Source organism: Rousettus aegyptiacus, unplaced genomic scaffold, assembly GCF_014176215.1.
Source record: "Rousettus aegyptiacus isolate mRouAeg1 unplaced genomic scaffold, mRouAeg1.p scaffold_m13_p_11, whole genome shotgun sequence".
In the NCBI taxonomy this organism is placed as follows: domain Eukaryota; kingdom Metazoa; phylum Chordata; class Mammalia; order Chiroptera; family Pteropodidae; genus Rousettus; species Rousettus aegyptiacus.
Genome location: NW_023416286.1, coordinates 47,352,806 through 47,496,984, shown reverse-complemented (window position 1 = coordinate 47,496,984; position 144,179 = coordinate 47,352,806). Strand labels below are relative to the sequence as shown.

Genomic DNA, 144,179 nt, shown 5'->3' with positions numbered 1-144,179 from the left:
CAAACTCCATTTAGAGCTATCTGATTGTAATCATTCTGACATAAATCATCACCTCTCCCTTGCCTCCTGCTATGTGCTGGTTCCTGGAACAGACTGTAGTCCTGACTTAGTTAAATATGTACTAGTACCCGTGACTACTCCCCCTTTGACCCTATATAATTCTTTGGTACCCGCCAAGCAGTGCAGGGATCCATTTCGTCTATTAATTACCAGACTGGAGTGGCCAGCCTCTTTCTGCAGTCTTTCCCTGCCTTCCACTTATTGAGGCAGATTTTCAGACTCGTGGCTTTTCCTCGGGTCTGCATGTATGAATATTAAAACTATATATTTTACCTATTTATTATAGGTTGTGTTGTGGTTGCTGTTGCTCATTGTTTGACCTCTTACTACAATGGGAATTCCAGAAGGGTGGAGCCTTTTATATTTTGTTCACTGACATTTCCCAAACTCCCAGAACTGAACTGATCGTGGATATAAATATTCATTGTAATATAGTTGTAGGACATAACTGAAGCAAACAGTGAGTGTGTTACAAAGCTCTGTCAATATTTCATTTGGAAAGTCTCTTGACACCCTCTTCCTCATAATTTCCCGATCGCTGCAGTTTAAGCCTTCGTGTTGAAACTGGGACTGCTAGAGTCCTCTCCCACTTTAGACTCTTTCTCACAGGCAGGACCTCCCCAGCGTGTGCTTCCTCGGGGGCAGCTCCTTCCAGTCTGGCCTCTGGCATGCTCACTCCTTAGTCCTTGTTAATGGCACCAAGCATGAGGAGTGCCCCATCTCCCCCGCTCTCTCGAGATCCTTTCTTTAATGGTGCCACTCAGGTTCTCTCTTCCAGGAGGCACCTGCCAAGGGCTTAGAGTCATGTAGCTATGGATCTGAACCCAGGCTGGACTGCATACAGCTGTGACATTTAGGCCTTACTTGCCTCATCTGTAGAATGGATTAATAATTGGGTCTATGTGATATAGTTGTCCCGAGGATTGAATGAGAATGTTGGCATAGGTTAGTGTGGAACCTGAAATATGCTATGTGCACACTGCACTCATGTGTCAACACAAAGTTCCTGGAAATGTAAGCCAGCTCTCCAGAGAAGGCCCTGAGCACTGTCCTGGGGTGGTCTAGCCCAACTCAGAGAAGCATGTGTGGGGGAAGGAAGGAACAGGAAGGAAACTCTGAGGCAGGCAAAGAAAACGAGACTGACCCGGGGCTCATGAAGAGCCCGTAACCGCCCAATCCACCAATCATGAGGACTTCGCGACTATGCTTGCCTTTCAGGCTAAGCGTGATGTTCACTGTGACCAATCACCATTATCATGGCTGGAGAAGGCAGAAGGTCGAATTCGCCCCAAGTTCTCTCCCACCAAGAGGGTTCTGGCCACTTCTCTTCCCAAAGCGAGGCTACTCTGCAACTTAGAGTCTATACTGTGCATTATAAAAATTGATGGTTATTTACTAACGTATAAATTGTTTGTTAATTAATTTGTAATTCAGATAATTAGTATTCATTAATAAACAGAAAAGTTGAAACGTATGAAAGGAATGATTTTCATCTTAACAGTAATAGTAGCTGACAATTATTGTGTTCTTACAACCATTCACGAACTCAATAACAAATACATGCATGAAACCAAGTGAACCTCTCAGGTTTTGTGATCAATAAGACATACAATAAGGCCCAAAAAGCCTCAACACAAATAGTACAGCCTGAGGAACAGATGAGCTAAGTACACGTTCTCAGCCAAGTTCAAGCTCTAAGCCACAGAAATGACTGACTGCTCTTGCTCAAGCCGATCACCTTAAATATTTTCCTTCTCCTTAAGACCACTGCAAAAAGGATTTTTAACCTCAAATCCCAAACAATTCAATTATTTTTTAAATTAAATCTTGACTTGTCAGCTGAATATCATTTCAATGACACCAGAAATAAGACAGTGAAAAGCATACAGTAGGGATTTTCAACATACCAGGTAGTATTCTTCCAACGAGGGCATCTAATAGCCAAAAAGATTCTTCTTCATTTTTTGTGATGAGAATCAGATATCCCGCTATAAAATTCATTCCCTGAAATTAGAGAAATGAGAAACAGAAATTCATGTCAAGTTTTAAACCACTGTTAGGATCTGTAATTTGGGGGCTGCTACCTACTTACTAACTTTCCATTTTCCTTGCTCTTCCCTAAAAGTTGCATAATTTTAGAATGACTTTTCAGTAAACTTTAGAGAGACTAAGGATCTAGTAATGCATTTAGTCAAACCTATACAAAAAGGAAGAAAAAGAAAATGGTTTAAAAAACTCTGAATACTGCCTTAGAATACTAAAATCAAAGGCTAATGGTAGCCTTACGATAAAATACAACTTACAACTGGTTTCTAAAAAATTAACAGCATGAAACTCGACATCAGAGGGGAAACTACCAATGACCATATTTTGTAAAATCTGTAAGGAACATGATCTGACACATAGGGATGCTGAAAGAGACTTCCATGTTGAAGATTATTTGGGGAAATTCACAGCACACATTTGTCAAAAGGCAGGTGTTGCTAAAATACTTGAAGTATGTGACTCTCTTAGCTGAGAACCAGCTGGACACGGGGAAGAAGCAAGGTGGGCGACCAGAGTGAGTCAGTGTAACCTCCGGGTGGCTGAATTTCAGACCCCTTCTGTCTTCTTTTTTGCTTGCTTGTATTTTCTACGAGTACATATTTCTCTAATAATAAGGGAAAGATCCAAATCTGTCAACCAACAATATAAAATGAACGCAGAGACACGGGGGAAACGCCGTGTATAGAGGGAGGCAGAGATCGGGCAAGTGTCTAAAAGCCGAGAAACTCCAGGGATTGATTGCCGAAGACCACCAAAAGCTGGGGGAGGGACCGGGAACGGCTCCTCCCTCACGGCCTCAGAAGAAACCAACCTTAGTGATGTTTCGGTCCCTGCTGTTCATGCCCCTCAGCTTGTGGTACTTTGTCACAGATTTCCAGGAAACTAATACAATGTGTATGTGTGTGTGTGTGTGCGTGTGTGTGTGTGTGCGCGCGCGCACTCAGGTGTGTATATGCATATATATTCCAAAAGCCAACAGAGTTTTGGTGTCAGGCTAATATTGTGTGGTTTATTTTTTAAGCTATTTTTAAAATCCACAAGAACAGTAACTAGAATAATCTTTGGACAACTTCTCAGCCATCCTACCTCCCCATGTTCTAAAGGCCCAGTCCTTGTCTCAGGACAAAAAGTTAATAAAAGTAATAAAAGCTGAGAATGACAGAAATTCCGTATGAGAAGAACAGACTCATCCCACTTTGTCTTTCTGCCAGCACTACCCCCACGTACCAGAGCAACGTAAAAACACAACCTGATCAGTTATTCAGGTGAATATGAGTAGTAGCTATGGTGCTTCTTTGCTGCTCGTCTTTTCAAAAGGATCTGCCTCACTCTTCCCGTTTCCCCTCTTTCCTCGGTGGAGTCCAGAGCCATGCCACATGCTGTCCGCATAGGACCACAGCTGGCAAAGCAACCCCCGCTGCACAAATGTTTGTTCGAACCTTATTAAGGACCCAAATGCTCCTGGCTCCCTAGCCTTAATGATGACCTTCTGGAGTCCTTACCTCACCCACGACTGTTAGATGTAAACTTCCGATCACTATGGGTTTCACTCACCGTCCTCTCAGGAAACCTTTAGACAAGCCTCAGCCTCCAGGAGCATGGGAAGCATGCAGCCTCACAGGCAGGGAAAGCCACTCCCACTTCGTGACAGCCATAGGCTCATGCTTGCAGCCATGGCGACAAGCAGCGTTCCCGGTAACAGACAGTGGGTCGCTCTTGCCAACACCGAGCTGGGATCGCTAGCCAGCTCAGGCCTTGCAGGCCTCCAGAGAGCTCAGAGACCAAAAAGGTCTGTCTCAAGGGAAGTGTGGCCACATTACACGCATGCACCCACAGGGGACCCAGCTGCGGCTGCTGCCAACTCCTCATGCTCTTCTGGCTTTCCCTGCTAGGAATAAAAGTGTCTCTTTAACACAGTCCAGACTAAGACCACTTCAGGAAGGAATGGGAAATGATTCTTCCCCACCTCACGTGTGCTTCATGAGGCAAATCCAAAACGAGATGACTGAGAGTGGCAGGTGATGAGGCATACCATTACCTTAAATTTCAGGGAAGATCCGACTTCCAGAAATAACTGCAAAGAATACCCCCACCCCACACATGCGCATGCACACACACACTCACCCACAATTTGCACTGAGGCAATAAGGTGCTGGTTGCTTTGTGTTCTAGAAAATGCAGTCCTGTGTTCACCTAAGTGACTTCCTACCTGCTTTCCCACTTTCCTGACCCTCTCTCACTGTGGTCTGATACAAAATAAAATCTTTAGAAAGTTTACTGCTTTTCTAACTGGGAAATATTTAAAGTCATAGCTAGTGCAGGTGTTATGACTTAGGGAGTGTGTGAACTAGATTGATAGAGAATACCTAACATACACACGGAGAACATCCTTGTTAAGTCTGCGGGAGTGTTGATCGGTTTCACCTTCCTGAGGGCTTACCTGGCAGTACCCCACACCTTGGTTGTGGTGCCCATAGGCCAAGAGCACATTGTACAAGGTCTTTTGTAAACAGGGATCTGCGCTCTTCCGGAATTTTATGTTGTCTGGGAAGGTCCTGTTCATATCTGCGGGGAAATTCATGGCACAGAATTATTCAAAAGGTGCGAAGAGAAGATTCATCTGTGATGTGCCAAAATCCTCTCTGTGTCTACCCCTAAGAGAGGCCCCAAACCCCACCTGGTGAAGTGCTGGGCTCTGTCTAGGGTTTAATGGTTTCAACTCTGGTTACACATCTGAATCGCCCCAGGACAGCCTGGCTGCCCTTAACTGGCAACGGGCACCTGCGGCCTCCACCGTCAAGGCCCTGGGCACAACTGCAGTCAGGAAGAGGAGGGCACCCCCTGAACCCCCTCTTTACCTCCCCCATCCCACCCCTGGCCTTCTCCACGCGCACCCCAGGAAATGCCAGTGGGCCCCAATAGCCAGTTCTCTCAAAATCAGTGGCAGCAAAGAGGGCTTCTTCGGGCTGAAGCCTGGGCTGCTACAGGGCCCCCAATTTTTCCTCATTTTTCTCTGTCCCACAGACCTGCCTGCAGCTCCAACCTCAGCTAGGAGAAGGCTTAACTCTAGGACCACAGGTGACAAGTGAGCAGTTTGCACAAAATTTGGGACAACTTTTCAATGTCTGAAGATGGAAAACATAAGGAGTCAGAACACACTGAGACTCCCTTTCAGAAATAAATGGACGAAACTGAAGTTAAGAATTAAATAAACTTGGCACTGCCGACCCTGTTTGCAGGAGTGTTTTTTGGCCAGCCTCTTCCTGCTCGTCAGACATCCACTTCCTCAGCCCAGCCCTGCTGGCATGGCCCAGCCAGTCCACACTATGGCCCAGAGCAGGGGCACAAGTGCTGGACAAGGTCTCCAAGAAAAAACTGTACTGACCCGATGCCTGACTTTTTAAAGCTGAGTTTTATATTTTAACTCTGTAGAACAAAGAGGATATATGTCAACTTAAACAATTACACCTTTTCTGATTCTACTCACTCCACATAGATTGTAGTGTGCTTGCTATAAGTGTGAATACCAAAATGGATAGGGACACACATACCCTTATAGATCTCAACAGAGGGTACTCGTAACCATTAGCTTTCTCTGTCATGCTATATAACATAAGCATACAGAGTATCTCACCTTTGTGCCTAAGGAACTCTAACTTCTGCTTTAGAATGCTGGCTACATAGATTCCGTAAAATGTTGCAACAGTAATTCTGTTCCCAACCTCTGGCCCCTGGGCCTTATCTTTGCTTATAAAAATCTAGCCATTAGCAGAACAGTAAGCTCAATCCCCTTAATCACTATTTTTCACTGTATGTTTTCTACAAAAAAGATTTTTTCCCCCCCTGGAATTCTAAGCATTTCAAAAACTAGAATTGATCGGGAGGAAATGAGTGTTTTTTAATAATTCAGACTAGAATGGCCAGCTGCGCTCACTCCTATGTAACAGTTTTTATTATGAGAATTTTTCCATATGTTTTAAAATCTTTCTACAGGAAAAGCCCCTTCCTCCCATCACAGAGGTAGATGTGGACAGGGACGTTCAGTCTACGCTTACACGGCACAAAGCATCCATTCTACCATTCCCATAAAATGATTTCTCCAGATTCCTCAAAAATACAGACAGTATTACCATGTGATCCAGCAATCCTGCTACTGGGTACATGCCCCTAAAGGACTGGAATCAGGGTCTCAAAGAGATATTTGTCTACCCATGTTCATAGCAGCATTATTCGCAACAGCCGAAAGGTGGAAGAAACTCTAGCATCCATCAACGGATGGAGAGTTAAACAAAATGGTGCATATACATACAATGGAATATTATTCTGTCTTAAAAGGGAGAGAAATTCTGACACATGCTACCACATGGATGAACCTAAGGACATGAAGCTCTGGGCAATAAGCTAGTCAAAAAGGAACAACAACTCCTGTATGACTTACTGATATGAGTCATCAAATTCATAAAGACATGAAAACAGAAAAACGGGAGCCAGTGGTTGGGGATAGGGAGGGAGAGGGGAGAATTACTGTTCAATGGTGATAGAGTTTCAGTGTGGGGAAGATAAAATGATAAATTTTATGTTATGTATTTTTGCCACAATAAAAAAAAAATATTTATCCAAAAACAATGGCACTAACAGAACTTCTAAATTGATTTTTCAAACAAACAGCAACGGCCTATTATATTTAATACGCATGTCTTCACTGGGACCTAAGGTCTGGTCCTCACCCAAATCAGCATTTCTGGCCCTGCTGAGTGACGCCCCCAGGCTGTGCCTGCAAAGCCAGCAACAGTTTCCATTCTGAGACCTTTTGCCATGGTATGCTATGCAATCAGGATGCAACCAGCAGGTTTGGCGGCCCCAGCTCTCCCCACTGGCTCCTGCCCTGGGGATATGAGACTCCAAGAACTGAAACACTCGCATTCCTTATGTTGGGGACACACTACTCTCTCATGGTCACAAGTCGGTCCAACGTCTCAGCACTTTAAAGTAATTGGATTTTTTAAAATTAACTATTGTGTTTAAATCTGTACTTCTCAAAAACTCTTAAAATCAGAAAGGCAGAAATATTTCCTAAAAACCTAACTATTAAGTTTAGGTTAAACTTTTATATTTTTTGAGCACTTTGAACTTCTAACCGCCAGGGAGCTTATGCAACTATTGAAAAAAAATGGAGGAAAAAGAAATTAGAAGCCAAAAATATCAGCATTCCTTGATATTAGAGTTAGACACAAAGGAAAAAAAAAAAACTCTGGTGTGTAGCTTTACGATATGTGGGTAGCTGATTCTTTAAGTCCTCGTGTGTTACTGTCAGGCACAAATCCCTTACAGCGATGATCCTACTATATTATGATTGCTTGCTCAGCCGCCTTCTCACTTTCCTGGAGGGATTCTTCATGGAAGAAATATGGTCTTTCTATTACCATTTTCCTTACCTGCTAGATAGGTGCTCAAGTATTTGCTAAATGAATTAAAGATATTGTTCTCCCCTCACGAACGCTTAACATTTTGATTTTTCTTTGAGAAGAATATAATTTCAAACTGAAATCAGTTGGTGCATCTTTAGCGATGTTTGTTCCTTCATCAACATCACTTCAAAGGCGGGGTACAGAGACAATTTGGGGGATAACATCTGTTCCTCCTCCTGCCTGGGCTGCCGTCTACCCAAGGGATGGATTCTGCACGTCACCTGTCCTGATGGCCTCCTCCAGGCTGTCGTTCCTCTCTCCCTGGAGAAGTCGGTGGTAATAGCCAGGGTTCCGGTCCATCTGAGCCTGGGCGCCACTCACCCCCATCCAGACGCGGGCCCGGTGTTCGAGCGGAACACCCTTCCGGATATAGCGCTTCACTGAAACCGAGAGAGGGGGCTGCTTCAGGACAGACAAGCATTTCCCAAAGTCAGAAAGCTGACGCAGGGGCCCTCTGAGCAAACTGCACTAATTTCGATGCTTTTACTTCACCAGTTTTCTCCCTCAGTCAAACATTAAAATGTGCAAAATTTCATATATCTCCATCACAACCGGTACATACACTCATTACAGAATGCTGCTCTCCATCCCAAACAGAGCACAATCAGACAGGAGGCTGCAGTAGGCTCTGATACTTCGACTTTGCTGTCTGCACAAAGAGACATGGACTATAAGATCCATCCTCTGGTCTTCCCTCATCACTGACAACACACACTGTTCCAGGCACGGTGGACATGAAGATGGATTAGCCACAGGCCTGGCCCCTAGCTCTTGCTCAGGGGTGACTTGGACTGGGAACAGTCACTGTGACCCAGGGTGCAGAGAGCAAAGCTGGTGTCTGCATAGGGACTGCACATAGGAGTAAATACCAGGAAAGCAAGAGGTACAAAAGCCACATCAAGTGAAGGGACATGGAGCAGGAAGAGACCCTCAGCTGGTCCTAGGAGCTACAGGCAGAGCCATGAGGGCCAGAAGGACAGCTGTGGGCAGACAGACTCGGAGGCCCTTGTTTGCCAGGATCAGATGCACAGTCCTTCCCTGAAGTGAAGGTGAAACAGCACGGACCAAGGTTGCTTGGTTTCTGGAAAGCCTTGTTCGCCTATGTAGAGGATGGACCAAGGGGGCAGAGACCAGTGAGAAGCCAGGCTAAAAACAGGAAACAGCAAGTACCTGAGCTGTGAGGCTGTGTGATGAGCCTGGCAGGGAGTGGATGGGCTTTAGCTGCAGAGGTCCTCGGCCTGTCTTGCAGCTAACCTCTGTATATTCAGAACTACTACATTTGGGAGAAATATTTTTATTGACAATAAGTATGTGAAAAGGTTATAAGTAATTTTCTAATGACCACAGAAACATATAAGAAAAGAAGCCAAAAACCAAGAGAGCAACTTCAATTCATCAATATTCAATAATTTCCCAGGAAGATGGGAAAGGTTTGTGAGACTGACATTCAAATTAATTACAGAAAGCCCAGGGATGCTATGTTATACTTTTAATGACCTTAATCTAACCCCTAAAGCAGTTCATTTTCAAAGCAAATATTCATAGCTTTGTTTTCCTTCGATAGTATATTATAAATATCATTATTTTAAAAGAAACCACACTTAAGAAAAAAATAAAAGCTCATGCAATTAGTGAAATCCTGCAAGCTGCATAAAAAGAAAAAAATCTGAGGCACCTACTACACTTAACAACAACAACAACGAATTGTAGAAATAATGTTCTAGGTTACAGTAAAAATAAAGCACTATTGATAAACCATATTAACTCACACTCCAAGTTGATCCACAACTGATATTTGTACATGAGCACCTAAAATGGAAGCTCCAGGGGGCCAAGCCTCTGCATCTGCCCACTCCTAGAAGGGTATGTGGAGGCAGTAAATGCACGCTAAATATTTGCAGAATGATGCAAGGATGACAAGGAAGATCTGGAGGTGGGAAAGAAACAGACAAAAATCATCCACCAAAAGCCAAAGAAAACCTGACACTCTCTTTGCCAGTTTAGAAGCACATTGGAGGATCGTGTCCTGGCAAGAACGTTTCTGTATGATCCACTCATATTGTTACAGGAACATGGAAAACATAAGTTTTATTTTTAAGCCTACCAAAGACACTAATAATTCAGCCTGACCTTCCCCCCAACTTCGTATGATTTATACTAAAGTTTGGCAGTAGGTTTCATGAACCTTCAGGGGCATCATCACCAGAAATGCCCTGAAGGAGCTGTTAGCCATTCTCTGCTAACCAGCAAGGGAGAAGAGTCAGTCCTAATGCAGGTGGGGACTATTCTAACTTAGAAGGTAGCAAGGAAAAAAAAAAAAAGACATGCAAAAATCAACAGTACTTCTACACACTAACAACAAATAGATGAAATCAAAAAACTGAAAATAGTATCATTTATAATAGCATCAAAAATAAAAGGAGAAATTCCTACAGATAAACCTGACTAAATATCTGTGGGATCCAAGTGCTGAATACTGCAAAAGTCAAAAAGACCTAAATAGTGGAGAGATATGCCCTGTATACCATATTCATGGATTAGAAGACTCCACATTGTTAAGATATCAGTTCTTCCCAAATTGATCTATAAATTTGATGCAATTCCTATTACTGTTCCAGGAGAAATACTTAGTTCACCATGACAAGTGATTCTAAAATTTATGTAGAAAGGAGAAGGAACTCAAAAAACCAAAACAAATTTTGAAATGAAATTGGAAGAGACATGCACTATCTGACTTTAAGGCTTACTACGGACTTACAGTAGTCAAGACAGTGTCGCAGTGATGAAAAGATATACATACAGAGTAACAGAATATGAGAAAAAGTCCAGGAATAGACTAACACCAATAGAATCAACTGCTTTTTGAAAAAATTACAAAGGAACTTCAATGCAGACAGAACAATCTTTCCAACAAAAAAAAAAATGGCCAATAAAAATACTAATAAAGTGCTAGCAGGAATGGGGCCCAGCAGGAACTCTCATTCATTGCTGGTGAGGATGCAAAGTTATGCAGCCATTTTGGAAAGACAGTTTGCAGTTACCACATGATCCATCACTCCCACTCCTAAGTGCTTCCTGAAGAGAAATTAAAGCTTAAGTTTTCACAAATACCTGTATACGAACGTTTATAATGTTGGCTTTACACATCCCAAATGTCCTTCTACTGATAAACAGATTAAAAAATTGTGATACACCACACAATGAAATATTCCTCGGCAATAAAGAATGAATTATTGAGACACCCAAGATCATGGATACATCTCAAAGGTACTTATGTTAAATGAAAGAAACTAGACTTGAAAGGCTATAAGCTGTATGATCCCATTTATAGGACATCCTTGGATGGCTGAACTACAGAAATGAAGAGATCAATGGTGGCTTGGGGTGGGGTGTGGGGGTGGGGTTGGGGGACTGCCTACAAACAGAGAGCCAAAGGAAATTCTGAAGGTGATGAACAGTTTTATATCTTGCTTGTGGTGGGGCACGCATGATTCTATGTGTTTGTCTAAACTCATAGAACAGGACACCAATAAGATCACTGTAAATTCAGAAAAATAATTTTTAAACATAAAGTAAAAAAGGGTAAAGTTGCAAAATGGTTAAACCTCTCACTCTGGAGTCAGACTTGGCTCTGCTGTGATTTCTTAGCTCTAGACCTTGAGCAGGCCTCAGTATTTTCATCTGTAAAATGGAAATAAAGCACTCAGCCTAGTACCTGAAGTACCATCAGGACTCAATGAATCTTAGTTGTTGTAACAATGATAATAATACCTAGAAGTTTCAGAGAACAAAGACTTCTGCTACTTTTTGATGTTTGTTATCTGAACAATGTTTCTTTAGAAAAGAATGAAAAAGTGTCCTCAGAAACGGACACTTTCCCAAGGGCAGGGCTCACCCACAGGTCATCGCTGACATTTGCAAAAGTGTAAAATGTAAAGGAAAAACAGTGGGGAAGTTTTTTTAAAAAAAGAGGCTGAATCCCAGAGAATTAACTTCCAACTGTATGCCCCAACAAAGTGAATCCTGTTTTTTGGTATTTGTCTTTGAAAATCTATTTTTGCCATTAACTTCAGATTTAGATGGTGTCGATATTCTAAGCTACTAGGAAGGAGGTCCATAAGATGCGAATAGCTGCGAGGCTTTTTCTCTTGCAGAGCCCCCTCACACCAAGAAGGGAAATGAAAAGGAAAAAGAACAGGTGCTAGGCCAAGGTAAGACTAAGTGTGTTGAACTTGATCTTCAAGGTTGAGGGAGAAAGAGCAAGCTGTCTCAAGGGCTTCTGGTGGATATTTGCTAAGGACAAAGAAAAATGAAAAGATAATACTCATCATATACACAAATAGTGTAATCAAACAGCATAAACTATAACTGTTATCCGAAGACATGTTGAATACCAAGATTTGCAGATCCTTGTGTTGCTGAAACATCACGATAGGCAATATAGACGGAAGTCCTTTTCCAAAAGAGAAAAAACATGATAGGACCAAAAAAAGCAAGACAAGGTGAAAGAATAGGATCAAAGGAGGATTTCAGGATGTGCTTGCTGATATTCAAGGATGGGTTTCCAAAACTGAGCTCCTTGACTATAAATGTCCACACTGTGGGTCCAACATCCATTACCATGTCATCTCTTCCCTGGGATGTCACATATCTTACTACACTATAGTCAGCCTAGACTACGGGGTGGGAAAAACTGGATTCCCATTTCTGGAATAACTCATTCAGTCTTGTTGATGTGTAATAGCCCACTCTCGTAGAGCACTGCCAGTGCTGGGAGGTTCCCTGACCCACACCCAGAAACCACACCAAGCTCCAGCAGTTAACACCCTGGATCACAGAACTATATGAGCCTACACACTAATTGAACTTATCTGTGTCCCCAATTCCTGAAAGAATATCAGGCCACTAGACTCTCCAGTTTACCTTGACACTGAATCCCACCAGGAATCAAATATATTTGCTCCTGGACCTGTTATGACAATCGTACTTGTTACCATAACCACACAGTTTAACTAACATAACGCATATCAAAGAAATATTAAAGCAAGCCAGAAAGAATTGTTATTTCAACAAAAACCAAGTTAAATTCTTAGAAAGAGTTGATAGATAAGTGCTCAAAGTAAAAGCAAAGAAAACAAAATCTTTGAATTAGGTGTAAGATAACTGCAAAAGATAGGGAAAAGAATAAACATCTGAGGGTGTCTGCATTCAGATTTTATTCCTACCCTACTTAGGAAAAAAACAATACTGGAAAATATTTTCAATACTGAAAAATGAATTGAGAGTGTGGATTCTGCAGGAAAGATACAGAATTTAAATTAGTGGACCCGCTCTATTCAAAGAAAAAAAGATAACAAGATAGAATCAAAGGAGAGAATCAAAGATGGCAGAATGAACATGCATTGGTGTTTTACATAAAAATAAAAGGTTTAAAAATAAAAGGTTTATTATGCACACAGTACATCCATTCATTCTGTAGTGATTCTCCACTTTAACTGACCTCTGGGTCAGTAGTCCAGAGTTAACCATATTGAACAGGAGGCCTTCTCCTGCACTAAAAGCCAAATGCAGACCCATGGGTATGGTTATTCCATTTGTACACGTGTGTGCGTGTGTGCACACTCGTGTGTATGCAAACCTTGTTCCTAGGGGGAGACATAAGGACAATCGCCAGTGGTCACCTCTATGGGAGACTGGGATCTAAAGCAGGAGAAACTCCATGTCACTTTACATCTTTTAATACGATTAAGATAATTTACCATGTACATAAACTGTTTATTTTTATATACTTTGTATATAACTTCTTAAAAAGACCAGTCAACTTTTAAGAATGAATTAAAAGGAAAAAATAAAGGAAGATGTGCTGCTGGAAACATGATAACACAGGGACTACCCAGGGATGAATTTCAGCATAAGGTTCATGTAGGATGCACACAGGCTATTAGCTTCAGGAGTCTGTAAAGCAACAAAGGACCAACCTTTAAGGCCCCTTCCAGCTGATTGTATGAAATGCTAGTTTACCTGAGTTTTTAATAAGCACTCCCATCAGAAACAGTCTTGAGAGAGGGCTGGGTCAAGGGACATGCCAGTGGCCCAGAGTCTTGGGATGACAGCCTCCTCCTGACCCCAAACCTAACAGTCGCTAAGGTCTCAGATCCATCTACCTACTCTCGGCCCTCTCAATCAACTCCACAGATATTTTCCAAGCACCTACTGGGTGCTAGGGCCACTCTGCATCCTATTCACTAACTACTTTAAAAGCAAAAATAGGTCTCCTCACCCGTTTGCTCATAAATCCTTTTATAGTTGGCATCTCTCTGCCTGGTCATGTGATGTGTGCCTACATGTAGCCCAGTGCAGGGCCCCTTGACTCCATCTCCAGTCCCTCCTAAACACATCCCTAATACTCTAGTCACACAATTCTGTCCTTTGCAGCTGACTCCTGTCCTCACCCCTTGTCATTAATGTACTATTTCAGGAAGCCCCCATATGCCCCTCTGCACCACTTATCTGAGCTCCTTTAACTCTCAGGGCACACTCCTACCAATGCCCTCACCGCCTGCCTGGCAGATACTGATTAAACACTTCATTCATTCATTTAACAAATACTGAGACCAATCCCTGCCAACAAGAATGGATCTCTGATTCTAGCAGGGAAAACAAACGATATGATAAATTAGATCTGCACTGCATTAGAGAGACAATGAGGAGAAAATAAGCAGGGACGGAGTAGTAGGAAGTGTGTGGATGTGTGATGGGATGGGGGGATGTGTCATTTAAGACAGATGCTCAGGAAGGCCTCATGGAGGTGGCATTCAAGTCAACACCTGAACAAGACCAGGCACAGGTTGGGGGAGAGGCTGGGGAGAACCCCAAAGACCCGCCGGTACACACCAAGAGTGTGCTGGAGGAACAGGGAGGAGGCCTGAGGGTGGAGGCCTCCAGGCTTAGAGAAAGGGAGGGGTGGGTCTGAGGCAGGAGAAGAGGTGAGGAGTGCAGTCCCGACTGGCTTTCACTCTGAAGGAAGGAGGGAAAGCTCTGTTACAGGAACGGACAAGTGGAGAGCCCTGGCCAATTTCACTTTGAGCAGTAGGAAATGAAATCAGTTTTCTTGTGGAAAGATGGCGTGGCCCATTCATATCTGGCAAACAGGCCCATCTCAAAGGGAAAAAAGGATGTCGCTGTACCTTAACGGTGCAAGTTCTAGTTTGATTAAAAATTTGAGCCTCAACTTTAAGCCTGCATAGGACACATACCTACCTGCCTTGTAACCTCCTGGTTTCCAGAGCAGCAGGATAAAATACACACGCCAGACTCAAGGCAGCCTCCCAGGGTAAGGGGCCTGAGGAATCCCGAACCCCTCTGCGCCCAGGAGCATTTGACAGCCAGTGACCTGTTTGCTGCAGGAGTGATGGACCAAGCTCCGAACTCACCTGTCATACTTTTCTGGACACTACTACTTCCCTTTAGAAGTTTAGACCATTTTATTGCTCTTCTAGTGAGTATCACCAAATAGGTTGAAAAGAATTCTTCATAAGCTGCATAATCAAAGTCTTCAGGTCTTTCAAACCCATATGGATCAATCCTACAATAAAAAAAGAAAAACCCTGAGGCCCCGTAATAAAGTTCCGCGCGCACGTGCGAACTGTGGCACAGAGCTGCAGGGCCCCAACTAGGGTCCTGCCCCCCAGGTCCCCAAGGGGAGGAGCGGTGGTCGGTCCGGAGCTGCGAACCACACGCGGGGGTGGGGGGGCGCGCCCTGGTCCCTCCCCTGACGCAGAAAGGAACAGCGGGCCGAGAACAGCGTAGGCGCACCCCGGCCCAGGGACGCGCAAGCGCCAGCCCCCACCGCCGCACCCTCCCACTCACTGCACCCCCAAATCCCGCACCCTTCCATCCTCGCATCCCCGTACCCCTAGGCTGGGCGAGGGTTGTCCCGGCCCGTGCGCGCCCACCTGGGGACCCGGTCCCGCGCCGCCTGCGCACGCTCCGCAGGCTCCATGCAGGAGAGCTGGGGTGGCCGCCTGGAGACGCCCGGACCGCGGCCGGGTAGAGGTGCCAAATCCACCTCCCCGGACTCTGGGCAGCTAAAGTCCTTCCGCTGCCGCGGGCACCAGGAGGCGGTGCGGGGTGGGGGGTGGGGGGATTGGTTGGGGGGCGGTGCTGGGAGTGGGGGAGGGGAGGGGCGGTCCTGGGGGAGGGGCCGGTCTGAGGGAGGGGGAAGGGCAGTACTAGGAGGAGAAGGAAAGAAAGGGGGAGGGGGGAGGAGGAGGAGGGCGACGGTGTTGGTGGCGGGGTGGGGGCGGGCGGGGGCTGGGGCTGAGGGAGAAGAGGGGGCAGGTGAGGCCCAAGAGGACGTTGCGGGGAGGGCGCAGGTTTGCACCTGCTCCCGCGGCTCCTACGGAAGACGTAGTCGGAGGCTGCTGGAGCCGGGAGCCTGGGAGCGGGGCAGCACTGCCCGCCACTCCCTCCCCAGGACTGACAGGAGGAGGCACTGGGAACTAGGGGATCGGGGGTGGGAGACCAGGGCCGGGGTAAAAGGATGTGGGGCGGTACGTGAGGGACACGGAGAAGCGGGGCGGGATTGGGGGGACCGCGAGGAGCGGGATGGGGCGGCTTAGGCGGGGGTACGGGGTCAGGACGAGGAATCCGGAGGCGCGATGGTGGGCGTGGGCGGTTCCCGGGTACGGAATGAGTGGGTGGGGGGATGGGAGGACTGTGGACGAGATCCTGGGGCTAGCTGTGCGGGCACGTGGCGATTCCCCCCACCCCCAGGCCGCCTAGGCCTCCAGTAAAGGTTGGAGGAAGATAGATCTGAGATTCCTTTAAACCTCAGTGCCCAGCTAGTCCATAGGCCAGATTCTGATCTGTGACCCCTTTTTATTTGCTTTACACAGAAATAGCAAGTCTTATTTTTTACTTGCTCTTCTTCAGCCTACGCTAAGGACCTGAGAACAACACAAATTTAGATGATCATAATTGTTGCACCCGTCTAGGGAAACCTGCCCTGTTCCTTCCTACCTCCCCAAACTGGCCTCGGGGAGATGGGGTCCCAGTCCCTCCTGATTTGCCTGATCGCCTACTGTTCTGAATTCATTATTTAAAAAAGACCTTCCAGGCCTTGGAAGATTATAACCCTGCCAGGAACCACAGTGTCGGAACTGGCTGGCTCAGGCATCTGTTCCAGTCTTCAAACAAGGCAGAAATGGGGCTCCCTCTTCGGGCTGCCGCTTCCCAAACGTTTGTGTCCAGAATCTTGGGAGCATGAGTCACCTCATGGTACTCTCTGCAAATGAGCAGCGATGTGACCACACAGCTCCATCTGCCTTTTACTTCTGACGGAAAGCACCAGCAAACACAAACTGTGTCAGCCTCTCTTCCCTTGATCACTGCTGTCCTGCTTTTGAATTGTATCTCCTTTGGTCACTGGTCACCAAGATGTGGTCTTGAGATTTCAATAGTATGGCATGAAAACCATCTCTAAACTGCTTTTCATGCCTGGGAGCCCGTAGACAATTTGGCAAAACAGTGTTTTGAATTTTGCTTTGGATAAGTGGTGAGATAAAAGGAGATTTAAGATACTTCAAGATTTAAGCTACTTTTGTAGCCTCAGTACTCCACAGGTCCAAAGGTCTTTTTTAAATAATGAATTCAGAACAGTAGGCGATCAGGCAAATCAGAAAGACACCTTCTCTGCAAGTGTCACATGACTGCCTTCCTGGAACCTACTCTACCAATGGCCAGTCCACGGGTGAAGAAGTGTCTTCCTGAGACTCCAAATGCTCTTTCTTCTGAGAAGTCCCTATAAGCTACGGCTGGGTGTGGTAGAAATAATGTTCTCAGCATTCCACTACAGGTCTGCCAGGGCTTTTGTGAACCAGCCTGGGTGCTTAGTATTGGTTTTTCAGGAGTATTCCATCTGAAGGCTAAACAACGAGCCTTGAAAGTAATTTGTGGAATATACCTGCCCCTAAATTGAGGACATCGGTCTGTCTATTTTCATGCTCTTCAAATCCTGAAAGACTAGGAAATTTGATGCTCAAGTAACCATAACCTCAAATGCCAGTTCTGCCAACCTTCCTGGGAAAATTCTTCAGGCTTTCAGCTCAGTTAACAGCATTTTGTTTTTGAAAGACATAGTATCACTTCTTTCAAAGACCCCTTATCCATGCTCTGACCTTCTTGGCACGTTCCAAACGATGGTCCTTTCTTCTGCAGAGCCAAGTCCACAGATAAAGAGACCAATGGTGTGGGGCAGTTCCCCTTGGCCCTCTGCTGGGTCTTACAAAACAGAACGAGCACACAGCCACCCCTCTCACCTCGACCCCATCCTGTTGTTTTTGTCCTGTTCCCTTCCTTTGCAATGTACTACCAGCCTACCAGACTGACTCTCTAAATCCTCTCACATCATTCTGACCTTTCTTTGAGGCCCAAACCCCATTTCCTACTTCCTTTCTTTGTTTCTATGAGCATGTGTGACACTCCTGACCCCACTTCTATTGTACTCAACATCTTGCGCCCCTAAACTGCCTGGCTTACAACCTTGTTAACACAGCTCCCCCTCCTTCATCTCGCCTGGTGTACACTTCTTGCTTCCTCAAGGCCCCTCTTTTCTATAACTCTTGCCCTTTTCCCGATGGGTATCAGGATTCCAGCCTCCCCTCCCACCCAATTTCTCACAACCACCTTAAAGAGCAGCCCTGATCTTGTCATTCTGATGCCCAGACAGGAAACACAGACCACGGGATACATGTACTTGGACTTGAGTGTGATGGAGTGTATTTTGGGGCCAGATAAAACTAGAGTTCAAGCATTCTGTGTCAGGAGCAAGTTAGATAAGAGCAGGGCTGCCCTCCAGGAAGAGTGGAAAGAAAGATACAGAGAGAGAGAGGACCTGTGTCCAAGTGGGTGAGGATGGCCAGCAGCCAGAGGACCATAAAGGTAGAAAGGCCTCCAGTAGTCTAAAGACTGCTGGAACCCCCGCCTGAGCCTGTCCTCCTCCTCCTCAACATCTGCCTGAGCTCCTCACCTAGGAACAGAAGACCCCTGTGTCCTCAGTATACCTCCACTGCCTGCACCTGCCCAGTGCTCTGTCCTGGCCATGGTCTCGGCTAGGCTCCCTTTCCTCCAAACTGGCAGCCATGATGATCCACAATAGTCAGATCACACCAGAGTAAAGAAACCAAACTGTGCACACACTCCTCGAGCGAGTATGGAGCCTGTACAGAGGTAGCCAGCTCCTGGTCTCCCCAGCATGGCTCTTTCAGTGTTCCTGATAATACTCTGTGGTGAACCCACTTTGCAGCACTAAAGCTTCTGGGTATCATGGAGGCTGCCATTTGTCTACTAGTGTAAGAATTCCCACGCAAGGGACCCGGGACCCAGTTTCTCTGGGGAGGTCTCACTGAAAGGGCCTGAGAGCCTTGAGGGCCACCTGCAGCCTTATTTCAAGTCACCACCCAACAGATGCTTCTCTGCTAGCAGGAATCCCTGTTCTTATTGCTTGATTGTAGAAACTCCTGGGGATGCCCATCCCCGCAAGACTAACAGAATATCTAGGTGACAAGTCATAAGACCTGTGGGTGATGGAGGGACAAAAGTAACAACATCTGAATCCGCTGATCCATTTCAAAATAATACAGTGGGCCACAAGACACCAAGTGCTTCCCAGTGCGGGGCAAAGGGTGCCCAGCACCACCATGAGTCTCTTTGCCCTGCCATTGGATCTGAAGCCATCGAGCTTCTGTGCATGCTGCCTGGTCACAGGAGCCATGGGCGTCAAGGAAGCATAGTTCACCTGAATTACAGCAGCACTACTCAGACACTGACTGAGAGACCCAGGTCACCCGGGCACTCAGTGAGATGTGGATCCTGATGCAGCAGGGCAGGGGGCAGTGGGGACCCTGAGACTGCATCTCTCATGAGCTCCCAGTGCTGGTCTATGAGCCAGGGGCTGCGCAACAGCATGACCCAGTGTTCAGCAGAAGGCTGGATGGAGCTACCATTATAGATGAAAGGAGGATTGAGAGAGGTGACAACCAGATGCGACATGTGGCCAAAAAACCGAAAGCGAAGTTACTATGTTACTATTGGTGACTGGGAGGGAATTTAACATGGACTGGATAGTAAATGAGATTAAGGAACTATTAATAATATTGGCTGTGTTAATAATGTTGAGGTGCTATTTTTAAGCCCTCACTTGGTGTGTGTGTGTGTGTGTGTGTGTGTGTGTGTGTGTGTGTGTGTGTGTGTTTAATGGAAACCAATCACTGTTGAGCTTTCCAAGCCCCGTGATCTTGGAAAACAGTAAAGGCTAAAAAACAGCAAAGGTTAAAAATACCGCACCTCTGTTTTGTGTTCTGGAAAATGGCTCACTGCCGAGATGAGTGAGCCACATCTGGCTTACCTGAGTTACATGAGACTTGGGATGTTCCCTGTTTGTCTAGGACAAGCCAGACATAACCCCGACCAAAAAAAAAGTATTTATGAGTGAAGTAATTTGAAGTCTGGAGCTGGATTTAAATATTGTCCAGCATGGGGAAAAAAGGAGAGGGCAGATGAAAAAAAAAATGGCAAAATTGTTGAAGATGAGTATTAGGTACATGAAGAGACTTTTGTGAAATTTTTTGAAATTTTTCATAACAATTTATTTTAAACAGTAAAGGAGGTATGCCTTCTCCCACTGGGGGCTAAAGGGGGAGGCAGCTGGAGGTCCTTGAGCTGATCCTTCTGTCTTGAGCCCCAGCCTTGACTTTGACCCCCAGACAGCCTGTCGTGTACCTCAGCCCCATGGTCTGGGGCAGGGCCAGCACCCAGCCTTACGGGCCTGCTGAGACTGTGGGAATTAATTTGCACAAAACATATGTCTTCCACCCAGAGGATCTGAAGGGATTCACCAAGGGCTTTTCCAAGATGTGCCACTTTGGCATGTGGATCATTCTGAGCTAAAGGCAACTGAGACACTGCAGCTTATGAGAAACTTTTACATCTCCCTTAAAGAATTCAGATTAGGGGCCTTTCCCATAATAAGAGTTAGCACCAGAAATAACTGTCTATAGGGCAGGGCCAACTACTAGTTACTAAACATCTGCTCTTCTTATTATCCTGCCAATGTGCTTCTTCCTCTCTGAAACCTCAAGGCACCTTACCGCATCCTTAGCTCAGAATGTCACATATACCGCATTTTCTCTTTGTTTCTGAACCTCTCATGCATGTGGGGTCCTTGATTCTCTCATGTATGTGGGGTTCCCATACATACATACATACATACATAGAAACATATACACATACATATGTAATTACATTTGGTCTTTTTATCGTGTTAATCTGTCTCATGTCTATTTAATTATTAGATGAGCCAAAAGAACCTTGAGGGTAGGGGAAATTTCCATCTCCCCACAGGTACTTAGGAGGCCTTCTACTCCTGCCCTTCCCAGAAAGCAAGAAGGTACACATGCAGATATTATGAGTAAGGAATTAAGGAACTGGGGTGGGGGACGTAAAAATGACCAATATGAGGAGATTATGAAGTTTCCAGTGACCCCCACAAAATGTCCATATCTCCAAACAGGAGCTGGGTACCTGTCTTGAGCAAGCGCAGGAGGCCTTGTCTGAGGGTCAGTTTCCCTTCCGTCCTTCTTGTCCTTTTCTTTGCTCTATGGGTGAGGTCCAGGCTGGGACAATTAAGTGAAATAATTGTGTTGAGACCACAGGCAACAATCAGAACTGTCCCAGGAACACAAGGCCACAAGGTCACCCGACATAAGTCTGTTTCTTGGAGGAAAGCACCCCTTCCCAAGGCTGCTATGGCTAAGAACTGGGATCTTGAAGATTGTACAAGTTCAAGTCTCAGCTCACTGCTTCTGGATGCGTGACCCTGGTCAGGTCATGTCACCTCATCTACAGAAAGGACTGAGGGAGAAAATAAAAGGGGCTCCGTGAATGTTGAGTCTTTTGTGATTCCTGTTCTGGATCCTTCCAAGCTCAGGTGCTTCCTGCACAGTTTCATCTGAAAGGAGATCGCTGGCTTAGAAGGCCCCACACGCCCCACTTATCCTGCAGTAAGTCGCCTTAGAGTCTTTCTTCCATGAGGACCTTTAAAGAAGAAAAACAGGTTTAGGTAGATGACAAGTCCAAAGTCTTCCTGCTCTCTACTGTGCCAGGGAGACCTATGTAAATGAGAGGCATGATTATAAAGCAAGGAGGGGGTTTTGAATGTAGTTTATAAAGCAGAATGCTTATAGTTGGTTTTCCCTCCCTTGTTCTTTCAATGCAGATTCAAATGTCAGGTATTTTGTAGGATCTGCTCATTACAGGAAGCTTATAATTTAGTTCCAGAGACAACTTTATAAGAGTGTTACCCATAAGCTCAATTTATTTTTATAAGACGAACATTAAAAATCATTGAGATACAACGTGATATTATGTAACAACCCTAATAAAGTTTTGTACGAGATACTGCAATTCGGGAGAGGAAGCAGGTATTTCTCTCCGCACAGGTGAAGGAAGCCCCACCCAAGAAATGTTTGTCAGGCCTCTCTGGATGGTGGCAATCTGCACTGCGGAGAACTGGGAAGTAGGCTTCTGCATCGACCTGCACCCTTGACAGATAAGCCCTCAGGAAAGGCAGAAGGACACCAGGTAAGAGCAGGTATCACACTCGGAGGACACTCTGGTTGTCCCACCATCTTTTCTTCTTCCTTTCATAATAAACTCCCCAAGATTTAGTGTTGTATTATTCAGCTTGGGCTGTTATACCAAAGTACTGGATAGCTTAATAAACTCCCCAAGATTTAGTGTTGTATTATTCAGCTTGGGCTGTTATACCAAAGTACTGGATAGCTTAGACAAGAAACATTTACTCACAGTCCTAGAGACTGGAACTTCGAAATCAAGATGTTGAAAGGGTTGGTTTCTCTTGAGGCCTCTCTCCTTGGCTTGCAGACAGCCGTCTTCTCCCTATGTCTTCACATAGTCCTCTCTGTGGCCTAATCGCCTTTTCTCATAAGGACAACAGTCACTTGGGATTAGGGCCCACCCTAACAACCTCGTTTTAACTTAATCACCTGTTTAAAGGCCCTATCTCCAAATGCAGTCACATTAAAAAATATTTCTACTGTTGAAAAATAATGATGCTCTTAACTTTGGAACTTAAGACCAATAATATAAAGAAAAAATGTCCCGGATTCATGACTTGAGAGTTATATACCCAGAGAAACACCTGAAATAGGACTGACAGATTTAGCAAATAAAGATAAACATACAGGACACCCGGGATGGGTCACACTTACACTAACGTATTCACGTACATCTGCATTTCAGACTTGACTGGAATTTTATATTTTAGCTGGCAATCCTACCCTGAGGGCATATGAAACACTATGACCCAGATTTTTTTAAACAAAAGGTAAGGAGATCTTTTTTCCTTGAGAATTTTTCTTAAAGAGGGCATTAGTCAGGAGGCACAATAACGTCTTTGTTTCACGGCTTTTTTCTTTTGACGTTTTTTAACAGTCTCAGCTCCGACCTGCCTTTCTGTCGCCCTCACAAAGTTGGCAGTGATGCAAAGGAGGTCCCACTCTGCTACTTAAACCTGGATTTCCGGGTAAGAGGTATCGGGACTTACTAGGTTAGGAAGCAGTGAAGGGCAGGGCCCTCCAAGGCCAGTGGGAAATGTTTTGAATACACAAAGGTGAATATCAACAATCTAGACTAGTATCCCAATTTTTAGAATACTAACTTTAAAATAAATACTTGAAGCTAGAGTTAGGATCTTGTCAAAATTATGTTCAAACACAAGAACACAAACTTCTAAGAGAGTTCTGTGTTTAATCGGTCGGTCAAACAAATTGATTCGAGACCATCGTGATTACCAGAAGGGTAAATACAAACCTAAAAAATAAATTTTAATTTAAAATTTTCCCTAGTGGGGGCAAGAACTGACTCCTCTCATCAACATTTCTTTTAGAAAACTCAACACCATACATGCTTCACTCCTTCTTTAAGATGAAGTAAACTTTCTAAAAGTAGAAGTAGCCCCTAAGCAGGTTTGCATCCCAAGATGTCTTTTGTGGGCATGCAGCCCCGTCTTTGAAATATGAAAATGAAGAGAGTCCCCTTGTCTGGAGGACCTTAACCCAGGGGGTTGTCTGCAAGATGCAACTTCCTCTTGTTAAAGAGACAGGAGTTTCATTTCTCCTTTAGATGTGCATGTCATGGGTGGTATTGGCCAGACTACACAAAAGGGTGGGATTCTGTCTGTCTTTGCCACATCTTAGCAGACTGCCTGTGATGCACACTACTTTCTGGCTTCATGCTCATTCAATAATGCAACTGTTTCTTTATCTCCCACCTTTGTGGAGAGGTTTTTCTGGACTAGGAGGAAATTTGGTTGCTACTTTGTTGTCAGGCAGAGGTGCAGGCTTGGGGATTTTTAAAACCTTAAAGCGATTCGCATGGACAGCCGTGCTGGGAAGCGCAGGCTCTCATCGTCCCTAGGGAGAGATGCCTCAGCAGTGCTGAGTCTACTTTCTTTCCAGAAGTAAGTGCTGACTCTCAGAACTTTACCTCCAGTTCCTACCCCTTTTTCTGAGCTCTAGTCCTGTATTTTTAGTAACCGAACGGACATTTCCACCAGGGTGCCCAGAGGATGCCTCCAACTCAATGCAGATAAACTGAGCTCATCTCCCTGCAAACACTGTGTTCCTCCCATAGCTCCTACCTTGCTTTTGGGAACCGTGAATTAATCTATGTGCCCAAGCCAGAAACCTGAGGGTCACTTCTCAAAAATACATTAATACATTATAAATGCTTGCTGAAATGAATTGAAATCATATAGAACTGAGGCAAAAAGAAAAGATATTCCTCACCACTCTCTTTTATTCCCATTTTCCAGGAGCCCCTGATAATTAGACTTTTGTGTATATTTCCTTCCAGACGCCCATCTTATGCAGAGAATGGAAAAACATGCAAGCAGACACATGTGCGCACGCACACACACACACACGCACACACGCACACACACATGCACACACACAGACACATTGTTTTAAATGGACCGTCACTACATGACTTTGGAGCCTTTATTGAATCTTCAACACACATTCACTTAGTAACCAAATCCTGCCCTTTCTACAACCTCTGAGGCCAAGAATAAACGTTGATAAGTGAATTCCATTCGATGTACCTAAATTAACATTTTAAATCAATGATATCATGCCAAGTAAAAGAGCCAAACCCAAAAAAGCATAGAGATGATAGTTCATTTATTTGATATTAAAGAACAAGAAAATCTAATCTATAGTGAGTGAAACAGGAACAGTGGCTGTCAAGGGAGTTGGAGACCGATGTGAAGGAGAGCGAGGGAGCTTTCTGGGGCGAGGGAAGCCTGCTGCCTCGACGGGGCTCAACACATGGCGAGATTCATTAAATTGTACACTCGAGGGCTGAGCATTTCACCGTACATAAATTTTACCGCAGTTTCCTAAAGGGTGAAAATATAAACTGCGGTGCTGTTTCTGTAGGTCTGCATCTAGGTAGAAGAAAAAAGGGCCCAGCAGAAGTGCTGTAAGACTGAAGAAGAGCAGTGTGAAAGAGAGCCTCCCAACCAGATATCCGGACTTGTAATAACTAAGTTATAATAATTCAGGCAGTGTGGTATTGCCACTAGGATAGACAACTAACTAAACATTAGTTTCCTGTGGTTGCCCTGACAAAGAACCACAGACTCAGTGGCTGAACAACAGAAATCCATTTTCTCACAGTACTGGAGGCTAGAAGTCCAAAATCAAGGTGTTGGCAGGGTCACGCTCCTTCTGAAACCTATAGAGGAGGGTTCTTCCCGCCTCTTCCTGCTTTCGGTGGCTGTTGGCAATCCTTGGAATTCCTTGGTTAGTGGATGCCTTACTCTAATCTCTGCCTCATGTTCATACAGACTTCTTCCCTCTGTGTGTCTCTTCTTATAAGGACACCAGTCAGTGGATTTAGGGCCTACCTTACTCCAGCGTGACCTCATCTTGACTAATAAAATCTGCAAAGACCCTATTTCCAAATAAAGCCACAACATGTGGTTCTGGGTGGACATGAACTGTTGCGAGACTTTATTTAACCCAATATGCCAATGGGACCAGATGGAGAGCCCAGAAACAGATCCAAGAATCCAAGAAAACTTAATTGATGACAAGATAAATAAACAAACAAACAAATAAATAAATGCATTTGGGTGGAGAAAGAAAGAATGTTCAATAAATGGTGGTGAAATAATTGGTTATGTGGAGAGGGAGAGGGAGAGACAGACAGACAGATGAGAGAGAGAGAGAGAGAGAGAGAGAGAGAGAGAGAGAGAGAGAGAATGAGAAAGAGAGAGAGAGAGAGAAAGAGCGAGAGAGAGCAAGAACTTGCCATGTTCTCAGGACAAGATAATTGTATCACCAAGCAGGCCAGTACCTCTATTTTAGTCAGGGTTCTTTGGTTGCAGTGAATAGACTGTCAACAAATATTTATGATCAGAAAGCCACTTGTATCAGTTAGAATCCACCTTTCATAACAAACAACTCTCAGTGTGATTTTATATAGCAGACATCTGTGTCTTGCTTAGATAATAATCTAACCTGAGCATCTGTGGGCAGCTTCCCATTTGTGCCTCCACCATCCCGAGACTTTTGGGGGGTACATGGGAAAAATGCTGGTGGAGAAGGCACATCTGTTTCCTAACTATGTTGTCCCAGCTGTGACACGTACAACTTCTGCTTATATCCTGCGTGAGAGCATTTCTCATAGGGCCTGGGAGTAAAGGGGGCTAGGGAAGGTGACCCTGGCTTAGCAACTACTTCCAGCAACATGTCACACTGTGGAAAGGAGCGGGAATCCTGGGTGCGGGGTCACCATCTCCACCACAGCACTCAAAACAGCGGAGATCACAGCCAAGCTCCAAGGAAGGCCTGTGGCCAGTAGCAAGGGCCTCACCTCCATCACTAGGGTCCCAGGCCTCTGCCTGCTTCCACTCCCATCCTCCCTTAGCCACAGGTTTAACTGAAGGCCATAGAATAATTTTTAAGCAAGCATATATTTTATTTTACGGCAGACCTTTGACATTTGGGGGAATTTGTAGGAGACTCTGATGAGGCATAGCAGGAAGTAACCCATAATGTGTCGTGAATTTGAATTCAGACCCTAAACATTAAGACAGATGAAAGGGAATGTGATATTGGGGAGTAATCGCTGCTGCAATTTTGAAATTCTTTCAAGAGTCTGTGTGGGCCTCGGAATTGAGCATCAGTACAAGAATTGGTCCACCTGGGCGTGTGTCATAAATACGAAAGTGTTAGACTCAAGGCCTTCTGCCCCCTTTCCACCTCACTCCCAGTGCCACCAGCATGAGGAGGACATCAGTAATTCCTGTTTTGGGCTCTGCCTTTGAGAAGTAGCTGGGAAATCTCAGAGGAGATGCCTGTACAAGTCGGCCATGGGCCTGGTGTTTTCTAGAGAGCCCTGGGCGTCCCCAAACCTTGGGATCGCTCAGTTTGTATCAGCATTGCTCAGCCTGCTTAGTCAAAACTTTGTGAATTATTTTTGTGGGTAGGTGAGACTAATTTGCAAAGTTAGTGAGGGAGGAATGAGATTTTGCAGGGAAGCGGCAGCCGAGATAACAGGACGTCCAAATAAGGCATATAGCTCTGTGTGTTGTTTGTAATGAGTCCCACCTATTCTTGAAACGAATGTGTCATAAAAAGTTCAACCAGAGAAAGTGAGAAGCTTGCTTATTTTGCTTTTAAAGTTATCTACAAAGCATTCTAAATGTTTTCTCAGATTCCTTGGAGGGTTTTGCACAGGTATAAAATTGTGAAGAGCCTCAGGAACAAATAAGTATGAAGCTAATTTCATGCATTTCCTGCTCCTTCAAGTAAAGAGTTAATCAAATTATTCACAATGACCCAAAGGAATTGAATCAATAAAAAATAACCCTGTTTATATTCCCAGGATTTGTTTGGAGTTACTGCTTGGAGAAAGAATAATTAAATAAGCAGTCTGGAGTGGCAGAAGTTCTTGTGGGTGTTTATTTTTAGAGACTTGTTGACATTTCTCAACAACCACCTCCCGGCTGGGCAGTGCAACCCCTCATGATACGCATGGGGCCTGCAGGTCTCGGCTCTTCCCAAAAACAAGTGCAGGAAAGGGACCGGCTAGTGGCCTACACTCTCTCATGTCAGGTGCTATCCCTTGACTCATCTCCTTCCTGTCCATCAGCACAGGGCCAGGTAGTGACCTCTCCCCCAAGTTTTAAATTTGTGGTGAAAAGTACTTAACATAACATTTATCATCATAACCGCGTTTAAGCGTACATTTCAGTGGCATTAAGCACATTCACAACGTTGTGCCCCTATCACCGCCATCCTTCGCTAGAACTCTCTGAACGTACCTGCCTGAAGCTCTGTCCCCATTAAACAACTCCCCGTTCCCCTCCCCCAGCCTGTGGCACCCACCATTCTACTTTCTGTTTCGATGAATTTTACTACTCCACGGACCTCATACGAATGGAATCAGGTGCGATTCCATTCGTATGAGGTCCGTGGAGTAGTAAAATCACACAAATACTGTGTGATTCCATTCATATGAGGTCCTTGGAGTAGTCTTTTGTGTTTGATTTATTTCTATTAACATAATGTCCTTGAGGTCCATTCACACTGTAGTACAGAGAGATTTTAAATAGTTTTGTAGCCCACATAACTTTGTACTGCTGGGAGGTGCTCAAGATATAATTTTGGTTGAAATTAGAATTTTTCTCCTTTAAGCCTGTTGCACATATTCTGGCTGGGTGGGTCAGGGTATGGTGAGAAGAAATCTCTGGGTGGAGAAGGAAATAGTGAGGGCCATACATTTCCAAATGGCCCTGCAGGCAGCTGTTTTGTTTTAAATCTTGGTCAAAGTGTTCCCTCAGAGCATGCCGAAACACAATACTTTTAACCTTTATTCACCAAAGCCATTGAAAAGAAAAACTTATCTTAAAAAGAAAATATCAGCACAAAACCAGTTGTATTTTCCTAAGAACAAGCCTGAGCCTGACAGTGAGTTACTCTCCTATAGAGCATATTTTTCTCAGAAAAGCTGTGGAGAAGAAATACTAATTGGGTCATAAGCTAGAGAGAGCTGTCAGAATTCAGGAAAAATAAAAGCCCCAAACTGCTGAAGTTTCCATCAAGAGTGGTAGAAAAAACATTAGCAATAGGATTTATGCATTTATTTGTTCTCAAAAAGGGATGTGGATGGCTAACTCCTGCACTCACTCATCCGGAGGAGAACCAGTGAGTTCAGCATGCTGGAAGAGCACCGTGCAGTTGGTCTGTGTGTCTCTGACCCTGGCTTTGCCTCCCGCCATGTGACCTTGTTTATCTGAACTGTGAGGCCCAGAGATGCTGAGTAATCTGGTACCTATGACCTTCTCACAGAGGAAAGAATAGGATGAAGGACGTAGATTTACATCTTTGCGGACACAGCAAACCCCCTGAACTGACACCTGTCAGGAGCAGGGGAACAAGGGCAGGGGCAAGAGTGCTTCCCATGGCGGGTCCAATCGGCCAGTTCAGGTGTGCCAGAAGCTTCCATTCTCCACAAAGAGGAAGTGCTGAGCCTGGACTGGCAGCTCCTAAGTGACAACTGCTGGTCAGAGCTTAGGCAGCCCCACGCAGCGCCATGATAACAGTAACGGCCACACTGCGCCAGGCGGTGCCGAGTATTGAATGCACAGTGCCTGACTTAGTGCTCATGCGGCCCCATGAAGCAGGTGCTATGATTCTCATTTCAGGGAGGAGGAAGCTGAGGTGCATGCGCTCAGGGTTACCTCCTCTGCCTCCCAGACCCCCAAGTCTGTGAAGTCTGTGTTAACTCCAGGGAGATGGTATGAGAATTGAATGGAATGGTCGGGCAGGCACCCCCACACACTCGCACCATGCGAACACAAAGAATTTTCCCAAGGCCATGTAGACAATTTGTGGCAAGGCAGGACTCAAGGCTGGAAGCTGGCTGCAGGTCTCCGTCCTGGTCCCAAAGCCACAGCAACTCCCTGGAACCCCACAGAAAGGCCAGAGAACCCCAAGACTGTACTGCTCTGCTGTAGTGCAGAATCTAACTGGGAAAAATTGGAGAAACCTATGTGCCCACGCCAAGCCATGATGCACAGTTGGAAGCCATGATCACTAAAGTCATGTGCCCTGACCCCTACAGGCTCACTCATTTTAGTCTGGGACTAGCAAAACCCTGCAGGTCAAAGATCTTAAGGGTGGCCTTACCTGGAGCCCACAGTGCCCTCTTGTGGCCACAGTGAAGGCTGTGGCTCTGTCACTACTAGAACTAAGGTTTCTGGGGAGGCCCCACTGAGGGGCAGGTGGTGGTGATGGCCACGAGTCCTGTCCTTGAGCTGCCCCTTGCACCTCCCCCGGATAAGTGCAGAGTGTTTGGTGGGCACAGGAGTCCCCCTCCTCATGAGCATGTGCCAGGACAAGACTCTGAATTGGACCCACGCCCAACCTCCCACCCCCGCCTCACTCCCTATCCTCCCCCCACCTCATTTAAGGTACTGTCAGGAAATCGTCCTCTGTGAGGCCAAAATGGCTCCATCACACTAAGCCCTGGACCCAATGACATGACAGCTGGCAACCTGACAGGCAGAACAGGTTACTGCTCCAACACAGAGATGAAAAACTGAAATCAGGAAGTTTGCTAACCTGGGCAAAGTCACAAAGCTGTAAACAGAGGCATTGGGTCTATGCAGCTCCAACCAGAGTCTTGTGACGTTGGTTTCAATTTCTGGTTATAAAAGTATCTCGGTGCATTTAACTTAGAATTCTAACAGTGACAAATATAAAGACTAGAAAGTGTCTATAGATTCACCACACATAGATAACCACTGTCTGCCTTCCTGTGTATTTTTTATATATTTTCTTCCCCTTCATGTATTTACAAGTTTGGATATACAATTTTGTATTAGATCTTAAACATTAAATAGTAAGACATTTTCCACTTCACAAAATTATTTTAAGTATGATTTTAGATAACTGCAGATATTTCACTGAATAGATATGCCCGAATTTACTTAACCAATCTCCATGGGTGAACAGACATTTATGTCATTTACATCTCTGTCTTGAATAATATCACACTGAACAGATTTTTTTGTATCCTTATGAAAAAAGGAATATTTCCTTAATGTTATCCGTAAAACAGTAGAGTTACTGTGCTAAGAACCCACGCTTTCTAAAGGTTCTTGATATTGATTGCCAAATCACTTTTTACAAAGGGAGGCCCATCAGGAATGCCTGTCTCAGTACATTCTCAAAAGTAATGAGCGTTACTGTTTCTTTAAAAAAAGATTTAGGCAGCAGAGGTTTGCCAGTCTGATAGGCCGGTGTTGTATTTCATTCATGTGTGTGCAGGAAGTCTACCCTAATTTAGGTACCGTCTGCATGCGTGTTCTGTTGGGTATCACTGTGGCATCATGCCTGGTTCTCAGCTCTAGAAGACAAATCCACCCCAGGGAATGTCAGCAGAGAGGGAAGAGCCAGGTGGTGTTGGTTAGCCCAAAGCCTTGTGGGTGGAAGTATAAGGAGGCCTGTGAAACTGAGTTCTGCTCCTCCCACAGCCACTGGAGCAATCTCTTTCTACATAACTGGGAACCAGAGAATGACTAACTGTGGCCCACACTGTGGGCCCTGGAAGCCTGCTGCCGCCGCCCTGGCTGTAAAAAGCCCTTAACCTGTGAAGGCTGCGTTAACCCTAGATAGATGGCATCAGAATTGAATGGGATCGTAGGACACCTAGCTGGCATCTCAGAGAATTGGAAAATCGCTTGGTTGTAAAACCCACACATTTGGTGTCAAAATGTCTTGAGTTTCAAAATAGTTTTCTTGTAGGCCCCTTGGTTTCGTTTAGGGAAAATACCCCAACACTTTCACAAGTTTAGGGTAGATTCACAGACTGAACGTCCAGTAGATTCCCCACCTTGGAGTGCATACTGCAGCAACACCCAGGGGCTGTGGACCTCAGCCGAGCCAGTCCTCTGTCATCAGAGAGGTGAGTTGACTGTGGGCTTTTGGATAGTTACATCACGCCTTATCAGAAATTCTTCCTGGGCAGAAGGAGAGAGGTCACGGTGACTTCATTGCAGGTAACTCCCTTCACTAAGAAATATTTCAGGAGGGGCGGTGTCTGGACTTTCCCAAACCTGCCTCCAGGAGCAGCGCTCAGCACCCCTTGGGCTGAGACTCTCCGAGGGAGGACAGGGTCACAGGCTCACCCCCTCTGCTGGTCTTTGTGCTCTTCACTGCCGATAAGGGAGCTCTCCCACTACCAGGGTGCTAAGAACCTGCAGGCCCAGCCCCAGGAATAGCAATTTCTCTGACCGTCCTAGAGGGAAGTGGAATTGCTGTACACTGACCCCCGGCCTCCCGTGCCCCTCTTCTGTGCGTCTGTCCCAGGTATCCCCCAGGGCTGCCTTGCTCCAGCCTTGCTGGCGCCTGTGTTCTGTCCATGGCCTGGCCTGGGGGACAGGCCTGCCTAGTCTTTCCCAAGGCCGAGGAAGTGTCCTGGGAAGGCCTGTTTTTTTTTTTCCTAAGCATACCCCAAGGGATTATACTCCCATGCCTTGGGCCTCCCAGGTCAGAGGATCTGGAGCTCCCCTCCCACCCTTTGCTGACTGACTCTCCCCCACACTGAGGCCTGGGGCTCAGCCACTCCCTCTGCTTGTTCCTTGCCCCACAGCTGACATGAAATTCCTACCTCCTTCATGCTGTCCCTCAAAGAGACAATGAAGAGATTTATGGTGACAACATATTTTATTTTCCTCTTTTGAAATTATTTCCAGCTGAATAAAGTTAATACAAGTTCAAAGAAGAAAATACAACAAAATAACATTTTGTAATTTTTTTTTCTAATGAACCATTTTAGAGTTTGTATACAAAAATTGAGCTGTGGGTTAATACATAAGTTGATAATTAAAAGATCATAACTCATGGCAAAGGTGCCCTCATTTAAAAAAAATGAAGAAGCAATGCTGAATTTGTGAAATTCTAAACAATGACATTCCCCCATGGAAAGTCTAACATACAAGTGCGCTCGTGATTCTTCATCGATAGATGTTCCTTCCGTGAGCCCCACCCCCCACCTCATTTGCAGGGTGCATACCGCCTGTGTGACTCACAGATACCTCTAAAAGAAACTGTAAAAACCCAAAGTTAGGTGTAAGCTACACAGATATGCAAAATCGAGTGTGTCAGCTAAAAAGTTCATGTAAATATTTACTGTGGGTTTTATTTAAAATGCCTACCACCCTTCTGCAATAGTTATTTCAAGCCAGGAGGCCTTATGGGTCTTTCTTTTGTAGAAATGTCAGTCATGTCTGCAGTGTAAACTCTTACTTCAAGAGCTATCCTGTGACTTTATGGTCTCCGTGTAACATGAATGCACACTGACCACTATTAAGTCCTCGTGAAAACTCACTCTCAGTTCTCTTGTGTGGAGTCATTCCAGCATCTGCAGCCTTATTGGTGAAACCACAGCAAGGTCCCTCTGGCTGAGCAGGTGGCCTGCGGGCCCGCCCGCAGACCCGCCCTGTGCCTGCCAGCCATGGAGAGGAACTCAGTATACAACTTCTTTAAAGTTGCCGTCTGAAGGAGATCCTGATAATTTTTTCCCACTACTTAAAATAATGCCTCTCCGTTCATTCTCCAATGGACTTTCTGGTCGATTTAAAAATAGCGACAAAATCCCACTACTTCTTATTTCAAAAATGGAAAACCTGGTAAATATAATATTTTTATCTCCTCTGTCTGTCATCATGTTCTTTGCCCAACATTGCTTCAAATCCTTTGTGGAACAATGTACAGATAAATAAAGAAAATAAATAAGATGGTTCCCCACCAGGTGTGGTAGCAGGAAGTTAGCATCCCAGCTCCAGTGAAGATGCCCCTGGGTGTGAGCAGGTATGGTTGGTTAGACTGGGGGAACGCCCCAGTGTCTGTGTGCCTCTACTGAGACCCCTCCCTGAATACTTATCTCGTGAGCCTCTGGGGTTTTACAGCTCTGAGAAGCTGACCCCAAGTCTAGATACAGCCTTCGTGAGCTCCCCTTCCCAGAAGTCAAGGTCCTTATACAGATGCCCAAACACTAGACACGGGGCAGTGCCATCCATGTAGGTAACTGTCACACCAACTTGTGCTGCTAACAACTAGCAAACCAGGCAGAGCTTCTCATGGTTAAGCTGGGAACACTGCCCTTGCTTTACAGAGGACCATCCTGAGGTGCCCTCTGAAGGTTGACTGAGGGAGACCCAGTGCCAAGGTCCTGGGCTGGCATGTTCTGGGAGGTCCCATGGCACTCTCAGACTCACCTGGCATTGCAGTTGAGGAGTTTCTAATCTGCTGTATTTGAAACTAATTGCCTTATTGGAGAGAGGTGGGCAGCGAGAAATGAGCCCAGCCCCTGGACAAAGCACAGCTGGCTTGCATGGACCTCATGCTTCTTGCTCAAAGCTCAGTGCCACTGAGGACACCAGACATATTTGTCACATTGGGCCAACCCGTTCTGAGAGGCTACACCACAGCGGCCTAGGCCTCATGATGGAAAGGACAAAAACTGATAAACCCAGCTCTTACTAAGCACCCAATCAAAGCTTAAATCAGAAAACACCCTATTGTAAATGAACATTTAAATCATTAATGAAAGGAGATTACAGCACCTGTCAAGGAAGCGTCTCCAGGACAAATAGATACTGTCTAGAAAATCACTCAGTTGCCAAGGTAGAAAACATCGAGAAGTCCTCAAAAAACAGAAATTCATTTTCTGCAAGAGCATATCATTGACAACAGAGTCCCTGGGCAGTGGGGAGAGTCACAAAATCAGTTTCTTCTGAAAACCCACAGCCCGGGTGTGTCCACAGGACACATTGAGTATACACACATCAGGTTTTCAAAGACCACTTTATGGCTCCCCAAAATGCACGTGTAGTAACACTAAGATTTTTTAAATGTACACAAGATATGACTCCAATTGTGTCTGTGCTTTAGAAGAAATAGCTGAGGGAAAAGTTTGGAGAAAAAACAGTCCAAGGCAGTAACAAAAAGGATCTTGAGGTAATGTTATTATCAGTGATTTTTATTTTCTTCCTTATACTGCTATACATTGTTCAAATATTCTAGACTGTTAAAGGCATTATGTTAGTGACGGAAAATAAATTAGAATAATATAATGTCTCAGGCAGTGGTGACAAACACTCATGTGCTTTTCAGCAGCAGGACTAGAGAGTGTTGGGTTCCTGTCATTGACCAGCAGTGCCGTCCACGTTCCCAACAGGACTCGGGGACCCCACAGAGGCTGCTGTGATGACGGTGAAAGACGGAGGGAAACAGTGTGACATTGTATTTTCCTCACCACACCAGTTTTTCTAAATGAAACCTTCCTTGGACTTGTATACCCAGAAACAGTGCTGAAAATGACCTTTTAATTGATCTGCATCCTCACCTTCCTGTGAGGCTGAAGGGTTTTGGATTGACGCACGCATTTCCATGGTCTGTTTTGCTCTGGCCCGGCTGGGCCCAGACACTGGCCTTCCTAAGCAGGAAGAGGAGGAGTCAATGTCCTAACTCCATTTCCCTGACCGTCTTCATGGCCAGGCGGGGGTCATGGACGTAGGCCATCCCTCTGGGAGTTGCCGCAACAAACTAAAGCTCCTAGCCCTTCCTCCAGAATGTGTCAGGGCTACTGGGGTCAGGAGTCTGCATCGTTGTCGTGGGCCCTGACTCAGGGCACTCTGTGGGTGACTCACCTGCCCATGTCATGTGAGCACTGGCTGTAGGGGCCACAGTCCAAGGCTGGCCACGTCTGTGCCCGCTGATGATCTCGCAAGGGGAGAGGAGTTCTCAAAGACTGAAGCTGGCCCAAGTGCCCCAAGAAGACACAGGACAAACACGAAGTTCAGCACCAAACGTTACAGGACTAAAACCACACTGCTCCATGAAAAGACAGGGGCGTGTGCTCCGCCAAACTCCAGGGAAAATGCTCAAAAGAAATAAAGAATGAGTCCATGGGAGACAAATGCCTGGTGTGCCTGGTACATTCCTCATCCTCGCTGTGTAAATTTCCTGAGAACAAGTCCCATGCGCACTAAGAAAACAATGCAGAGCTCTAGGGCATGTGCAGGCAAGAGCGTCCTTGTTTAGGGAACTTTGATTCTCCCGGGGTCAGTTACTATAAGAGTGAAAGGAAATGACTGAACAGACCTCTCTGGATGCAGATAGTCAAAGCTATGTTCCTTTGGAGGTGGGAAAACAATCTACATCCTGAGTGAGAAGCAAATATTGAGGCATTAGACATGTCCATGGCTCGGAAGCTGGGGCACCTCACTTTGGAAGTTCAAACGTGTCGTTGGCCCTGATAATTTTTGGTCTAAAGGACAAATCAAAGGACCTCTGGTCACCAAAACTTTGAGCTCTGTACTTTGCAAAGCGTGCCGACCTTCTTTGATGTTCCAGATCTAGCGGGCTTCTCCCTGCCCCGGGGAGGCCTGACGGCCCTTCCTGGGCTGGGACTCGGGGTGTCTGGCAGCCCGCTGGCTTGGGCCTGGGCACCGCAGAGCCTTGTGCTGGCTCCAGGCAGGAGGACGGCTGGCTCTCGGCCACCTCAGGAAGGTGTTCTTCCACCTCGTGTGATACTCCGGGTGCCCACTGACTGCCCTTGGGGGCTGGTCTCTGGGACTTTCGACTTGCACCTGCAGTGGGTGCCACTGCTGCTGAGCTGCCTGTGGGCTGCACCAAGTCATGGGGTGTCATTCCGCCAACCTGGGCCTGTGCCAGGCGCCCGGGCCTCTCTGGGCAAGAAGGTACTCGGTTCTCTTCAGTGTGGGGACTGTGTCCTTGAGCGGGGTCCTCTACAGTCTTTATCTGCTGTCCCAGTGGATGTCCTAGACCTTCCTCGGCGTGTTGACAGGGAGTCTCCACTTCGGCCGTCACCATGTCACTCCCTACTGTGTCATCCTTGGGCTGTATCTGGGCCACTCCAGAGCCACATAATGAAGACTTCTGGCCAGAAGTAACTACTCCCTTCTGTCCAGGACTCCTCAGCCCCAAAGACTCTAAAGACTCCTTCTCTTGACCCCCCAGGCCTGACTGTGGCTGTGGCCTATCCTTGACCTTGATGTCCTTTGGTCCTGAAGGAGCTGTTTCCTTCTGTCCAGGACCCTTTATCCTCACAGGCCCTGAGGTGCTCTCCTCTTGACTCCCCAGGCCTGACTGTGGCTGTGGCCTATCCTTGACCTCAATTTCTTTTGATCCTGGGAGAGCTGCTTCTTTTTGTCCAGGACCCTTCAGCCCCACAGCCCCTAAGATTCCCTTCTCTTTACCTCCCAGGCCTGACTGTGGCTGTGGCCTATCCTTGACCTCAATTTCCTTTGGTTTCGAAAGAGCTGCTTCCTTCTGTCCAGAACTCTTCAGCCCCGTAGGCTTTAAGGTTCCTTTCTCTTTACCTCCTAGGCCTGACTGTGGCTGTGGCCTATCCTTGACCCCAATTTTTTCTGGTACTAAAGGAACTACTCCCTTCTGTCCAGGACCCTGTGGCCCCAAAGACTCTAAAGACTCCTTCTCTTTACCTCCCAGGCCTGACTGGGGCTGTGGTCCATCCTTGACCTCGATTTCCTTTGGTCTCGAAAGAGCTGCTTCCTTCTGTCCAGAACTCTTCAGCCCCGTAGGCTTTAAGGTTCCTTTCTCTTTACCTCCCAGGCCTGACTGTGGCTGTGGCCTATCCTTGACCCCAATTTTTTCTGGTACTAAAGGAACTACTCCCTTCTGTCCAGGACCCTGTGGCCCCAAAGACTCTAAAGACTCCTTCTCTTTACCTCCCAGGCCTGACTGGGGCTGTGGTCCATCCTTGACCTCGATTTCCTTTGGTCTCGAAAGAGCTGCTTCCTTCTGTCCAGAACTCTTCAGCCCCGTAGGCTTTAAGGTTCCTTTCTCTTTACCTCCCAGGCCTGACTGTGGCTGTAGCCTATCCTTGACCTCGATTTCCTTTGGTCCTGAAGGAGCTGCTGCTTTCTTCTGTCCAGGACCCTTTATCCCCACAGGCCCAGAAGCACTCTCCACTAGACCCCTCAGGCCTGACTGGGGCTGTGGCCAATCCCTGACCTCGATTTCCTCTAGGATGCCAGCCAGTATGTAGGGTGCAGGCAGTAGGTGTGTCTGGCGGTCAGGACACTTTTGAGGTGCCCCATCCACCTGCTGCCCTTCTGCTGCTGTCAACAGCACTGAGGGAAACTGACAGGAAGCCCTAGCATTGAGAGGAAGCTGCTTTTTGGACAGAGCGTGCTTCTCGGCCTTGGCCTGTTGGTCCTCAGAAGGCGAAGGCAGTTTGCCCAAACTGTGGCGTGGAGGCCCCGCCACGCTGCTTCCCTGTGGCGTGGAGGAGTTCGAGGTTGGGAGTGGAGACTCAGTGTTATCCCCGCAAGGACTTGCTTGAGCAGCTGCAGTATTTCTGCTTTCTGTCATGGTCTTCACTTTGCTTGCTGCCAGTTCATCTGAAACCCTCACGTGGGGCTTGTTAGGCACAACCTGGGGGCCGGCGACCTCCTGTGGGGGAATGGTCAGGGACTCCGAGGTCAAAGGCGGGTGCTTCCCCGAGTCTTTGCAAACACAGCCCTCTGCCTCTCTGATGCTGCAGAGCTTCACGGGCCCACCTGGTGCAAAGAGGTGGCAGGTAGGTTCCCGACTGAGATCCTCTGCTATAAGACTCGGACTCACTGGCAAGGAGCTGCATTCTCCCTTGGGCAAAGTGTTCCACTCTTTGGATATATTGTTTTGGGGGTTCAGGGTTTTACCTGGTGCTGGCACTGTGTGACTCTTGGTGGCTCCTTTAGCTGTTCCCTGCCCAGGGGATTTGATACTTGGTTTTGGGCCTTCATTTAAGGAAGTTGATCTGTTCTCTCTAAGATCATGGTTGGGGCTCCCTTCAGCCATGAGCAGGGGCTGGGCAGACTCGGTTAGTGGTGGCTCTCCGTGTTCTTCTTGCTTACACGGGATGTTCTTGTCCACCGTGATCACACTCTCAGACCTCGTCCAATCCTTGGCTGGTGCCGCCAGCAGTGTTGGGATGCTCATCCAGTTTTCCTTGTTGGGGGATGGTGCAAGCTGACTGCCAGGGGCAGAGCGGCTATTTCCTCTCAGGCGATTTTCTGAAGCTGTGGAATAATGTGCTGGGGTACCTTCATCATGGATGGGAATTTCATCTGATTCTGACAACTGATGCTTCTCGTAACTGAGCTCAGAAACATCCTCGCCTGAAATACCCTGATGATTTTTGAGCTGTTTTGAAGTCCCAAAACTGCCTTTGTTTTCCTTTTCTCTCGTGGGACTTTTCTGTGGTTTCAGGGCCAAAGCTGCCCCTGGGATGTCACCCCTTAGAGGTCTGAGATTTAGGTCAGCCTGTGAGCCCTGCTGAGAAGGAGTGCCAAGGTCCCCAGGAGTCCCCACAGGCTTGCTCACTCCGGTGGTGGCCACGTTGGCGCTTTTATTCTCACTTGTAGTGGGAATTTGCACTTGTGCATTTTCAACCGCACTCTCTCCTCCCAGAAGATGAGAACGTTGGTCGTCATGACCTGATGCCTTTTGCAGTGTGACAGCAGGAGGTGGCATTTCGTGGACAACTGGAAGTCTGACAGTGATCAGTGGAGTCTCCAAGGCCGACTGCGTGAGCCGGGTGGCCTGGGCTTCCGCCATGTTGAGCGGTGGGATACGTCCTGGTGCTTTTTGTTCTGGGAAATTCTTCTGGATGGCAAAAAGAGGGTCTTGCTCTAAGTCTGGAGCCACTCTTTCCATTTCATCCTCCGAACTGCAAACCATCAGATCTACTTGAGGGGCCTCCTCTGCTCCCTCGCGTGAGGGTCCAGTGCGCAGGCCTGCTCCTGCTCCCTTCGCTACATGGGTATCATCTGCGGTGCTCCCTGCTTGGGGGCTCTGCATCCTGTCACCTCCAGGTACACTGGTGCGCCCTGGGCTGGCTGGTATGGGTGGGGATAATAGGGGCTCAAGGCTAAGAAGGGCTTGTCCCCTTTGGGAGGCAGGAGAGGGGAATGGCTCAAGGACACACTCAGGTTTCACAGCCAGGGACGCTGTTTTCAGGCCGTCCCTGGGAGCTGTGGCCTGTGTTGTCAAGGACTGTGAGTGCCCCTCACCAAGCAATCCCTTTCCTGGTGTTTTGTTCCCACCAGATGTCAGCTCCCCGACAATGGGGGACCTGCCTGTTTGTTTCAGGGACATGCGCCCCAGATCTGAGTGTCTGATTTTGGCACAGTGAGACAGCCAGCTCCTGGGGCCGCAGACGACTGTGGCAATGCTGAAGGCAGGCATGGGCTCCGCTGAGCAGGCCAGAAAACGGGCAAGGGGCATCTTGATGCAGGTGCTGGCCATGGTGGCCGTGCAGAGCACACGGATCTCAGGCCGGTGCATTTTCTTCCTCTGCAGGTTCTTTTTCTTTCGCTCCTCCGTGCGGAGCAGTAACACGCTGGCCTCTGAGCAAAGACAACTGCTCTGCTCAAACTTCTCCCGCAACTTGGACAACACCGAGCTCCCCTTGCCTGCGATCTTTGGTAGGAGGCCTCTGGAGGCTTTGGGCCTCTCTGAAGGAGGCTTCTCACGCAGCCTCTTCTCCTCTGCCTCTTTCTCCTCTGCGGCCAAGAATTTCTTCAGAATGTTTTTTACAGTGTTTTTACCGGCAGGGAGGCCCCACCGGGGTTTGTCACCACAGAGGGGCTCCCGGCCTCGCACCAAGCTGTCAGCCCCCTCCTTGGTTTTCTCCAAGAGTTTGTTGATGGTGGCAGTCACCAAGCTCCTGCCTGGGCCCTGCTTGTCCTTGAAGATCAGCCTTCCTACTTCCCGGGTCTTTTTGAGATAAGGCTCACGGCCAGTACCCATGAACTTGGCCTGCAGGAGCTGAAAGCGTGTGGGCCGCCGGTTGGCATCTTGGAGCTCAGCCTTGTGGCTTGCCTGACTGTCTCTGCCCTCTGCCTTCTTGGTGGGAGGTGGCCCCTGGGGCCCGTCTTCATGATTGGTGACGTAGAGTAGCAGGCTGCCAAGGATGGCACGAACAGCTGGATCACAGGTCACCCTACTGACTTTCTTTTTCAGGGCTTGAGCATCAATGGGCATCTTACTGCTACAAATCTTGTCACTCTTGCGGCTGTAGGGAAAAAAGTAATCGTCATAAATATATCATCATTTTCTCCAAGGTGATGCATAGAAAATTTCTTATAGAACAACCCCATTTTCAATACTCAGGGAGATAAGAGGAAAACAGAAGCCTGGGGACCAAGAAACTTGAATTTTAGTGAATCTCCACCAATAACTTGGAGATGTCAAGGATGCCCATCAGCTCTCTGGGTCACTACTCTCCTTTCTGTTAAATAGCAATTGTTTCTCACCTAATATTCTCCTAAGGGCTTTCAAAAGTTGATGTTAAATAGTTTTATAAAAGCAGTTTGGAAATCTGCTTTGCATGTATAAGATATTTAATTTTTTTATAGTAGACATATACTCATATAAATGGGGGAAAAGCAAGCACAAAGAATTTATATTCTGGGCATATCTGTTTATATATTTAACTTTATGTATGAGAAATGAAGTTAACATCACAATTGTATCCTGACTCAGTCCCAAACCAAACCTCTGAGAACAATCAGTAAGACTGCCAACCTTGGGTGGGTACGAAGGGACTCAGCTTTGAGATGGGGGTCCCTGGGGCAGGAACGCCTGGGTGATGGGCAGTGGACCCTGGAGCAGAAGAGAGCGGGCTTTGCTGTAGAATGGAGGAGAAGAGAGCTGGGGCACCACTTGCACCTGCCTTCCTGAACCCCTTTTAAAAAGCTCCAGAGAAACCCCGAGGCAGAAGGAGGCCTGAGCCCTTGTCCCAGCAGCTCTATTCCTGTGAGACACTTATCAGCAAGGCCTTCATGATTCCTTCACCCCAGTGACCTCGCAGGTCTCTTGGGGGTGAGGCCTCTGATATCTGATGAGGTTTCTCGGCCCAGCTTCTTGGCCAAGCAGTTCTCTTCCTGAGCAGCCTGGCACCGAGGGGTGCGCATCTGCTGGCGACACTGTCCTCCCTGGTTGGACAGAACCCTTCCTGACCTCTCCAGATCGAAGTTTTGTAAAGATGCACCCAGAATTATAGCCTAGCCTTTACACAGGCTAGGTATTAATTCCACGGAGATGATCAAGACCTAGAGCAAAGAATGTGTAATGCATGGAAAGTCTTCATAGTGTTCTTTATGATATTAAAAAATTGGAAACTTCTTAAATGTCTAACACTCGACTGCTTAATAACAGCAAATACATATTTATGGGAAAATAATCTGGTACAGGAAAGAGTGCGTGATGTAAGGTTAGAAGCACAAGCTGCAAAGCTGTATGTAGACGTTGGCTCAACTGTGTTTTTAGGAGGATGTGCAGACACACGCAGTTGGAAAATGGGTTGGAAGGAAATATACCAATATTTTTTTCTTTTTGTACTTTTGTGCATTTTTTTCAGAAAAGAGAGCTCTATTTTTAGAATCCACACACAAATATCCTTTTAAAAAGCCATTTTCTGTGCACTAGAGTGATGTGGGGGCGCAATAGCTTGCCCCCACGATGGCCTCGTCCCCACAGGACGTGGCTGATTCGCCACGTGGCAATCTGCCCCTATCCTCTGGGGGAGCTCAAGCAGCCACCCAGTACCTAGGAATGGATCCCAGTATGGAGAATTTCAAGAGAGTAGAAAACATAACCTTGGATTTCTGCCTCAGTTTCCCCGAGAACCCTAAATTTACCTTGATGCGGTGAATTCATGCAAAAAGTGGCTACTTTAGTTACTCCAAGACACTAGGGGACTTTACAACACTGAGAGGACTTGTTAAAACCCAGCACGATTCTGGCCCCACCAGAGTTTCTGATACAGTCTGTCTGCGAAAGGCCAAGAACTTGCATCTCCAATAAGTTCCCTCAGTGGTTGATGCTGCTGGCCCAGGGACTACACTTTGGGAACCACGGGGATAGATTCAGATCTTTCCCAACCTTAGAAAATAGTTGATTTGGAGAACCAGCGTGGTACATTAGACTTCTAAAATAAAACCAAAACCTGAGTCCATTCATAAGCCACGATGTGGTGCAAGCCAGCATGGCCTCAGAATAAAAGCTGCATAAAAAGCTCAAGGCCCAAGGGTGCCCTCCAGCACCAAGAACTCTGAGAGTCTTGCCTGTTTACCGAGAACCCGCAGGAAGGTCGAGTCCACCCTGGAGGGCACCAGGTTGTGTTCTCACAGCTGATAAGCCCACCTGGGCCACCCACATGCTCTGGACTGGAGTCAGGTGTCAGTGGAAACAAAGTAGCAGGCCGATTTTGGTGTGATTGGGTCAGCCTTTGGTGTGTCATACAGTACTTGGGGATGACGATCTCACACCATACCCATCTGTGGCGCCTTCATCATCGTCAAACCTCCCACTTTCCCTGACCCCTCAAGTGGTCCACAGAATGTCCTCTCTCATTTGTGATCAGGTTTCCGTGCCAGGTCACCAGAGATCTCCTTATCCTTGAGAAGGCAAGTTGTCAGCAGCCAATACTGGGGACCCAGTGGTCCATGCCAAAGCATTTCAGGGGCTTTCTTTGAAGCCCTTGACATTTCTCTCTTAAACTTTCAAAAGCAGCCTGAAAGACGCTTCTCCCAGGACCCCATAGGGATGGTGAGGAAGTGGTGGCCAGTCCCTGTGGCTGAGTGCTGGGGCGTTGGGGGAGAGCCATGATCAAAGCAGGTGCTTCATCATCTGGGAGTTGTCATGTCTTACAGCTCTGAAATAAGATGAGTGTTGTGATCAGCAGCATCTTAGCCTGGTGAGTAGCTTGATCGGCTGCGACATTTTTTATATCCCAGAAGCACATAAGACAGTGGGCATCTCTGAGTCGATTCAGTAGAACTTACCATGGTGCTCCATCATTCACTTCCCTGAGTGCTTTGCTAGTGCTTACTGGTGAGCTCTGCTGAGATATACACTAGCTTATTTTATCTTGTTATCTCTTAAGGGTTGTTGCGTTGTGACCACTTCCACATGTGAGAAATCCAATCGTGAAGACATTAAGAGACTTGGAGATCACAGGGCTGACTCAGTCCAGAACCAGGACATAGTTGGTGTCCAGCTTCATGGAGCATCATGGGCAATGCCCTTGGGAACTGCCCACATCTCAGTGACTGGCTGGACATCTGGGGTCTCACAGGCACAGCACATTATAGCTGAACTTATCTCCCCTCGCCCTCGAATCTCATCTCCTGTTTTCCCTGCTTTGGCAGATGTCACCTCCCAATTCTGGAAACATGGGAGTCATCCTTGGCCCTCACACCCCACAGCCACTCATGGCAGAGTTCTGCAATCTTAGGCCCTGAGGATGGGAGGAATCCGTTTCCGCAGCATTGACGCCACCCTTGCCGATGACACTAACAAACCTCCTCTTTGCTTGCTCTGGCTCCTCTCTCGCTGGGCTGCTCCCTCTGCATCACACTAGTGAAAGCTGCATCCAGACAGTGGCTTCCCACTGTTTTTAGAATCGAGTGCGAACTCAGGCCAGTGAGGCTCACAGGAGCCCAGCCTCAGTTTGTGTCAACTCCTTCTCATTTATTGTGCCTTAGCCCAGCTGGCCTGGCCTCGCTCTTTCCACGTTCTCTTCTTTCCTTCAGCAATGAGGAGTGGGGACCTCCCTTCATCTTCTTTCCTTAGTTAGGTCTCGCATGAATGCCACCGTTGAAGAGGTTCCTTCTTGACCCCTCTTGGAGGAAGTCTTCCTGCCCTCAGAACTTTTTCTTTTGCAGCACTCATTACAGTCATACTGAATTCTTGGTCAAATTACTTTAATATCCATCTCCGCTATATCATGTGAGGGTCTTCACACAGGATGGAAACACCCGTTTCCATGCCTGGCACATGGTGGATCCTCAGTAAGTGTTTCTTGACTGAATTAACACACCTCTAACTAAACAATGTGTCAATGGCCTCTTGCATCATCATTTGCTTTTATCAACGGGCCTCTTACACTGACTGTTACACACAAAGACCCCAGCTAAATGGAGAAGGGTTACACAACAGCAGTGACAAATGAATTCAGCACCAGAGTCTGCTATCATCATGCCATGTGGGAGCCTTTGGGGTCTCGGAGGAGCCTGAGAGCAGCCTCGCCGGATCCCAGGTAGGGACAAGGGAGTTTCTGGACCTGCCTAGTCACATTGCTGGCCACCAAACTCGGAGTCGTTCGCTCACTTGGTCATTTCAATCATCTTTATGACTTCGCAGGTTGAGTCATTCAGATGACTGAAATAGCTACACTGACAATGTGCTTTGAGGACATTCTGATGTCTGAATAAAGGCCATGAGGATCAGCCATGTCTGAGTATGAGCTCATCCGCCACTTCACGTACCTTACCAACAGGCTCCTGAGCCCCACCATTTAAATAGAAAGATGAAAAATTTTGCCGGCATCAGATTCCCATCAACCCCCTGTCTTGTGACGAGGCAAATTTGGAAGAATCGGAGAGTACACGAAGCTCGATGTCCATTTTCCTCCATTACTCTATCATCAGTCTGTGGGTAACCGGATACCGCCTTCCACACGCTTCAAGCCATGGTTTTGATGCTGCAGATCTGTCTGTTCTGGGAAGCTCGGCGGCGTGCTTTCACGATGAGAGTGACACAAAAGGGGCCATGTACTTGGTTTGACTTGTCATATGTCCTTCTTATGTTACATTAACAGGGACAAGACATCTTTCCTCTGGTTTACCTTATCTGGCCAGCTCAATGTTCCATATCACATGCAAGTTTGTCAGCCAGTTATAGGGTTGATCATGTTATCAAGACATTGTTCAGCATCCCACTAATAGCCACAGAAGACTCAGTGTTACAGAATTGCTCCAAGCTTGCTAGGAGAGCCCAGGTATACCTTACAAGCAACTTTCATCTACCAACCCCTGGGCGGAGGTTCGAAACATTCCAAAATGCTCTCATAATCATCTAAGAAATGTTTCCACTTCCAGAGAAGGTCAGGATGCTTTTCTAAGATTTATAGGCCAAGGAATAGGGTATTAGCTAGGACCATAAAGTTCTTTTTCAGGTGAGCCTTGCCTTTCCAAGATGGCCTTGCCCATGAGCCACTGGCAGTATGAAGTCTATGAGATTCAGAACAATAGACTGGGACTGTGATAAGAGAACGGACATGGCACAACTTTTTTTGATAAGTCATCTGTGTTTAGCAACCATTATGAACTGAACATTTCTCCTCTACCTCAGTCTGCCTTTCTCCTATGGCCATCTCTGCTCCCCTGCTGATCTCTCTGGGCCAACCCTGCCCTAGGATAGACACTAAATTGTTTGCAGGACAGTTGTGCAGTGTATGCTCATAACGCCCATGTCATAACAATAACCCTCTGAGTCACGTCCACTACTGCCAGTAAGCTGGGCTCATGCCCTCCTTTCAGAGACACCCTAACCACCTGCTCTGGCCCTCTGACCCCACCTTGTACTGTACTCCAGCTGCACTGGCCGTGGAATGTTCCCAGCTAATTCCTACCCTAGAGCCTTCGCTCAAGCTACTCTCTCTGCTTAGCTCAGTTTTCCCTCGGGGCTTCATATGTCCCCTCCTGAGATCATTCCCTGAAAACACAACTCACAGTGCTCTCCACCTGGGATAACAGTCGCCGTGGCATTTATCGTTCTCTGAGATTCTAGTGCAGTTTCAAACACATCATGTATGTTTTGCTGGCTCCCCCGCTAGGCTCCACATGGGCAGAAAACTCATCTTGTTCTCCACTTTTCCCCAGGGCTGAGAGCAAGGTCTGGCCAGGGCAGGCACTCAGCAAATGCTCATGGAAGGGCCTTGTTGGAGGCTTCCGTTCACAATGCAGGTCGCTGCCAGGTGTGATGGACTGCAGGTCTGTGTGTCTCAAGCTTCGGGCAGTGCCACTGTCTGCTGCACACAGGTACTGCCCGCCCACTCGAGACCTTCCTCCAGGCTCTCTTCCCTGTCTTACTCTATTTCCCTGGAGCTTTGGCTTCCCAGACTTCTGTTTTGAGGCTTTGCTATGCCTTTTCCCAGATCCATGCTTTGCCCACGCCGAGCTTCCTGACCTGGATCAGCTGCACTCTTGATGAGCTCCTGTGCATCCTTCATGACCTAGTTCAGATGTCCTTGCCAAAGGAGCCTTTCCCAGTGGCCCAACTGTGCCCCCACTACCATCCCCCACAGCTACTGGTTCCACAGAGATATCTCAGTGTCCCCCCCAGGGGTGACAGTATGGAACTCTGCACCCCTGAAGTCACCATATCAGAGTGTGTGGTGGGGGGAGGGAAAATGCTCCAATAGACTCTGCAGTCCTTTTGTCGGCCACTTATGTCACTCACCAGGGACCAGAAAGGAGCCTGGGGTGGGTGGCTGTGAGCTAGCCCGTGTAACTACTATAGCAGTGAACTTGTAAGGCCAGTTCTGATGTTGGCTATTAATCATAATTTATAAGCATCATTTTAACAGCAACTATTTTTCTAGTAAAGCACAACAACAAATGTCTGTTGACTATTCTCTCTCTCTATATATATAGTGACTAAGTAGCTAACAGTTGAAACTGTGCCAATGAATCAATGTCAGAGAGTATGAACCTCCAAGTTTTACTGGAAATAAATCTGGCTAAAGAATGGCGGGCAGTATCTGTGCTGCGGTCCCCCACTACAGTCATGCAACCTAACGTCACAGGCGTGGCCCTGGCTACGGTAGATAGGGGCATCTGTTCAGCGCAGGCTGAAAGAGGCCTCCTGAGTGTTGAGGGCTGTTGCAGGCCCTGAGATTTAATAAGTAAACAGAGCGCTCTTGAGACACTTTTCTCACACCTAATTGACAGCTACTGCAGTGTGTGTGTGCTATGTGTGTACCTCTCTGCATCTGTGTGTGTATTAGTGTGTATTTGTGTACCTCTCTGTGTCTGTGTGTTGGCGTGTATGCCTCTCTGAGTATGTCTGTGTGTATGTGCGTACCTCTCTCTGTGTGTCTGTACGTGTGTCTCTGTGTGTGTATGTGTAGTAAGAGAGAAAATGATAAGACAAATGTGGCCTAGTATTAATAGTTGGTGAAGCTGGCTGAAGGGGACATAGGGTTTCTTTGAGTAAAGCCATGAGGTGACAAGTGCATTCCAGAACCCCAAAAGCACTGGATCAGCAGTGACATTTGGGACCCAGTGGTGCACTAATGCCTATAGGGCTAGTGGAAGGCAGAGGACTCAAGCACTCTAGGTCTTCTCCGGCATCTGGGACAACACCAGACTGTCTAACCAGCTGGGCTATGGTCCCAGGAGGCCTCGTGTTCATCTAGTCACCCTCCTCATGTTGTGTCTCCATGGTGGTGGGGCGGTGGGGGTGGCAGATGAGGCAGAGCTGCTGCTCTCAGGCCACGTGATGGGCTGCGAGCCTGGTGGCGGCATTTTTACTGCAGCTTGGGCACTGTCAAAGTGCCTGCTGCACCCATGAAGTGATGGCCAAGCATTCGGTGCTGGAACTGCGGTTCTTTCTGTTGCACGTCTTTAAGCTCCCATTCTCTGGCAAGTCTCCGCTCAGGGACCGGAAACTATCGGGAGGCTCAGGCTGCCATTTTCCCTCCTGTGTTGATTGTTAACCTGTAACATCCTGATGGTGCTTACACTTTATTTCTGCTTATTAACACGTGAGGAATTTTAACTCAAGTAGTCACAGTGCCTGCGCTATTACTCAAAAATTATTCCCACTTAGCGAAGCTTTGGTATGAATTTCGACGATGAAGTTTTTAAAACCCAGACATTTAGATAGAATATTCATTTGAATATTTCTAGTTCCATCTGTTGATGTCTGATCAATTTTTCCAGTTCTGTCTGCTTGGGTGCTGGGGTTTTCTAATTTACCAAGGGGGTCTTCCTCGGGGACTCAGGGCTGTAGTCAAGTCTCAGCCCTAAATTAGGATGAATTAGCATGGCCAATGACAGGGAGGTTAAGAGGCAGAAATTTGGTTGGGTTTAAATTCCCACTCTCCATTTACTAATGGCTCCAACCCTTTGAATCTCAGTTTCTTCCTCTACAGAACAGGAGTAGTAATAGTATCCACCTCTGTACCTCCTACTAGGAAAATTTAGATTTAGGGAAAGCACATTTAGTAATGGTGGGTATCATCAGAGAGCTGGACTCTGAGGCCGCTCTGCATTGCACCTTGGTCGTTGGACCCTCTGAGTGGCTCTTCTAATCTTTTCAAGTGATTGAGCCCTGCATGGGTAACCCCCAGCTATTGGAGAGGATTGACGATATTTGCCAAACCCACCTCATACCTGGCTTCCTGATATGAAAACATTGGGGGAAAGATTTGAAATCTAAAAGTAAAATCTCTTAACCAAAGAGTCTGGGGACATGAATTCATCAAAATCAGCCTAAAGTCTGAAAACTTCTGAGCAGCACAGGGACCTGCTCCAATAGTGGAACCGTGGGCGGGAGCTGTGTGCCTGTTCCTGGGGATGCAGATGGCTGCCAGGGAGCAAACCCTTCCTGACGGCCATGATGCTCTCTAGCCACGGCCAGTGCTATTTGTCTTGAGTCCTAGCTTCAGTCCTCACAACCCCACTTCCGGTACCAGCAATGGGACCATGGAGAGAGGGGTGTGGCCTATAGATGTAGGAGGAAAACAGTATGGTAGGTCCCATCTCAGAACCCTGCCTTGGAGTTGTCCTTATTTGTCCCCTGGGAGTAAGAGGTAATAATAGCCTCACACCTGCATCTGCTATTTTACAGGGGCTGTGAATTCACACGGGTGTTTACTATTAGTGTTCTTGGGTGCAACATTCTACTGATTGTAAGATGCACTGTTACTTTACAGATCTTGGAGAAAGAAAACAAAAAAAAAAAACACTGTCAATTAAATTATTAGACATAATAAAATAGACAATGCATCTCAATTTTAGCAATATTAAATGCAAAAAAAAATTCACTCTAGAATAAAAAAAATCACTGTACTATTTAGTTTAATTTCTTTTCAGAGGACATAAGGAAGCAACATTTTGAAGTAAATGTAGTGAAGTGTTTAAAAATGCCACTTAAATATGAAAACAACTTAAAACTACATCAATAGGGGTCCAGTTATATAAATTATGGCACATGTGTAAATAGAATATCAAGCAACAGTTAAAAAGACTGAGGTAGATATATGTCTGATGATAGTGAAAAATATTTTAAAACCTGGTTAAGTGAAAAATACCAAAAAGAAACCATTACAAGTACTTTAATTCTCATTTGTGAAAAGAAATCATGTATGTGTATGTGTGTGTACAATACACAAATGCAAGCATGCAACACAGTCACCCCTGACTGTTTGTGTAGAGGAAATCTCCGGGAGGAGACATAAGGAATCGTGACCCATGGCCTTCTCTGGGGCCTGGTCATGTGAATCTGCCTGAGGGTTTGGAAGAATCTTGCTTTCCACATGCAACGTTTATGGCATTTGAATTTCTGAAACTGTGTGCACGTAATATTTTTATAATAAAAATTAAATTGGCAAGCATTAAATTTTTAAAAATTTGAGCAGGTGCAGTATTCACGTCATTATTTTTTATGGTTTTGTTTATCTTTTCAACTCTTGCATTTCCCTATAATAGGAAAATGAAATGAGGAAACAGTTTCAATCATTTTATGATGTATATGAATTTTTGTTTATGTGTCTTAATTTATAATAAATCTGTAAATAGACTTACTTCCTAATTTATAAGGACGGATTGAATTCTCCTAAGTCATCTATAAATCGGAGACCAAGTAGCCTCCTTCTAATCAAATTGCACCCTACTCATTTGAGGCCTGCTTCTCTTCTGCACAACAGAGTCAAAAGGGCCACTTTTAGGGTAAGTTGGTGAAACAGGATATTACTTCAAAACAGTAAGCTTTTGTGTTATGTACGTCTAGGAAAAGTGTCAACTTACCTTAACTGGGTTTCTTTTCCTGGAAGGTAATTCTCAGTTAATTTCTCCATACCTGCTAACTCTGGTTTGGACCATGGGTGGTGAAAGCTAGTGGTGTGAGAGCCCTTCACCCACTCTATCTTTCTTTCTCTTCTGATGGAAAAGCATCAGTAGCAGCAAATGTTAGTTTAGTTATTCATAAACCTGATGTGAAAAACGCTTTGGTGCAATCTGCTTAATATATATTGGCTCACAGGTACTTTCATCAGTACAGATGGAAGCCTCCACATTTTCCTAAGAAATGGAAAGTGATGTATTCTATCGAAAATATACTCTACCCTTTTCCCACAGCCCAGGATATCTGGGGACGACCAAGAAAGGGAGAAAGAGTGCCTGGGAGGGGCCTGGTGGTCCCAGAAAGCCTCAGTGCCTGAGTTTCTGTGCGCGAGCACCCCGAAGGACTGGCATCGCTGTGCTCAGAGGCAAGCCTTCAACGAAAAGAATGCGGCCACCAACAAGATGGGCCCCAGCCAAGCCGCCAAAGCGCCATGTTAAACATCAGTCACCAACTGCTGTTTTATTCACACCAGATGCTACTTCAAAAAGATTGTGTCCAATGTTATTTTTAACAAGAGCAAGAATCTCACAGAGAGAAACCCTGGCCACAGGGAGCAACTCCCGTTTCCTTATCAGCGAACCCGGGGGGAGCAGGCTGCAGGCCCTCTCTGCAATGTGGACCTGACCCACACAAGTGTGACAGCTGCAGACCACAGAGAAGCAAGATGCGGGTGCTGGCATGAGAACCCTTTATTTCTTGTTTTCCTCGTTAGTTGTTCCAAAAGAGGTTGGTTTTAAAGATCTAGTGTGATTAAAAAAGTAGGCTGGCAGGTTAAATGCAGTGCTTTTGGCTGCATCCCGAAGGCACCAATACTGACTGTTCTTCTGGCGTGGACACCGGCAGTGAGAAACCAAGGGTGGCACGTGCCCATGAGGGACGGGCGCGGCGTGCGCTGGGGACAGTGGCTTTGCAGTAGCTGAAATGCTTGTCTAAGAGCTAGAAACAGACAGTGATGGAAGGTTCTGCAGACGGAGGAGATCCTCCTGAGCAGAGCCACTGCGGTTAGTCGTCGAAGTGAGTGAGCGAATAGCATTAGTTCAGCAACAGAATAAAATACACCAGTTGTCCAAGAGACTCTTTGTGATCACTGCAGGTGGAGGTTTGAGGGTAACAAATCCAATGTGACCTCAGTAATGCACTGGGTTTGGGTTAGGATAAGAAAACTATTCTCGTAGGACAAACAGTGCATTTTATAAGCAATTAAGATGCTGAAATTGAGAGGGAAAGAGTTAAAATGTAATCATGGTCAATTGGGCATGGATTCCCAGTGAACCGAGAGTCAGGTAAGTCTCACTGTGGACTTCCTTGGGGCACCTGGAGCTGGAATGGGCTCCCTAGAAAGGGACAATGGCAGAAGGGCTTTACTTCTCCTCTGTGGACAGGCGGTGAAGAACTTCACCCAGGTGCACCAGCTCCTCCTTATGCTCCAGGTCCTGGTACAGGCCTTTGGGAACAGTGTCCAGGCCGTGGAGCAATCCAAACAAGCAGCCTGCAATGGTTCCTGTGGCCCCGCTCTCACCTGGAACAGAAACATGATCCTCAGGTCTCAAAGGCAGAGCAGGAAGGGGTGAATCACTGTGAACCCGACACTAGCCAGGGCCTCCAGACACCCCCTGCCAAGGTCCCATCTTAGAGACTCTTCCAGGCTGACCTTTCTACAGAAGGCAGCACCAGAGCTTTCTCAGCGCCTCTGCCCTCCCTCGTGCCAAAACCCAGTTTCACTCTGGGTAGCACCCCACAGGCCCTGGGCAGCTTTTGCTATCCCCAATAAAGGGGCCAGCTTTCCTCTCCCTCCCTCCCCAAACTGTGACAACGCAGGATAGTGCGCAGATGCCTTTGCCGTCCTGAGGGGAGAGCAGGCCTGAGAATCCTCCCCTCTAGGCTCTCCAAGGAGGCCAAAGTCCACGCTGGGCTCCCTCACAAGCTATTTGTTCCTCCCAAAGACCCCCCGTCTGCCCTTTCTCTTGCTCTCAGTTACGGGTGCTGGGCCGTTTGAATCATTTCGTCTTACAGGCCCCCTTCTCCCATGCTCATGGCCACCCTGCTGCCGTTGGCTTCTGTCATCCTCTCCTGGGCATCTACTTTCCCACTGGGAGCCTCCATGCTTTTAAAGAAGCCCCCCTGTTGGCTCCCAGGAAGTGCAAGCATCTCTACCATCTCAGCACAAGGAATAGCACTTGTTATCTAATATTGATGGAAGCCATGTCCAGGAGGAGGTTACATATACTTGGTATCTTCTTACTTTACACTCACACGAGAAAATGGGCACCAGGGAGTGAGGCAAATCCACCCAGCTGTGGAGCAAAGGGCACTGGTATAAAGAGGCACAGTGGTAAAGTCGGGGCCCCTCGTCTTCAACTGTCTCAAGAGCCCTGCAATGTGGGTCTTACTCTCTCTCCTTACAGAGAGACAGGCCTGAAGCATGAGTCGAACCCTGGGCCTCCTAACTCTAACAGTGCAGCCTCTCTGTGACTGCAGAGTCTACAGAGGTTACAGACAAGATGACAGCGATAATAGAGAGCGGAACCCTGTGTGGCCAGCACCAATGGAATCCATGTGCTCTTGAACCAGTAGCCATGAGGGAGAGGAGCCCTGTACCTCACTCTGTCTAATACCACACTGTATCTAAGCTCAGGCTCGCAGGTCCACCTGAGGCAGCCTGTGAACCTGCCTGCCACCTGTGATATCTGTGCACGAGCACACTGGGGCCAGCATCTTGCCTAGGGAAGGACACACATTCTGAGGGTCCTTCATGCTCGAAGCCCTGGACATCCTGACAGGGTGCTTTAGGATGAGAAATGGGTGCTGGCCTCCTGGAATTCCAAGGGAATCTCACCTCCATGAAACATGGCCCGGTAGCAGAGCTCCGTCCAGTTGTTCCTGGCTCCTAAGAGAGCGTCATAGGCAATCATGGGGGCATCGTGGCCCCGCCGTCCCCCTCGACCTTCCGAGCTCCATTTCTTGTAGGTCTGAAGAAAGAGCCATGGGTCAGAGGCACGGGCCAAAAGTAGAACTGCGTCAGTTTGCATTAGAGCGTGAGCTTCTGGGGTCTGCCCAGGTTGTCCATTTACTTGCTATACACCTATGGAACACCACCTGTGCGCCAGGCACTGCCCCAGGGCTGGGGATGAACAGCAAGCAGGAGAGGCTCACTTGTCATGGCTCTTCCACTCCAGCCATCCAGAAACAGACATTCCACAGATAAACAAACACACGACAACCTGCCGAGCAGCCGTAAAGGCTATGAGGAGAAACAGAGCTGGCCAAGGGGTTGAGAGTGCAGTGATAAGGCTGTTATGACAGCATGTCCAGGAAGCCACTTTGTGGTGACATTCTGTCTAAGTAGGGAAAAGGGACAAGGAAGGCTTCCACGGGCCCGCCCACCTGTAGCTGCTCCCTCAGCCCATCTCTACTGCTTGGGGAGGCCCCATTAGACATGGGGCTCGGAAAGCAATAACATGGTCCAGGTGGGGGGTGGTTCCCCAGCATGGGACCCACTGGGCAGTGGGACCCTGACATCTCCTGTTCTCCTATTGCCGTCTGGGATGAGCAAGACTTACCTTGTCCCTCTCCTCTGCATCATAGTGGTCTGGAAAGACGGCTTTACTTTCCATGCCTTCACTGATTTTCCTCTCCTCCAAGTAAAACTGCCATTTAGCTTCAAAGTAAAACCAGTGCTCCTGGTACTCTAAACAGAAAGAACAGGGTGGGCAGGACATCATGACCATCAGCTGGAGTGGGGGTGGGGGGCCGGGTGACTGGGGAGCAGGACGTGGGGATGGGCTCAGGGATTTTGTGGTAGCGAGAGGGAGGGAAGAGAAGACAGGACAATGCCCTGTATCCAGCACAGGGTGGGAGGACAACTGGGCATCCTACCTTAGTGATTGCTCCAGAAATTCAAAACTGCTTACATTTGTAACTACTTTGAAATAATAACAAGTAAGACAGATATGGGGGAAAAGAGCAACTCAAAGAGTTACTTAACTATACTCTGAAACTAAGACAGCAATTACAATATTTTTAAGTGCATTCTTTGAAAATTCTGAACCTATATTTTATTAATTCGACACTGTCTGCAAGGTAGGGAGAGAGGACATTTCACAACTCCGATTCCTAATTAACAGCTTGACATCCAAGCTCTGGAGGTGTTGAAGTAACTTTTCTGATGTCATTTAGTGAAGAGACCACTGGCTCAGAAACGAGTCTGGAGCAGCAGCTACACTTGCTCATGGACAATAGGAGATGACGCTCTGAGTCTTAGAGCACCCACGAGGTCATGAAGGCTTCGTCGTCCCTCGCCTTGGTGGCTGAGCTAGCACACTTGATCTTGTCCTGGATATCTGGCGGGACCATGACTCTATCAGCTAGCCAGGCTGTGAACTGACTAGGGTGGTTAAGAGGTCAGTAAGGCCCAAGGAAATCAGCCAACCTGAGGAGCCACAGCCTCTTCTGTACCTGTTTGTGGCTGAGGAGCTTGGGTCACAGGGCAGTGACCAGAGGGTTGGGTGATCACTGGCTGCAGAGGGAAGTCGTGTTCCCATTGCTGCCCTTCTAGCCACAGGGATACCAGGAGGAGCTTGGGATGGGTCCTGGGATGACATTCCAGGTTGCCAAGAGAATCATAGGCCCTCAGAAACACTGTCCTGACTCTGTTTTACAAAACTAAAGGTGGGGTCTATTTAAGGTCCATTTCAATGAAATAAGGTTAAAGGTGAAAGACAAAAGCAGTAGAGCCAGGACTAGAAGTCACGAATTTCCTTAGCCTTGCAGAGACATGTAATTCATAACAGAGTGCTCACGCTGGATGTGGGAACAAACTCAGACATATCAACTCTTCCCCAGGTAAATGTCCAGTCAACTGTGGAAATAGATGTCCAGACATCAAAACATGGACCAAATTTGCTAGTTGTCCTTATTGCCCAAGAACATTGTCATAGACCAAGCCCAAGGTCTAGGAAGAATGTTTCCTGGAGGTGTTCTATAGGACATTATCGTCTCCGGTTAATTTTAGATGTTCTGTTAAAAAGGGTTCTGCTGTAGAAGTTTATAAAACCTCAGGTTAAACAAATTTAAAGTTAAACAAAAAGAATAAAGTCTCAAAATTATCTGACCAATGACTTTCCTTCTCATTTTTTTCATAGGACATCTTTGACTATTGTTCTTCAGAAAACACTGAGGAAACCCGTTTTGATACTAGAGTTCTGGGGAAATGTTCGTTAATATAATGTGAGTGCAATAACTGCGTAGTTTCATACTCTAATATTACCCGTCTCTTTCAGATAGGTTAGGGTGCCCCTACTTGGATTGGGGAGATGACTAACCCAGTGAGCACAGACTGACCTCCCCAGGGATAACAGTGACAAACCAAATGGAAACAAACCTAAGCGTGGTGCTGCTGCTCATGTTCTAGTCAAGCTTACAGGAAGATGACTACTCAGGGCCGTGTAAGTTTGCTGCGCACACTGAGGCTTCTCACTGCTCATTGGAACAGGCCCCAGTGAGAAGTGTTTCCCGGCACTAGTTCCGGGCAGACACAAACGCGGAGGCCTCCTTGTAAAGTTGTTTCAGAAGCTTCCCACATGGCCTTCTAGAAGATAGTCCCCGCGCCATGGAGGGTGACAGTAAAGTGATTTGTTGATTTTCTGTTTCAAGACTACAGTCTCAGGCCGTTCTGAAAGGCCGGCAGCCTTGCTCCTATGTTCAAATCCTATGTCTCTCTCTCATCCAGAACAAATCAGAAATTCTCCTCCACAATTTGAGAATACCAAAGGCCTCATGAAGCTGTTCCTGTCCCTCATGCAGCCCACGTCCCTCTGTCGGTCAGTCTCCTGTAGAGAAAGCCGAGGATTTCCTAGTCCTGCGCCTGCTGTCCTGGGTCTGCTCTCCCTCTGGGACCCCCTGGGGAAAGGGGCGCAGGCCAAGAGGAGAACAGCCGCCCCTCGACTGCTCAGCCAAAGGCAGCAACGCTATGAGCTCCTAGAACCTACATTGGATTGGCTGGATTTGCTGGATTGACTTCACTCATGACCAAAATGGGTGTGAGCCATTTGATGACAGGTTTTGGGCAAACCAAGGCAGATGGAGCTCCCTGGGAGTAAATGTCATCAGCGGGAACAGACCTCTGTCTGGCCTTCGTGTGGGAGACTTAAGCCTCGGGTCAGGCATAGCTGCCTATTAGGTCCCCGGAGCAGTGCGGATGTCAATGTCAATGTCCCTCATCCCTCTCTGAGAAATGGGCTACTGAAGCACAACTTGGAAAAGTAAATCTAAGTACAGTAAGGCCTCACTTCACGTCTTTCATAGGTTCTGTGATTTTAAGCAAAATGATGCACAAGGAAACCAGTTTTACCAGAGGCTAAATAATATAAACAAGGCTTCAGTTCCTATGGTGTCTCACCAACAATATAGCAAAAATGTTGAGTGAAACAACGTTATTGTAGGAGCTGCTGTATGCACCCCACTTCTCTCTCTGGAACTACCGTGTGTCTCTGTGCACACCTGGGGCCCTCCTGAGTGGGCGTGGCGCTCTGACTAGGCAACACTCCAGAACCTCTATGTGGAGTCCACCTGCTCACGCCGACCCCATGGGCATGCTCTTGGTTTCACGGTGGGCAAATGGACCTTAACGTCTTTGGAAGCCGGTTCTGTCCAAATCTGTTCTGAGTATGAATTGACACCAAATCTAGGTGCCAGGGCAAGTGCGACAGGAAGGGAGGCCAGGCTCACCTGCCATGTGCCGGATGGTCTTCTTACAATATTCTTCAGCCAGTGGAACCGTCTTCATCATGTCTCTCCCCCACTGCTCGAGAGGCTTTCCTTGTATAGCGTAAGATGCAAACAGGGCCGTGCATAGGGACCCAAGGAAGCCTGGAGGGCAATGGGGAGAGAGGGACAACAATGGCACCTGAGGCACGTCCTGCTTCTGGGGTGCTGGACAGGCCGTTTACCAGATGTAGGACCCTGGGCAATTACTTCGTGTATTTTTACCTCTCTGTGCAAAGATGTGTGATACCTACCTTGCAAGGGCTGTCATGGGGATGGATGATTTTAAACATAGGTGAGTGCCTGCCAGGCTGGCCCCTGGTAATAGCCTTGCAAAGACTGCACCTGCCCAAGAAAGTACGCCGCCATTTCCCTGAGATGCTCTCAGAGGCTCCTTGGCCATTCCTCGAGGCATCAGTTATGGATCATTTCAAAGACAGGAAATAAGTATCTACTTCTCAAGCCCAGGATTCGACTATTGTGCTGACCGCCTGCCCTCGCTCTGCCTCCTCTCATGGAGTGTTTCAACTGCAGAGTCTAGGACAGTGCACGCTGTAATAAAAATTGTGACACTTGCTGTCGAAGGTGGTTTGAAAATTGAAAAGGAAAGTGGAGTTAAAATGTACATCCTGGTACTAATTTTGTACAATGAAATCCTTACAACATTCAGTCATCCTAGAAATATATAAATGACTTAGCTGTTAAACATGTAAAACAACATTTGTTTAATGAACGGGTGCTATATTAGCCAATGTTTTAGACATTTAAATTTTCAACCCAGATTCTTGTACTCATTGCGTTGTTTCCAAATGTTGAACATTTTCATGTTGGAATGTTTTGATGTTTAATTTACTTCTAGTTGAACTAGTCAGTTAGCAGATGTTCAGGTCAACTCCCTTTCAAACATCTAAGATGTTGCCAACTGGTTGAATCGTATGCCTTTCTGCTTGAACTTTAAAGATCTAATGAATTTATTTGTGGATGTCATAACTTAGCCTGTCACCTCCTGTGGTGAACTCATCGGTGAATTTTGTTTGCCACATCCACTCGTTAGGTGTGACGTCGCCCATTGTGGTTCCCACTCGCAAAAGTGTGCTTTCCAGGAAGGCACAGTGTGGACCCTCGTGAACTTGGTGAGCGACACATTAAAATGGAATTAGAGGTAAACTTGAAAGAGGAGAGCAGTTACTGAAGAGAAACTGGCAGCCTCTGGACCTGAGGGTGGGGAGCGGGCAGCACATGTCACCTATAGGCGAGGATCACAGGTACAGGAGTTTCTAGTCGTACTTCTTTTCGAACATTAGGAGCTGACTGCCTTTATAAGTCATGTCTCACAGTCAGGCACCGGGACTGCTCTGCCTGCCCTCCCTCTGTGATGGATGTGGGATGGGGAATCCCAGAATGCAGCTGGCCTCACCGTGCACAGTGAGTATGTGCTAAGAGGTTTTGTTATTCCACCCACTTTATTCTCAAACACAGAATAAGTGGGCATAATCATTCCCGTTACAGGTGAGGAAATGGAGCCACAGGTCATTAAGTGACTCGATCCACTTCTCATAGCCAGTAAGTGTTCTGTCTGGCTCAGAGTCCCAGCCTTGGGCACAGAATGCGGCAGCAAAAAATGCTTGACTGGCTTTGGTTTTGAAAATATGACATAAATGCTAAGTCCCATGACTTCAAACCAGATGCTAGCTTCATTTGGATGATTGGTCCTTTTCTTACCCTCTCCAAAATCACCTAGCTTATTGCTAATCATGTTTTTAAGTTGAAAACAGAGCTTAAGTAAAAGCAAAGATTAAAAAACTCAAGTCCGCCAACAAATAGCAAACCAAACGGTGGATATGATTACATGAGATTTTAGTCTAGTCTGCTGGGGGGAGAGCTACGCAGCAGGCACCGGCTCCCACGCCAGCGCTACCTGTGGGGTGGTTGTGTGTCATCCTGCCGCACTCGATGCTGACTTCTATGAGGGTCTCGAGCCGCTCAGGCTTCCAGTACCGCATGCCGATGCACATCGCTTTGGTGGCAGCTCCGAATCCTGAGCCTACATGGAACAGGAAGCACCTGAATTAAGACTTTTGCTCCAATAATTTCATGTCTGGCAATCTAGCTTTCATGAATAATCTGAAAATGTATAAAAATTTATGTAACAACATGTTAATCACAGTGTCATTCAAATGCATGAAAAATAGGCAACCCACCCAAACGCCTGACAAAGAAAAGAGATTAAATAAATTGCAAAGCATCCATATGTTGGAATATTATTTAGCCATTAAATACAGAATTTTTGAAGACATGAGGAAATGCTCAAAATGCTATCGGGAAAAATGTATAAGACAGAATTGCATATATGGTATACGTTCAGTCATATATGGCTTCTCTTTTTAAAAACAGCTTCATCGAGTTATAATTGACATATAACTTATTTTAAAGTATGCAAGTTTATAAGTTTTGATGAATGATACACCTATGAAACCAGCACCTAAAGATAGTAAACACAGTCATCACCCCAAAAGTTTTCCCTTGTTCCTCTTGCCCTCCTCAGATCTAGCACTATAGATTACTTTGCATTTTCTGGAAATTCACATAAATGGAATCATACGGAATGTATTCTTTTTGGCTTGACTTCTTTCACTCAGTGTAACTATTTTGAGATTCACCCATATTATTGTATATCAATACTTACTCCTTTTTTGCTGAATAGTACTTCACTGTATGGATGTATCACAACTGGTTTATCTATTTACCTGTTGATGGACATTTGAGTTGTTTCCAGTTTGGGGCTGCTATAAATAAGCTGCTATAAACTTTCATAACCAAACCTTTTTCTGAGCATACGCTTTCTTTCCTCTTGAGTAATTCCCTCAGAGTGGCACATCTAGCTCATATGGCGGATGAATGTTTAACTTTTTAAGAAACTGCCAAACAGGTTTCCAAAAAGGTTGTGTCATTCCACATTCCACTGGCAGCTCCTCCACATCCTTGACCACATTTGCTGCTGTCAGTCTTTTAAATTTCAGCCATTCTATTAGATATGTCGTGGTATTAGGCATCTCATTATGGTTTTAATGTGCAGTTTTGTAATGACTAATGATATTGAGTAGTAATTTACTATTCTTATAGCTTCTTTGGTAAAATGTTTGTTTAAATAGTTCTCCCAATTTTGTATTGGATTGTTTGTTTTCTTACTAAGTTTTAAGAGTTCTTTATACATTCTGCATTCAAATTTTTTATCAGATATATGCTTTGTAGTCATTTTCTCTGCCTATGTGGCTTGCCTTTTCATTTTTTAACAGAGTCTTCTGGAGAGCAGAAGAATGAATTTGGGAAGTATTCATCCTCTTCAATTCCCTGGAAGAGTTGTGTACAATTGTTACTATTTCCTTTTTAGATGTTTGGTAGAATTCCCCAGTGAGGCCACCTGGATCTGGAGTTTTCTTGGTAATTTCTTTCATAGATGTAATGCCATTTAGGTGTTCTGTTTCCTGTTGAGTGGCCTTTGGTAGTTTGTATTTCTCTCAAGAAATTCGTCCATTTTATGTAGGTTGTTAAGTTTATTGGCATACAGATTTTAAATAATATTCCCTTATTTTTCTTTAATTTTTGTGGAATCTGTAGTGATGCCACCTCTCTCATTGTCGATATTGGTAATTTGTGTCTTCCTCTTTATTTCTGATTATTAACTTTTATTTTCCCAAAGAATCAGCTTTCAGTTTTATTACGTTTCTCTCTTGCTTTTCTGTTTACCTTGTCACTGATTTTCACCCTTATCTTCATTATTCCCTTTCTTAGTTTTTTGGGGTTTAGTTTGCTCTTTTTTTTTCTCGTTTCTTAAGGTAAAAAGAAGTCATTGGTTTGAGACCTTAATATTAAAATTCTGCCTATAATTATGGATTCGCCTATTTTTTCATTCAGCTTTATCATTTTTTTGCTTCATGTATTCTGAAGAATTGTTATTAGGTACATAAACATTTAGGTTTGTTATGTCTTCCTGATGAATTCATACATTTGACACATGAAATTACCTTCTTTTCCCTGGCAATATTCTTTGCTCCAAAATTTACTTTAAGTGTTATTAATAGAGTCACTCTGGCCTTCCTTCAATTAGAGTTACTTGATATCTTTTTCCATCTAACTTATTTGTGTCTTTATATTTAAAGTGCATTTCTTATAAATATATAGTTGGGACTTGCTTCTTTATCCCCTCTGAATCTCTGTCTTTTATTTGAGGTCTTTATATTTGATGCGATTAGTCATATGGTTGGGTTTAAGTCTATCATCTTGTTATTTATTTCCATTTTTCCTACTGTACTCCTTTCTATCTTTTCTGGTTTGGATTGAATATTATCGAGCAGGAAGACCCAGCTACCAATCCCAAGTGAAGATTTCCGCTACGTGAATTCTGACAAAGACCATGACAGTGCCAATATCAGGAGAGGCCTATAGACTTTGGTTTGCTCCATCTTCTACAGGTTCAGAGTTGCCATGGAGGACTCAACACATGGGCATGGGTCGGAATAAGGCTTTGCTCACAGAAAGGAGAAGACAAGCAGCCAGATCTGAGTTAGTAGTATGCTCTGGTCTCCCAGGGCTTGTGGGTCCCTCCAGAAGCCAAGATCGGGCTGTGGACTGCATGCACCCTCCGTGCTGCAAGTGAAGATCTCATTCTTTGCCCACAGGAGCAGATATATATACTGGTGGGGCTGGTCAGGTGCAATTTGATGCCGATGTTTAAGCAGTACAAGGAAGTTCACTGAGTACCCAGACCAGGGGAAGCCTTCTCCTAATAAGGAAGAAGAATCTGAATGTTGAGTGACAGCTCTGCACCTGGTCTCCAAGAGGGGAATGTGCCAGGCACGGGGCACTGATTGTGCAAACTGAGGGACACAGTTCGCACAATGGCTACTTCCCTAGAAAATATTGTTAAAATGATTCAATTTCATTTCTTTTGTTGGCTTACTGGTTATAACTATTTTGTTGTTTTAGTGGTTGTTTTGGGGCTTTTAGTGTACCTCTTTAACGTATTACAGTCTGCCTTCATGTGATATACCACATCATGCCTCATTAAGAATCTTACAATTGTACACCTCCATCTCTCCCCTCCCAGCCTTTGTGCTAGTGTGCCATGCATTTGCTTATACATATTTTATGAACCCTGCAATACATTGTTATCATTTGTTAAAGTCAATTACCTTTTAAAGATACTTAAACGAGTTTAACAATCATATGTATTTACCCACGTAGGTACCATTTCCATTGATCTCTATGCCTTCGTGTGGGTCCCTATTTCCATGAGCTGTTTTTCCCCTTCTGCCTGAGTGACCTCAGTTAGCAATTCTGGCAGTGTGGCTCTGCTGGTGATGATTTCTTCATCTTTTACTCACCTGAAAAATGCCATTAGGCCTTCGTTCTGGCAGATATTTTTTCCTAGGTGTAGGATTCTGTTGAAGTTGTTTCTTTCTGCAAGTTAATGATGTTGCCAGGCTATCTCCTCTCTTGTGTTTCTTCTAACAAGAAATCTACTGTTATTTTTACTTTGATTGTATGGGATGTATGTTTTTCCCTTTATTACTAGTTTTGAGAAATTTGATTGCTATGTGCCTTGACGTAGTTTTCTCTGCATTTCTCATGCTTGGAATTTCTTGAGTTTCTTGGATCTGCGAGTTTACAGTTTTCCTCAAGTTTGGAAATATTCTGGTCACTATTTCTTCAAATCTTGTTGTTGTCCCTTTTTTCTCTGTATAGAACTCCAGGCCTAGGTATGTTGGCTTGCTCTAAATTGTCTCATGGCCCCCTAGTGTTCTTCACATATTTTTGGATATTTTTTCTCTGTGTGTTCCATTTTGGATAGTTTCTATTGCCGTGCCTTCAAACTCACTAATCTTTTCCTCCGAAATGTCTAATCTATTAATCTCAGCTAGTGTATTTTTAAACTCAGACATTATAGTGTTCTTTATAAAAATATGATTTAGGTCTTTCTCATACCTTCATGTCTCTGCTTAAGTTTTTGGAAATATGGAATACATACTTTTTTATATCCTTGTCTGATAATTCTAATGTCTGATCAAGCTCTATCAGTTTGATTTATTGACTTTTGTCAATAAATGAAATCATCATGGAGACAGACATTTATGCAGGTGGTCTATGTTTTTCTCGATGTTATAGCCAAAAACAAACAAACAAACAAACCTAAAGGGAAAGCAGTGGAAAATATTTCTTAAAATAAAGCAGGGATTGATGACAAAACTGTTGGGGAAGTCGGTGTCCTCTAAATAGACACCCGCACGGGCGGGCTGGCTTTCCAGGCGGCACACTGCCCTGCAAAGGAGCCCTGGCAAATCCTTCTCAACTCACACAAAACGGCAAAGTGGCTGGTTAGTGGGATGACAGATGGGTTCGTGCCTCATGACTGGTCTCCAGCATGAGGCTTTAGCACGAGAAGCAAGCATTTCCTCACCCTTCTCGTTGAAAGGTGTGTGCCAGGCAAGAAGATAGTTATCTGGCTTCAGCTGCGAGCAGCCTTCGATGGTAGCTGGGTCTGCTCGATGTTCTGGAAGCTTCTCGAGGACTTCCACGTAGCGCTTCACCATCTCCCTGTACAGGTCATCCAGGCACCAGTAGTCTGAAGAAGAAAGGAGAAAGCAGGCCAGAGTGGGTGAGAGGGGCATTTGCCTCTTAAACCCCAATGCAGCAGCAACAACAGAGGTGACCGCAAGCATTAATTCCCCAAACTGGTGGAAGAGGAGAAAGATTTTAGTGATCTATCTCACACAGCCCTGGCTACCTAGAGAAATTTAACATGCAGACAAAAAATTTGCTTTAGATTTCACTTAGATTTCAGCTATTATAGCTCATTGTTGTGCTTATCATTCTAGTTACAAGAAAGAAACCCGTGATCCTCATATAATGCTAATAGTTCTATCCATGCAAGGACACACTGGACCGAAATCTGCCCGTTTCTTGGGTTTTTAGGAACCCACATCTGAAGTACAGGAAGCAGAGCCTCTCCCATCCCCAGCTCCCTCGTTCTTACACTAATGAAGCAGTCAGTACTTGCCAGGTATTGTTCCAAACTGTATCCCCTGCCACGTGAAGGTGTTCCAGAGACAAGCGTGGTCTCGGGTCCCTTGAAATTATGGGGCATGGAAGACAGGGGAGCCATTGCATGCTGATCGCCTGCCATCTGCCTGGTACTCTGCCTTAGATGATCTGCATCTACGTGATCTCATGCAGTCTTCCCATGACAGCATCAGGCTCTTATTTGTCATAGTGTTTTTTCCAGATAAGGCTCCATGAAGTTACGTGACTTGCCCAAGGCCAGAGCTGGTAAATGGATGTCAGTTGTAAAGCCTGAGCTTTTATGCCATTAAATTACTCCACAGCATCGTGGGTCCAAGGTGCTTGGTCATATAGGAGAGCAGGATTGCGGCGGTGGAGGGATTGCTGTGCCCAGGGAGGCAGGCAGGTACCTGCCAGTGCAGCTCTCATATCCACTGACAAACTCGTCTGTGCAAAAACTGCATTTCGGGACTTTGGACTGACATCAGGAGCCAGCTACTGCTCCTCCTTTCCTTGGGGGTGGATTCTCTGTCTCTGGTGGTGGTGGGAGGAGAAAATATCTCTTGGTCCCCCTGGGCTCAGAGCAGGCAGGGGAGTACCATTGGCATGAAAACCCACTGGCCTTTCTGTGGCCTGTGGAGACTTTCATTAGACCCTCTCAGAGCCAAGGTCCTGACACAGAGGGGTAAGGGAGATGAGACGTCCCCTTGGCGAACACCCTGCTGCAGGAAGAAAGCCTCAGTCCTGGCAGTAGTTACAGCAGGTGGTACCCTTCTGCCCTGGAGTTGTGACCCTTTGGAGACAAGACTTGGTGAAAAGAGTGGCTCTAAGCCCTTTTATCCCATTCTCTGATCTCTTAACAGCAAGAAGAGTTCCACGAGGTCCAGCCCACTGCTCCTATATTGGACACACTCTGCATTGCCCCAGCTCTGAGCAGTGGACAGAGAGGATGTGGCGAGATCTCGGTTCTGGAGGAGTGAGTTCTACGGGTCACATCGGTAACTCTGCAAGAATAAAACTAACCTCTAGCTGGGAGGTGTGAGCCACTGGGATCTGTCCAGGAGGCTCTCAGTCGCCAGCACTATCAGTTACAAACAGCCTTTTGTGACCCAGTCCGGGGTTAATAAACCTGGCCTTTCCAAAGTCTCCTAAAATAATCCCTTTTATTCCAGAATCACATCCTTGCTTAAGGAAAAACAACAACAACAACAACAACAAAACTTAAAAACAAAGTGGCAACTAAAAGCCCTGTGTGGTTTCAGGTAGAATTTAAACTAGAAACATGTTTCAGAGCTACAGTGCCTCGGACTCTCTCACCTGAATTTCTGTACCCTAGACACGGTTTCTCAAGACCTTTCTTCTCTGTCTTACCTACCCAGTCTCCTAAAACAGCGGTCCCCAACCTTTTTGGCACCAGAGACCAGTGCTCCTGTGAGAATCTAATGCCCGATGATCTGAGATGGAGCTGAGGCGGTGATGATAGAGCTGGGGAGTGGCTGCAAATACAGATGACGCTTTGTTCACTCGCCTGCTGCTCACCTCCCAGCTTCCTAACAGGCCATGGACTGGTATGGGTCCACAGCCTGGCGGTCGGGGACCCCGGTCCTAAAAGACAAATCAGCTTACAAAACCATTGGTAAGTCTCCCAACTAATGTCATAATAGAGAAAAGCCACAAAACCAATGTCAAGTTACTCTGCAAGAAAAATATTAGTCTTCCAGAACGCTGTTATCAGGGAGCAATTGATTGAGGAAAAGAAAGAGCTGAGTCTGGACAGGGTTTGTCTGCTCATACTTGGTCAGGCCTCACAGTATCCCTATAGGTTATGGACATGCAGGTGGCACTTGCTGCCTTTCGATGCCCCCCCCCCCCCCGTTCCTCTCCTGCGGCGGCAGTGATGTGGCCATCTTGCTTGGCCACGGCAATTGGAGCTGCTGACCCTCAGATGCATGAGACATTGTGGAAAGACAGATATTAACTATATTGTCATAAGACGCCTTCCCACAATAACTTAAGTGCTCACTCATACTGTACATATGCTGTCCCATTTGATCCTCACATAACCCTATGACTAAGATATTATCATTCCTAAGTAAGGCTCAGAGAAGAAAAGCAGTCTTTTGACTAGTAAGTGATGGAGAACTAGGGGTGTCGCAGTACAGACTTCTGAGGGGAAGCTCCCCTTCTCATCCTTGGGTGACGGGTGCAGGACCATGCAGATAAGGGAGCCTTTGGTAAATGCGTGTTGAGCGAGCTCTTTGTTCCTAAGCTATGTTTACTGGATTACTTACCTACCTTGTGGGATATTGGCTACTTCCTAGGCCAATATCTGCTTTCTTTCCACACTGGCCTTTTCAGAGACATACGCAAAAGTAGAACGTCACACAGGCTGCACCTGACCTTTCTCATCATGCTCACTCGATAGCAGAACTGTGGTTTGCCAGATCACACAGTTACATAGTTTATTGGCTTAGGGCACTTCTTAGTGAAACTTACTTAAATATGTCAAGATGTAGTCAAGTTGTGAAAGTCTTCCTGTCTTTGGAAAACATATTGAAGAGCCACTGCTCATTGGAGTCCTTGACATATTTGCATGTCCAGTAATGTCAGGTGGTTGGGATAGTGCTTGAGAACATAGGCAATGGAGCCAAGTTATTCGGGTTCCAATCCCTACTCTGATACTCACTTGGTTGTGTAGCATTGGGCAAGCTACTTAACCTCTCTGTGTATGGTTTCCCTTAGCTGTAAAATTGTAATAATAAAGTCAACCTGATATAAGGAACAGATGATGATTCACATGAAGTTAAAACAATGCCTACCACAGAATTAATGCGGTGTCAGAGTTAGTTCAGAGGCTCCTTCCACAGTCTATAATTTGTTAGTTTGAGAAAAAAAAAATCGGACTGTTTGAAAACTAAACTTAGATGAAATTTCAACTTAGATTTTTATGAATTGAAAAAAAACCGTATGCTTGCTTGAGTTTCTGGAAAAGTATGATTCGGGGAGGGGGGGTGGCCTTCATGAGTGTTCTCTCATGATCCACGGGCCTGCCCTGCACAGCAGTCACCCTCTTCCTGCAGCTGGTGGCTGTGATCACATAGAGAAACTCACCTTCTTTCTTAAAAACAATGCCCCACACGTTCACAATGGTCTCAAATGCACAAATTTCACATTGGGAGTAGATTAGATCCTATTTCTGCCAAGAGGACTTAACTAGATCTAATCTCAGAGAACAGTTATTATCAGGAGTGCCCCGACCTGTGCTGGATATTGTCCTGGGGGTAACTACACAGAGACATATCATGGATTCTGCCATTCACAAAAAACTTATTGAAGTGCTAATGGAGACAACAGGACATATGGACTGTGTACTTGTGTGACACAGCATCAGACACAAATGAAGGAAGCAAGGTTTAAGGGGAAGGACCAGCCACATGCAGCTAAAACAAGCTGTGGTTTTGTGTCAAAAGCCATGCTTTCCAGCAGGTTCTTAGGGCTGGGGGCATTACTGTTCCAGGCTGCTAAAATGCTATTTAGTTCCCTTGAACACAGCAAATGTGAGATTCTTCCTGAAATCATCAGAAGCAGGAAATATTTGGATTTCATAGTTGTGTCGACTCAGAAAGACACATCATCATTTTCAACATGTTGTGACACTTTATCTTATCTGTGGTGCTTTAGCTCTGTCCCTAGCTATTTAGGAACCAGTCACCAAGTAGATGACATTCCTGTACAATGACCACAGAGCTAAACCGAGTGTGCTCACGGCAGACACATGGAATGGCGAGGTGAGCTCATAAGTAAGATTTCATTGACTTAATAATTACCCTCAGATTTTAATTTTGCAGCAACGTGCTAATAACATGGGTTTTTAAAGAACAAATAACTTGCAGGAAAGTTGTGCTACATATTTATATATCTACTGTTTCTCTGAAATTCATATAAAAACTTGTTCATCCTGAAATCAATCTGCTACTTAAAGAATATTTTAATAAACTTTGTTTCTCCCCTCCCCAAATACAACCAATTTTATAGCATTTTCTTATGACATATTTATGTATAAGCAACTGTCCAAGCTAAATCATATTTTGGTAGCTGGCATTTAACTCTAATTTACTGGAATTTAGAAGTAATTCCCAAACAATATTATCTTAGTTTGTCCAAATTTAAAACTGGCCTATTACTTTATATTCTTTTGAAATAAATTTAGAAGGCTTGATATCTGCAGTGAAAGTTGAGCCCTTACCTAAAACACTCCAAAGTGAGAGGTTTAATTGGTTTTAACACTAGAGACAGGGGGCTCAGCTTAGTGAATATTTAAGACACAAATGAAAAGTCATTGTTTAAGAAACTGCCTCTGCAGATAAGCAGAGTGAAATAATGTTGCCATCCAAAAAGACCACATGAGAAACATGATCTGCCACATGTCCGATTTGCTGAGGGACACCGATGTATATTAAATTGCCACTTTTAGCAGTGGCATCGGGTGACACCACAGATGAAAGGCCGCATCGCCTTCAAAGCTCCGGTGCTTATTATTGCAAGAGCTCTGGTTCACCCGACACACTGGGGGGCACGGTGGCCGAGCCTTACCTGTGGTGAGGGCCCCGGCTGTCGTCATGTGCATGATGGTGTTGTCACTCACTGGCCATTTCTCTGGTGAGAGCACGAGGTGGTCCAGCCCCCCAAGTTTTTGCAGTTCCTCCTGGATCTTTGTGCCTGAAGCACTGTTCTCCTTGCGGGCGTTTCTGTAACCGAGAGCATCCCCGACACTCCCCAGCAGCATTGCTGCCTGAAACTTCTCCATCGCAGAGGTGGTTCCTTTGCCCCCACAGCTGCTGAGCACGCCCTGCCTTTGTTGCTTCCCAGCAGCGGCAGCCTTCAGTCCACCTCGCTGACCTCTGTTCTGCTCATTGTGTCGCTGTCAGGAGCTTCCTCGAATGGCTGGGCACTCCTTTTCTGTCTCTGCAGGTGGCACCAATGAGAAAACTTTTCTGGACCCTGCAGCTCACAGCGCTTTCTGAAGAGCCACGTGGAAGCATCAGCTTTCTTTAGCGTCTGGACAGACACTAGCTCATCAACAGAGGAGGCTGTGAGCTTAGTCAGCCAGCATCCACGCCTCCGGATGCTCTCGGTCAGCATTGACTTTGAAACAGTTTATTTGCACAGTATTCTTGATGAAATGCACACATTTACACACCACGAAATTCACCCACGTTCAGTGCAGTCTGATGAGCTTGTGTAAAATGTGTACTGCTGTGCAACTTTCACCACGGACCAGTTTTAGCCACTTCTGTCATCCCAAAGTTCCCTTTGCCCATCTACTCCCTGTTCACTCCACCACACCCCCGGGCAATCATTCATCTGCTTTCTGTCTCTATAGTTGTGCTTTTTCTAGAATTTTAAAGAAATGAAACAATATACTATGTGGCCTTTTGTGTCTGGCTTCTTTGATACAGCATAATGTTGAGATTCATCCATTACACGCATGGTTTTGTTTTTTGGAAAATTTTTTTGGATTATATGTTTATGAGAGAACATTTATAAAATGCAAAGAGTAAAGAAACAAAGCAGTTCTATCTCCAGTGTGAAAAATTATTAAGTGTTCTTACAATTCGATGTTCATCCAAAGGCTTCCCAAATAACCATACTTCAGGCTGCAAAGTGTGTGGGCAGAGTGCAAAGCCCACGGTGACATCCATGGTGGCGTCATCATTAAGCGTCATCTACTTATCATGGGAAGAGCACTCAAAGATACGAAGAGGCTAGGGGAAGGCAGGGATGTGTAAACCAGGGATCTTGATTTGAAACAAAGAATTAGGAAAGCAGTCCACCTGGCTGCCCCCCAGGCCCTGGAGAGTGACAGTGACCACTGCGGAGCTGTTCTTTCCCTTTGTCCCCTGGAACTGGGTTGCTCATCAGATGAGAAGTGGGAGTGTCACACTTGGACTTTGAATAATAAGATTCTAAGCTGCATTTAAATGAACATAGTGTTGTTAAAAATGAGGTTCTGAAATATTATTCCAGCTGGCACAATTTTGATTCTAAAGCAAACAGTCCTTCAAAAACCAGCAGATGGTCCTGGGTTACTGGGTATGCAGGTTCCCTATCCAACGGGACAAGGCAGATAACAGCAGCCCTTGATTTAGGAAACCACTACCATGGGTAGAACAGCATCATTCAGGAGAAATGTTTGTAGTTGAGGTACAGTGACTTCTTTTGATAATAGAGGAGGTGGAAACGTTTATCGGAGATGCTAGGAGAAACCATACTTTTTGTCCTGTGTTAGCAAATAAGATGAGTTCACTAACTTGTTCATTCAACATTTGCTGAGCTCCAACTGTGCTGTCAACCGTGAACAGAGTGACAAATAGAAAAAAATCTATCCTTGCCTCCATGGAGCCTGAAGTCTGAGCTGTGTATATTACATTTAAACTTTTACTGAATTAAAATAACATAATGGCATGTATTACATCACTGAGATAGAAAGATGATGTTGTCTATTCCAGAAATTCTTGGCAGGCGCTCTATGAAGGAACAGGTAACGTACATTTATTTAACTTTTATGTTTGTTTAATTTATTTTCAAAATATGTATGGTTTGCATTTCAATGTATTCTGGTTACATAATTCCTATCGACTCAAGGGCTGTATGAGATCTTTAATATTTCACATGGAAACAACCATATTCATAGCACACTAGGTGATACTTAAAAACTAAATGACTGAAGCCGTCAGTTTTGGGACACAATCATTTAATTAGGGTGGCAGACTGGACGCAGGTGGAAATTTTCCTGAAGAGGCTAGTTTACTGTGCTATAGAGGTGGCTTTCCTGTCAGTCCCATGACAAGATCAAGACCCTGACATCTAGTGGTCAGTATCTGAGCAACCAAAAATATAATTAAAAAGATAACACAACACCAGAGAAAATAATTTATTTTAACTTTTCCAAAGTTCTTAGCACTTTCACAGCATGCATGACTTAAATCTATATAATAGAAGAAAAAGAAATCCACAGTTTTTTGAAGAGCCTTTGTCCAATTACTGTTTTGATATCTACTGAAAAACAAGTCCATAGGACATTTTTCCCCCATATAACTTTAAATCTTAAGTGTCAAAGACCGCTACAATTTATAAGAATTATATGAGTTCTATAACCTTCTATGAGCAGAACACTTACATGTCAAGAATACATGAAGCCTCGAAGGAAGGATGATTTAAAATCAGTGAGGTTTTTATTAAAGCTAGCTTTTATTATGTAAAATAAACACTCTCTTAGAATCACAGACTTACAGATAAGAGACAGCCTCGCTTGTCCTTTTGTAGACATAAAGGTGGAGGCCCGGAGAAGATGAGAGACTTACCGGGATCCTGCACCACCTAGTTAGGGGCCAATGACCCAGCCTGATTTTGGAACCAGGCCTCAGCCCCCTTTCCCAATCTTCTATGGCCTGCTGCACTCTTTGAAAAATTTCTATTCAAAAGTATAAATAGTTCACATATAGTAAGTATGCAATACACGAACCTCATGTTGTACATGGGTGCTTCCTAGAACGCTGACTAAATCACATTTTTGGAAGCCAAACCAAACTACACATTTTAGGCACACTTTCTGTTTACAGGAAATCTGAAGTAAATCTCCTCTCTCCTGTGAAATAACCACAATTTATCTGTCTCATAAACTGAGTTGCAGGCAGGGCGGCAGGCACACTTGTGACATGAAGATCTTTTCAAATATGAGGTAGGGTCCACACAGTGATTTTCAGAACTCTACACAGAGCTTTACCAAAAGAAGAGCAGGTACATTGCAGGTCTCTGGCCTATGGAGAGCACCCCAGTCATCCCTGTGCCGCCCTGGACGGTCCTCTTTGACAAGGCAAACACCAGAAGAATCAGATGGCAACGTGAAGCTGAGACAGATTTCAGCTTGGAAATCAGATGAAGGTTTCTGGTTTTTTTTTTTTTTTTGACAACGATGTGTATTTTAGCTTCCAAATGTGTACAATCATACAAAGGCTGGAGGGTGGACATTATGGATATTACAGATAGTTGAAAGATACCAATGGACTTGATTTTTAAATCTATAATTCATCATCCATAAAAGAAATAGTTTTCATGGAAAATGTCTTTTTAAATGTAATAAAATACATTTTTAAAAAAACATACTTTATGAAACTTCTTAGGAAGTTCAAATGACATTATTAGAAGTAAACTAGATTAGTAAACAGTTTAAAATAAAACTTTCCTGGAATCACATACTACATGTGTCATTGCTGTGCAAACTGTAATGACTATTAAAAACTATAAAATGACTTTCAGATGAACATCTATCGAAAATTAAACAAAAATAGATCTGGTAAATCTAGATATTTGATAATTCAAAAAATATAAATCTTAAATTCCTGGCACCAAGTTTAAAAAATGTTAGAATCCATGACAAGATCATCTTCTTTGGGGCACATTTTAAACAGTTTTGACTTGTATAAAAATACAACATCCTACCAAGGACACAAATACCATTTGTTTGGTTTTTTTTTTAAGTATAATTACAATATAATTTGGCAGAGTATGGCAACTGCTGGTGTTCACCTTAAATCATGAATTAACAGTATGCTCTGCGGTCCTGCAAACAGGCTCTAGGTTACTTTTCATAAATATAAAACTCATGCAGAAATCTCCTAAACAACAACTATGTGACCCATCTTTAGACATTCCAAAGCAGCTGTCTCCTGAGGATCTCCTTATGGGGTCCGTATCAGCCACCATTTTTTTTAAGCAGAGTGAGATGATCATTCCAGTTTCATAACTGGTTGAGGATAACTTCTGAAATCAGTGACATATGTGTACAGTAACTAACCAAAATGTTTCTTTGCAGGATGCAGTTCATTTATAATTCTACACCATCTTCATTTCTGCCTAGAAAAGGCTGTGCTTACCACCTGTGACTACTGGCCGTGCATATTCTACGAAATCATCTATAAGAACAGGCCATGCTCCTAAAGGAAAAGAGATTTTTAAAAATTAACATTTTAGAGTAATATTTTTTATTTGAAGTACTTTTTTTTTCATAATCCAACATTTATATTTCAAGAACAATGATTTTAAGTTTCTACAACCTGTTTTACTTAACAGCTAAAGTTACCCATTTCTTCTGTTCCAACCAGACCAGGGGCGGCAGGTATTGGTGTAGTTGTGTGGACATGGCGCTCTCTAATGATGGTGGCACCTAGGGCTAGTTGGTCCTCCTGTTCCCACTGTGGCCTCAAGCCCTCAACCCCTGCACCAGATAGTCGGGAATGGATAGAGGACCCTTTGCCTTCCCAGGCTGAGTGAGACAGCTCCTTTCCTCCAAAGCCCGAGTTCTAGCCACTATGGGTGCTGTTTTCTCTCCAAGCCGTGTCCTTCCCTCAGTAAGGCTCATCCCACCCAATCCAAGTAGCCCCTCTTTAATGACCCAGGATACCCAGACACCATGCGGTAGCCAGCTATACACTTACTACTTTATATCTTTGTTTTTTTTCTTTTAATGGAGATGTGCCTTGTCTCACCTACAGTAACTAAGGCTCCTGAAAGCTGGCCTTCTGTTCTGTCAATTACATTCGCCCACTCATTTGACATAGATTAGGTGCCCACTCTGCCATAGAGAGGGTGTGAAATGCTGAGGACAGAGAGACAGACAAATATGTCAATAGTTACCACAAGGGTAGTGAGTGCTGTCACTGAAGAACCTTCACTTTCTAGAACAAAGAGGGGGAGTGATGAGGAAGATATCCCAGAGGGGATCACCTCCTAGCTGAACATTGAGGAAGCAGACAGTGGGTGGGGTCTGGAGACAGAGCATCCCTTCCCTAAAGTGGCAGAGCGCCCATTGCAAAGCAGGCAATCAAATGGTCTCTGATTGAGTGTCTTGAAATACTTGGGATTGGGGACAACTAAATATGTGATTATGTTCATGTAAGTAAATATAAGCTGGAATCATCAAATAAGTGTAAATACCCTAGAGACTTGAGGCATCAAATGGGATTACATTCTTGGAGCAGCAGCTTCTAAACACCATTCTAGTTCTGTGTTTTTGTTTAGAGGATTGTCTTCTTGATTTAAATAAACACGAAACCCTACTTTTATTTTGTGTGATTTACAAGACATAATAAAGTGGGTACTAGTATTAGCATCACTCCCATTTCACTAATGGGCTAAAGCTGAGAGTCACCTGGGGTCCGCCCTACCCTGGGATTTGTGTAGTCATCACTGTCCTACATTCCAGGGGCCTTCTGATCCAGTGTCTGTATCTACCATCACTGTCCTACACTCTAGGGCCCATGTGACCCCAGTGCCTGTGTCACCATCATTGTCCTGTGCTCTAGGGGCAGAAAAAGTCGGCATACACAGCATTTCTGGTGATCAGCTGAAGTACTACAACTTCTCATACCTTCTTCATCATAGTTAGACATGTCATCGGCAATCATATTTCCAAAATCTAGCAGGAGGTTCCACGTGTCCCTTGGGATTGATCTTTTGTGATGTTCCTAATACATAAGAGAAAAAAAACCACACCAGATTTAAGATATAGACTTAACTCTCAGGTGTTCTAGTGGCCTAGTTATCTCAATAAGTATCATAAAAAATAGTTAAAAGTTAAAAATAGTGCTTTGGATAAATGTTAAGAGCTGCATAATGCAAATAGGCAAATATGGAAAGTAGACATTTAAAAACAAAACAAAAATATTTAAAATACAAAGATTATAAACTCCTGTTTCAGTCAAATAGAAGGGTAGCATTTTTAATCTCCCCACGTAACCCCTAAGCCAATTCAGAAACAATGCAGGACAATAGGCAGTTGTATTTTGATATCTTAATTTTTCTATATACTAGGTAGTTCTTGCAGTGTGCTTGAACAATTTTTTGTTAATATCTTTGATATTTCATGTACTAGATATACTAAAAATATGGAGAATAATGTAACACCTCTGTTCTATTATTCACCATCCAGCTGCAGAAGCAAACCTGCAACCTCTGGCACTTCTCTCTCATCTTGCCCCTTCCTACAGACGTACTCGTCCTCCTGGAGTTAGCATTGATCATTTTCATGTCTGTCTTTGTACATACAGTACATGCAAATATATCATAAACAACTCGTAAGCTTGTCTTACATTTTGAAGTATTTATATAACGGCTACCAAATCCTATGTAATCTTCTGCAACTCATTTTTGTTCCATTCAATATTGTGTTTGAAATGTATCTAGACTGATGTGTGTAAATCTAGAGAAATTCGTTTTCACTATTCTACAAAAGTATCCTACTGCGTTTACACTCTGAGTTTTCATCTGCCTTCCTACTGATGGACAGTGCAGTTGTTCCTAGTGTGTTGTCATTACAATGACACAGAAGCACTCCTGCCATCTTTGTGCACATGTGCGCTGGTTCTCCGGGAAATGTCTGCAACTGAGGTTACTGGCCACAAAACTAGTAAGTGGTGGAGGAGAGTCAATATGATCTGTTGTTATTAAGTTGAATCTAGGCATTCCTACACTGACTCAAGGATGGCCTTAAAACACAATTGCTCTCAGTGGAAGGGCTTGTCCTCGGCCAGCTTAGGGCTCTGTGCTATGAGGAGGACCACCTCCTCTCATGTTCACAGATGGAAATAACAAAGGAGACGTCATCGATATCGTGATTGTTTATTTTGGGGTTGGGATGTACCCTTCCTCGCATTTCATGCACTTCAAATCGCCCACAGCTACACCTGCTTCCCTTATTTCACGCTAGGGGGACCCATCTCACTAAGACTGCCCAGCATAACTGGAATGCCCGCCTCCAGCATAGACCGACTTTCTCCTAATGGTGCCAACTATGCCATCCTTTCCTTCCAAGTACATTAAAATACATTTTAAAATGGTATCAGAATATGAACCCACATGCAGTGGCAGGGATCCACTGGGGCATCATCTGAAGCCCCAATTTGGAAGAAGTTTCATGTGGCTGTCAGGAGCCACTTTCAAGGTCAACCTCAAAGTAGCCCCACCTGAAACTCGGCGACTGTGGTGCTCTGCAGGGGCAGAACTATGGAGCAACTTGTCCATTACCTTGTGATCTCTGCACAGGACTTTCATTTACCATAATGCCCACGTATAATACTTTGGTTAGATAATATGTATAGCCACATAACCTGCTGACCACACCCCACCTTCGTACTGGGCACAGATGGCAAGGAGTAGGAGGATACGTACCAATAAAAAGGTATTCCAAAGATCTAAAAACTTAAATCGTCCAGATAATACTAAATTCCAATATGCAACAGCCATTTCTAAATCTGGGGAAAAAAAAAAAAAAGAAAGAAAGAAAAGAAAGAGCAATCAATACCTCCCAATTTCTTTTTCCACTGCATAAAAAACTACCACTTCTTAGCACACTGATATTCACTTAATAAAATTCAACAGTCTTACTCAAGGTTAATATGAGGCCTAATCTTTACAAAAGTGTTCCTGAAATTGTGTGTAATCTAATTTTATAACTCTGGAGTCATGCCCTCAAAAAAGGATTTGTGTATTGTTATTCAGGTATATAAATAATTATCTCTGAATTAATTAGTTCCAAGGACCCTCATTTTCTTATACATCAGGCTGTCCTTAAGCCTGAGTCAACCTGGATATTATAAATGTGCATTATCGAAAAAAAAAATAGGCTAATGCACTAAGTGATGAACTAGAAGTTAAATAACTTGTTTGAAAGAAAATGACATCAGCTTTCTAAATAGATCTGTTTTGCCATTATCATAACTATAAGAGAATCTGATTCAAAAGTATATCATTATATAAGCACTGTAAGGACTTGGAATTTCTTAAGGCACAGTCAAGACATGCCTTGTAAGTAGGTTTAAGGAAAATTACTTTCACTGGTGTAAGGATATTTAAAAATCTAGACTGGTTATTAATAAACGTCAATATCCTCATTTTTTCCCTACTAGATGGAAGTGATTATTTCACAACTTCTAAAATAAATCTTAAGGTGATGTCTTAATAGAATAAGAATGCTGAGTTTTAGGGCTGTATTTGAATATGATCTACAATCCATAATTTTTGGAATACTGATTCATTTTCTGCTTACTAGAAGTTTAATATCCAATTCTCTTCATATGTTTGATATAGCAAGTACATAAGAGGCTGAGAAGTTTATTTCTTAATATTGATAACCTAATCATGTTGAATAGTGCCTGCCACTTTAGACAGTAAAAGAATAGTTACAATGAAATAATTTCCTAATTATGTTTACCTATATATGTGAGATAAACTAATGTAAAAAGTAGATGAGTAAATATTTAAAGTAACAAATTATCTTAAATGCAAAATACTAAACACTTTTCAGAAGATTTTCATCTAAATTTTGTTTGGTCCCACTTGGACAAAAATTATTAAAGTTACAACTCTAACCTGAAATTTCCAGGGTTGATAATTATTAAAATTAGATAAGCAAAATAGACATATAAGAACCAACTTTAAATAAAATGCCTATATTCCCTATGTGTTTAAAGTCCATTACAGACTTCCTCAGTCTCGAATACCCTGAGGTCTTAATCAGAAAAAAAAAAAATGGTCAGAAAGTTTCAAAGAACTGATAGCATGGAAAGGTTCGCTGAACCTTACCTATGGGGCCCGTAGTATAATGCTAAGATGATTAGTCTTGTCCTGCTAATTCTACATCCTTATCACTTAGGAAGAACGTTAATTGAAATCTATACTCAACTCATCTTAATGATGAAAAGTCTCACATTGAGAAATGAAGGTAAACCTGGAGAGGAAAGAAAAATAGTTTTATGGCAGACATTTAATCTAGTTACTTTTAGATTAGTTTGGTCCTAGAAATCTTTCTTATGAAATTCTTGATTTGTATGTTTTTAAACCACACGACTAAAAGTAAATGTATGCATTTTCAATATTTAATATTACCTATGTAGAATGTTTAATATGGTCCTATTGGACTTAACCATTTACAAAATAACAACAGCAAAACTCAAAATGACAGAACTGGAGAGCTGGAATCAACAACAAGAGCTACGCTAGTGGCTATAAAAAGAATCTTCATAGTAACAATTTTCTTTCCAATAACCTTTGAAAAGTTGTATTTCCTGAGTAAGAAAATGTTTAGAAAGTATTATTAGAATTTATATTTGTGATGCTCCATTTAGAATTAGATAATAAAGATATCCCCTCTATAAAAAAAAAAATCTTTGAACGGGTATAAAAAATAGCTAATTATCATGAAGCTTTACTTCTTCAAAAATCAAGATTTTTGAAAGCCAACTGATTTGACTCTAGCCAGTATGTAACTATGTCAAGCTTCTTATATTAAAACAAAGAGTCAAAAAGCTTTAAATCTCATCTTTATTAGGTTGACCATTACTTAACTACAGACTAAAGAATAATCACACATGAAACAGTACAGTATACATAATCTTAACACACACATAAACACACAAACCTAAAGGAAATTAAGGATAAATCTCTCTTTTTTTTGATTACCCTTTTCCATTGTTGTCCATGCCTTTTCTAGGAACTATAGGAACACTTGTATCAGCCTCTTGAATTTATATTTAATCCTTCAAAAAACAAACCATGTAATATACTCTGGAAATAGTAAAATCCATTGTTTTGTTTTGACTGAGTAGTCAAAAAATTGTCTTGCTTTATTTCCCTTTTTTTTAAAGTCTTCAAAAAACCATCTAAAATAAAAAGTTTAATGTATTTGAAATGCTAAAATAATCTAATCATTCTCCTGAAGAGGCTTACTTTAACTTCATATTTTTTCAATTACTCTCATGAAGCAGAAACACAATCAGTAACTGTTCTAATTTTCTTTTTTATTAACTGTTCTAATTTTCTAGTGAATGAACTTGACAAATACTTAAGTATCTATACACATAAACTAAACAAGAAGATAATTTTTCTCAGCAAAAGAATTACCATAAATGTCACCTATTTTGCTGCCTGATGCTAAGAAAAATCTACTCAAAATAGAGGACAAACATATAAGGCTCCACATTGTAAAAATGTTTCAAAACATTCCTTACTCTCATATTGAATTTCTTTGAAATAGTCATGAAAAAAATAAATTTTTCAACTTTAAATCACGTAATAAATTTAGAACCTCTTAGGAATTACCATAGAATTTATAATGTATGTCTACTGTGCTAATTTCGAATGGAACTGATGCTGTAGGATCTCCAGGGGTGGGCCTTAAGGGAGAGGCAGCTCCCACATGCCATACTCATAAAAGACATGCAGCCTCTGCATCAGCAGCCCTTCCAGCCTGAAACCGCGTGCCGTAAGGAAGCCCAAGGGAGCCATGTGAAGGAGCACTCAAGCCAGAGTCTCTGCTGGGCATTTCGACCTAGTCCAGCCACCAGCTGAAACACCACTGTCTGACTTGACAACATGTGTAACAGAAGAGCTCCCTGACTGAGGCCTGCCTAAATCTCTGACCCAAGAGATCATGAGCTCCAAAACAATGATTGTTATCTGAAGCCACTACGTTTTGAGGAACTTTGTTACGCGGCAACTAGTAACCAAAATAGTGGGCCTGGGGCGCGACCTGAGAATCTGTGATCTGGCAAGTTCCCAGGTGATGCCTGTGTGCCGGTCTGCAGACCTTGCTTTACAGAGGCCTATGGAAACCATAACTTTGAAAAAAAGTTCCTTAATATTTTCCTATTTCTGGCACGTTAACTTAGCATTGTAAGATAAAAATTCTTTTAAAAAGTACCTACATATGAAAGTTAAATGAAATGCTAATCCTTTTTAAACATTTTCATTTCAACACTAAAAGGAAGAAATCCCACAGAATGCAAAATATATCAATAAGTATAAATAATTATTTCTAATAGGAGCTTAATTATTCTAAATTATATGAAGATATTAAAGTTGCAGAATAAAACGGTCAGAAAGAATACTATTATTATCATTTACATTTCAAGGTACCCTTTCCTGGTAACCATTTAGCAACAATAAAGTATAACTGCTGTTATTTTAAAATTTGGATCAGACTAATTATCACTTTGAAAAATGAAGCTCAAGAAGACTCTAATAATTATACTGCTCAAAAGTAAAGCATTATTGAAATTTTCCTTTTGAGGTATAATAATAATTACACTCAGACCTGAATTAGCCAAATTTTAGAAAACCACGGAAAGCAACATTTCTTCTTGGGTGAATATTACTTAGGAAAAATCAGGACATGGAGAGACGTTAAAAAAAAAAAAAGGCAGCATAAGAAGAAATAATATCCATGGCAGAAAGAACCACCTGTTGGGAACATGGCACCTGTCCTCACCAAATGACCAAGTCTTCTTAAAGATACCCCAAGAATGATGAATGAGCCCAACCCAAATCCCCTTCAGTACTGTTATTCTGTTGTCAATTTGTTCGCTAGTTTCTAGATAAGACCAGTAATGTTTTCTTGAGAACACTGATAATTGTTACTGGGTAAGCAAAGTCTAAATTATAGTAGGCTTTACTTTTTAATGACTATTTTGCTTCAGCCTCTGAGAGCGGAAGAGAGAATAAGCAAGAGTTTGAGTTCCAAAAGTAAAAAATCAGCTGATAAGAAACAGTTATTAGCCCACCTTTAGGATAGCTATTATAAAAAGCAAAAAAAAAATTTTTTTAAAAACCCCAGAAAATAACAAGCATTGGCAAAAGATGTAGAGAAATTGGAACCATGTGCACTATTAGTAGGAAAGTAAAATGACACAGCTACTGTGGAAAATAGTATGGTGGTTTCTCAAAAAATTAAACATAAAGTTATCATATGATCCAATAATTCCACTTCTGGGTATATACCCCAAAGACTTGAAAAGCTGGGCCTAGAGCAAATATTTGTACACACATGTTCATAGCAGCATTATTCACAATAGATAATAGGTGGAAACAACACAAGTGTCCATTAACAGATGAATAAATAAGCAAAATGTGGTCTATACATACAGTAAAATATTATTCAGCCTTAAAAGAAAATTCTGACATGAGCTAAGAAATTGATGAACCTTGAGAACTTTATGTTAAATAAAATAATGAGTAACAAAAGTACAAATACTGCATGATTTCACTGATATGAGTTACCTGGAGAAGTCAAATTCATAGAGACAGGAAATAGAATGGTAGTTGTCAAGGGCTGCGGGGAGGAAGAATGGGGCGTCACTGTTTAATGAGGACAAAGTTTTAGTCTGGCAAGATTAAAACATTCTAGAGATGGATGGCAGTGATGATTAGACAACAATGTGAATGTCCTTAGTACCACTGAGCTGTACACTTAAAAACAGTTAAAATGGTTTAAAAAAAAAAGAAAGAAAGAAAGAAAGAAAAGAACTAATGGTCTTGGGGAAAAACCACCAAGGACTCATGACATGATGCTTTAAGAATAAGGAGTTTACATGCCTCAGCCCCTTCCTTCTGTCTTTTAGATAAGCAAGTGATGAATACTTAACGCTCAAAGGTTTTGGAACGGTTTTGGAAAGGTGGTAGAAGAGTTAAACATAGTTTTTAAATTTCTCTGAATCTTCAAGAAACATATAAAGCAACTAGACATCAAAACCAAAACCCAAAGGTAATATTTACAATAAAGTAAGGTGAGAAAGCATCATCATGAACTGAAAGTATGGGTAGGAGAGGATGGACCACTAGCAGCCACAAGACCTGCATGGCGTGTATGGTGTGGGGGGCAGGGAGTTAAAGAGGCACGGTGTCTCTGGTGGGTGTGACAATGGGGGTACCTCAGAGTAGCCACCAAGTGTTTACTGTAAAGCCTGGTCAGGACGAGGTGAGGACAGAACCAAAACTGGGCCACTGCTGTGACCAATAGAAGGTGGGTGCAGGGACCTGCCATGAGAGCTACAAAGGCTGAAGCAACCTGGCTCCCACAAACCTCAGAACTAACCTACCATAGCACCTCCTAGACAGGGCCTCACTGCAGAGAGGCAGTTGGGTGGACAAGTTGAACAGAAAAGAAGAGCAAAAACAGGAGAAGAGATAAAAATAGGACAGAGGAAGACAGAAAGTCTTAGAAAGCAACCTTTACATTACTGTACATGCCATGCATGCATGTAAACACGTGTACACACATGTAGGCACATTAACACTCATGTGCACACATGCAGGCACATATGCATGTACATACTCACGTGTAGGCACATTCATACACAGAAGAGGGAGTTCTAAGATGGTTTGCTGCCCCAAATCATCCTCCTTCTAAAAGTCCAGGCAAGGTAATTTTACAAAGAATTGAGTAAGAGAAAAATCCTGAGGTCAAATCTCTTATAATATCCTAGGAAAAAAGATAATACAAACAAAATATCCCTATAAAATGAATGCCTGTCAGGAAACATGCTAATCGGAATTGTGACTTCCATTTCAAAACAAGCTAAAGACATTAAGAAATGACAAAAAACATGAAAGAACATATATCAGAGTCAGAAAAACTCAAAAATGAGGGGACAAAGCTCAAGAATGAGAAATGAAAGAAAATCATTTCAGCAATATCTAAACTAAAAGGAAACAAGAACAAATAAACTCAACAGATAAAGGCTTAAAGAGAAAGAAAGGTGAAAAAAGAGGACAGCTTCTAACCAGAAAGAAACAATCTAAAGATGAAAAGGGATTGACAGAACGTAGCCAGTGAATTCAGGCCCCTGGACTCAGCTATTGACTGTCATCTCCCAATAACACCGAGCGCAATGTATGGCTCTTCACTGCCACAAGAACAGTCATTCAACCACTCTGTCCGACAGCACGGCGATGCATCTGACTTGTCATCTTATAGGATCTAATAACATTTTATATTTTTGTCTTAGTCTTTCTAATATAATTAAAATAGAAAACACCATTTACACTGTTAAACAAACCAGGAGTTGGCAATCTAAATGCTGCTAACCCAAGACAGTGTAGCAGGTAATTAAGGAAAGTACCACAGCATAGTCTAGGACAAGACTGAGTTTTTGGCACTTCCTCATCCCTCTTACAGAGATGGTCTCTCTCTCAGAGAGTCACTGCACACCTTGAATGCCAATATTCTTCAAAGACAGCCACCAAATCCTTGTTGTAATGGAAATGACAATTAAAGTATATTTCCTCTAGGTGTTTATAAGATTCCTGAAAAGAAACAAATCTTTACAGTTGAAAAAAACAGTTATACTAGATCCAATAAAAAAAAAAATAAGCTGAGGTTGAAAGTGTCATTAGGTGGCTGGGTCTATGGAGTGCAGAGTTATTTTTATGTGAAGGCAAAACAGGTAAGTCAGGAGTTGAAATCAGCACCCGGTCTCCCGATTAGCTGTTTTTTGTCGCCGTGACAGCAAAGTTCATAGGCTGATGTCTTCATAATAACACGACATACAAGGCAAGACGATGCTCTTTAACAACCGACTGTTATAGCTACCTTAACCAAAATCACACCATCTCCTAATTAGACTGACACTCAAGCCTTGTAATCTAGTTTAACATTGCGCCTGACCACTAGGTGGCACGCTAGTCAGCGTGTCACATGCCTGTGTGCTGCACACACACCAGGTGACATGTCCTCAGTCAGGACACACTGCAGCAGCTTTCTGAGACTGCAAGAAAGCTTTTCCTGTCCACATAGAGTGAATGATGCAGGACATCACTTCTTAATGTCTCCAACTTTGATACAACCAGATGAAGCAACACTACATGGGAAAATCATTATGTTCTGTCAGTGTCTGTTGCTTTTAAAAACTGAGGTGAAGTCATTTGTGCTGAAACAGAACGGTCACTAATTTAATTTTAAAACTGTGATATATTTTGCTCATGCAATCTATATGCACAGTATGAAATAAATTGAAACTTGAATAATATAAAATGAAAGATGTAGACAGAATGGGAAATACTTTGGCTCTGAGTTGGTTAATCGTGAAAACTGCTGGGAAATTGGGTCAGAGAAGCTCAGTGGAGAAAGCACTAGAAGGCAAGCAGTGCTAAGGCAAGCAGAGTGACCAGGAGCGGATGAATGGGCCAAGACAGACCTGATCCTACTTTGACAGTCTGACCTTTCCAGCAGGGGCCCATGACAGTGACACTGCACAATTGGATGCTATCTTCTGTTCCCCTGTACTTGCAGACTCCCACCGCACCCCAGGCCCTGGGCTCTCAGCCCATGACGGGTCGCCCAACAGGGAGGTGTGAACACAAGGGACAGGTGAGAGTGGACTCCAAATCCTGTTGTCATAGCCCATGTTCATTCTTTGATATGTCATTCTATGCCTCAGCCTCAGTTTCCTTGTTTATAAAACGGGAGTAAGGCCAAGTGTGAATCAGATGGAGGTACCTGGCTTCCATATATGTGCTTACTTCCACCTTTCTTTCCAGTAAAAGGTAAAAGATAAAAGTGGCCACCCACAAACAAAAGCCACATTGACAGTAGAGACCAGTCTTGCATTTGGACATTTGAGTGGCAGAGAAGACTCTATGTCTTCTATGGGAGACTAGTGTGTCCAAGGCTGAGGGCAGCACTGCTGGGGTGACAGGCTATTATTCTACTCCAATTTTATCCCTCACTGATGAATAGCGCTGTAAGGATTACTTTTTCAAAGTATGCCAAGTATTTAAATTTTCCCATGAGCACAATACTGTGAGTTCAACTCTCCACTCTGCATGAGCACAACTGGAATCATCCGAAATTCTAACTTAACCAGGGCCCTGGTGTCACTGCCTTGGTCTCTACTCCTTATGGTCCATCCGGAAGCGCCTGGCCAGTCCTTCTTCAGACAATGCCCTGACAAGCCTCACGAAGAGCCCAGGGCCAAACCAGGGCTGTACCTGCAGTGCCCCTGTGTCCCCTTATCTCAGTCAGCTGACCATGTGTTGGTCTCTGGGAGGGGGTGAGAACAGGCCAAATCCAGCTTCTGCTGCTGCTTCTCACTGATCACTGTCAACTGTTGACCTGGTGCTGTCATGGACTCTCCTTTCCTCTCAGTCTTTGCATTTGGTTAGGAAAAAGGATCCTTCACTGATGTCAGGCCAAATGGGAAAGCAATCATTTTCTTGACAAACGTGTCAGAATCACCTCTTCCTGTGGGGTCCCATGAATGTTTTTCATGATCTCAGCTCTCTAACTCATGACGAGGTGGGGAATGTGCAAAGCCCTCTGATGTCAGAAACTCCTTTGTACAACTGACAACCTCTATTTGCTCATCGGCTTCTTTCAAGAGGAAAAAATACATCCACATTTTTCCAGTAGCTCTTCCATTTGTACCTTTTGCAGTTTTGAGCAAATCCATTCCAGTAAATTCCTGAGCAGGACCCTGTGGCAGGGGTCTTTTTTAGCTCCTGAGGCGGCAGGTCTGAGGTGTATGATCTGTGAGGTGGCATACAAGGCGAGAAACCTGTTCACAAGGTGGGTCAGCCTAGAGAGAGAGGGAATCTGACAGGAGACTCATCACAGTGCAATGCACCACAAGTAAAAATGAACAACCACAACACCGGAGAAAAACAAAGAAAAAGAAAACCATCGTAATCGCTGCTATGGCAAAGAATGCTAAGAAAAGGCAGCTGCCCATCTCCCTGATCTGAGACAGAAATGCCTACTGTTCACTTCCCTGATTTAAGACAGAAGTGCCTGCTACCTCAGTCTGCACCTGTGATCTGTTGATAGGAGAGGGAAAGGAAGAATGTCGGAAAGACAGAAGGGATAAGAATGTTTACTGCACACACACATACCTGCAAACATGCACCAGGAAAATCAGGACCTGGAACCAAATGCTTGCAGTGGATTTTTCTTCTATGAATTTTCAAGGCCTTTTCAGATTTCCTACCTAATTTTGGTCATCTTATAATATTGCTTTTATTTATAAGAAATTTTCTTCAAACATATTTTCTAATATACCTGTTTAATTCCTATTTAGAAGACCACATAATTCCCCTCTCCAAACATGTAAGAAATTTTAATGAACTACACATAATATTAGGCAACAAAATATAGGTCATTACAGGTTGATTTTTATAAAGAGATAAGATAAAAATAAACTATTTAGTACTTAGGGCAGAACAAATTAAACTAAGCAGAATAAAACCCTTGAATAAACCAAAAATTCAAACTAAATATTTAAGTTAAAATTTTTCTCAAGGTACCATACATAGTAATACACAAGTTATATAACAAAATCATACAACTCTGAAAGAAGTACAGTCCGGACCACCGAAATAAATATCATGATAAAGGGAGTCACACAAATTTTTGGTTTTCCAGAGCATATAAATAAATATATGTTTACACTATACTGTAGTTTATTAAGTGTGCAACAGCTTTATGTAAACAACAAAAAAAGTACATACCTTAATTTAAAAATAATCTATTGCTAAAAAATGCTAACCATCATCTGAGCCTTCAGCGAGTACTAATCTTTTTGCTGGTGGAGGGTCTTGCCTTGATGTTGATGAAAACACACTATTTGTGAAAGCACAATAAAATGAGGTATGCTGGACTAAAACATAATCCAATTCACATCAGAACTGGTTTCAACGAAGTTAACTTTAAGTCTCTAGACTGGGTCAGGGTTAATATCACCTGGTCAATCCTAGCAACACCATCAGTGGGATCACGCATCTAGCCAGTACAAACACACCGTCAACATTAATTGCTGACTTCTCTAACTTATTAGTCAGTTAGACAGCAATATGAGAGAACACAGAGCACTTGCTAATTAGCTTACATTTTACAATTTAAATATTTAAACCTAGAATGTGAGCGTGATATTGGTTGAGGTGTTCAAGTACAAACTGGTCTGTCTGCATGTAGAGCAAATTCGTGAAAAGAAAAAGAAACGCAAAGAGGAATAACAACATTATAGCAGGCAGGATTGAAATCTTATTGATCTCATCATAATGTGGCCTTTTACAAGTCTGAATTTTATACTCACCTAAACCTTTTTGCCCAGGGTTCTTGGCAAAAGTAAAAGTAAACTGATAAAAATCCTTAAACTTTACTGTGTCCTTAAGTTCTTGCTCCAATCTTGGCAGAAGAGCTTTCAGCTTTTCTATACTGTCACACCTGTGCCAAGAGACAGAAAGAGTGCTTTGTTACGGGTGGCAGATATGCCTAACCAATCTGGGCAGCTTCACTGCAATTTGGTGCAGCCTGAGACTCGGGTCTAAGGGTGGAATTCTGGTGGGCTCCTTTCTCTAGCTAAAGGACTAAAAATAGACTAAAATTGATTGTGGTGATGGCCACACAGCTTTGTGAATACACTAAAACCACTAATTTGTACACTTTAAATAAGTGAATTGTATGGCATGTGAATTACCTCTTAATAAAGCTGTTATTAAAAGAAAAAAATCGAAAACCAAAATTGCTTGCCCTCCTCTGTGTGAGTTGGAATATGGACATGATTTAACTCTGTGGTTTTGACCACACAGAGGCAAATGCCCTGAGATGACAGTGACAAGACCTCGTAGAACTGAGTCACACTCTGCAAGCCCCTTCCACTGCTACCCCTGTACTGTCCTACAACAGGAAAATAAACCTGCAGCACTCAAGCTATTGTATTTAGGGGTCTCTTCATTACAGCAGGTTAGATTTAAAACATCCAAGTATGATAAAACACAACTCTATTTTTTAAAAATTGGATTGTACTCCAAAGTCGGTAATCTTTAAGAATGTTAAATAGTCTTTAAAGCAGTATACAGAATAGAGAAACATAAATTTTGTCACTTTTATTTTGACTGCACAGCAAGGAAGAGAACAAAAGTGGCACTTCATTTATCCAAGTAGGGCAGGGCTGAGGAAAGACAATGGAGGAAATCCTGGAGCAGCTAGAAGCACCAGGAAGTCCACGAACACACTCAGGAGCACAAATGCACAGCTTCGGGGAATGCCATGGGTGCTCCCAAGTGCGGCCCGCCCACATCAAGAATGGGCAGGCAGCAGCGCCTGGGGAGCAGCCACATGCCCTTCTCCACCACTGCCCCCTCCCTCCTTGTGGTCGCTTCCTGGCTCTTCTTTTTGCCTCCATCACCCCAACAAGCACTGCTCAAAGGTATTAGTTGGGTATGTTTCTAAATTTATAAATAGGAACTCATGGTGTATATTATTTTGTGTCTGGCTTTCTCTGCCAACGTTATATCTGCGAGGTTCATTCATGCTGACATGTGTCGCTCTGGTTAGTTTATTTTCATTCTCATATAACATTCCATTATATTTATATTTTATAATTTATATATTTACTGTTAATAAATATTTTGACTTTTTTTAGTTTTCCGGTTATAAAGAATGTTGCTGAACATGTTTCTATACGTGTATCCAAGCAAAAACATGAATGAGTTATGTTAGCCATACCCGAGTGGAACAGCTGGGTCACAGAGTCTGAGCACTTTCAATTTCATAAGCAAGGTCAAACAGTTTTCCAGGGATTGTCTCACTTCACACTCCCACCAGCAATATACTAGTGTTCCTGTTGCCTCACATTTTTCACTAATATTTGCGACGGTCTTATTTTAGCTTCTAGAGTGAGTAGTGAGGTTCTATTTCATTGTTTTAATTTGCACTCCTCCAATAAATAAGATTGAGCACATTCTCGTACTTTCACTGGCCATTTAGAAATCCTCTTTAGTGAGGTGCCTGTTCAAGACTCTTGCCCATTTTCAGTTAGGTTATCTTATTCTTATTGTTTTATAGGAATTTTTTATATATAAGGAATATAGGTCTTTGTCAGTGAAGTATTTTTTTTTTTTTTACTGTAATGCATTTTAACAAAATTATTGGGGGTGACCTAACCAAATAAGTTTCAAGTGTACATTTCAACAATATGTCACATATATTGCATTGTGTGTTCATCACCTAATCAGTGAAATATTTTTAAAGTACTTCAGAATATGGACTGCCTTTTCATTTCCTTGATGATATTTCTTGATAATTAGTTATTTTTAGTATAGTACTACTATTATCAATCTTCTTTATAGTGTTTTGTTTTGTTTTGTTTTTGGTGATGTTTTAAAAGTTTCCTACTGCATAACCATAAAGATATTCTTCTACATTGTCTTCTAGAGACCTCTGTTTTTAGCCTCTAAAAGATTGGGAATCTACAATCCACTTGGAACAAATTTTTATGTAGGCGGGTGGTAAGGATCAAGACGATTTTTTCCCCCCCGTATAACTAGCCAATTCTCCCAGGACCATTTACTAAAAAGATGTCCTTTATCTACTTCTCTAAAGTGCTACTTCTGCCATAAATCGAACATAGCTATATACACAGATTTGTTTCTTGGCCCTCCATTCTGTTCCACTGGTCTGTTTATCTATTCCGGTACTCAATACTATGTAATCTTAGTGACTATAGCTTGAAAAGTCCTAATTATCTGGTAGAGAACATCTTCCCCCTCATTCTTTTTTTTCTTTAAGAATTGTTGGCTATTCTTGACTGTGCATATTCATTTAAATTTAAAATCTGCTTGTCAAATTACACACACATAAATCTATTACTTATTGGGGTTTTCATTGAGACTACATTAAATGTACAGATAAATTTAGGGATAAAACACTAAGTGTTCCAATGTATGAATGAGGTATATTTCTCCCACTAGTCGGGTCTCCTGTCTTTCAGTGAGTTGTTTTCTCTGTGGAGGTAGCACACATCTTTAATTAGATTTATTCTAGGTGTTTTGTATTTTTGGTGCTACTGAAAATGACATATATTTTAAATCACTTTGTTTTGTTGCATCATTGCATTCAGTGTTTTGAAATATCAATTTTTGTTTGCTGACCTTGTGTCCTACAGACTGACTAAACTCAAAACTTAAAGCTCCAAAATCAAGATTATGTGGTATAGATCCATGGGATGTAATAGAGAACCCAGAAATTGAGCCATACATACAGTCATTTTTGTTTGTTTGTTTTTACAAAGATGTCAAGGTATTTCATAAAGTTTAGTCAGTCTACTTAAGAATCCTCAAGCCTCCAATGAATGGATGTAGGATTAACTGTAAAGGCAGATACTCTAACCACAGTCAACAGTTAACAGCCAGAAAAAAAAAGTGTTAAAAAATATAATTGAGCAGACACAAAAGCCAAAGTATGTTTTCAAGTTTAGTGCTATTTAGTACTAGAAGCCAATGGTCCTTTACATTCCTAAAAGCACTGAGGTTATCTCTACAGTATACTTTACTAATACACGAATAATACTTTCACTTAGTATATAGCACTCTAATATTCATAAAATGCTTTCACCTATAACTACCCTGTGAGATGTGGAGAGCAGTACCATTAACCATCAATAACTTGTAACCTTCAATTACATTCTACATACTCCATAGAAGAGAGCATGAAATAATGTAACACATTTTGGAATGATTCATACTGAAAATATTTAAAGAATGTTTAAGTTATGACAACAGGATAATAGACAGGAATTTTGCAAATTTTCTTATACAACATAATTCTAGATAATGCCTAAGAAATGCCAGTGTTTCTATAAGAAGCAGTTGTTTTCAAAATCTCTTATTTGGAGGAGATTTTAACAGATGGGATAACATATAGCATAATGTCAATGGAATGCTGCTTTATTAGGTTGTTTTCCATTTTAAAACTACTGGTAATTCATCTAGGCTTTCCTAGGTGCAAAGAACCTGAAGAAATATGTTATTACATCACAGTAATGCTCTCTTTTGTTTGGTTGGTTTCATACACCACAAGGAATATGGTAAGATAGCACTAGAAATAAAGGAATTCTTGTAGAAACCGAATATCATCAATTCCAATTTTATTTTCATCTTGTGGGTCTAGACAAGGCTGACAAACATAACAAATTCATCAGTTTAACGGAAACAACAAATATTCTATTTTTTCCCTGGAATGCTGTAAGCACATGCCTTAAGAACATGTTTACCTAAGGCTGTCAAGCTCCTTCGGAGCTAAAAATAAGCTAGTTTAAGTTGTCAACACTGAAAATATCAGAATATCAGCAAGTCAAGCAAGTTGGCTTTTACACGACCTCATGAAATAGTTCGGTAAGCTTAATGATTAAAAGACGTTTATGTTACATGCTTTCACTGACTTCTCTGACTTATCTGACAAGTGAGAAACATCCCATTATTAATGAAGCTTTTATTCTAACCATGTAGATAGAACAGTGAAGTATTATAAGCAAAAATCAAAATGACATTTTATTAATGTTTAATATAGCAACATATTAAATTACACATTTAGTATACAGTATTATAAACTAAACAGAATGGCTGAAAACAAAAACACCATGATATTTATTGTCAATTCAAAACTGAAAAGAAATTAAAAAGTAAAAAATGTTACAAAAAGGATTAATATGAATAAAATTATTAAAACTTTAACTGGAATTTAAAGGAAAACCAAAGGCTTAAAGGTTTAATAGAGTGCATGTGGATAAGAAATTTATAAGATACACAAAAAATATATGTTGATATGAAATTAATATTTAATTTGCTGAAAAATAATTGTTGAAAGTATCTTCCTTACTAAAAAAGTTTAAACTTAAATTTTAAACTTTAAATTGAGATCAATTTACTTACCCAAGCTCCGTCATGCCATCTACAAATTCCTTTTTGCTAAATTCACATTGAGTTGCTGCCCTGAATTTCCATGCTATAACCAAAACGCTGATACTAGTAGGATCTAGGCTTAAATCATCACAAAACTGCTGAATCCCATCAATTCCAATTTTATTTTCATCTTGTGGGTCTATAGTAAAAATCAAGGGAAAAAGAAGTTATACTATTTTGGAAAGTATTACTAAAATGGGTTGTTAGAATCATACATTGACTATATAATTCTAGCAAGAGTTTCAAATACATCAATCAATAGACTGCAATTTTCTACTCTATGTGAAAGACAGAATAATCATTTATCCAGAAAATACTCCTATTTTTATGTGTCTGGGCTTTTGCAGAAAAAAAAAATCACTGAAACTTCCTTGAGAAGACTTCGTCATTAAGAAAAAATTTAATTTCCCTAAAGTAAAATAAAATTCAAGTTTACAAAATTTCAGTTTGCCCAAAGGCAAATTTTTACAAAAAATACTTCCTAGGTAAAGTAGTTATAATATTTTAAGTTCTATCACGACCCTGCCAAAGCAAAAGACTGATGTTTTTCTTTTAAAAGTGAAGACATTTGCTATAGTTCTAATGCTACTATACAATACTTACTTTCAAAATTATTTAGTTTATGCATCCACATTTAACAGCTTAGAAATTCAGGTTCTCCCTCCATTTCTGGTTTAAAAATAAAGAAACTTAGCATTTCCCCATCAGAAAATCAAATAGTAAAATCTATTAAAAGAACTCCAGCAAGGCCTCATCAAACTAGATCTAGTCATTTCAGAAAAGTCATGTGTATTGTAATAATACATTATTATAACGTATGTGTTAACTCGTTTTAGATGATGCAAACAGAAAACTTGTAGCTCCTTTGCTCAAATAAAGATTAAATGTGATAACTTTTTTGTCATAGAAGATTTAACTTAAGTCATTTAAGTACTACAAATTATTATATGTATATACATGTTACGTGCATACACACACAACAAAGAAAAATGGACAGTTAAATGAATGAAACCGCAAATACCCTTCCAACTCTATTCTACTAATACTATTTCAAAAGTATTAGTGAGAGGACAACTGTAGCCATGAATTTACAGGACAAAGGTTCTGTAAAACATTCTCACTTGTCTTCCTATTCAATTCTGTGCTCTTAATGTTATAGATCTTCAGGATAATAGAAAAATTTGTCTACAATGCTCTCACCTAATAAGTCATCTTGATAAATTTCATATACAATAATACTATTTTAAAGTAATTTTGGAAGTATTCAATCATTTGTATATATTAATGTAATAATATTATATTTGTGAAGTCTTTGAACTATAAATTTAGTTTTTGAACCCAAGATGATTGTACCTTATATCTATTTTAAATGACTAGCACTGCATAGATAATATTAAATGAAAAAGGGATAGAGTTTAGAATAAAGAAAAATGACAATTTTCACTTACATAAAAGTATTTTTTCAAAGGCAGTTACACATATTTGAAGAATTTAAAATATCTGCATAGCACCTAACTTATAAAATTAGCTCAACGATTAACTAAGCCAAATAAATTTAAAGTGTACTAAAGCTTAATTTAAAACGATGTTCATTTTTTTGAGAACTACAAGTCTTTTTTTAACCACAGAATGTTTTTGGATCAAGATTTAGAAAAAAAAAGAACGCAATTTTCAATTTATTTTCCAGATCTAAATAGATCGAAATATATACATAGTATTCTCAAAAGTAAAAAATGAACATAAATAAGAATTTAAAGCCAAATTTAAAACCAAGGGAGTTATTCTGTTTGGGTTAATGTGTTTAAATAGTGTTTTTTGTTTGTTTGTTTGTTTGTTTGTTTTTTTAAGTTTTGGAAATATAAGGATTAATCTTAGAAACCGCTAGAAAGAAAAAACAAATCAACTCTTGAATCATTGTCACCTCTTACATTACAGCACAGATTTGACATTTGATATGAAATTGTAAAGCCGGCTGAGTGATTTGGATTTGTATATATTCATTATACAGACTTATTTTTGCACTATGACTGTATTTTGATAGGGAGGCTCCATTTTAGGTACTGATTTCAATAAAAATAACAACTTTCCCAATCTCCAACACCAAGGTTTCTTTGCTAAGAGCCTTCCCCCAAAGCTTACGCAACAACGAAAGTTTTTTCAGTGTCACAACACTACTAGCCTGTTAAGAGAAGGATGAGTTTAACTCTCAAGTCCAAATTATTTTTATGATTTGGTATTATTTGTAAACAACTTTCTCACCACAAATATTCTAGCCTAGATGGAACAGTTTGTGAAAAAACCACTGTATTCACAAGTGTAGCCACCTGGCCATGACCCTATGCCATTGATGGCTCCCCTGCCGCTGGTGGTCAACTCATCGGATTCTGCCCAGAATAGGTGGGGGAGAGCGCACTACCAATTAATCTTTAGACTCCTCTCTTCTCATCCCACCTGCAATCTATACAGATTAACGATCACTGTTCCATTTAAACTGATTGGATTTTGCAGGAAGAGTAGGAACAGTATATTTGAGGCCTTTGGAACATGGCATCAGAAATTCAAGAAATATAACATTCATTCTGTTCCCTGGAGATAAAAATGAGTTCTCTCTACTGTCTGCCCTTGTTGTCGCCCCTTACCTTTATACCTGTTATACAGCTGCTCCAGCTTCTTCTTGTCCACTGTGTTTCTCATGGATTCCTTGTGGAATGAGTCTGGGTTTTGGAAGAAGTTGTCAGTGGCCACGTCTAGTTTCCACTCATTCTGTGTTAAGCAGTAGATGGCAGTTCTTTCGCCAGCCTGAGTAAATGCCATAAACTGGCGGACCTTGTCCTTCTGAGATGATTTAAGCTTATGCTTTGGGATGCAAAAGAAGCAGGAAAGCCAATGAAGCCAATCCAGAGGTTTGTTTCAGCATTCTATTACTAATGCCTATATTTTAACTGGACATAGTTTTTTCTTGTTGGGTGACTCAACTTCACTTCAGAATTACAGGAAGACAAAGCCTTGTTCTTCATCAGTTAAAAAGATTGCACAGTCTTCTGAAAATTGAAACAACAGCATCTATATAGTAACAAATATGCAAAATCTAGTGTTCAAAAAATTATAATATTTAATATAAAATACAATTTGATCTCCATCCAGTTCATTTTGCATGAAGTACACATATGTTTTATCTAAGTCTCAGTAAAATTCTTTTTTATAACACACACGCAGCCCCCTGATGAAATGAGGCCGGGTGTGTGACCCAAAGCCTGACCACATCACTGCTGACCATCTACAGGGTCTTCTTTGGCTTCAGTTAATTTCAGGCTCTAAGGAACAGGAGGAGGGCTTCCCAGTTGGGAAATATCATTGTTTTAAGTTTTTCCCAGTTTAAAATCAGCAGAAACATATTGATGTAAACATATACACATAATTAAAAAGTGTTAAAAATAATTTATGAAAGTTCCAAAGCAGGCACAAAAAGCCTGTTAATGACTAAATGAAGATACTAATAACAAGAATATCCGTGTACATGAGACAGAAATAAAATAGAAAAATAGGGCAGAGGCTGTGAGTAGGTAGTAAATAACAAAACTGCCAAGTAACTGTACTATATATAGTATATAATGAAACAAAATAACATCTTAATACTTCCAGATTTAGGATGGTTAAGTTTCTATTTATCTAAAGTACCCTGATGAAAATGACAACAGAAATAAAAGTGATTCACTAATTTCTGTAAATTAAAACACTCTATAGTTTACGAGATTCTAATGCTTTGCACATAAGTGAAAAAGCTTTACTTAAAAGAATTTATATTCAATCTTGTTAAACAAAAGAGACAGTTTACAGAAACGCAGAATCGTAACTTACAAAAATATGTAAATGAAAAACAAGGTATAAATGAAGAAATTAAGAGGAGGAAAAAAGGAAAATAAGAAAGCCAGGGATATGATACAGACATGCATAGCATATACAAGAGCTGAAAGTGAGCTGAAAATTAGGCTTTGAGTTGCCAAAGCAAAAAATAAAATGGGATTAGTTAAGAAAATCTGTTTTTATAAGATTTAAAACCTACCAGTGGGCCAGAAGTGGCACAGCTCTTCCTGGCACTGAAACCTGAAGGAAGTATCTCCTGTGGCTGTTCATAAAAGGGCAATGAGCAGTGTCCCCTTTGTACCAGACCAACTCCTCCCCAAAATGCCAACAATAAACAGCAGAGGAAGCTTCCAGAGTTTTTTCTTAAGGTATCCCTCAATGGATGCTGATGCTAAAATAGCAGAGTACAATTCAGCAAGAGAATACAATAATGCAGTCCAAATACACTGTTTTCCAAGTATGTTCTGGGGACCCCAGTGTCTCGATACCATTCAGGGGGTCCATGATAACAAAACTATCTTCATAATGATTCCAAGCCACTCTCTTCCTCTCTCACTCTCACTGGTGTACAGCAGAAGCTTCCAGAGGCTACATTACTTTTGATATCACAACAGACTGAATGAGGAAGACATGAGAACCTTTTATTAAGCCAGACATTAGAGATATTTGCAAAAATGCCATGTAAATATGTAATGGGTCTATTGTTATTTTTAAGTATGTCAATATTTTTAAACTTTCAAATTTAATTGCTAATGTGGTACATACTGATGGCTACAACCCACATAAGCAAAAGCTTTTGGGTGGTCCCAATAATTTTTAAAGTGCATAGGGGACCTGGGACTATTAAGTTTGAGAACTGCTGATCTAGGGTAACAGAAAATTAACATCTTGGCTACTTAGAACAATGATGATCATTTGGGGTCTTGGGTCCCTTTGGAATCTGATAAAAGTTTACAGATCCTCTCTCCAGGAAAACATACGTGGTACACACCTGTGCATGTGGTTTTGCATAATATTTCAGGGTTTTCACAGAAAGTTTAAGCCCATCTGTTGGTTCCTCAGAGGGTAGGGGAAAGTGGAACTCAGTCTTTAAACCAATAAGCTAGATCAGGAGTCACCGGTCTCTATTGTGGCTACTCTGCCATTGCAGAAAAGCAGCCATAGGGAATTTGCAACTTAGTGGACATGCTGTGCACCAATAAAACTTTATTTACAAACAGAGGAATCTAATCTTTGGTCTGTAGTGTGTAATCCTGACCTAGATTCTAGGAAAATACATGGAATATATTTTTATACTTTATTTCCTGAAATTGAGCCTTTGAAAGGAACTAGAGAAAGAGTTCAAGGTATATTCTTTGAAAAGGTCAAATTTAGCTAAATGAGGGCAGATCCCATAGGTTTTTGAGAGTAAGCTGACAAAAATAAAGCTGGCATTTTTTTATAAAGTTGATTGCCTCCTTAAGGGAAGGTGGGCAAAGCCAAGGGTTATCTCAGAAACCTTAGGATACAGACAGACGTTCAACCCCAAAATGGTACACCATAAGGAATAACTATGATATCTTCATTATGGGAATTGCCATCAATGCTAGATTTTAAAATTTTGTCATAGCTGTGAAACAAAATTTGGTATATACATGCAATGAAATTCAGCCATAAAGATGAATCAAGTACTGATGCCACAATGAGGGTGAATCTTAAAAACATGCTGAGTGAAAGAAGTCAGTCACAAAAGGTCACATATTGTATGATTCCATTTATATGAAATATCCAGAAGAGGCAAGTCCATAGAGACAGAAGCAGAATCCTGGTCGCCAGGGGCTGGAGTGAGGGAGGAATGGGGAATGAGTACTAATGGGTGTGGGGTCTTCTTTGGAGTAATGAAAATGTTTTGGAACTAGAGGTGGTGGTAGCACAATGTTGTTAATATACCAAACACGACTGAATTGTACATTTTTTAATAGTTAATTTGTTATATAGATTTTATGCAAAAAAAAAAAATTCAACAGAGCACCCTTCGAACCTCTAAGATTAATTGACAAGGTAACATACTTTCAAGTAACTGAATTATTTAACCAGCTTTGTACAACTGATAGATCTACACCAAGTAAGTGTTGACAGACTCCTGAAAGACATGATAATGCCTGATCTCGAGGTACTTTTCTTAATAATCATCTCCTGAAGCCTTTCCTAACATGTGACAAAAATAGTTATGTCAACAGTGTAAAGAAGAATACTTTCTGAAAATTCTAGAAGAGAAGGTGAGGGAGTATTTAGATCTATGCCACACAAGTGGTTTGAATTGGTACTATGTTAAGTTACAAAATGGGTGGAGTTCAGATAGAGAAACAAATCGGATCCCTCTCAGATATATTCCAAGTGCCCGATATGTCATAAGGCAGATCCTCAAACTTTGAGCTTCAAATTGGTAGCAAAGTGCAACGGGAGCCATGTGTCTAAGCTTAGCCCATAACAAGTTTCTGGCCAGAATAAAAAGGAAGGGAACTGTCATTAAAGTTTAAACAATTTACAAGTTTTTCCATAAAATAAGTCATTGAAATAATAATCATTAAGCTATGTCTAAAGACAATATGTGCAATTTGCAAGCTGTAAATTGCAATTTGCAATTTGCAAAAAAGCAGAACTGGCCTGAAGCTGTCTAAAAGAAAAAGCCTCATAAACTAAAAAATTATAGAGGAAAGAAGAAAATGCTGACCTATTTTGACAGGATGAAATTCATGTAAATTTAATATAGGCCCATAACCCTTTAAGCTCTGATGACCTTCACTGAGACCACATCAAGAGAATAAAATTATTAATGGTGGCTTTTTAAAGGGAGTGGAATTTCTATGTTTCACTGTTTTATACTGTTAAAATGTACAAAATTCTTGAAATGAAAATCTGGATAATCCAGTAGAAACATCAAATAAAAATCTCTAACCTATGGAAAAAGTCTCAAATATTTTCACTGTGACCTTCTGAAAAATCACTTACATAATCTGGGCACCGAGACTGATTACACATAAAATTTTTTTTTTTAAAAAAAGTTATTTTTACAATGCCTTTCCACTTAATACAACAAAATCTTCTCTTAGGATCAACTTACAAGGGGCTGCCTGGCAACTATATCAATCAAATTAGTTACATAAACTTAGTCACTTTGACTTTGTTTCAGTATATAGCAGGCTGCGGGTGATGTTAAGTTAAATTCAAGTGTCCCCTTTCACACTCTTGGACCTCCAACCTCTGCAGTGGTTGCACAGTCTTTTTCTGTAAGTTAAGCTCCTATCCACCTAGCCCTTCCCCTTAACAGCTGGAGAGAGTGGTCTCTGCCTGGTGAAGTGGGCTCATCCTGCATGGGCAGTGCACCTGCACTAGAGTTATCAACTTGCACTAGGGTTATCAAGAGCCTTCAGGCTGTACTGTTGACTGTCCCCACCCTTGGTTTCTATGACCACTTCTAGTCGTTTTGTTTCTCTGACCATCTCTTCTCCATCTCCTTCTTGGCTTCTCTTCCCACCCTAAAGTTCTATCCTCACGCCTCCACTCTTTCCCCTACACATTCCTTCTGGACTATCTCTGTCTTGTTTGAAAGCCTCTCATTGGCTCCCACTACCATTAGGACAAAGACTCACTTTTCTTCCTGTACCCTAGAAGACTGTACGATCTGGTTCCAGTTCTCTCACCAGCCTCCCGCCGTGTCACTTTTCCCAGGTTCTCTGTGCTGTAGCCAGACAAGTCTTCACATTGCTGGAACATACCATTTCCTAACCCCTGGAGTACTTGCACATATCGGGCTGCCCTTCCCAGCCCACTCCTTCAAAGTTCAGCTCACATGGTATTACTTTAGCTAAGCTTTCACTGCCTTGGCATCTGACACCACTCATCCACCCCATCACATGGTTCCTGGAACCTGGCACTTATCTGAACTGTAATAAAATAGTTGTGTTTAGTGTCTTTCTCCCCTGCGAGGACATCGGCTCCATGAATACCAAATCTGCATCTGTCTAGCTCACCATCAAACCCCCAGCATCTTGCACACTACCTTCCTTTACACTGAAACCTCTGAATTTACTGAATAAATGATGAAACCCAAAGGCTACCATGGTTTCCACTCCATTTCAAAGTAACTACATTTCCAGAAACTGCCCTTTTGGGCTTCAGGTCCATATCTCCAACCAACTATATGATCCCTCTATTTCTCTCCCTCTCCCATCCCATTACTGTATCGTTTTCCCATACAAATTTGCTCTTTTCCTTATATTCTCCATTTTAGTAAATAACATCACTATCTGCTCAGGTGCCCAAGCTAGAACTGCTGAATCCTTTCTTTCCTTTATTCTCCTTTTCTTCTTCACCCCTCCCTCCTCTTATCTCCCTTATTCCTACAATCTTACCTTTACTTTCCTAAATTATTAAAACAGCTTCTGACTTGCACTGAAATCCTAACCCCCTCCAATCCAATTCCTATCCTCCTGGCGAAACACTTTTTAATAAAACACAAACATGATCAAATCACACACACTCCTATTTCTTGAAAACCTTCTATGGCTCCCATTATCTCCTGGATAAACTCTACACTCAGCAGGGAATATAAGGCCCTACTTGTGTAGTTCTGCCATTGTCGACCCTGAACTCCGCGTTCCAGCCACACAGAAATACTGGCAATGCTCAAAGGCTCTATCTTGTGTTTCATCTCTGACAGGATGCTGCGTCTGCCCGAAACGTCCCTCCCTCCTCGTTCACCCGGCAGCTCGTGCTTTGGTGGAGCACTGGTAGGAGTCCCTCTGCTTGACCTGTGCCTCCAACCCGTCAAACCAAACGCTGCACTTGGGTCATCGGATGGGTCTTGCCCAGAGCTGTGCAGGTTCCCACCTGCGTGCCTACCCACCTCCAGCGGCGCCCATCGCGAAGAAGGGCGGACCGCGACCTCGTAAGTCTGTGACCTTCGCGCCCGCTGCTCCCCGGCTCGGCCCCGGCCCTCCGACCCCAGAGCTCCCCTAGCCCCGGGTGTGCAAGAAGGGCCGGGCGGAAGGCGACACTGCGGGCCACCTACCATTCTCTCCGGCGCTCCCCAGGTTCCCGCCGGCCCAGCCGTCTGCGCAGGAGCCCCGGCCGCCTCCCGCTCCAGTCCCCAGCCACTCCGTCCTCGTCCTCGGAGTCGGCTCCCGGGACACACGCCCTGGGAGGGGCGCAGGGGAGGTGGCGACAGGTCCTGCCGACGGAACTCCAACTCCCGGCGTGCACCAATTCGCCCGGGAGCCTACTGGACCCAGGCCCCGCCCCCTTCACTCCCCTCCCCCACCCGACGCGCACAGCGCTCTCGGGGACCGGCGGGACCCGCGCGCGCCTCTTTCTCCTCCTCCGACACCTAAGTGCGTGGGCCACGCGGGGGTCGACAGTCCTCAGGCCCGCCCTCCTCCTACAAATCCCATCGTGCACTGCGCAGCCCGTGGGCCATCAGTATTCGGGTACCCTTACTTTCCTACAAATCCCGACGAGCACCGCGCCTCCCCGGGGCCAACGGAACCCATGCCCCACCCTCTTAAAGGAGCCGCGACTCCGTTTTTGCCTCGACCGTGGAGAGCGCGTTCCGTTGAGGTGCCGAGCGGCCCGGGCCCTCCCATTGCCCGCCCCGGTCCCTGTCCTTGCCCCAGGACCGGCAGCGCCGCCTGCGAAGGGATGCGGGAAAGCCACAGTTCTGTCCGACCCTCGCCTCCTGGCGCCGGAGAGCCGGGCCCAGGACGCGCGTCCTCCGGAACGTCCTGGTGAGCGCTGCGTTGGGTTCGGGCGAGAGGCTTGGAACCTGTAGTCCTGCCGGAAGTTCGGGCCCTTGGGGCTCGCTCCCGGGGGCCTCCCTTTCCCCAGGTCTCCCCTGCTCTTCCTCTCAAGGGTCTGTCTCTCAGACCCAGGTCCTTCAGATCACGGAGCACCGCTCTCCGTGTCTCCGCCTGCGCGCCTGGCCCTGCAGTGTGCGAGGGTGATTGATTGTTCAGCCTCCTTCACAACCTATTGTAAAGACAGATGGACCTGGTGGTGGACCCGGGGATTATGTTCAAGAAGGTCTGATGGGGCAGTGATGGGGCGTGCAGTCTTTCTCGGTAAAGTTGGGGAAGCGACCCAAGTCAGTGGTTAAACGACTGGGTGGGTTTACAGACCCCCATCCGGGCTGCATAACTTAGGTGTGAACTTCTTGCTGTAGCCGGTCAAATAAACTGGCTCGCACAGAAGACCTAACGCCTTCTACGTGCTTTATCTGTTAATTATATTGATGCGCTGGCTGTTCTGGGCCAGCTCCCAGGAAAGACAGGGCATACCCACTGATGGCTGGATTTCAGCGGCCAGTTCACCTTCCCGCACGGGAACCCGGGGCGGGGGTGGGGGGAGCCAATGTGGATCCCTTACTCCTCCCGCAAAAGGATTCTTCTTTGCAGTTCCCTTCTTATTTATTCCCTCCCACCCCCCACGTCCGCTGTTCTGGCTGTAAAGAAAGAACAACCGCTGGTCGCAGACCTCCAGCCTTCTTCGTAGGCCTTGCGTCTCAGTCCTTTTTGAACCTCACCTGATAGCACCTGAATAAATGTAATTTTAAACACACTTTGTAACACTGTTAAGCTCTGACGTTCACATATTATTAGGTGGTATCATGATCTAGGTATAAGGTAGCTCAGCATTTTCAGAGTTTTACATTTTTATAGTTATTCACCGGATCAGAGTATTTTATGGGTTCATCAGTTTTTAAATAGTGTCTCTCAATGATTGGGCTAGTCAATGGAATATTTGTTGTTGTTGTTTTTTAATACAGTTTAACAACTAAATGTCTTAAAGACTTTTAACGTCCGTTAAAATTTTCTTTCTCCTTCCCTCCTCAACTCATTTTCCAGTTCTTTTACTAATTAGATAAGAATCAACCATAAAGTGTATTTATGAGTCCATTATCTTTTAAGAAATATACTTTACATCATTTCGTTTGTTAAAGTTTAAATTCTCCAGAAATATATTGAGGTGTAGATTATTTTTTGGAGAGTTTCCTCGCGTTTTAAGACCTAGAAGTGTTGGTATCATGAAGAAATTCTAATTTTGAACTACTTAACTACAAATCTTCGTATTTTCCCTTTTTCAGGAAAAGCTAAATAACTAGCACTGGACTTGTTAACCCTGTACCTGCCATACTCACACTGCTTGCTCCCAATTTCCTGTCTGTAGCCCAGGTACCAGGTCAGTACCTCCCACACTTGCAGCCTGGGTTTTCAGCTGGGTGGTCAGGGCTGGCACCATTGGTGGGCGGTAGGGAGAGCTGTGGGGAGTGGAGTTAGAGACCAGCTGGTGTGGCCTCTGCTGCACTTGTGTGGTGAACAGTCTAGACTCTCAGCCGTTTGATCTGGTAAATCTGAGGCAGTGTGTCTGGAAAGTCTTGAGAAAGACAGACAGTGGAGGGACCTGCGGTTGCACATGAGCAAGAGGCTGGGTAGCAGAGATGTGAAGTTTTCAAATATTAGCCAATTACATAAAATTGAAAAACAGGAGCTGCTTCTCCCTCAGTCTCCCTTCCCCTTTCGGACTCCCCATCCCTTTCCTTGAAAGGACTGCATGACCTTAGGGCTCTGGGCTCTGTGCCTTCTAACAGCAGGTATCTATGGAGATAGTCCCCTCACATACCCTGCAGTCACATTACCTAAAGTTAGAGGTGTGTAGGAGAACTCTTTAACTTTGATGACTTTGCTCTGGAAAAGCCCGATCTTAGACTATGTTATTTTGCTTTGCTTTGAATTTTTTATCCAATAAATGGTATGTGATATTTCTGAATTATTAAAAATTCTCAATAGAATAAGAGTAATTGATTTTTATGTAAAATGACAGTGAATTAAAAGTATTGGAAGTTTTGGGTTTGTTTCAAGTAGGCTTAATGGTGAACCCATTTGCCTTTTTATTCAAAATCATTTAAGACATTACAAATATTTTTCTTCATCAAATAATCTCGTCAATTTTAAAGTAAGTTTTGGGATTCCTGTTCTGCATTTATTAAAACAAACAGAACCCATTAGAAATATGGCAAAGTTGGGGATATATATTTTAATTAATGTTAGAATATGTATAAATAAAAATTTTGGAGGAGGGATTGTGCTTATTGATTCATTCTTTCTCTAAATGAAAAGTAACCCAGGGTTTGATTATACTTGAGGCACCTTGAAAACCTTTGGCTCTGTTTTAGAGCATTTCGTACGTAGTTTAAAATATAAAAAATGTCATGGGCATGGTTTACATTGCTTTGCAATGTAGGTGATCATTACACATAAGAAAGACCTAGTGGGAAACAATAAACATTTATATAGAATTTTTAAAGCTTTATTTTGAGATGATTATAGATTCACATACAGTTGTAAGGAATAATACAAAGAAGTCCTGTAGACCTTCACCCAGTTTTCCCCAATGATAGCTCCTTGCAAAACTATAAGCAGGAGATTACATTGATAAAATCGATCCACCTAGTTCAGATTGTACCAGTTTTACATACATTCCTTGGTGTGTGTCTAGATTTGCACATTTCTGTCACACATGTAGATTTGTGTGGCTACTACCACTATCAAGACACGGAACATTTCTGTCCCACAGGGTCCCTTCTGTTGCTTTGTTATAGCCACAGTTACCTCCTCCTCCTTCCTGATAATTATTATCTATCTTTGTCATTTTAAGAATGTTGTACAAGTGGACTCGAATCGTGTGTGTGATAAGCTCTCCTCACTCAGCCTTCAGACCTACCTAGGTTGTATGTATCAGTAGTTCAAAATATGGAAATTTGGAGAATTCCTTATAAAAACACAACGAACTTAAAGTGTCTTGTTGTTTAATTAAAAATAACAATAATAAAAAACACTGAACTAAAAATGTTTATTTACTTAAGAAAAAGCATGCTACAATTTAATAGTTCATTGGATTTGGTAGCTAAGTTTGAAGGGAAAATAAAATGAGTTTATGGAAAAAGAATGATTCATATTTTAAGGTTCTATAAATAATTTCAGCTTCATGTTGATGATAAAAGCTTATTTCAGTGGAAATAGTTTAACCACAACTAAAATTCTCAAAGATGTCTCATAAAAATGAATAACTCCCTTGGGTATTACGGATAGAGGGATAACTTTCATTTCAGGAACTTGTTTGAGAAAGGAACCAGAAGTGTACAGAGGGGGTATTGCACACAAACTATACAGGAGGTTATTTTTCTGAAGTTTAAAATTCGTAAAAGAATCACTTTTGGGGGAAGCATTAATGAAGCATCTGAAATTTCTGCCTTGGTTCTGAAATAGATATTAAAAATATATACTTCTGAAGTAATGATTGAATTCTTTCTCCTTTGGAGCAATAGAAGCTTAGCAATTAAATGAGTCATTAAAATAACAGATCAACTATTTTGCTAGGTATTACTATGACTAGTTAATTCTTTATTTACTTTTAAGGTGGAAACATTTACTTAAAGTTGTATTTAAACTGTAGCAAGAGCAAGTTCTCATTTATCCTACCTTGTTAGAAAGTGAACTATTCTAGGTAAGTGAATTTTCTATGTAATATTAGGAGCCAAAGTGTCTAAAAGTGTACTAAAATTGAACAGTTTCCTGAATTTTTAACCAGAATATAGTCTTTTCTTAGTGACTTTTGATTGTCATTCTGAATATCGGTGGCTCTTCTGCCCTCTAGTAGTGGTATTTTCAGGATCTGTTGAAGTGCATAAAACAGTTCACCTCTCATTAGGTTACTTGGGCTGCTAGTCTTTGCTGAGTTCTCGTGTTTCTTTTTACTAAACCCTGTTTTGTCTTCACTTTCTTTTGGCTATCATTTCTTGCTTTGGTTAGAATTCCATCTCTAGAAATACCACCTTTTTTAAAATTTTTGCTGCATCTAATCTGCTTTGCTTCGGAAACCAGATTAAACTGATTAGAATTGGGATTACCAGTTAAAGTATAGATATATATTTCAGTAAACATTCAAAGATAGGGGAAATATTGGGATATTTGGCAGTCGAGTAGAAATTCCTGACGTGGTAATCCATTGGATGCTGCTATTAAGAATGATTAGGTAGTACATATGAAAGTTTTGTTTCCTTTAGCTACAAATCCTGTGTAAATTAGATTTGTTGTGTTTTCTTTTTTGGCCTAAATACTTGTGCCCAGTGCATTCCTAATTGCCAGGTTCAGTGTACATTTTTTAGGATATAGCTTACCAGCCTCTCTTGAATTTGTTACTTCTTCCTTCTTTAGTCTATTTTACTACTTCTGAGGTCATTCCTTCTTAGCGACCTTGCTGACACAGCTGCTCCTGTTCTCTGATAAGGCTCTCCTCTTGGAGACACAGCCCTACCTATTGCTTATTATAATCTTATCACACTACAGCTGCAGCTCCCACTGCTGCCTTACACCGAAACCTTCATCTCATCATGTCCAGGGTCCTGTGTGTGCTTCACTTACCAGGATAAATTCATATATATTGCTTGAAGTCTTCCTAAAGAGAGACAGAGATGAACCCTGAATTTGGATGACTGACAATGTTCAAACATTTTTAAAGCCCTAAAGATCTAAACGTGGTTATATTTTGAGAGATTTTTTTTATCTTTGATATCTTGTTAGCATCTAACTGTAGACTGACTTTTGAAATTTATAAATTTAGCAAAATTCCAAATAATTTTTGAAAGCAAACAATGACAAGGCAAGCTAATAGTAGCTCAAAAGATTTCATTTCTGAAATGATACAGAGCATGTTTCCTCCAGATGGTTCATTGATTTGTGAATTCTCTGGCTTTTGATATATGGACCCTCTTAAATAGAGTTGTTTTTTTGCACATGATAAACTTAGTAGATATACGAAGCCAGGTTATTCTTAAAAAATGTTGCCTTTACATTCAGATGAAAGCTTCAATCTCAATTCTTTACCAGGAACTGTGCTTTAACATTAGTATTTAAGACCAACATTTGATTTTAACCTAAGTGCAATAAATAGTTCAGATGTTAATATTAATCTAGGAAAAATAACATTTTCTTCAGAACAGTGATAGTTTCCTGGATATAATTATTTAATACTTTAATTCTTATCTCAATAGTAATGAAACATCATTCAACTATATGTGACAATAAGCCTCTTTTTCAGCTGAAAATGTGTATCTAAAATGCAAGCTCAACTTAGAAATCTTTGGACTGCCTTGCCCTGTCCTCTAAAATTGGATCATGAAGGTATTGGAAAAAAATTATTTCTGGGTGTTGCTTCCATTACTTCATTTAATAGCAAATGCTGCAGAACATGAAGAGGTAGCAAAACACGCCATCAAGTTACACAGAGGCAAAGGGGCAGCTATCACACAGAAGAAGCAATGGGTCCTAGATGGTTGCAGAAAGCTGTCTGGGCTTCTTCGCCAAAAGACTGTGGTTCTTAACAAACTGAAAAATGCAATCAGAGCAGTGGAAAAAGACGTTGGCCTGTCGGATGAAGAGAAACTGTTTCAAGTGCACACATTTGAAATTTTCCAAAAGGAGCTGAATGAAAGTGAAAATTCAGTCTTCCAGGCTATCTATGGACTCCAGAGAGCCCTGCAGGGAGATTACAAGGACGTTGTGAACATGAAAGAGAGCAGCAGGCAGCGCCTGGAGGCTTTGAGAGAGGCTGCCATAAAGGTTAGTCCTCATTTACAGAGAAAAAGCAATTCACACTCAGCTAGAAAGTAGAGGGAAGAGAAAAATACAGTACTGATGCTTCAGCAGGTGTGGTCTGTCAGGGCATCTGTTCGTAATCAGGCACATAGAGAAAATAATGTGTAGGAGAATCTTTCCCTTTTGCATACTATTTTAGCATATTTTATCACTTCTAGAAGGAGTCATTCTTTAATACTTTTCTCTACTGTGAAATCCTTGGATGATTAAAATAGTTACTGAAGTTATTCCCATAAACCGATGTGGAAATAAATATATCTTTGTAATTGCAATCAGCATTTTGAGTTTCTGACAGTTTTTTTTTTCTGACAAGAATTTCTGTATGAAGCTTGATTTTTTTTATTTTTATTTTTTAATTTATTTATGATTTTCTTCAGCATCCATGTACTAAAAACAGTATTAAAATCAGTTTTAAATGGATATATGCATTTGAATTAAGGATTTTGATGAAGTACACTTTTAAAATGAAAAACATTGCTATAGCAGGTGTGATATTACATATATAATTTTTTTCAAACTATCTATTAGGTGCCAGGCATTTTAAATATATAAAATAACATTTCCTCTTCATAGCTTAAAAAATAGAGAAGATATTGACTTATTAAAACCTTTACCAAAGTATGATTATTTGGGATGCAAATACAGTTATGTGCCACATAATCACATTTCAGTGATGGACTGAATTTATGACAGTGGTCCCATAAGTTTTTAACAGACCTGAAAAATTCCTATTGCCTAGTGATATAGCTGTTGCAGCATCTGAGCACAGCGTATTACTCGTGTTTGTGGTCATGCTGGTGTCAATAAACCTACTGCACTGCCAGTCACGTGAAAGTATAGCACATACAATTACAGTAGTAGGCTTTGTCAGCTAGGTTTGTGTAAGCACAGTCTATGATGTTCACATGATGACAAAGTCACCTAACAACACATTGCTAGAATGTGTCTCCATCATTTAGTAGCTCATTACTGTATGGTCATGGGGTAAATGGCTGAGTCAGGGTTTTTGGCCAACTTGATTCAGTCATCTTGTCTATTTCGTGTGTTATTTGTGTTAGAAACAGACCATGATGCTGTCCTCTAAACAAGTGTTACTGCCTTACCAGAGCTTTTTGGACAGTTAAGACATTAAAACTCCTTGGATTTAAAGAGGGACACAGTAGTCCCCTTTTATCCACGGTTTTGCTTTCCACAGCCTTAGTTACTCTTGATCAACTGAGATCTGAAAATATTAAATGGAAAATTCCAGTAATAAACAATTCATAAGTTTTAAATTGCACCCTGTTCTGAATAGTGTGATGAAATATTGTGCCGACACACTCCATCTCACCTGGAACGTGAATCATCTCTTTGTCCATAGTGTCCATGATGTATATGTCACCTGCCCCTTAGTCACTCAGCCATCTCTGTTATCTGATCAACTGTCTCTGTATAGCAGTGCTTGTGTCCAAGTAACCCTATTTTACTTAATAATGGCCCCAAAGAACAGAGTAGTGGTGCTGGCAATTCAGATATGCCAAAGAGAAGCCATACAGTGCTGGTTTTAAGTGAAAAGATATGTGTGTATAGGAAAAAATATAGTATATATAAGATTTGATGCCATCCACAGGTTCAGGCTTCCATTGGAGGTCTTGGAATGTATCCCCCACAGATAAGTGGGGATTGCTGTACTTAAGGGTAGTTTTACTGTAAAATAGAGAACATGAGTTTGAGTGACACTGAACCAAATATGCATACTTTCTACAACTCAAATGAACAACATTTCAGCTTATATGCTTGCCTCATATCTCTGAGATAGTCCAGGTATTGATAGCCCCCAGCTGTGTGTTAGATGGGTTGCTATGACATTGAGTAGAGATCCATAAAATAGCCATCCTTGTCCCTGGGACTGTCCTGCTACTTTCTCTGTTCCAGCTATGCCCACTCCTTTAAATGTGAATACGTATTTCAATAGTAAGTTTATTGATTTAAGATAGTTTGAGTTTTAATACGATTGTATAAAATATATGTATTCCATTACCAACACCATCCATCAGTTTTTTAAGTAGTTATTACTGTTAGATTCTTCGGGAGCAATTTACCCTTTGTAATTTGGAATTTGTGTGTATCCTGCTTAGAAATTTATTGCTCAATATTCAAGCATCACAGCTGTTTTGAAAGGACAACTGTACCTCCATACCTAGTAGGCACAGTGCCTGGAACATAATCAGTATTCAGCAAGTGATTTTTGTCTAAATAAATGATCTTCAGAATTTATTTCGAGTAGTATATTACTTTTGTTGATGTACAGTCCTGTATTGCTTAATGATATGTACTGAGAAATGCATCATTAGGTGATTTGTTCCTTGTGTGAACATCATAGAGTGCACTTACACACACCTAGATGGTATAGCCTATTGATCCTAGGCTGCAAACCTGTACAGCACGTTACTGTACTGAATACCGTAGGCAGTTGTAAGTATTCATTTATTTAAACATAGAAAAGGTACATTAAAATGTGGTATAAAAGAAAAATGGTACACTTGTATAGGGCACTTACCATGAGTGGAGCTTGCAGGACTGGAAATTGTTGAGTGAGTCAGTGAGTTACTGGTGAGTAAATGTGAAAGCCTAGGACATTATAATACTGTAGACTTTATAAACATTGTTCCATAAGCCCTTCCCCACTTCCTTCCAACAGGGTCAGAAATAGAACACCGAAGCTATCAGTGTTGCTCCATGAACAGGATGCGGGTTGGATTAATTGGAGATATTGGAGAAGCCGGCTGTGTAATCCATAGATCACTATAATAGTGACTGTCAGGAGGGAGTGAAAGATGACCTGAGGATCAGTAGGAATAACAGCAAATCAAGATGGAGAGAGAAAGGAACATAAGGGATTTTCATGGCAATGTGGTTTTGGCTATTGCATGTTGGAGCAGTGGTCAGATTCAGGAACTTTGTGGTATTCATTAAAAAAAAAAAAGAGAGAGAGAGTATTTAGCATAATGAGGGTATAGAATTAAGGACTAAATATTTTGATTTTGGAAATTTGGTTTGATTCCATTAACCCTATGAGGCGCAAAGTGCTCTCTCTGGCATTGAATTGATGAAAGAAATAAAACATCTATGCTTTATATTATTACATCCCGAAAATATTTCTGAAGTACAGGGGCAAGCTGTCTCTGTACTACTACAGAAAACTTTTACTAAAGTGGCAGTCATTTAATACTTGTTAAGGTAGCTCTTATAGACCTGTGTCTTCATACAGGACCTTAGGTCCTCAACAAATAATTTACAGCGGTGAACTCTGAAGACCATCAGGCTGGATCTGGAAGGACTGTAGTATCACCTGCATATGTAGGACTGGGAGGACAGGCCCCTCTGTGCTGAAACAAATCAGTGGCAGACTGATAGGCATGCAATCTGTGCACTCAAAATTGAGGTGCTCTGAGTAAGAGGGAATCTTGCTAAGCCCCACAAATAGGGCTCCCATCGTAAACAAAACAAAACTACTGAACCACATATACTTCCATTTCTTAGAGGAAATTCAGCTCCATTATAATCTTATGGTATCATTATCGTATTGTTGATCAAAACATTATAAAGCATTTGGCTATATGTAAAAGTGGCTTTCTCTAAACACTTGCTAAGCTTAGTTATGTTTGAATAGTCTAGGACACTTGACCTTCCATAACTGACTGGAGCTAGAATTACACATTTATGACAGGAGTATTTGACAGTGCATGTGATCAGGACCTGTACCTGAATGGAAGTTATATCCTAGTTTATTTCTAAATAAACCCCGCTCTTTATTTCTTACAAATGAATAGGAAGAAACAGAATATGTGGAACTTCTGGCAGCAGAAAAACATCAAGTTGAAGCCCTTAAAAATATGCAACATCAAAACAAAAGTTTATCCATGCTTGATGAAATTCTTGAAGATGTAAGAAAGGCAGCAGATCGTTTAGAAGAGGAAATAGAAGAACATGCTTTTGATGACAATAAATCAGTAAGTAGCATTCCATACAATTTCCTCATCACCTACTGAGCTACTTACTGAAAGAATATGTTGTTGAAATTGTTTGCATGTGTATATTTTTGTGTAGATTGAAAAACAGACACTTCTGTGTTATAAAAATAATTTGGTTTAATCCTGCCAAAGTATACTAGTTATCTTTTATTTTCCCTTCATGTTCATCAGTCCCCCATGAGAGGCTCATCTTTGTTTCCCAGTTGTGTACCCAGATAGGTTAGGACTCCTGCTTCAAGAAAGCTTGCTGTGGACAGTCAGGTGTCAATATTGATCAACCAGAGAGCAATAAGCTCTTTATAGGAAATGATCTCCATATCTGAAGCAGGATTTCACATTGTTCACTTGTTATTATATGTTCAAGATTCTTTGGGGGAAAAAATGAGATTAATGCTGAAAATTATGAGTCTTAGAAAATGGACTCAGAGAAGAGTTGGTAATAAAAAACAAATTAGAACAAAATCAGAGAAGAAAGGAGGGAAAATAAAATTGAGTGAAAGGAACGGGATGTTTTTAAAACTAATTATGGGATGGAGGATAACTTATAAGTATTTTAGGACTATGGATTTTTGAAAGAGTAGGCCCTTGAAAGTAAAACAGTCATTTCCTTTACTCATGGCTTCCTGAACTTTTTTGTGTTTCAAAGGCATCGGGGTTTCCCCCACCAAGCATTTCTCCATATCTTTGTGGCACCAGTAGGATGCCCTACATTTCAATTCAGTTCTGAATCTATATACATGGGGTTAGTGCAGACCCTACAGATAAAGTCTTAGTCTAAGACTTTCCCCTCAATTTGAGACGCTAATCCCAAATCCCAGATTGTCACCTTGGAGAATCTCATGACCCCTGTCTTCTGCCTTCATAATTTACTGGAGCAGATCACAGAACTCAGGAAAGCAGTTTCCTTTCTAGATTACCAGTGTATTATTATAAAGGATACAGCTCAGGAAGAGGCAAATGGAATAGTTACATGGGGCAAAGTATGAGGAAAGAGAGTGGAGTTCCCATGCCCTCTCTGGGCCCACCACCCTCTCAGCCAAACACCTCCCCGTGTTTAGCAAGCTGGAAGATCTCTGAACCCCATACTTGAAGGATTTTTATGGAAGCTTCATTATGTAGATTTGCGATGAACTCAGCCTCCAGCCCCTTTCCATTCCTGGAGATCTGGGTAGGTGTGAAAGGTCAACTCTCTCATCATATGGTTGGTTCTCCTGATAACTAGTCCAGTCTCGTGACTATTCAAGTATTACCTTACTAATATAAACACAGGTGAAGTTGCTAGGGGCTTGTTATTAATAACAAGACACTCTTCTGTCGCTTTAGAGCTATTTCAGGAACCAAGGACAAAAGACAAATAAACAAAAGACGTTCGCGTTGCTTGTTATCACTTAGGAAATTACATGGGTTTTGGGAACAGTGAGCCAGGAAAGGGAATAAAGACCAAATATATATTTCTTATTACAAATCACATTGTCATACCCTGAAATAAGGTAAAGTCGGTATTTGGAAGTAATAGAAATCCTAAACACTTTCATCCTTAAATAACTTTTTTAATTGAAAAATTTTTTCTAATTCATGCTAATGAACATTTATTGATCTTTTGTCACATTTGACAGAATACTAAAATATTCCTGTCATTCCTCTATATAGAATTTACTCTCTAAAAGTTGAACTTGAGAACACTTAATTGGTTTTAATTACATAATATTGGTTATTATTACAGGTCAAAGGTGTCAATTTCGAGGCCGTCCTGAGGGTGGAGGAAGAAGAGGCCAATTCCAAACAAAATCTCACGAAACGGGAAGTGGAGGATGATTTAGGTCTTAGCATGCTGATTGACTCCCAGAACAACCAGTATATTTTGACCAAGCCCAGAGACTCAACAATCCCACGTGCAGATCACCACTTCATAAAGGTAATCTGTCCGCTTGCTCTCCTCTCAAAATCATGTGCGGGGCTTAACCCCACTAATGCCCCTCACTGTCTCCTGGTACACATATCTAGTAAAATTGAGCTTTATTTTCTGAACATTATAGTAGGGTATACAATTTTCTTGTAATAGATTCTACTAAAATTTCCTGTTTTTTTTGTTTGTTTGTTTGTTTGTTTTTGTGATTTGAAACATTGTCTCTTAATTTTTTTCTGTAAGAATAAGGCATTTTAATGTTTAAATGAAAATTAAGTTGCTTTTGAGAGTCTGGAAAACTTTTTGAAGTTAGGATTTACTACGATAGGATTAAAGCTTTAACTATCTAAAAACTATTTTCACTAAGATAGAACATTCTTTTGAGGCACAGAAGTTTTGGCTAAAGTATCACATAAGGCTTTATTTAGACATGGGTGCACTGTGAGAACCATCTCCTCCAGTGGTGACTGGTGTTCCTTGACTGAGTTAGATGCAGATCTAGGAACTCTAAGGAAGCCAGTCTAGTAAGAGGATATAGAATTATTTAAAGAGTTGAAGTTGATGGTGTTAAGGATTTGGATGAAAATGAGTAGTATAAATAACAAGGTTCAATTCAGCCTGCTCGGGATAGGCTGGCAGGTTCTAGGTAAATTGTCAGGTTTCTAACAAAGCTCTGACAATGGAATTTGCACAGGAAAAAAACCCAAACAAAGAACCTAGTCTTAGAAGTGGTGCCAACACAGACAGGCTGAGAGGAATATAAATGATCCCCAAGGACTACAGTGAGGGGCTGATCCCTATATCAATAAATGTGAATCAATAGATAAAGCTCAGCAGATGTTATTGCCTTCCTAGCTAGAATGTCAACTGGGAGGAGCTGAGTCTGCAAACTAAACACATTAGTGCCCTCCATGAACAGGTGGGTTCTCTACTGTGAAGTTAATCTTTTTTTTTTTTCCCCCCCTTTGTAATTATAATTTCTGGGGAAATATTTTGAGACTGTATGAAATCCTGCTCCTCATCAAACTTTCACCACTTTTAGCACCCTAGCACCCACTGATGATTCTTGCCCGAAACAATTATTACTGTGATGGTTATATTAATTTTGTGTGGTGGGAAAACCAATGGTAAAGATAAGTGAGTTATACTAGGACACCAGCTCTGAAAAATTTTCCAGACTAGAAGGCTAAATGGAGTCCTAGTGCTCAGAATTCTTAGAATACTACCATGGGGCTTAAGCAAAAATAAATTGCAAATTTTGCTGTAATTGTTAGACCATCGAGAGCTAACCTTATCTACTCCCAGGATACATTGAATATTTTCAGCTTCTCTGGGGTACAGAGTAGAAGTAAAAATTCCCTCCCTTCGTTTCATCACCTGCACTTTTATTTTCATTTAGTGAAATAAGGATACTATCCCATCCTGCTTTTTTCTGTCAACCCACCCTTTTCTTGCTAACTATTATGTTAAATATTTGTTTATTCTTACATTTAGGACATTGTTACCATAGGAATGTTGTCTTTACCTTGTGGCTGGCTATGCACAACAATAGGATTACCTACAATGTTTGGTTATATTATTTGTGGTGTACTTCTGGGACCTTCAGGACTAAATAGTATTAAGGTAAGAATAAAATTTAACTGTTTTAGTATCTGTTTAATAGAATACAAAGGAAACATTCATGACAACTAAAAAGCTTTAAACTTGAATTAATGAAGATAATTTTTTATAAACCATGTTAAAGAAGATGCTCTTTAGAGTTTCATAAGAAATCTCTAAACCATAAGAAAGTCATTTTGTTCATTAATGAATGAGTGATTTTACTAGAGAAAATAATCCTGTTCATATCTTTAAATTATGTTAGTTTTAAAGATTCCATTTCCAGTAATATGATGAAATACGTTATTCAGAGATTGAAAGCAACTAAAAATACTGGATTAAATATATTTAAAAAAAATTCTTAACACATTGAAAAACTGATAAAGTAGTGAGGAATTTTCAAGCCTAAATGTAGGGTATTGTGAGACCCACAGGAGACAGTGGCACTGAGGCTGCTTTTGCTGGAGGCCATTTGCTGAACAAATTTATGTGAGCTTTATCTTTTGTTGTAAGAAAGGGTCCCAGGCTTTTGTGGGCTTCAAAATTTATCACTTAAATACACACATTTGGACAAAATAAAAAGAGAATGCCAAGAACAGGTGTCATGAGCCCACACAGAAGGAACACTATAGGTTGGTGGAAAATAAACTATGGAATCCTCCAAACCTCAGTGACGCTTCCCAGTTGGGTAGAACAAAAGTAGACACAAATGGGAAAGTGTGGAATGTTCCACTTGTAGCCTCATCCCCTTATTGATGGTTAATACACCTTGTACCAGGTTGGAAGAACCTCTGTGATTTTCCCAGATTGGACAGCAGCAGAAGCGAGTATGAAGAAATCTTTACACCAAACTAATTTTAACAATAGAAGTAAGATTAGTCAGGTGAGGAGAAGTTGTACACAGCTTCTCCAGGCTAAAAGTCTGTAAACAGTGAGTGGTAGATAGATTGATTACCAATGTGAGAGGTGCCCTGGTGGACGGCTCAGCTTGGCAGGGTGGCCTTGGAAAGAATGGTTTTAATTTAATTTTTTGAATAGGTAATTTTCACATGATTGAAACAGTATGAAAAGTGAAAATTTCTTCCTTTTTGTATCCCATCCCTTTTCGGAATATTTGCAAAGAATAGCAAATACAAATATTTTCTCCTACCAGCTTATAAGCAAAGAATTAGGGCTAAATAACTAGGTAATAGCTATAACCGGATTTTATAAATATTATAATTCTTAATAAATCATCTATATCATGGAAAAATAATGTAATTACAGTAGATCAAGATAAAAATGCAAGAACAAACTAGCCAAAACTAGGAGGTGGGTAGTGAAGGAAGTGTAATTGTGCCAAAATGTTTATCTTTTCCTAATAGGAAGTTGATAGGCTTTCATTTATTAAGTTGAGAAGTATAGATTTAAGTTTATTACTTTGAAGTTATAGGTTACAGACTGATTTTAAAAGGGAAGAAAAAATAGAAATAGCAGTAAGGAACCGTAAAAATCAGAAGACGTAAAAGAAGTAAGAGCAAGTATCTGTAACAAAAAATTTAAATGGAATAGACTTTCATGTTAAAAGATACAAGTTTGTAGATGATGTGAGGGGAAAAAAGTATGGTAAATAAGATTAAGTAAAAACAAATCTACTAAGAAAATTTGAAAGTGAAAGGAGAAAAGGTGACAATAAAAAGAGGACAGAGTTCATAATGTTAATAACTGACAAACTGCGTAAATGATCTGGGGTTAGGACAGCACACAGATGCATGAAGATGCATGAGAGCCTATGTTTTATTGTCAAATGTTCAGGGAACATTTTAAAAAATTGAACAGTTTGTGGCCACAATGAAAATCTCAAATGTAAATAATATAAATAGTACTAAATATAATAGTATAAGCAACATTCTCTAATATAGTGTGATAACATTAAAAATAAATAGCAAATGAAGAACTAAAACAAATACAGAACACACAGAAAACGATATCAAACCTGTGAGATGTGACCAAATATTGGTACTCAGGAGAAAACTCATACATTTAGTCATGCTCAAACCCAAAAGAGTAAAACACTCTAAATTAGTTAAGCATTAAACTCAAGGTTTTATGCCTCCCTGTCACCTAAAGAGAGCCAAAGAAAGGAACTAACAAAAGTAACAATAGCAATTAATGAACTTGAAAACAGGTGAATTCATGAGCTAGTTCTTAGAAAGTAAAACTGTTCCTCATGGTAATCAAAAAAACAAAACAAAAACTGTAATCAGGAGATCCAAATTATCTCAGATATAGAGAAAATTCAAAGAATTAGTTAACATACTTTTTTGGGGGGGATGGTCCCACTGAGTATGTCAGTACAAGATTGCTCTGTTAAGCACATTTAATATGTTAAATATATGGTTTTAACATTTTGTTTTTCAGTCTATTGTACAAGTGGAGACATTAGGAGAATTTGGGGTGTTCTTTACTCTTTTTCTTGTTGGCTTAGAATTTTCCCCTGAAAAGCTGAGAAAGGTAAGGACCTCAATCTGTGTTATTGCCTCCAATTTAACGTAAATGGTTTTGGTTTAACTTTTAACATTTGTTCATGACTTTGCTATTAAATTTAATATTTTTAGAATAGAATATGATGTTTTGGTTTGATATTATTTTTGGAACGTAAATTCTAAAGGATAAAAGATGTTAGAAAAAGTAAAACTTCAGTGAATAAATGGAATTAGCTTTCTTGTGGCTAATTCCAAAATAGATCTGAGAAGCAATATGTTTTGGCCCCCAAGAGGGGCCAAAACTGTTAGAGGCTGAAATAACATAAGGATTGAATATTTCTATTATCTTAGAAATAAATTACTAATTGCAATTCCTGAATAAGTGGCAAATTTTGATTTTTATTGCTCTGTCACTGTTAAACGAAAATATTTGAAAGATTAATAATAGAAGCATATATATGAATAAATGTTAAAATAATGGCAGCAACAGTTGCCTTAAATTTGTTTGCTTTTAGAATTATTACTTTGAATGCTGAAATATTTCAGAATGGAAATAAGAGGTTGGAACAAACACATCACAGAGGAGGGAAATAGTTCATTGATAAGCTGATGGGAATGGAGATAGGAGAATAAAAGGAACACTATTGGGTACAAAAAAATGTCAATTAAAATCAGGTACCATTTTGCCTACCAGTATTAACTAGAATATTAATGTCAAGTGAACAAAGGGTTTTAAAATGACAATGAGAGGTAATAAAATAGGTGTTCTTAACCAGATTAATGAAAGTTTTTTGAGAATAATTTAGCAGTTCAAAGAGCCTTAAACCTAATAGTTCTACTTTTGGGTCTCTATTCAAAGGAAAGAATCAAATATAAATTGTTTGTTTGTTTAAATTAACCCACAAAATGTATCCAGCTCCTCATTGTAGTATTTTTATAAGAGATTAGAAGCAATAACGATGATCAAATATTATGTAGCCATTAAAAGTATTACAAGAATGTGTAATAACAAAGAAAAATATGTTAAAATGCTGAACTCAAAAGGAAAAAAATGAGCAGATAGCATAAACATGGCAATCCAAAAGGATCCAAAACACATAGGAAAAGTAACAGGAATTAGCATACCAAATAACTGTGGAGACTTATTTTTTCCTTCTCCATATTTTCCAAATTTTCTATAATAACCAATATATACTTTTTATAATAAGGAGAAATAAACTTTTCGTGTAAAGTCTTGTGTTTGCTTTCAAGGAGTAACTATTCCAGTTTTGCCGACCTCTTTTCCCATTTGTCTCCTTGTTCATCTTGTTATTCTTTGACCTTTTGTTTCCTTTGACCTCATTTTTTCTATTGAAAGCTCCATTTGTCTATCTACCAATTACTCTCATTTCCTTCTCATACTTCTTGAGATATGCCTTCTCATAATGCATTCCGAATTACTTTAGTGTTTTTGCCAGGTGCTTTTGTATCTTTTTACATGCTTCTGGCATGATAACCTCCATATATTAATTTCTGAATTCAAAGTCTAAAGAAACTTGGCTACTTTCCTGGGTCCTAAAGAAAAGTGGCTGCATTCTTCCTGTTAATTCTGTTGAGGTATGTATGTGGTGGGTGGAATGGAAGAGAACCAGTTTGGATGGCAAGGACCTCCAGGGCCTCCAAAGGAGCTGAGAGACTGAGCAGGAAAATCATCTTGGGACGGCTCCATGAAAGTCAGGCCTCTGCTTCGTAGCACAGCATAGGCTCATCTGGGTTTTCATGTGTGTTTAGTTTAAAGAAGTTCATAGCAAACAGTGATGACTACCTTGTGGTTTAGAGCAAAGAGGAACAAAGTTCTGGTTCTCCATCAACTAGCATTGCCATCTGAACAAGATCCCTCACATCAGTTTCCTCATCTGTTCAGTGAAGGATTTGGAAGATTAAAGTTTCTTCTGACTCTCAATTTTCATAATTTATATATTTCTCCACTGTAATATTCAATGTTAAACAGAAAAATGTTATACAACATAATGCTAACATTATTTTCAATATAAAAGCTGCATACCTTTATCACTATTATGATATTTATATAATGCTATAAAGGGTTTTACACCCTCAGTCATTTTAGTTTGTACTTGGTGTTGTATGAGTAAGCTTAGTAAGTGTGATGTTGTCTGATAAATGGAAAGGGCACCAGTTTAGTGACGGGGCAGTGTTCCTCACGTCTTGTCTGGGGTGAGCTGGAGTCTAATGTCCCTTTCAGCTCTGATGGGGATTCTCCTTTGACCAGTGCACAAGCTCCAGAGAGCCTTGGCTGCTGCCCCCTTGTGGTGGCCCTGAAATGTGACTTACACCAAGAAAGCATCCTATCCCTTTCTATCTAGGCCCATGGATTCAAATTGCAAAATGTTTATATGTACCTAATAAACTACAATTTTTAAGTAACACATTTGTTTTTCTTTTTCTGTTTCTCAGGTATGAGTAATGGGCAAAACTTTAGAGCACCTGAAGTAACTAGTGTAATCGTTCTGAGTTGATAGAACTCCTGCTGAATGGGTTACCCATGTGTTCTTATCATGGTGGGAAATTATTTAATAGGGTTTTTGAAATATTAATAATTGCTGGAAGATCCCCTTAGGTCTTCTGTAAAATCTCCTAAGGTATAATTAAAAACTATTCAAAAACACCAAAGTCTAAAACTACTACTACTACTTTGACGGTGAAGAAAGTTGTGGACTTTCTGTTCTGCCCACTGGTACCATCGATTGTCTAAGTCATTTATTTGTGAGTCATCATCTACTGTCTCACTTCATTCTTCTAGCTTCACTTAAATTGTTCTCTAAGTTTTATATCATAATAGTTCATCAGTTTTTGTCTCTAAATTATAAAATCTTTGAAGGCAGAAGTTGTGTTTTCTTTTTTGTTCCTTATTTGTTCTCTCAATAAACACATGTTACATATAATGTTCCATACATTCTGGTAGCTTCTGAATTTAAGGTAATGTATATAGTCAACAGTGCCCTTTGGGGGCTTATATTGGGATTTCAGAAGAATATGAGGGAATTGTAGATAGGAAGTCCTAGGAAAGGAAAGAGGAAAATAGAACTTAAGAGGATATGTGAGGCTATGTGTGCATCTGGGTATGTGGTCCAGATGCATAGGGAGCAGCGCTTCAGCTGATGGGATTCTCCCATCAGTGCTTCTTAGACTCTAATGTTTGAGGAATTGCTGAACCAAAGGTTCTGATGTAGGCAGCCAGAGGACCTGCATGTCTGTGAACACAGGTGGTACAGATGCTCTAGTCCAGGGTCCCACGTTGAATAGGAAGTTTCTAAAGGATGCCCTCTAGGGTCTTTTCTGTTATCCCCTCTATACCTTGCTTCTCAGGCTAAATGGATTCCAGCTCTTCAGACCAAAATGTGGCAAGACACTAGATCATAAAGTCAAAGGTTCACTCTGATAATGACCTCACCTTTCTCTACAAATGCACTAACTAAAATGGAGAGATTGTTACCTGTCCAAGGTAGACAGCTAGTTAGTGACAGATTCAAGCCTAAATTCCAGGTGTCCCTAACTGAGTGCTAACACTACTTAAAGAAGGAACTACTAAAACCTCTGAACCTAAAATCCAACACGCCCAGCCTCTTCAGGAGAGGCAGCTGGCTGTGTGGGTCTGATCTGGTCTTTCATCACCGCTCCTTGGCTGTAACATACAGGAAGAGGAAGAGTAACTAGGAAGAGATTAGCTTTATAATACCCATCATCGCTTCCAAATACAGGAAGTAGAGAACATGAAATTTGAACTTTGAAGGAGCAGCATTTGTTGACTAACCTTTTCCTTCCTTCAGGAAGGAGAGATTGGGGCCCAGGTTGGCCAGAGTCACATGGCAGAAGACAGATTTGGCTCTGCCCTGAGGGCCAAGCACTGAGTTCAGTTACTTCTGTTGGTGTCCTGCCGTTTGGGACTTTACAGGGTTGAGAGGCTCCTATAATTCATTTCCCAAAGTTAGAAGCTTCTGTGATAGATAGGCAGGCTGGCAGCAAGTCACAGCTTTGGGAAGGGCCAGAGTGTACATGTTTTTATTCAGCCACAGTAGGAAATCAATACCGAGCCTTAGGAAGAGCCTCCCAGCTACCCTGCTTCCCAAAGGAAATATCGTGATTTTGCCAGAAGTATTGGTTTTTACCAAGAACCAGCCTAGGGAAGGGAAAAGCTTATACCATCCAAAGCACCCAAAGGTGAGTAGATGTGTTGAAACACAGACAAAACTGGCCAGCCTTGGCCTTTGACTTTACCATCCCAGACTTGTGCTGAGCCATGCATCTCTTACCCCCTTCTCCTGGGTCCCTATGAGCTCTTTCAGTAGAGGGACTGAACAAGGGAATTGGTTTTGATTGGGAGGTTGCAGTGAGGAGAAGAAAATGAACAAGCGCTTTAAAGTAGGATAGATTCAGTTTTGGGTTAATTTCTTTTGTTAATCATATTTGTATAAATATCAGATAGTTGTCTCTTCAATTAGATTGAAAATCCCCGAGGGTTAGTATCAAACCTGACTTTCACATTTTCTATCATGTCTAGTAGATTGCTAAGTACATACCAAGGCACGCCTAGTTAATATATGATTATCAAGCCATGCCGTCTGGGTTTATGTCTTGAAAGTGACTTCCCTGGGATCCTGGGCAAGTCACCTAATCTCTATGGGATTCAGTGTTTTCATCTAGAAATGGGGAAGATAGTGATAACTACCACTGAGATAGTGTTCTGAGAATTAAATCATATATAAACAAACATGTATATACACAGACATGTGTTTAGTCCCTATAAGAATATCTAGAACTCGGTAAGCCTTAATGTTAGTGTTTACTGTTTTTATTATGTTAAGATTACAGCTTTGGATGTTGTGCTTATGTGTCCAATGAATAATTGCTTCCGGAATATATACAATATGTTGTACATATTCCTAAAAGATTCAGGCCTGCCCCATTACTAGGTTTGTGTGTGTGTGTGTGTGTGTGTGTGTGTAGTCTGCTTGGTGCTAGTCAAGACATGACCTATTGTCACTAAAACATGTATAAATAAATGTGCTCTCTTTAGGTGTGGAAGATATCTTTACAAGGACCATGTTATATGACACTATTAATGATTGCATTTGGCTTATTATGGGGACACCTTTTACAGATCAGACCCACTCAGAGCGTCTTTATTTCTACTTGTTTGTCCTTATCAAGCACACCCTTAGTGTCTAGATTCCTTGTGGGTAGTGCCCGGGGTGAGAAAGAAGGTAGGTGATGGTATATTCTAATATATGTTGACATATTACACATTTAATTGACTTGAATTCACTTCGAAGGCCTGCTAGAAAAAAAAATAGCAACTCTTACATCTTCCCTGGGGCTTTCCTAACAAGTATGGTTACCTGTGCTTGGTTCTGCTATGAACTGAAGTCTGTAAATTCAGCTTTCCCAGAATTCCACTTAATCAAGAGAAGTGCCTTTTACGCGCTCATATATTTAGGACAGTTTGAGGACCACTTTTAAGAGAAATGAGTCTACGTTGACAAATATACTATAGAAACAGTGGATTTAAGAGATTGATATACTTCACCAAATCTGAAACTACCCACCTCCAGTATTCTAGTTATGTAAGATATGTGTTTATTGCCCAGACTGCTGTCAACTGGTCTTCTGTTACATGCAGACTTTAAGCTCTACAGCAACAACCTTACATGACTATTGGTTTAGAATGTTTTAAAACTCTTAAGCTATTTCATTCAACAAAAACTTAACTTTGTACAATAAATATATTAAGCCTCCTAAAAGGATTACCTGAACTTCTGATCGAAGTGCAATTTTTGCTGGTCATAGGGATTTTGATTTGGTTTGGTTTGGTTATTTTGCTTCTTTTATATAAATTTACTCTATCAGATATGTCTTTAAATATGTTATTGTTGATAGATTTTTTTTTAAAGAAAAAAAATAGCTTATTTTAGGGGGGAACATGACAATTTAGTGTTTAGAAGCACATTTAAAAGGTCCAAAGCCGGAACTGGGGGTTGAAATTGGAGACATTTAGAGGCCTATGTGAAGTAGTAAGTTCACAAAAAATATTTCGTTGTCCTTTCTTTTTCCAGATTCATGTAGTCCCTTCAGCTAGATATACTGCTTTTCTGTTCTGTCCATCTAATGAGCCAGTATTTCCCAACCAAGTCTTTGTCTCGAAGGAATATTCAGTGTGGTGATAATGGTGGGTCTGAGAGAAAGTGACCTGGGAAGCCAGGCTCTGCCTTGCAGATGTGACCAGAAAGGGATGGGGCCAGGTCTCTTTTAAACAGCTTAGATAAAAAAATAAAGATTGGTGATAAGACTGCTGTTTCATGTGTTTTGGGGACACAGTGAAATTGGTGTGATTATCCAGGTCTATCATATTCTTGTTTTCCATTCCATCTTTTCATAATGGCATTTTTCTGTAATTATATAAGTAACAGTAACTAGTGGAAATAAAATATCGAGAGATTGTCTTTACAAAACTTTTTTAATCTTTAAAATTGTTTCATTATTTGCTCTCAAAGAGATTTTAAGGTCTATTCTCATTTAAAGTATCAAAATTATTTGAATTGTTATGAAAATATGCATGATAACTGTATTTTGACTTGGGGTATTTTAAAATACTGTACACTTCTTTTAATAACCTTTTTTCTCAAGCAGGTGACCTTGACTATAGCGCTGTGTTGCTTGGAATGCTCGTGATGCAGGATGTACAGCTGGGGTTATTCATAGCTGTTATGCCAACTCTTATCCAAGCAGGAGTCAGTTCATATTCTAGGTAAATATTTTTCTTTATTTCTTTACTTCAGTTTGTTTTTCTAGTTTCAAATTATTTGTTTACAAAAATACTATTTAATGCCTTTTTCCAAAGATATGTTCAGAGCTTGTATAGCATAGACTCTAGAGTAACACTACATGAACTCATACCTTTTACTATAATTTAGAAAACTTCTTTTACAATTTTTATAACTAGGGAAAATTTACAATTAAAAAATTAAATCAGTTGTAATGTTAATATAAACTTTGCCTCTCTATTAAGCTTTATTCAGAATTAATCTTGATCTTTCTTAAATGAAAGAATTAACTTCTTCCCCCAAAATATTTCACAAGTAAAGAATAGAACAGAGACTATGATAAAGAATACTTTTTTAAATAAAATGATTTAAATTACTTAATATCTTGCAAAATCATGAAAGTTCTAGAAGAAAGTATGGATGAATTTATAATATTGAAGATGGAAGGGCCTTTCTGTTTCAAGCGGAACATAAATTTTAGAAGCCATAAAGGACAAGAAAAGTGATAAATGTTACTACATTAAAGTTTCATACTTTGAATGTTTAAATACATGCAAACATACATATGCATAATACATATTCACGTACACATACACAATACACACGTGTGCATGTACTTGTTTGACAACCAGGCCAAAGACAAATAGGAAAGATGTTTGCACACATGTTAAAGACAGAAGGTTAAGTTTTTCATTTCATAAAGATCTCCTATAAATCCTATAAATTAATAAGAAAATTGAAAAACCCAGTTTTGAGCAGCTAACATAGAAATGAGTAAATGGAAGATGCTCACCCTCTCACAATGGAAAGGCAGTGGAACCTTTTACTTATCAAATTGCAAACCTTTAAACATGGGATGATGCCCAGAGTGAGGAATGGCACTCTGGGATCTTGCTTGCGGTGGGAATTGGAGCAGCTTTCCCAGCAGCCCATTTTGCAGTGTCTGTCAGATGTAGACTGTTGCATACAAGTATGCTTACAGAAACTCATCTTCGAGCATGGCAAGAACTTAGAACTGTCCAAGTGTTTGGCTGAGAAAATGATGGCACCAACACATGCTGAAATTCTTAACTCAGCTGTTAAAATGAGTGAGGCTTGTGCTAACATAGAAGCTTTGCCAAAACATGATAAAAGGAGAAATAAAGATGCAGAATAGTAGAGTATTCATCATGTAAATGAAAAACTGGAAGTGTGTGGGGGCATACAAATGACACTTGAGCTAGTAGAAACTCCTCAAATGTTGTCTTGAAAGAGATTGTAGTTGTATATTACTTTAACTTTTTATTTGTACCTTTCTGAGCTGTTTGACCATTTTATCCTCATCACAATGTATTTAGTAGACAATTGGGAGATTGATCTGAATGCAAAGCTCTGGGCATGGTGATTGCAAAGAGCATTTGTAGCAACTGGGAACACAGGCCTTGGAGCCAGACACCTGCAGATACCTGACATGTGAGCTGAACAATCGCTTGGTCTCTATCTCTGCTTTATTGTCAATAAGATGGGGGAGGTGACAGCACTTGTTTGCTAGGGCTGGTGTCAGGATTTTCATGAGAAATTCAAGTCTTAAGTGGCCGTAATCTCAGCTAAAAACGACTGATTCTAGAACACCTATAATGTGCTGTGCACAGAGGAAGATGGCCCACTCTCAGGGAGTTGCTATGGTGTTTGGGAAATATAATGAATGAATGATGAATCAGTGAAATGATAAGAAAATATCTAGTGTAGATAAGTGCTGTGCAGAGAATTACAGTGGGGTGATGAGTCAGTGAACAATGGATGATCACTTCAGATTGGTAAGGCCTCTGAGAAGTTTGACTTTGAGGCTGAACTGTGAAGGACACAGCTGAGCCAATCAGGGAAAAGAACCTAGGGTAAGGAGTGAGCATCCAGCTTAGGGAGCTTGGTGCAGAGGCCCGATAGCTAGAGGGAGCATGGCCTGTCAGGGAGCAAAGGCTGTTGTGGATTGCTTTGTTGGTGAGGGAGAATGGAAGGTTCAGCTGGATGAAGAAGTGGTGACTCACCTGCATGTCACAGGAGCTTTGAACATCTGATTGATGTTCCCAGCATGTTGTTTTGGCTTTGAGTGTGAACGAATCAGTTAGGAAGCCTTTGGGGAGATGATGACATCTAGAGAAGGGCTGCCCTGGTGATGGACAGGGCCAGATTTGGTGCTACAGCACTTTCTTGTGATGCCTTGATGTGTGGGGTGAGCAATTAGTTCAGTGGTCTGCTAGTGGGATATGGAAGACTGGTCAGGCATTTGAGGTAGACTCACCTACTTTGTTCTGTTGCAGCAAGCACATTCCTATTCTTGCCAGGGCTGCAGACTCTAATTTTTCACAATGGCTTTCCTTCTTTATTAACAGACATGGAGTCTTTCACAATGACTAGACTTCTTTGCTTCAAGCCTAGCTCTGTTCTAATTCCCCTAAGCAATCATGTGCAACTTGAGGTTTATGTTCAGCACTGCTATTTTAAGCCTGACTTTAGCATAGTAGTCCTCTCTTATCTGCGGGGAAAATGTTCCAAGTGGATGCCTGAAATTGCAGATAGTACAGTAACCTGTATATACGGGTTCTTGTTTTGTTTTGTTTTTTGTTTTTTGGGTTTTTTTTTGTTTGTTTTTGTTTTTTACATACCTTTTCACTTAAAAGAAGCACTTAGGGCTTCTCTTTGGCATATCTGAATTGCCAACATCACTTCTCTTGTTCTTGGAGCCATTATTAAGTAAAATGAGTGATACTTAACCACAAGCACTATGATACTCAGCAGATTTGGTAACCAAGGCAGCAACTAAGTGACCAACTGCCAGGTAGTCTATCAGTGTGGATATACTGGACAAAGGGATAATTCATGTCCCAGGCAGGACAAAACAGGACAGTCGAGATTTCATCATGCTAATCAGTATGGTGCATAATTTAAAATTTATGAATTGTTTATTTCTGGAATTTTCCATTTAATATTTTCAGACCACGATGGACCAGGGGTAACTGAAACCATGTAAAGTGAAACCATAGATAAGGGGGGATTTGTATTCTTCCATCGAGAACTTTTAAACAAGAATTTGGATCTGAATAGTTTCCTAAATATGGCAGAGAGCTAAGAAAATATGTACATAATTGTTATAAATGCTACAAACATATAACAGTATCTTCCTTATGAAATTCTTTGGGCTGAGATCTTCAGAATATATTCTGAGATCTGAATAGCACATTGTAAAAAGACCTTAATGCAGAATCCTTTTCTTTATGACTCAGTAATAGACGTAAAATTCAGAGTTCTGGTTTGGGATAAGGGAATATTTTGCTGAAAGTCACCGGAATTCTTTAGTTATGCTTCTAATGGTGAGCCTGTAGTGTAATTTTACAGGGCGACTATTGCCTATGAAGAATTTCAAATGGGGGTTAATTCCTGATAACGAATTTTATTATCTATCGACTGAGATTTATAAGCTGTCAGTCAAGAGTCATTACATCCTATAAAATGTATTTGCTCTAAAATATTGATTGTAAAACAATCCACCTTCTATATATGATTCAGACGACTTCTGAGGTTAGTATGATTGATATATTTTATTTTAATATTTGGAAATAAAAATATGAGATTTAGGTCTTTTATTTTGCAACATGTTAAACAGGTGGAAGATCAATTTATTAGGTCTTTTTAGAGAAATCTGTTTTGGAGGTGAAATAACATGTCTTTTTTTTTTTTTTCTTTCCTAGCATTGTCATGGAAATACTACGAATACTGGTTTTGATTGGTCAGATTCTTTTTTCTCTAGCTGCTGTTTTTCTGTTATGTCTTGTTATAAAGACTTACCTCATAGGACCGTATTATCGAAAGCTGCATATGGAAAGCAAAGGGAACAAAGAAATCCTTATCTTAGGAATCTCTGCTTTCATCTTTTTAATGTTAACGGTAATTCTCAAAATATATTATTTGTATAATCTGATTTATAATCCGTTCACTAAAAGCTTGTGACCAGTTCTCTATCTTCATTTTAATAATAGTTAAAATATTTGAAACTCTTATTAGTATTTTTAATTTATGCTACCCATCAATATTAATAGAATGAGTTAAACCTGTTTAACTGTTTTAGCTCATACTCTTTTAAGCACTTTGCTAAAATGGTATTTGTGAGAACTGCATTAAAAAAGCAAATATACTGTGGGAATGAAAAGATACCAATGTCAAACCATGTTACTCTGTCTTAAACTTTCAAACAGCTTTGTTCCTAAAATAAAATTAAATTTAAAACAGTTTAAAAACAAATTTAGTTCTGTTTGGTAATGACATACTTGTCAACAGTAGAACTTCTTTGCCTTAAATGTGAAAGGTTAGAAATAAAAAATTTGTTTTGGAAGCAACCCTCTTATTTAGAGGACAAGCGTCTCATGAGAAAATAGGAGAAATGCTGTTAGACCCCCTATAAATAGTCTAACTAGTAACAGTATCACCATATAATCCCGCACTTGCCCTTCTTGACATGTATGCCAGGGAAATGAAGAGTTACAGAAACTTACATACAAATGTTTTATAGCAACTTTATTCATATTAGTGCCAAAGCATCTAAATGTCCTTCAACAGGTATGTAGTTCAACCAGCTGTGGTCATCCACACTAAGCAAGACCAACCATTTTTGCTGGTTGCCAGACATTAATGAGAGGGTGGGGCAGGAAGGATCCTTATGGTGAGGTGATATTCCACCTCTGTTCACTGTATCAGTATCCTGGCTGTGGTCTTGTGTTATGATTTGGTAAGATGTTGTCATTGGGAAAACTGAGTAATGAGTACATGATACCTCTCTGGATTATTTCTTACAACTACAGTTGAATCTACAATGATCTCAGACTAAATTTAACTTTTAAAAAAGGAGATTAACAAAAATTACTTCCTTATATATGACTTAAGTGCCCCCTCATATCTTATAATCTTGGGAGAAGACAAAGATTTGCTTCTGCTCAAACCTGCTCAAGTATCTGACTTTTTTTACATTGCTTTATCTATTCCAGAGTATTTTCCTCTTTGAAAATAGCATCCAGGAAAACTCTCTTCCCTGGATAACTTCCTTGTTATTTCCCAATAGATGCATAAGTTAAAATAATTCCCCATTCATTGGTTCTCAGTTTTATTTCTTTATCTGACAATATTTACTCAGCACCTGCTAACAATTGCCAGGTATTATGTTAGGTGCTGAGCATTTCCTTATCAGATATTTTTATAATTCCCATCATACTCGTCATTCATTGCCATGTGCTATTCCACTGTGTATGTCACCATCTGTCCTTTCTATTGTTAGCTATTAGGATTTGTTTCCATTTGAGGCTGTTGTGAATAAAGCTGCTATATAAATTCTTGTATATGTCCTTTGATGGACGTGTGATTTCATTTCTGGTAAGTATATATCTAGGAGTGGCGTTGCTGGGTCCTAAGGTGTGCACATTTTTAACTTTGGTAATTTCCCATGCTAATTTTCCCCAAGTAGTTGCGCTGGTTTATACCCCTACTAGCATTATGTGAGGGTTCATTTTCTCTATGTCCTCACCAACATTTGGATTAGTCTTTGTAATTTTAACCATTCTGCTAAGTAGTAGCAGTATCTCATCAGAATGATTTTCATTTCCCTGATGACTGATGGTGTGAGCACCTTGCCATGGTCTTGTTAGCCATGTGGACATCCTCCTTAGGGACGTGCCTGTTAGAGTCTTCAGGTTATTTTTCTGTTGGATTGGTTATTTTCTTACTCATTCATAGGAGATTTTATATATCTAGCAAATTTTTTTTGTCATTTTTTTTAACTGAAATGAAATTCATATAACAAAATATGCCTTTTAACCATTTTAAAGTATATCAGTCAGTGGTTTTCAATATGTTCATGATGCTATGTGGCCATCACTCCTATCTAATTCCAGAACATTTCTATCACCCCCAAAGCAACCCCTATCTCCTAGTTCTGTCTGTTCTCCATCCCCTAGTAACCGCTAATCTACTTTCTGTTCCTTCCTATGGATTTGCTTCTTGACATTTCATATAAATGGGATCAAATGATATATGGCCTTTTGTTCATGGCGTCTTTCACTTTGCATGTTTTAAAGGTTCATCCATGCTGTAGCATATTTCAGTACTTTATTCCATTTTATGACTGAATGATATTCTATATCAGATGGATTTGTGCTAATATCTTCCAGTTTGTGTCTTGCCTTTTCACTTGCTTAATGGTATATTTTAATAAATAGAAATTTTTAATTTTAATATAGGCCAGTTATTCAATATTTTTTATGGTTAGCACTTTTTATATTCTGCGTAAAAGATCTTTGCCTAGTCCTGTGTCATGAAGATGCTCCATGTTGTCCTTTAGAAATGTTATCGCTTTACTCTTGTTTAGATCTATAGTCCATCTGAAGGTGAGCTTAGCACATGATGGAAGGTAGTGGAGAGAATCTGTTTTTTCACATGCTTTTTCCAACACTGTGTGCTGAAAGACCACTCCCCAATAATTGTGTGGGGTCACCTTGCCAAAAACAAGAGGCCATGTGAGTGTGCATGTGAGTACATGTATTTCTAATGCTCTACTCTTCCCTTGGCCAGCTCACCTGCCTTTACATCTGGCAGTATAGTGCCCAACTTCCTTCTCTGTCAAGGTCGTCTTATCTATATTTGTGGTCTTTCTAGAGTCTACATTAAGGTTTTTTTATGTTTTTATTAAAATATAGCTAACATACAATATTATATTAGTTTCAGGTATACACCATAGTTATTCAACATTTATATACCTAAAGAAGTGATCATCATGGTAAGTCTAGCAACCATCTGACACCATACAACACTATCACAATATTATTGACTATATTTTTTATGCTGTCCATTGCAGCCCCATGACTTATTTGTTCTATACCTGGAAATTTGAACCTCTTATTCCCTTTCACCTCCCCTGCCCTCAGCTTTTTAAAAAATTTTTAATTACAGTTGACATTCAATATTATTTTATATTAGTTTCAGGTGTATAGCATAGTGGTTAGATATTTATGTAGTTTACGAATTGATCTCCCTGACTAGTCTAACCCACCTGGCACTATACATAGTTATTACCATAGTATTGACTGTATTCCCTATGCTTTACATTCCCATGACTATTTTGTAACTACCAATTTTTAGTTCTTAAGCCATTCACCTTTTTCACCCCCTCCCCTACTCCCTCCCATCTGGCAATCATCAGCTTGTTCCCTGCATTGATGAGTCTGTTTCTGTTTTGTTCATGTATTTGTTTTGTTTTTTAGATTCCACATGTAAGTGAGATTATATGGTATTTGTCTTTCTCTGACTTATTTCACTTAGCATAACCCTACCAGGCCCATAGATTTAACGTGTCAGTTTTCACACACAAGAAAGTTTTGTTGCAATTCCAGTGAATCTGTAGACCAGTTGAGGGAGAGCTGGCATTTCAGGATTCCAAGCCTCCCTCCCTCAGTGTGGTGCACACCCTCTGTTTACTGAGGCCCTTGTTCGTGTTTCTCAGCAGTATTTTGTGGTGTTTGATGTAGAGTTTGTGTGCTGCTTTTGTTATATATTCCTAGGTGTTTGATGTGTTTTGATGCTATTTTAAATGGCATTTCTTCAAAAGTTCATTTTTTCTATTTGTCTCTCGCTGCTATTGCCTATAGTTTTAGTATCTCAGATTTAAAAACAGCTACTTCTTTCCACTTGTTTTGCATCAGTAATGTCTCATCAAGAAATCTGAAGCTTTGCATTCAACAGAACTATAGTTAGCAAGCTAATAAGCCATAACTATTCTATCTGAATCTGACTCTGTTGAATCTAGTCATTTTTAGATTCATTGGTGCTTCCCTCTGGTTTCCTACATCTCTAGGTAGTTGCTCATTAGTTTTGTCTGCGTTCTCTTAAGTGGTTTGCATTGGTGATAGGAATAGTTTTTTATACAGTGTATTTTATAATGCCACAGTCTGGCTGTTTATTGATTCAAGGTAAGGAAAAAGAACCGCGAATATTTAGAATAAATTTTGGAAAATACCCTCATTCAAAAATTTCACAATAATTATATGAATTATTGTTTCAAATACTTTAATTTGATCCCCCCCCCCCCCAATATGGTTAATTCAATTAATGTTGGCTTCCACGTGTTGTCTCTCGGGTCTTCCCACAGAGTTCCCAGTGGAGACTTCACAGATGTGCAGCAATATTTGCTTTTTACAGCTTTATTGTGATGGTTTTGCTGTATCCAACAGGCTGTGTTTGGGTGTGAATCCTACTTTGGCAGAAGCTATTGGTAACCGGTAGCACTGTGTATGTGTGATGTGTGGTCCTTCGTTCTTCCTCAGGTCACAGAGCTGCTGGATGTCTCCATGGAGCTGGGCTGCTTCCTGGCCGGAGCACTCATCTCTTCCCAAGGCCACATGGTCACTGAGGAGATTGTTTCTTACATTGAGCCTATTCGTGACTTCCTGGCTATCATTTTCTTCGCATCCATAGGTAACCTTTCTTATTTATGTCATAATGTTTAAATTGTATTTGTTAAACACTTACAGATTACTTCTATAATCTGTGCATATGCATTTTTTTATTTATAGACCATACAGTGAAGAACAGTTCCCATAAATATTAGAGTCTAAGGAGAAATCTTATTTAAAAAGATGGAAAATTTGAACTGAGTGATGTTAATTGGTTGTCATGCTCTGTCAGTGTTAAGACACGCTCATTGATGGGTATTAAAAAGGCTCAGAGGGAGGATGACCCTCACTTGGATGACTCCACAGGGAAAGGTGCTGGTGCTCGGCAGGGTAACAACTTCAAGTCAGTGCATCAAAATGGGAAGTTTTGGAGGAAATAACTAATTCTGATAAAAAAAAATAAAAATAAAAATAAACTGACCATGTCGAGGCACGCCGCTCTAGAGATTTCCCACTGTCAGGGTGTCTTGAGTGGCCAGTCCCAGAGAGGTACAAGTGGCCACAGAATCATAGCCTCTGTATGTTGCACATCCATTTGACACCTCCTTGTACACACCACTCCTTACTGCCTGGAAGGCTCATGCACTCTGCACTAATCAACAGGTTCAGTGCCATCCCAGCAACACTTTGAGAATGTGGAAAAGTAGATTCTAAAATTTATATGGAAATGTGAAAGGCCCTGAATAGCCAAGTCAGCCCTGAAAGAGAAGCACAAAGGTGGCCCTTCACAAGAGGTGAAATAAGATCAGTCATGAGCTAGCTGCCTTAGCTATTGGATGTCCTCTGTGTTCTGTGAGAGAGCCCCACTTGGTAGGTGTTGGCCTCTTCCTCTCTGCCCTCTTCCCTCATCCTCTTTCCTTCTTTCTCCCCTGAGTGTGTGTCTCTTCTTCCCTTACCCTTTCTCCTTGACCCCCTCTTTCCACCCTTTACCCCTGCCTCCACTGCTGGTCCCACCCTCTCAAAATGCGAAATAAGCTCTGATTCCTGAACTTCCATTCCTGGTTCATGATTCACTTCTTTTCTGTCACTTCTTTTCCAGACAAGGTCTAATAAAACTGATTAAATTGTAACCTTATTCTTACCACATTCCAGTTCTGGGTTCCATTCCTGAGATTCCCAGGTCACCCTGACTGGTATATGTCACTTTGTGTTCTGCCTGCTAGGGTTTCATGGAATGTTCGCTTGTTAAAAAACTAAAATTCCATAACTATGTTACTTAAAACAGACATTTTGCTTTAATATTCCTCAAATTAGGATTCTTGATTTATTGAGAACCATGCATTCTAACAAAATAAAACTCATACATGTTTTTGCTTCAGTTATTTATAGTCATTATATCAAAGGGAATTCAAGTTAATTTCTCTGCCAGCTGAGAAATGTGTATACAATTAGGTTTTTATTCTCTAACCAGTAAGAGACAGAATCTTTTTGTTCCAGGGTTCTAAGCAACAAGTTAATGGCATCCGTTTAAGAAGATACCTTTACTTTTCTGCATATTTGACCTCCGTGACATATAAATGAATAACAGGGTCCCATTTTTAACAAACATTCATTGATCTCCTGCTTTGTGCCAAGCCCTGTCAGAACCACAAAGATGATTTGAACCTAGCTGCAGGTACCTGCTTTACACATCACGGTATTCACTCACTGCCCAGATCCACAACTACAGATGAGGAAACCGAGGCAGAGAAAGGTTAAGAGGTGTGCCAGCGAGCACAGCTGGTTAGTGGTAGACCTGAGATTTTAGCCCAGAGCCTGCACTGTTTACCATTGTGCTATCCCAAATATACATCTGTTATTTGTTGTAAAGATGAATGGCTATAAGTAGAAAAAGTCTAACATAACTTGTATGCCCTCTTGTTAAAGTTTTATGTGGCAAAGACATTGTAACATGGATTTCACCTCTTTTCATTTTGTTAATGTTAGTAAGTATGGGCTCCTGTCAGTTTGACATCATTATTGCTCTGTGCACAGTGCTCTGTTCACTGCTGGAAGTCATATGAGTAAACATAGTCTCCACCCTCAGAGTGGAAAGCCTCTGTCATCTGGCCTGTATGCTGAGGGCCCGCTAGTCGTCTGGGCCCAGGTGCTTGCTTTGACAATGAGGGACTGCATGATTTCAACCACTCCACAGTGCTGTTTATACCAGACACAAGAGCGTGTTGGGGAGACCCAGTTCCACCGCGGAGTCAGTGAACTATGGGGCTTCCCAGCCTTGAGGTACAGACAGTTAGACGCCTTCTGTGGCTGCTTTTCCTTGTCTTCAAACTCTAGGAGCCATTTGCATCATGGTCAGAATGTTTTCATGAAGGAAACTCTGATTTAACAGCAGCTTACCATCATGCTTTGCTGTGTCCTGGTGAAGTCTGGCAGAGGGTTATGCACCAGACCCATGGAGGCCGGAGCCCGGGCAGCAGTCCCTGGAGCAGCTGGCTCAGGAGCCTCTGGCAGCAAGTGCTTGGATAGGCACATAAATAAACTGCACGAGAGGATCATGCTTTCAAGAACTTTATTCTTCTCTTGAAACAAGTATAAGGAGCTTGAGAGTTAATAGATTTTTCACTAAGAAACGGGTGTGAATTTGTTGGGAGATGGGTTGTGTAATCCTGAAAGAATTACTATGTCTGCTTTTTTCTGACCAGGCCTTCATGTGTTTCCCACTTTTGTGGTGTACGAGCTCACTGTCCTGATGGTCCTCACTTTGTCGGTGGTGATCATGAAGGTATTGATCCTTCCTCTCAGTGATTTGTGATTGGTAAAATTGCATGTCACACAGCACACATTACTTCCTCTGGGGCCTAACTTTTCACCTGTAGCTGTGCTGAGTCTATGAGCCCTCAGCAACACCATTTACTTAGTCTGCGGGTTGGAGTCCCCCTCCCCTGCCACCCAGCACAGCCTGGGGACAGATCTGGGTTAGGATAGGAATAGTTTGAGTTTGTTTTCCTTTGTTCATCTCAGAATTGAGTATGTTTAAAATTGGGCATTAAAAAGCTGGAATGGGAGAAACTGCTTTCTGGATTCTCCAGTGAAATCCAGTCCTTGCACTATAATTTGGCTTCTATCCTGAGTCTAAAGAACCACATAGATCTCTACTCTTGTGATGCCTGCAGACATACATTTTAACGGCCACTGAGAATTATTTTGCCACTATCCACTTGTCTGTTCTCCATGACTACAAGTTCCTGAGTCTCCTGTGTTAGCTTGTAATTCAAGGTGCGTCTGAATATCCCGATGATTGTCTAGCTGCCCACCAGCTCCAGGCCGCCTACTCCCAGATTTTGCTCACATGACAGAGATACGTTTCTCTCTTATTAAAAGTAAAATTTCCTTCTTGAATGCTATGTGACATTAAATGTGGTTAATTTAGTTTGTTTTCTGGTAGTGAACCCAAATCCTTGATTTTGCCTTGGTATTTTGTGTGGTTTTATTTCACACATTTTGTGTTTATTTGGTGCCTTCTGCATACAAGTGCCTCTCTGTATGTCCCCTCCATGTGTTACTTAAGGGCTGTCCCGGCATTTAAGTGTCCCTGTTTTCTGTGTGCTTGGCTGCCAGGGCTCTGGTTAAGCAATAACACGGGGCTGCTCTTGCAGTTCGTTCTGGCGGCGCTGGTCTTGTCCCTCCTCTTGCCAAAGACCAGCCAATACATCAAGTGGATCGTGGCTGCAGGGCTGGCCCAGGTCAGCGAGTTCTCTTTCGTCCTGGGAAGCAGAGCACGCAGAGCGGGCATCATTTCTCGAGAGGTGAGTCTCCGCCCACTTTCTGTGAGTATTCATGGTCAGGCAGGTGCTTTGCCACTGTCCTCTCCAGTACTCCTAATGCTGATGTTTGAGCATCATGCAGAGTTGTATGTGTACAGTTGTGTGTGTGCATGCAGGTGTGTGTGTGCATGCAATTATGTGCATGTCTACCTGCTATTTTGCACTTACCTCATCTTTCTCTCTTGTTTTGTTCTACTTGTTTAAACTTTTATTATTTGCCTTTTTTTAACTGGCTCTGAACTAGAAGTTGATGAATATTATTTCGTGATCCATGACTGTCACTTTAAATTTGGTAAGAACGAGGTTTTGTGCTTGACTGCTGGATGTGGGTTATGGTTCTAAAGGGAAAGAAAAGCTCCCCACTCCAGGGTTAAATATGCAGTAGTCTGTTGTTGCTCACCTATGTTAAAAGTTTAATATTTAAAACTTGAGAATTCTTTCAGGATACAGTGACTGAATTGAGTATATAACTGAAATGATAAGGGCAAATTGATGTTGTAACTAAGAAAAGCATTTGATAACTAAAATTAGAACATTACTATTTCAGGAAAGCAAGGTGGAGATTAAAGGAACTTTTTTGTTGACGTTAAATGGATAAAATGTTGAGTAATAGTGTAGAAACCTGAACTCCCTGCTTTTGAACTGTTGGTTCACTAAGAAGTCACATGTGTGTCAGGGTTGGAAACCTACCCATGCACTTTGTGTGTAAACTTTTAAGTTGTGGAAATTAGCTGTTTCTGCACTTCCCAGTGTAGAAACAGTTAACTTTGGGATGTTTTTAAATTGCAGATTTGTCAACACACAGGTTTCTGAATAGTATTTTCTATTTAAAATTATTTTTGACCCTTTAGCCCTCTTCTGCAATGTAAGTTTTGCTTTTGCCCTTTTTGATGTCTAAGCACAGTTGAACTTGCTGGGCCTGATCCCTGAAGCCAGGGTAGGAGTTTTCCCCCTGCTCTCATTCTGCTCTTCATGTCAAAGACCACGGTGGGTGGGCCTCCTGACTGCTCCCACCTTACAGTGATCCTCCCGCAGCTGTGATGTCAGTAGAGCCTGCCCTGCCAAGTGACACTTCAAATATTTGGTTCTGCACACCTGCTCCCTAATAAATTTGGGCCATATAAATATGAAAGTTCTTATTGGCACACGTGAAAAGCTGGTAAGCTTTCAAAATTAAATGGTTGTCTCCGTGTATCCTTAAGTGTGAGGAAGATAAGTCTTGATATTAAACAGCACCAAAAACAATTGCTGAAGAAACGTTTTTGTACATGAGCTCCATTTGAGACCTGTCCTGAGGCTGTACCCTCACTCTAAGTGGCACCCCACGGGGTCTGTCTGACCACCTACTGCACCCAAGAGATGCCCCCTCGGGTTGCATAAACTTCAGTTTGTGGACCAGTGATGTGTCAACCTGATGACAGTTTCTACTGATGGTCAAATCTCACTCCATCTCACATCCAAATGTCAGTGTACCTGTGGCTGTATTGGTGTACCTAAGAGTGGACCTGTGGGTTGAGGTGGGACAGCTAATCTTGAGTGAGAGGACACCCAGCCTTACTTGTTGTGGGTGCATCTCCCAATCCTGAGTGTGACCACACCCAGCCTTCCCTATTGCAGGTACATCTAATACTGAGATGACACTCAGTTTTATCTGTTGCAGGTGTACCTCCTAATCCTGAGTGTGACCACACTCAGTCTTTTACTGGCCCCAGTGCTTTGGAGAGCTGCAATCATGAAGTGTGTGCCACGACCAGAGAGACGGTCAAGTCTCTGAGGGCACCGATGATGAACAACTTTGCAAAGTGAAACTTGTGTGCAGGAAAGCAGACATTTTGGACAGTTCTGTAATTGCGCATTCCTTTGAGCTAACTAACTACATTGGGAACGAAATACGCCATTAAGGGCAGAGGGGTACCTTATTTGCCCAGCTTTACAAACTATTACTGCCATATTTTAGAATCTTCCAGAGTACTTTATTGAATTCAGTTGATCATGCGCAGTATAAACATAATGCTACATTTTACAAATCGCCTTGACTATTTTGCCTGGATGTGCCTTTTTTTCTGAAATTAATGTTAACTTTCTATTGTTATTTTATCAGTTCATGATTTTTTGGTAAAAAAAAAAAAGAAAGCTTTTTAATTTATTGTACAACTTTAGTATTGTAATCTGTTGGTCAATATTTGTTATTAAATATTTCTGTGATGTGAAATTTTAATTCTGGTAATGATTTGGAAAGTTACTTTTCATCATTAAAGCCTATGTTTTTGAAAATGAGACATATCTTCTAAATATCTATTTGCTTTTTATTATAATAATTTTAAATAAAACACTTCCATGTCAATTTTTATTAGGTATACCATTCTTTTAAAATATTTGGTTTTGAATCACAAGAATATGCATTCTTTAATAAAGATCATTTATAATCAGAATATAATTAATTGAAACTTATTGGAAATATTTTTTAAATTAGATTTTTGTTTTACTAATCACCAATTTTTAAATTAAGATGATTTGTATATTACCACACTGTTCTCCAAGAAACCAAATTAAATGCAGTGCTATTTGCGAAGTCTGGGTTCTGACTTTAAGTTTTTAAAGTATATTTTGGTTAGTATGTGCCCTATTTTAGAAAACCACACAGATGAAGATCTTATCCTTACAGAGATTTCCCTAAGGGGCACTTTAAGCCATAGTTTTCCTGTAAATATTTTAGGTGTAAATATGTATTACAAATAAAAAGTGTTCAATATAAATTAAAATACTTTAAGATGAAGTAAATTATATCTAGTATGAAGTGAATCAATGGAGAAATGATATAAACGTGCTTATTTTTAGAAAATAGCATTGGTTTTATTCATTTCTAAATTATACAGATGGTGTGGTGCCATTCCCTCTGAATAGTTGTGTATATAGACATGGCAGTGTGGGAGGCATTCTGGACACAGACTGATCATCTGACAGTCCTATCTAGTCTGTAACACTGTTATCCCATTGGGCAAGCTGGAATACATTAAAGGACTCTAGGATATGTTTTACTTTGTTTTGTAGCACTAGCACCCACAACAGTGCCAGGAGCCTATTAAGTTTTGTTGGACTGAATGAAACCTATTTGGTACACTGACATCAAGATTTCAACAAAACATAGAGTTCATATCACTCTGTGAGAATAAAGTAAATAAAGATGCATGCTTAGTGATGAGAGGAAATGCCTTTAGAAGACCTCTGCCTATAGAGAATGCTCCTTGGAGAGTCGTAGACCATCAGGACACCTCGAAGCCATAGCTGGCTCCACCTCCAACCCCTGTGCCCACCCTCCCCACACCACTCCCACCAGAGCCCACTCTCCCCTCCTCCACAGCCACCTAGGCTTACTGTCCTCCATCTCGACTTGCCCTCCTCACCTCTTATTCATCTGTGTCTTCACCCTCACCTCTTGTGTCGTCTTATCTATAAACTTGCTCCAGCCTGCCCTGTACTGAATTTGAAAAACCCCTCTTTCAACCTCTGTCCTCATTCTTCCCTCCTTCTCCAGACTTGAAGAAGCTCAGAACCTTCCATCCCTCCAAACCCCTCCACCTAGAAGCTGCAGACCATCTGCCTTCCAGATACCCTCCCACCCTAACAGGCTTGCCTCCTCATAGTGTTTCTCCTGTGTGTGAGGAGGTGAGATTTAGAATGTGTGGGCGAGTCCTATTGTAGATACTTCCACCGGAGGAAAAGCATACTTGCTGACCAACCCAGTAGTGACATCATCATCTTGACTTTAAAAGCTGGTGTCTGATTTGAGTCTCTTCCTACAAGATCAACATCTGAGACATGCTTAGAGAATTGAGCTTCCAATCCTGGGAATTCTGAGATGGAGTGGGAGAAGAGTATGTTGGCCACCTCAACACCAATGAAAACTTAAGCAATGCTAGCTGACTGTGAGTGCCTTATGTCAGGTGTCACCCAAGGACTTCACCTGAGTGGTCATCTGTCACACCTGGAGCTCTAACCTGAATCTTCTACAACTTTCCCACCTCGAATCCCCACGCTCATCACATGTGCTCCAACCTGTTGGCACTCATGTGTGGTGTTCCCCGTTTCATGTGTTTGTGACTTCTAACACCTAAACTTCTGACAGGGCCATCTTCTCCTTGTTGTCCTAAAGCTTTGCCGAGGATGAGGAGAGCAGGCTCACAGTAAATCAGCTCCCTCAGTTCACATAGCTTGAAGCATCACTCTAACTGTTATGGAACTTTATTCAGGTCTAAAAGAATCAAAAGAGAGAATGTCAAACACCAGATAGCTACATAATTACATGGTAGATGATTTAATGCATGCAAATCTTTACTGCAAATATTTCATGGGAGGTCAGTTAGTTAGGAAAGAGTCTTGCCTCAGTTTGTTTAAGCAAGAGATATAAAATCAGACATTTATGCATCATTGATTACATGCAAAGCAGAGGTGAGGTGTGTAGAAGTGAAGATGATGGCTTCTACCTCTAGGAACTGGTGATCTGATATAGGAAACAGACAATAGTGAACGGTGCAGAAGGCACTCAGAAGTCAAAGCAGGGCAAACTGAGAGAGCTGGGAAGCAGGCAGGAGGAATGTAATGCTGACTGAAATCCAGAAGGCTTCTTGGGAGGGGCATGTGGGCTGGCCTTGCTAGTGGTCAGAGGTCGGGATAGAGGCATGTGGGGAGGGCGTTCCTTAACTCCCTGGCCTGAGGAGAATCATGGCTCTGCAGGAGTGTGGCTCTGCTGTGTCAGGGTGACGTGTAAGAGAAACAATGGAGAGCAACGGGAGCCCCTTGAGCACCTGGAGGAGGGCAGCGGCCATCTTGCCGTCTTCCTCAGATTGTTAATCCATGACATGGTGATGGGCAATGCAATCAAAGCCTAAGCAAGGAAGACAGCACAGTGCTGCCTAACACAGCCCTTAGAGGTGAGTGTTTTTCAGAGACTGAGCATGGAGGTGAGGATGACAACTTCTGCTGCATGGAGATGAGGATGATAGCTTCTGCAGGATATGTTTCCTACACCTGAGAACAGTCTTGGTTTCCTGGAGCCCAGGAGGCGGAAAGATGAGGCACAGACTCAGGACCACCTGCAGGGATGAGTGTGGGAGGACTCAGTGCCAAGAGCCAGATGCAGGTGCAGTGGGGGATTTATCCCAGGAGAGGCTGAGACCCTTGCCAGGCATGTGCAGATGGCTTTTCAAGAAGATAAGCAGAGACAGGTATTTCTGAAGCAGGCAGATGAAGGTGATGAAGGGGAGGGGCAGGGTTAGAGGCTTCTACCAGATGGGGAGACTGCTCTGGTATCTTTGACTTTTGACACCCTCTTCTCTGGAACCCCTAGGACATCACCGTGATGTTCAGCCCTTGGCTGGCAGCACCAGTGTCAACATGTTCCTGCAGTGCTGTCATTTGCAGTCCAAACCATGTACCCCCGTCGCCCCACCAAATGACCCGCGGGTTTATGCCCTACCTTTAGACTCTAATAAAGGCAGAGCCCCAGGTTCTCTCTCTCTCCCCTGTCCCCAGGCCCAAACTCCCACCCCACGCCATGACCTTGCTATGTGGCCCTCGGGTTTTCTATGCACACTCCAGGAATTGTGACTAATAAATCTCGTTCCTCAAAGTTCCTTGATGGTTTTCGTAAAGTACATCCCACCAGGGCCAGTCCAAACACAAGGCTGGCCCTGGTAGGGCAAATGTCCATGGGGACTTACTGTGGGGAATACAGGCCCGGAGGAGTGCCTCAGGCAACAGCATCACTGTCAATAGGCTGGGAGTGACACAACAGACACCATATGCCAAAACTCACACAAGAAGAAATAGACAATCTGAATAGGCCTGTATCTATTAAAGAAATTGAATCAATAATAATCTTGCAAAACAGAAAGCACTGTGCTGATATGGGCTCACTGGTGAATTCTACCAAGTTCTTAAGGAAGAAATTATGCTAAAATCCACAGCAGGCTAAAAGGGGGGAAAAAAAACACAACATATCAATAGACACAAAAAACATTTTACAAAATTCGACATTGATTCATGATTTTAAAAGCTCACCAAACTAGCAATAGAAGAGAATTCCCTCAACTTGACAAAGAACATCTACAGAAAACCTACAGCTAACATCATGCTTAATAGTGAGAAAGTCAAAGCTTTCTTGCTAAGATCAAGAACAAGCCAAGAATGTCCTCTTTCACCATTTCATTTAAACATTATACTGGAAATCCTAGCTAATGTAGTAAGACCAAAAAAAAAAAAAATGTACAAAATTGATAAGAAGGAAATGAAAGTGTCTTTGCACATAACATGACTGTCCATGTAGAAAGTCCAAAAGAATTGCCAAAACACTCTGGAACTAATAAGAAAATATATCAAGGTTTCGGGATATATTAACAAGGTTAATATGCAAAAGTCAATCACCTGTATACCACCAGTGCACACTAGAATTTGAACTTAAAAAACATAACATAAACATTTACATCAGTACCTCTAACATGAAATACTTACATATAAACCTGACAAAATATGTACAAGGTCTACATGAAGAAAACTATAAAACTGATGAAAGATATTTTTTAAAAAAACCACTAAATAAATGGGGAGGTAATTTATATTTGTGAATAGGAAGCCGTGTTCATCATGCCAACATGGCAGTTCTTCACAACGGACATCTTAAAAACCCAGCAAGATATTGTGTAGATAATGACAAACTGATTCCAAGTTTATGTGGAGAGACAAAAGACACAGAATAGTCTATACAATATTGAAAGAGAAGAACAAAGTCAGAGGACTGACACTATCCAACTTCAAGATCTACTAGTACAGCTAACCCTTACTGTTGAATTGTACACTTGAAATTTATTGGATCTTTAATTGTGTTAGTTAAAAAATGGACCAAATGGTATTGGCAGAATAGACAAATAGGTCAATGGAACAGAATAGAGATCCCAGGAAAAATATATATGCATATATTTTTTCCATCTTATCTTTGACAAAGGAACAAAGGCGAAACAATGGAGAAACGATGTTTTCAACAAATGGTGCTGGAACAAGTGGATATCCACATGCGAAAAAGATAAATCTTGATAGAGACCTCACATTTTTCACAAAAATTAACTCAGAATAGATCATAGACCTAAATATAAAATGCAAAACTATGAAACTCCTAGAAAATAACAGGAGAAAATCTAGATGACCTCGTGTTTAGATACAACACCAAAGGCACAATTCATGGAAGAAATAATTGATAATCTGGACTTTGTTAAAATTAAAAACTTGTCTGTGATAGACACTGTTGAAAGAAAGAGAAGACAAGGCAAAGACTGGGAGAACATATGTAAAAGAGCATACGTAAAAGACATATCTGATAAAGAACTATTATCTAAAATATACAACGAATTCTTAAAACTTAACAAAAGAAGATAAATAACTCAATTAAATACTGGGCAAAAGAACTGAACAGATACCTCGCCAAAGAAGATATATGGATGTCAAATAAGCATATGAAAAGATGCTTCA

General features: G+C 41.9%; 5 protein-coding genes across 20 annotated transcripts in view; 1 reads left to right on the top strand and 4 right to left on the bottom strand.

Annotated features, from left to right (window-relative positions):
- Positions 1–15,678, bottom strand: part of GRTP1 (growth hormone regulated TBC protein 1) — a 26,261-nt gene extending 10,583 nt beyond the window's left edge. For 2 of the 3 annotated variants that reach the window (XM_016151931.2, XM_016151930.2), the window contains exons 1-5: positions 15,530–15,678; positions 15,008–15,159; positions 7,796–7,954; positions 4,547–4,671; positions 1,968–2,064 (exon numbers count right to left, since the gene is read on the bottom strand). In XM_016151931.2, coding sequence (XP_016007417.1) covers positions 1,968–2,064; positions 4,547–4,671; positions 7,796–7,954; positions 15,008–15,159; positions 15,530–15,576 — 580 coding nt within the window. In that variant the 5' untranslated portion in view covers positions 15,577–15,678. The remainder of the gene's footprint in view (positions 1–1,967; positions 2,065–4,546; positions 4,672–7,795; positions 7,955–15,007; positions 15,160–15,529) is intronic. The other variant, XM_016151932.2, reaches the window with a different exon arrangement.
- Positions 15,679–32,391: 16,713 nt separating this feature from the next.
- LOC107514341 lies at positions 32,392–46,289 on the bottom strand. The gene is made up of 2 exons (XM_016151933.2): positions 41,294–46,289; positions 32,392–40,781 (listed from the first exon to the last, which is right to left on the bottom strand). Exon 2 carries the CDS (start codon positions 40,748–40,750, stop codon positions 35,960–35,962), a length of 4,791 nt encoding a protein of 1,596 aa, XP_016007419.2. The 5' UTR covers positions 40,751–40,781; positions 41,294–46,289; the 3' UTR covers positions 32,392–35,959.
- A 9-nt stretch (positions 46,290–46,298) lies between these two features.
- Positions 46,299–69,571, bottom strand: ADPRHL1 (ADP-ribosylhydrolase like 1). Its single transcript, XM_016151942.2, has 7 exons — positions 69,098–69,571; positions 63,903–64,067; positions 59,364–59,489; positions 57,410–57,550; positions 54,244–54,371; positions 53,520–53,652; positions 46,299–52,202 (listed from the first exon to the last, which is right to left on the bottom strand). The coding sequence occupies exons 1-7, from the start codon at positions 69,309–69,311 to the stop codon at positions 52,045–52,047; spliced, it is 1,065 nt and encodes a 354-aa protein (XP_016007428.1). The 5' UTR covers positions 69,312–69,571; the 3' UTR covers positions 46,299–52,044.
- A 1,852-nt stretch (positions 69,572–71,423) lies between these two features.
- DCUN1D2 (defective in cullin neddylation 1 domain containing 2) lies at positions 71,424–101,207 on the bottom strand. Of its 7 annotated transcripts, XM_036228787.1 has the most exons (9): positions 100,989–101,207; positions 96,135–96,197; positions 94,711–94,927; positions 92,042–92,210; positions 87,424–87,554; positions 78,246–78,290; positions 76,733–76,815; positions 74,934–75,030; positions 71,424–73,500 (listed from the first exon to the last, which is right to left on the bottom strand). In XM_036228787.1, exons 1-9 carry the CDS (start codon positions 100,989–100,991, stop codon positions 73,421–73,423), a joined length of 888 nt encoding a protein of 295 aa, XP_036084680.1. In that variant the 5' UTR covers positions 100,992–101,207; the 3' UTR covers positions 71,424–73,420. The 7 variants fall into 7 exon arrangements, with proteins under 7 accessions (XP_036084680.1, XP_036084683.1, XP_036084681.1 ...); XM_036228790.1 differs by lacking the exon at positions 96,135–96,197 and having other exon boundaries at positions 100,989–101,205; XM_036228788.1 differs by lacking the exon at positions 78,246–78,290 and having other exon boundaries at positions 100,989–101,204.
- TMCO3 (transmembrane and coiled-coil domains 3) lies at positions 100,615–138,937 on the top strand. Of its 8 annotated transcripts, XM_036228781.1 has the most exons (15): positions 101,404–101,700; positions 103,056–103,150; positions 105,388–105,475; positions 107,069–107,589; positions 111,438–111,617; positions 113,362–113,553; positions 115,039–115,167; positions 117,544–117,636; positions 122,683–122,869; positions 124,290–124,410; positions 128,152–128,347; positions 132,766–132,916; positions 135,537–135,616; positions 136,491–136,640; positions 138,319–138,937. In XM_036228781.1, the coding sequence occupies exons 4-15, from the start codon at positions 107,146–107,148 to the stop codon at positions 138,430–138,432; spliced, it is 2,037 nt and encodes a 678-aa protein (XP_036084674.1). In that variant the 5' UTR covers positions 101,404–101,700; positions 103,056–103,150; positions 105,388–105,475; positions 107,069–107,145; the 3' UTR covers positions 138,433–138,937. The 8 variants fall into 8 exon arrangements, with proteins under 8 accessions (XP_036084677.1, XP_036084674.1, XP_036084678.1 ...); XM_036228784.1 differs by lacking the exons at positions 101,404–101,700; positions 105,388–105,475 and adding an exon at positions 100,615–100,865; XM_036228780.1 differs by lacking the exon at positions 105,388–105,475 and having other exon boundaries at positions 101,405–101,700.
- The last annotated feature ends 5,242 nt before the right edge of the window (positions 138,938–144,179 follow it).

Bases quoted from the DNA above. Each gene is read 5' to 3' on its own strand.
- LOC107514341 (XM_016151933.2), bottom strand. From the start codon at position 40,750: ATGCCCATTGATGCTCAAGCCCTGAAAAAGAAAGTCAGTAGGGTGACC.
- ADPRHL1 (XM_016151942.2), bottom strand. From the start codon at position 69,311: ATGGAGAAGTTTCAGGCAGCAATGCTGCTGGGGAGTGTCGGGGATGCT. The intron at 59,490-63,902 runs GTGAGGAAATGC...TGTTCCATGTAG, and splicing joins CACACCTTTCAACGAGAAGG to GCTCAGGATTCGGAGCTGCC. The intron at 52,203-53,519 runs GTGAGATTCCCT...TTTCTGTTCCAG, and splicing joins CCGGGCCATGTTTCATGGAG to GTGAGAGCGGGGCCACAGGA.
- DCUN1D2 (XM_036228787.1), bottom strand. The intron at 75,031-76,732 runs GTACGTATCCTC...CTTATGTATTAG, and splicing joins TTTGGAATACCTTTTTATTG to GAACATCACAAAAGATCAAT. The intron at 73,501-74,933 runs GTATGAGAAGTT...CTTTTCCTTTAG, and splicing joins GTCTAACTATGATGAAGAAG to GAGCATGGCCTGTTCTTATA.
- TMCO3 (XM_036228784.1), top strand. From the start codon at position 107,146: ATGAAGGTATTGGAAAAAAATTATTTCTGGGTGTTGCTTCCATTACTT. The intron at 132,917-135,536 runs GTAACCTTTCTT...TTTTCTGACCAG, and splicing joins CATTTTCTTCGCATCCATAG to GCCTTCATGTGTTTCCCACT. The intron at 136,641-138,318 runs GTGAGTCTCCGC...TATCTGTTGCAG, and splicing joins CGGGCATCATTTCTCGAGAG to GTGTACCTCCTAATCCTGAG.